At 46.0% G+C, this 143,144-nt stretch overlaps 4 protein-coding genes across 6 annotated transcripts in view; 2 read left to right on the forward strand and 2 right to left on the reverse strand.

The window, feature by feature from the left end:
* The window catches only part of DLG2 (discs large MAGUK scaffold protein 2), an 852,330-nt gene extending 845,121 nt beyond the window's left edge, over positions 1-7,209 (forward strand). The window contains exons 27-28 of the mRNA XM_081909134.1: positions 3,080-3,171; positions 3,443-7,209. Coding sequence (XP_081765260.1) covers positions 3,080-3,171; positions 3,443-3,549 — 199 coding nt within the window. The 3' untranslated portion in view covers positions 3,550-7,209. The remainder of the gene's footprint in view (positions 1-3,079; positions 3,172-3,442) is intronic.
* Positions 7,210-52,069: 44,860 nt separating this feature from the next.
* On the forward strand, positions 52,070-66,124 carry CCDC90B (coiled-coil domain containing 90B). Its single transcript, XM_081910146.1, has 9 exons — positions 52,070-52,222; positions 54,783-54,902; positions 55,349-55,452; positions 58,065-58,166; positions 61,023-61,064; positions 61,181-61,252; positions 61,357-61,410; positions 62,621-62,735; positions 64,464-66,124. The coding sequence occupies exons 1-9, from the start codon at positions 52,150-52,152 to the stop codon at positions 64,517-64,519; spliced, it is 738 nt and encodes a 245-aa protein (XP_081766272.1). The 5' UTR covers positions 52,070-52,149; the 3' UTR covers positions 64,520-66,124.
* A 1,673-nt stretch (positions 66,125-67,797) lies between these two features.
* On the reverse strand, positions 67,798-91,370 carry ANKRD42 (ankyrin repeat domain 42). 2 transcript variants are annotated; one of them, XM_081909907.1, is made up of 12 exons: positions 91,225-91,370; positions 89,554-89,720; positions 88,804-88,911; positions 86,665-86,784; positions 85,327-85,462; positions 79,916-80,116; positions 76,918-77,043; positions 76,115-76,220; positions 75,310-75,479; positions 73,658-73,784; positions 69,680-69,827; positions 67,798-68,021 (listed from the first exon to the last, which is right to left on the reverse strand). In XM_081909907.1, the coding sequence occupies exons 1-12, from the start codon at positions 91,247-91,249 to the stop codon at positions 67,872-67,874; spliced, it is 1,584 nt and encodes a 527-aa protein (XP_081766033.1). In that variant the 5' UTR covers positions 91,250-91,370; the 3' UTR covers positions 67,798-67,871. The 2 variants fall into 2 exon arrangements, with proteins under 2 accessions (XP_081766033.1, XP_081766034.1); XM_081909908.1 differs by having other exon boundaries at positions 91,237-91,341.
* A 3,179-nt stretch (positions 91,371-94,549) lies between these two features.
* On the reverse strand, positions 94,550-117,692 carry PCF11 (PCF11 cleavage and polyadenylation factor subunit). Of its 2 annotated transcripts, none has more exons than XM_081909535.1 (16): positions 117,004-117,692; positions 112,428-112,553; positions 110,578-110,766; positions 110,062-110,271; positions 107,544-108,601; positions 106,813-107,005; positions 106,275-106,725; positions 104,319-106,036; positions 103,059-103,182; positions 101,984-102,103; positions 100,952-101,066; positions 100,046-100,229; positions 97,704-97,859; positions 96,674-96,766; positions 95,950-95,985; positions 94,550-95,525 (listed from the first exon to the last, which is right to left on the reverse strand). In XM_081909535.1, exons 1-16 carry the CDS (start codon positions 117,247-117,249, stop codon positions 95,307-95,309), a joined length of 5,238 nt encoding a protein of 1,745 aa, XP_081765661.1. In that variant the 5' UTR covers positions 117,250-117,692; the 3' UTR covers positions 94,550-95,306. The 2 variants fall into 2 exon arrangements, with proteins under 2 accessions (XP_081765661.1, XP_081765662.1); XM_081909536.1 differs by having other exon boundaries at positions 103,074-103,182; positions 117,004-117,691.
* Positions 117,693-143,144: the final 25,452 nt, after the last annotated feature.

Genomic DNA, 143,144 nt, shown 5'->3' on the forward strand with positions numbered 1-143,144 from the left:
GATACACAAGTCACTGCCTCCACTGTTTATCAGAGCCTAACTTAGATGATGCATGAATTACAGTTACAGATAGGTAGCCGTGTTGGTCTGCCATAGTCAAAACAAAACAAAATCCTTCCAGTAGCACCTTAAAGACCAACTAAGTTAGTTCTTGGTATGAGCTTTCGTGTGCATGCACACTTCTTCAGATACACTGAAACAGAAGTTTCCAGACCCTTCTATATAGTGAGAAGGTGGGGAGGGGTATTACTCAGAAGGGTGGTGGGAGTGGGTGATTGGCAGATAGCTGTGATGAGCCTGTTGACGACTCTTAACGACTGCAATAGGTATTACAGGAAGAAGCAAGGTGAAAAGTGGCTTTGTCATGTATAATGAGATAAGAATCCAATGTCTTTGTTCAGGCCAGGTTTCTCCATGGTTTTAAGTTTGGTGATAAGTTGCAATTACAGATCTGAAATTACATGAATTACAGATCTGCTTTCAGACATCACCATTGTCAGGCATGGGCCAAGGCCCACACTCCAGCATGGGGCCCGCTGCAAATCCTGCTGTGCCATTTTACCATAACACTCCTTTGGGGGATTTACAGCAACACCAGAGTCGTCCGCGACTGGACCTAATGGTCAGGGGCCCCTTTACCCTATACCTTTACAGCTCATCCAGCTTTGGGTCCACTGACTGAGCCCCAGCTGAGCCAGGATGAGCAAGTTAAACAGGCATATCTTTGGCTGATCTAATAATAATAATAATAATAATAATAATAATTTATTATTTATACACCGCCCATCTGGCTGGGCTTCCCCAGCCAGTCTGGGCGGCTTCCAACCAAATATTAAAATACTGTAATACATCAAACATTAAAAGCTTCCCTAAACAGGGCTGCCTTCAGATGTCTTCTATAAGTCTGGTAGTTGTTGTTCTCTTTGACATCTGATGGGAGGGTGTTCCACAGAACGGGTGCCACTACCGAGAAGGCCCTCTGCCTGGTTCCCTGTAACCTCACTTCTCGCAGGGAGGGAACCAACAGAAGGCCCTCAGAGCTGGACCTCAGTGTCCGGGTAGAACGATGGGGGTGGAGATGCTCCTTCAGATATACTGGACTGAGGCCGTTTAGGGCTTTAAAGGTCAGCACCAACACTTTGAATTGTGCTCGGAAATGTACTGGGAGCCAATGTAGGTCTGGGGTTGGGTTCTTAATGCTAGCTGAGCCCAGCTGAGCCAAGAATCAGTCAGCCAAACCAGAGATCCCCTGCACCCTAAGCTGTTGATCCTGGTGGATCTCGCCATAGGAATGCCCCCCTTAGTTGCTGAAACAGGAGCGCATAAAATACTATTTTTTGAGTAGCTTTCTCCTTCCTTAGCACAGACACATTTGGTGCATTCCCAATTCAGTCAGCAGGCAGATTCTTCTTCCCAAGAGCTGGGTCAACTGTAACAAATGTGTGTTGTCATGTACTTCTTAGCCAATTCCTTATGCATCGCCATGCACGTAATTTTCAGCATGCTTCGCACGTGGCTTACGCTGTGCAGTTCGTTTTGGCAGGCGTCTCTGGTTTCATCCAGAGTTTCGGATTATGGTTTCATGTCTCTCTGCTTTCCTTATCCACGTGCCGCGGCCGATTTCCTAAAATTAACCAGTGCTTGGAAAGGAATCTATATCCTCCAACCTGGATGCCCTGCATGCCAGTCGCAGATGTGTGGAAGCAAAATGTGATGGTCATTCACAGTAGTGAAGGGAAAGCTGTTTGCACAGGGTGGGAGCTATTGTTGTCCATGTTCCAATTGGAAATGAGTTTGGGAAATGAACTCTCCGACAAATTGAGCCCTGGCTGTGTTGCCATGGAAAATATCGCCTGCCCTCATTTTGACTAAGCAGCATAATGAGAGAGACCTGCTTCTGAGGTGTATTATTACTGCAGCGATAGTCAACATGGTGCCCTCCAATGCCATTGAAACTCATCTCCCATTTTGGCTGCAGTTAACGGAGTCCAACAACATCTGGCAGTTGGAATCCAACAACATCTGGCAGGCAGCATGTTGCGTAACCTTGCATTACGCTCTTTTAATATGAACATATTTTAGTGCTCCTACGACATCAATAGTTTATAGGAGAGTTCTGTTTTTCAGACGCCACTCTTTTTGCCTTAGTTCCAGAGCCTCTAACAACAACATGGTCTGTATGAAGGCTTGAGGATTTACTCTACTCCCACCCCAGATAAAAAAGTTATTTAGTTATTGTCAGAGCTGCCTCTAGGTCCCAGCTCACAGAGGACCAATGCTAGTCTGTGATAATGTACAAAAGTCTTTATTGAAGTTCAGTTTCCATTTCCAAGCCGCAGCGTGCAGCTCTACGTCTTAGAACCTAGACCGGCGAAGCTCCGTCTGAGTCCCCGCCCCCTATACACCAGTTTAAGACTCTAGCCTTACTCCACCTCTTCCGTTGCTCTTTCCTCCTCTGGGTCCTTCTGCCCCCCGGGGTCTCCTCCTTTCTGGACTCTTCTGACGCTGACCCCCCTGACTCTTGTCCCTCCTTCCGGCGGGCTTTAGGACCTGGTTCCCTATCCGGGCTACCTGCTGTGCCGCTCGCCTGTACTTTTGAAATGGCAACCTTCCTCTTGACCGTTTCCGCGCTCTCCGATGGAGGCGTGGTCAATCCTGACTCATCTCCTCTCGCTGGTGGTGAGCACACTGGTCCCGATACCTGGGACTCCTCCCCCCCCCACTGCGCTCTGGTGGGGAAGCTGGTCCTGATTTCCAACTGCTGCTCTGGGAGTCCCCGCTGGCCCCTTCCTTCTGGGGTATCCCCCTTGGCACCCCCCTTGCCCTGGCCATCGGCGCCCCCTTCTGTGAATCTTCCGATTCGCTGGAGAGACTCAGGGAATCCCTCGGACCACTGTCATCGCCTGCGCTCCCCTCGGATTCCTCCCCCTCGCTCTCCATTTCCTCCCTCTCCTGTGCCTCTGCTCCTGAGCCCCTGACAGTTATTTATTTTTAAGATAACTTGTTGGGGCTTATTTTGGCTGCAGCAAACAACTAATGAAATGGTGACGGATCTCCCTTACCTCCAATGTATCTCTAGGGAAATGAATAAACGTTTCACAGAAGAGCAAGCCAAGAAGACGTATGACCGAGCAATGAAATTAGAACAAGAATTTGGAGAATATTTTACAGGTATGCATTGCTTGAGAAGGTTTCCTGTGGCTAGAGAACCCCCCCCCCCCCCGCGCTCAGCTCAAGGAAGGGCCACATTCCCTTATGGACGCCATAGTAAATATTTCTATATGTGCATTTAACCTAATAAATTAGCATAGGCAAAATCTTTCAACCTTTTTTTGGGATGATGCATTCCATCTTTTGGGGAAATGCAGAAGTGGAGACTCTAACTGCCTACCCAAAATTTTTACCCATGTGACTGTTAAGAACCTTTATTTCTTTTCTGCAGCTATTGTCCAAGGAGAAACCTTAGAAGATATATATAACCAATGCAAACTCGTAATTGAAGAACAATCTGGGCATTTCATCTGGATTCCTTCCAAGGAGAAGCTATAAGTTCGCCAGTTCACCTCTGATCACAATGGAAGAGCATTTAGAAGAAAACTTAATCCTATCTTATTTGGAAGCTTTCTTGGGTTGTGATTTTTTTTTTCCCGGGGGGGCGGAGGGGAAAGTTACTTTTACGTTTCTTGCAGTCAATGTGAATTTTTTTCTGAATGTACAACACAAAGTGTTCGAAGCCATGAAGGACATTGATTTGGTCATAAAGGGTAGAGAAAAGAAGAAGAAAACCTTTACAAAAATAAGAGAGAGAGACTTTTGCCATATTAACAAGGAAAAAAAGGAAACTGCTAGCCGTGAGCTCATTGCACCACTGGGCAGAGATGGACTTTTGACGCGGAAGAGCCGATGTCTGAGAAAGCTGGCCGGCAGTGCTGCCTCCACCCCAATCTGTATTCTTGGCTCACCTCAATGTGTTCATCGATGGCTTTGGAGAAGACGTTCCCAGGCCTTGGACCTCAATATTACAGCTCAATCCTGCAAGGAGCATCGCTCTGACTCCGATGGGTAAGGCGGACGCTTGAAGCGGACATGGATGAAGCTTGTATTTAAACAGGACGAGGAGCTGAGTTCCCTGCGCCTTGCAGGATAATATCCTATAGGACCTGATCCATCTTCCACCAAACTCTGGAAAGACCTTGAATAGCTTGTTCTGGATGTTGGATCAGGGACTTCTGCTGGGGTGGGGTGGTTGGTTTTTTCGTTTTGGTCATAGCGCATTTGTATTTGCTACACCTCGACTTTCGTATAACTATGCACATCAGGTTTTTGGGGGGGTTTTTTCTGAAACCAATCGGGAGTATTATTTTTCCCTGACCACTTCAGACCCACAATTTCAACAGGTTTGTAATGCCATTGAGGGTCCAGGCAACAAATTTCATTCCACATCAGAACACTCACGCATTTAAAAAGAAAAAAAAAACTTTGGGGGTCCAGGGTACTTAAACTTGACAGTGAGGGATACAATTGGGAAAAGCTTTACGTTTTATTTTGATTGTCTATATTATCATTTATATAAAGACAGAAGGCACTTAACAGATGGAATAATTTATTTAAAGAAATCTATATTGATGTATAGGCGCTAATTTCTATAGGTGACAAAATATTTTGTGAGATATTTTGTAAAGATTAAGTAATTGAAAGGTGAACTATTTTTCACCCTTGGCTGGCTGTAAAATGCAAAGGTCGGGGGGGGGCGGTTTCGAGTTGCACTATGCCATTATTTTCCCCAGGAGATTTCCTCATAATCTTATTTCTTAAGTTCTAGATGTTATTTTTTTACCTTCCTATCTTGAAGGTGTTGTGTTCTCCTCCCTTTTTATTCTAGCTGATAAAATTTCTAGGCGTTGCTGCACTCTTAAAGAGGCACTTAGGACAAGAGAAAACAGATCTCAGAATTAAAACGGATTTCTGCCCCAGAAATAAAGTGTGCAGCCAGGTGGGTGTTAGTATTGCAAATGGCTGCTGAGATATCAGAATCAGGTTACTGGAAAGAGAATTTCAGTTCTTGGGGTTTTGAGTTACTCAGTTTCTCCCAGAAAAGATACACATGGATAAAAGTGGGAGGAATTATGGGATGGCATTGTTGTGCCAATGACACCATGTGGGCGCTGCAAAAATCTTGCCTGCATGTGGAGCCCCATTCCACACACACACACACACAAAATAACCCATCTGGAAGCACTCAAAATGTCAGTGGCCTCAACACAACTTCTGTTTCGCTTTGAAAATAATTAAGACAGTCGCCATTGTAAGATCTCTTCCAACCTCTTCCCTTGGGAACTGTTGATAGAGAAATTGCCAAAAAAAAAAAGCAATGGTGTATTTTTATTTTTATTTTTGCTGGCAAACCACTGACAAAGTGTTTGTTTCAAGGCCCACAATACTTGGGGTAATGTTGCAAGTGGAGCATTCCATGTCTGGAAGCTACCTAGAAACTATGTTTTCTAATCGCAGGAGAGTAAGAAGAGCCAGCTATAGTGTGTCAGGGATGTGCATGCACAGAGCATTGACAGTGCAACCCTGTCCATGCCTACCAGAAGATAGCCCTGTTGAGTTCAATGACGCTTACTCCCAGGTGAGTAAAGGACTGCAGCCTGAATCTCCCATATGTGGCTGGCGTTTGGATATTAGCAAGCAGCTGTTTGGATTATTTAGCACTGCAGGAAGAATGGGAAATTATCTTTTGTTGCCACTTGGCTTTCAAGACCAGGTGATCTTTGTTGCTGGCTTGTTTTTCAGCCTGGGCGGGGATTAAAGACAGCTCCTGCTTATTCGCTTGCAGGAGTCCATCGTTTTACATCACTTTTCTTTGGCATCATTATGATATGCTTCAGTTTGTACATACGTCTTAAGAACCAACATCTCAATTCCTCCACTGAAAATCTCAACCACGAGCTCCTGTTTTAAACATTTCAGGCTCTCGTCTAATGATGCAATCCAGAGGAGACACATTGTCACGGGGGTTTGAATGATTCACTGTGCACTTAAATCCCACTGACTACAGTACCTAATTTCTCCTGGATTGGAATGTACAGCTCCTGATAGAGACCTCTATGGCTCCCCCATCTGCTCCAATCGATGGAGCAGTTCCGAGGATACTCTTTTGGGTAGAGGAGCACCATTTGTACACTGGAGCACCCATAGGTGCATGGAATTGCATGCCTGGGGAGATGGAATTAGCTGGAAATACAAATAAGAAAAAGCGAAGGCTCGTGAGAAATTCTATAGGCCAAGGTTGTCACTGATCTCTAATGTAGCATTTTCTAAGACACGAGGTGCAATGTTATGACCTCTGACTTGCTTGTACTCACAATCTCCTTCTCAGATGGGTCTTTATTGATCTCCCCCATTTCAAAGTGTGGGGAAGGTGGGGCAAGCAAGACAATGAGTCAAGGAGTAAATAGAATCACCCAAGGCTACATGGTGAAGGACTCGAAATTCATTTTGCCTTCATCATGTGACTTGGTGTTCACTTGGCCACACTGGCCCAGCTAAACTTTCCTTAACATCCAACTTAAGATGGACACAAGAAAATGTGTTCTTCTCTTAGCGCTGTTTGCTTCTGTCCAGCTAGCTCCAGACTTGCAAAAAAAGAAAAATCAATCAAAATATTTTCCAAATCAAAAGGGCTAGAAACTTGGTGGTTTTTCCTTTAAAGGGGGAAAAAAGGAAAATTAGTGATATTTGGAGATCATTCTGCAGAAATCCAGAGAAGTTCAAATCCTTAGGAACAATTGTTCATTTTTTTTATATCAGCAAAATGTTGTTGTCTCAGGTCTAGAGGTCTAGAACACCTCCTCAAGGACCTGATGCAAAATCTTTCTGTCTGATTTCCAGTTCTGTTTTTCACCACTCCCATCAGTCTTTCTGTTTGTTCTGTTTTGTTTCTCAGTTAAGCATGTAACCTTCCAAGAGAACTATCCTACTGATAAATGTTCTGTTATGTCATGTGCTGTGCTTTCCAGTTTGGCAGTACCACTGTGGCTGACTACAATCAATTTCCCATCAGTCCTTGGTTACTGTAGTAACTTTTTTCCCTGTTTCCGTGTGTGTGTGTATGTGTGTGTGCGTGTACGCGTGCGTATGTATGTGTGTGCGTGTTTGTGTGCTTCCAGCTTAGAGTTGCCATTGCACTTTTTTTAAGGAAAGAAAGAGAGGGAGAAAAATCGAGAGAAGCGGCAAAAGAAGGCTGGCTCTCTTTTAGGATTTGCATTTCCATTTGTTTCATGTCTCGATAACTTATGAACTTTGTGTTCCTTTTACAGCCGCATTCGCACCATGCATTGAAAGTCACATGATACCAACAGCATGGCTTCCCCCAAAGAATTCTGGGAGCTGTAGTCTGTTACAGTTGTTAGGAGATCCATGTTCTTCTCCCGGAGCCACAATTCACAAAGTGTTTTAGCAATCGAATTGTAGCTCTGTGAGGGGAACAGGAGGTCTCCTAACGACTCTCAGCCCCCTTAACAAACTACACTTCCCAGGATGCTCTGGGGTGATTTAAATGTATGATGGGAATGTGGCCTATGCCTCAATCATTCCATCAGCGCCTCCTGGGAAAACCTCAGCTCCTCTATACCATAAAGAGATCGAGAGTATGGACAAGTAGAGAAGAAAAAGTAGCTAACCACAAAATCATCCTTGAGGGAATGATTGACAACAAGACTTCACTTTTTATCATCTATTGAGGGCTGGAACAGATGATAGCCAGTCTGGCTCATATCTCCACTCACACAGCTTTACAGCCGTACCTCCAATGTCTCTTGGCATCTATATGGGACCCTAAAGTTCAAGAACAGACTACAACGTGTAGGTCAAACTCTCACAAGTCAATTTCCTGAATTGAATCTGGTAACCAACTGTGCAATTTTGGTCTGTGCACATTAGGGTTTTTACACTCATTGCCCATATCGAAAAATTATGGCCCCGTATGAATGCCCAAGAACATCAGAGGGCCGGGTGCATGGGTAGCGCAAGGGTGTTCTAGCAAACCCTCTGCATGCGTGGGCTGGATCCGGGTGAGGTGTTGCCCAATCTTACCCTTAGGCCAAAAGAAAAATAGCAAGTAGGTGCTACAGAATAGCATTTCTTGTAAGCCCAATGGGTTCCAGAAAATTTCCTTTCCCAAGGGCGGTAGAGTTAGCACACTATCCCTGCTGTGTTGGAATTGTTGCTTAAAAACATGCCCTTTATTAAAGGATTCTTTTTTTACATTAAAAAAGCTCCATTCATAATAAATGTCATTTTGTAGCACCTTGAGTTCCTTCCCCTCCTTTTCCCCCCACAATCTTGAACAACATCAAATTACATCCTAAAAAGAGGACAAAATGCATCAGGATAAATGTTTGGGGTTTTTCCCCCCTAAGTCCTACTAAACATGTGAACCTTTGTGGCCTGCCATTTTGCCACCTCCTCGATTTAAATATGGAATTTTGCCGAGCCAAAGCAAGTAACCAAGAGCCTTTTCAATGCCCTAAAGAGAACATAGGGTGGCAGTTGCCATAAGAGGCACCATGAGCATGCTGCTGAAGGAAGGGAGTCCATGGTGAAGGTCCCTAGCTCAGTGGTAGAAAATGCGCTTTGCATGCAGAAGGTCCCGGGTTCAGTTCCCGCCATTTCCAAGTACGATGGAGGAACACTTCTGCCTGGAACCCTGGAGAGCCTCTGCCAGTCCGTGTAGACAATCCTGAGCAAGATGGACCAATGATCTGACTCAATATACGGCAGCTTCCCATGTTCTTATGACCCGAGACTGAGCTTAGGCCTCTCAGACGCTGCCAGTGCCAATGTCTGCAACAAGCCGTGCTTCGCTTCCCAGAGGGAACACTTTCTGCCCAGGGTCTGAGGAAGGGGGTTGGAGGAATGGCAAATACTGACTCCTTTAGGGGAATGTGCCAGATCATTTCCCTGGTGCTATTTCTTATCTTCTTCTGGCACAATCTGTAGCACCGTCGGCAGTCCGGGTTGAACCAAAAAATATAATCACCATGGCTTCATGTCCGCAGCATGCCGACAATGCATTATTTTTGTTTGGTTGTTTCTTCTCTCTGTCCACAAACCATTCTGCTACACATGTAAAATTCTCTCAGATGGAGCCATTTGTATTTATTCATCAGTTTATCTGTATGTTTTGGTGGCACTGCTTTTTTTGCTTTTTTAGTGGGGAATTAATGGAGCTTAGCAAGAGCAAACTTCACAAACTTCAAACAGCTTTCTCGCAAAATGGATGGTGCAAGTTTTTTTCCAGAGGTAACTCCGCATCAGGGGAAGCAAATAGTTGCATAGTATTTAAAAGCTACTCAAGTAGGAATGGCCAGGTTTTCAAAAGGCACCAAACCCCACTTCTGTTTTTAAAATTCACTTGGGGGGGGGATAGAAATGAGTGTTTGGGGAACCCCTTGGTTCAAAGTAGAAGAGCAAAAAATTATGACAATGAGACTATTTACTCTGTATAGGGCTGCCTTCAGATGTCTTCTAAAAGTCAGATTTAACTGACATCTGACAGGAAGGCATTTCACAGGGCAAGCGCCACTACCAAGAAGGCCCTCTGCCTGGTTCCCTGTAACCTCATTTCTCACAATGAGAGAACCACCAGGAGGCCTTTGGAGCTGAACAAGGGGAGTGGAAATGCTCCTTCAGGTATACAGGATCCTTTCTGTCTTGACAGCTCCTGAAGCAGTAACCTGCTTTGTAACTGGGATGAACCTTTGGCACAGATTTTCATTACCCCCTCCCATCAAAAAAACCACTTTTATCTCACTCATGCATTCAAAGGAAAGCATGCAATGTGGATCACACATTTAGAATACACAACGCCATACAAGAACGTCAAACCAGCCAGCCCTACCATTAGGCAGAGCGAGGTAGTAGCAGCCCCCAACTATTCCTCCTGAGTTTTCAGACATTCCCTTCTGTTGTCACGTGGCCTTTCCTGGGCCACTCCATCCAGCCTGCTGCCTCAGGTATTGTGGAAGATGCTATTCTATCACCAGTGTTGAAGCACTACTCAGCTGCCTGTTCAGTCAGCTTCTGCACATGGGATTGAGAGAGGGCCCCTTGAAATAACAGGGCAAAGGCATCATAAAAGCACACTGGAAGGAAGATGAAAAGCAAGCAGACACAGAGCTGGGTAGCCCTGCCTTGGGAGGGCATTCCGTAACATTGGTGCCACAACTGACAAGGACCTGCGCCGAATTTGAGGTCTCTGATGATGACCTCAAAATTCAGGCAGAGTCATAGGGGGTAATCTAACTAAGCTATATCTGCTAATTTGCTTGTTTCAACTAGAAGGGCACCTCCTAAGCAAGGTGACATAGCATAGGGCAGCCTTCCCCAATCTACTGCTCTCCAGATGTTTCTTTTTAGACTACAGCCCCCATCATAGGAGCCAATTCCTATGGGTCTAGGCCCCTTTGGCACCCCAATAAAATATTTGAGGGGGACAGGGGTCCCCCAAAATTGATGGGCATTGCCATTCAAATGGTGTACACATGCCATGTCTTGTGCTTAGTTGTGCACGATGGGGCTTACCTGCCGCTCCCCAATATTTTATTCCAGTTGGCACCCCTGACCCCAGGAGCTGCAGTACAAAACATCTAGAGGGCACCAGGTTGGGGAGAGTAGGCATAGAGTGACTTAGTCACAGCACCACGATTGCATCCGCTTCCTTTCACCTTCAGTTCCTACTTAAACCATGAGTTCCTCTCTGAAAATATCTGTCTTCTCCTCTCACTCACTCTTCTCTGCCACCCTCCTTCCCATATGAAGAAACATCACTGTTTTGTCCATGACCCTCTTTAGGTGGGGACTGTAGTCAATGGGCGTCCTTCCACTACCGTGTGGGACACACAAGGGATTTGCATAATTGAAACAACCACGTAACAGAGGTTCTGTTTCCTTTCTGATCTCAAACAACAGCCTCATAATCCTTGTTGGGAAGTCAGGAACGGTAGGTGGAATATTGGCATGACATGGTGGGAGAGAGCAAAAAGAACAATTGCTGTCTTTGGAATTGCATAATGATTGCTTTGTGGAGCGGGGGAAAGCTGAAAAGGTTTCACAAATATAAATGCTATACTCAAGGGGGACATCATATTAAGAGGCAGGTCAAATCTGACATTTTGCCACCAGAAGCTGGCTTTCGGGGTCATTCCTGTGGATACAAATATGTTAAAAGGGATCACGGGCTGCAACTTGTGCAAAGGCGGTGCTGTAAAACGATTTGAGATCCTGTCCCCTCCTGAAGCTGCTGAGCAGGCAACAATACTTTAAGCGTAAATGCAAAGTATTCTATTGCAATGCATTTACAGTGCTACCTCTGGATACGAATGGGATCCATTCCAGAGCCCCGTTCACATCCTGAAGTAAATGCAACCCGCGTCTGTGCATGTGCGGGTTGCGATTCGCCGCTCCTGCGCATGCGCATGACGTCATTTTGACCGTCTGTGCATGCATGAGCAGCGAAACCCAGAAGTAATGCTCTACAGATGTGGCTGGACTACAGTTCCCATCATTCCCTGACATTTGGCCACACTGGCTGCTCATGGGAGTTGTAATCTAACAAGATGTGGAGGGTACCACATTAGGTACCCCTGCTTTATCACATTGGCTTCTTAAACAGTCTGTATTAAAGGAATCCTTTCTGCATTAGCCTCTCCTCCTCCTCCACCTTGTCATCTGGGCAGTCCAGGACCTCTATACGGCCTCGGCCCAGTATACCTGAAGGAGCGTCTCCACCCCCATCGTTCAGCCTGGACACTGAGGTCCAGCGCCGAGGGCCTTCTGGCGGTTCCCTCACTGCAAGAAGCAAAGCTACAGGGAACCAGGCAGAGGGCCTTCTCAGTAGTGGCACCCGCCCTGTGGAACGCCCTCCCATCAGATGTCAAAGAGATAACCTACCACCTTACATTTAGAAGACATCTGAAGGCAGCCCTGTTCAGGGAAGTTTTAAATTTGTGACATTTTAATGTATTTTTAATCTTTGTTGGAAGCCGCCCAGAGTGGCTGGTAAAGCCCAGCCAGATGGGCAGGGTACAAATAAATTATTAATTATTATTATTATTATTATTATTATTATTATTATTATTCACACTGCCCAGACATGTGCCCTGGGGAGGTCACTTTGATGCAGCTAACACAGTAGTTTTTCACCCCTAAAGGCACACTTCATTGTCTCTCAAGACAGATAGATGCCAACAAAACAAAAAAAAACACTTCTAAGGTGGCTTCTAGGCAGTTTGTAAAGCATAAAAGCCAACTGAAGCATCCCAATCCATCTGCCACGGAACTCCTAACACAGTGGTAGGAAGCCTGTGGCCTGTGATGGTGTTGGGCTCCACCTCACATCATCCCCATGGTCAAGGATGATGGGAGTTGTGGTCCAGCAACATCTGGAGGGTCAAAAGGTTGCCCACTCCATTCCCACCTCATTGCAGAGGATACTTCAACCTACTTTGAGTTCACGTGAGTTGCTTCAGGCCTGACTACTGCCATGCGTGCACAGAAAGTGCACCACATGCAGCCCCTAAACTCTTCCATGCATTAGTTTAGATTTGTTCATTCCACACCCCCAGAACTGAAGGACGTACGAAAGCTACCTAAGGAAAAGCTCAAATGCTAAAAAGCAGCTGATAACAATATATTCGTTAAGACGATGCCAAGGAATACTGTAAGTTTTGATCGAGACTCGCCTAAAAACAAAACCCCAAACCAACACAGAAAGGGACACCAGCAAATAACCCCAGAAAGCCAGACCGTTAAAGTTGTCCAACTTTATCTAGTCTGGGCAAATAAATACACATTTGCCTGGAACTGGGGGGGGGGGGGAATAAAATGCCAGTGTTAGGGCAAGCTTCCCAAGTGGGGGATGATTCCACAAGAGGGAGACTACTACAGAGGATTCACTCAAACATGGAGAAGGATGAGAGGCGCCAAACTAAACAGGTTCCTATGGAGAAAGGAAGCCCTGCATGCATTGGGACCCCATGCCTTGCAGGGCTTTGTGGGTCAAAATAAGCGCTTTCCATGATTTCTGAACCATTGCACTAAATCATTTTTCAATGGGTATCTAGTGAAATGTGTAGATATTTAATGAATTCCTAGGATTTAGAAACCACTAAGATCAGTGCAGGAGGAGGGAGCTTTCTCAAATAAGTTCATCCATCGCTATTGATGTTCCTGTTGAGGAACAGGACTATTGTCACAATGGAGGCCAGTGCGAAACTGCTCTGCACCTAGATATTCTGGGACTCTCCTTGACTATTCAGCCATCCTTTTTTTAAAAAAAGTGCACCTCTAATCCTTTTAACTATAAAGATAGGAGGGAAAGCAAGGGTAGAAGGTGGACTATCGCCATTTTTCTTGGTTATCCCCAAGGGAGGGAAATAGGTCCACCAGTTCCGAGGTAGAACCCTCTTTTTGAATGGGCATAGAAGGATGCCTGTTCTCTCTTTTGACTCCTGGGACAACTTTATAGGGACCATGCTGAGTAGACCCACTGAAATTGATGGGCCTAGATTGGTCATTGTCAATTTCAGTGGGTCTACGCTGGGTAAGGCTAACTCTCTATGACATCCTCAAAAGTAATAGAACGCAACAACTGTAGATACATTAGGCTATCTGTGCTTGTGTTCTGCAATGGCACACTCTCCTGGCTACAAATCTTTTGAGACAACCTTGGAAAATTTCTGGAGGAATCACAAAGGTTCCCAACAAACAGTTTAAAAGCTACAACATGGTTAAAAAAAACCTAAGGACCAGCCTTTTTTTCCTCACAAGTCAGAGGGATGCCTCATTTCAGCTCAGTGATTTACCTACATATTTATATCCACAAGACTTATTCAAGGAAGCACCCCCTGGTTGCAAAATGCAACGTTTGTCCTAAGCCGTAAGGAAACGCAAGGGGGAAATCAGGACACGCCTTATTTCTGCAGGGATCATAGCTCAGGTAGATAGTTGCTGTACTAGATGGACTAACAGCCCAGCCAGTCTAAGACAGCTTCTGAAGTTCCTGTGTTGCACAGGAAGGGCAAAAAGGTATATTGCCTGCAGAACATCACTTTGGAAACAAATGGCATTGCAGGATCCCGGAAAAGTAACAACAGCTCTCTCTTGGTTCCTTTTAAATGGGTGACTTTGTATGCTGAACTTGACTGGTCTGAATGCCAGAGTGCAAATGGGCTGTATGCTTTGTTCTTGACACTTCTCTTTCCTTTTTCTTTTTACACACTTCTCTTTGACAGGATTGTTTCTTAACTCAGATGTAATTTTGCGGGGGTGGGGTGGCGGCGTTACTCTGAACTGGAACTGGAGTTTACAAATACACTAGACAGCATTCACTCCTGTTAAGTGTAAATACTCAATGCATCCATTCCATTTGTGTAAAAAAAAATAAAAAAAAAATAAAGCACACAGAATGAAGACGAAGAAAAAAGTTAAGATGTATGTTTTATACCAGCTGTGTCCTTGCTTATTTATTCAGTCTCAGGCTCATTTGATTCAGTTATTGTTACCGGATTAAAAAAAGAATAGTAAAAAAAAAAAAAGGAAAAAAAGACATAAGATGTCATGTTTAAAGGTATGGATTGTAGCTTCCTGGCAGAGCAGAAATTCTGAAGAAGATCTTAAATTCAGTATCTTGCATCTCCAGTTTCTTTTTTAAAAAATAATTTTTATTAAATTTCCATTTAACAATCCAATCATGTCTCATTAATTAATCCGAATTATGCCAATACATATCATAAAGTCCAAATATTTTGCCGAATTTTTAAATTTTTGTTGGGGGTACCCATGCTTTGAGCTCAGAAGGGTCCAATCCTCTCATTTTTCTACTGCTTTGATGTTCACAAGTCCCGTCTTCCAATCTTCTTGTTGTTATTGTTTTTCTTCTTAATAACCTCTGAGATATTTCCACAAGCAAGTTGAAGCAAGGCATCTCCAGTTTCAAGGACCTCAAAGAGGGATAAGCAAGTCCATCGTAACTGGGAAGTGGACAGAAGCTTGGGTCACATAAACTTAATAGTCAGAGAATTTTTATTTCTTACAAGAAACACAAGAGGAGGCTGCTGGATCAAGTCAAACCTAGTCCAGCATCCTGTTCTCACAGAGGCCAACCAGATGTCCATGGGGATCCCACAAGCAAGACCTGAGCACCACAGCCCTCTCCCTAAATATCTGGGTGTCCCAACAACTGGTATTCTAAGATATTCAGCCTCCAATTAGTGGGGACGGGGGGCGTTAGGCGTGGGAAGGGTCCTGGCCCTAACAAACTCCAGCGGTAGTAAGTTTATCACACACCGTTCTTCAGTTGTGAAACAAGAAGCCAAACACTTGATGCACTCATTTGACACTTATCTCTCTCATAATAATAATAAATTTTATTTATACCCCACCCTCCCTGGCCAGAGCCAGGCTCAGGGCAGCTAACACCAATAAAATGGCAGTAAAAACATAATGGAAAGGGCCCTGGCCGTAGTTGTGACCAATCTAACCACCTTGCAACCTGGGACTTCCAAAATGTTGTCAGTTGTGGACCTTAAGGTCCTCCGCGGAACATACCAGGATAGGCAGTCCCATAGGTACGTGGGTCCTACGCCGCATAGGGCTTTAAAGGTCAAAACTAGCACCTTGAACCTGACCCTGTACTCCACCGGGAGCCAGTGCAGCTGGTAAAGCACTCGATGAATGTGATTCTGTGGCAAGGACCCCGTAAGGAGCCTCGTATTCTGCCCTTGCTGGAGTTTCTGGGTCAGCTTCAAGGGCAGCCCTGCATAGAGCGAGTTACAATGCATGTACAATTTAGTGAAATCGCTAACTTTGGGTCTCAGGTTCTGCAGGAGTGGAATTATAAGTCTGAGAAGGCACAACCATTGCAGCATCACAATTCTATTACACACACACACACACTGTAAAAATAGAAGTCATGTCACTCTAGATGTCACCTGGGATCTTTCAACACATGCCGTTTTTAACACTCTGGCAAAGTTGGGGTGTTAGTCCTCCCATGCTGCTATTTCCTCCAGTTGTGAAACTGCTGGTCTTGTCAATGTCAAAAGAACAAAACAAATAAACCCAGTACCAAAAAGAAGAGCAGCAAAACAGGGAATGCAGCAATGGAGCATGAGCGGAAACATCCATGCACCCAAAAGCCACATCCCAATACTGGAACATAGCAATCTACCTTATGCCAAGTCAGACCAATAGTTTGTCTAGTTCAGCATGTACTGACTGTGGTTCTCCAGGGTCTCAGGCAGAGAATCTCTCCCAGTCTTGCTTGGAGATGCTGGCGATAGTACCTGGAACGTTCTTCATTCAAAGCAGATGTTCTACCGCTGAGCTCCCGCCCTTTGTACCTTGGAGATGAGAGCATTCCACAACCTGGAGGCCACATGGATAAAGTGATGAGTTGCTTCGTCGCCACAGTTCCACACACCAGCACCATCCTTCTCTGCGATAGCACCAGCCTGCCTCCAGCAACTTGCAGAAATGGTGCAAGGATGCCCCACATGATAAGGAAACAGGATACATTTCCTGGTGCTTCGTACTTGAGTTATAAGGTGGAGTGCTCAGCAAAGAGTAGAAGCATAGAGCAGCCACCCTTATGGGCAATTAGCCTACAGTGAGAAGGGCAAATTACCAACCTCAGTTGTGGTCAGCAGTTGGTGGTTAGGCAAGGGCCATGGGACACCATATATTTAAAGCCCAAAGAGGATGTTTCTATGCTCATTGGGGTTCTTGCAAAAGTCAGTCAGGAGCAAGGCCAGTGCACATGTTGCCACTGAGGTTCAGTACCCCCCAAGTGCTAAATACCAAGGGGGCAAAACTCCAAGGAACAGTGCAGATGTTGGGACAATTCCCGCAAACTAATCCTACCCTCCTGTCCTCCTCCACTTGTCCACAGCATCATGTAAATCAGCACTCACTAGAACAAAATTTGAGGAACCTCTAGCATAGTTGTTCTTCGTAGACCAAAACCAATCCAGGAAGGTTTCTCTCCTTCACAACTAGAAATGAAACCCAGATTAACAGCAGACATCTGCTCCCGGCACAGAAGGCAAGCTGTTATTTCTGCATTTGGCGTTGATGGGATTGGCAAACATTTGCAAACTGTTGCAATGCAACCAGGCAATTTAACGGCAGCCAGAGGTTCAGATGAGATGTTGGAACGCTACATAAACCACCACCTCCCCAAGTGAGATAACGCATCTCAGCTCCATTGGTGGCAAGCAATTGATAATAGATAAATTCTGTAATTTGAAGATTATCCATCTTTTCTTTTGAACTCAACCAAGCACTTGGAGCAACAATGGTTTCTAGAGAAATATCTGGTTGGGTGAGAGTATGTTATACAGTCCCAATGTTTGGGATTGGCATGGTCAGGCACCAGGTCAATTCTGTGTCCAGGACAGCTGTCTACCAGCTCCATTTGGTATGCTGGCTGAGACCTTACCTGCCCGCAGACTGTCTCACCAGAGTGGTGCATGCTCTAGTTCAGTGTTTCCCAACCTTGTGCCTCCAGCTGTTTTTGGACTACAATTCCCATCATCCCTTGCCACTGGTCTTGCTAGTCAGGGATGATGGGAGTTGTAGTTCAAAAACAGCTGGAGGCACAAGGTTGGGAAACACTGCTCTAGTTATCTCCCACTTGGACTACTGCAATGCGCTACCTTTGAAGGTGACTCAGAAACTACAACTAATCCAAAATGTGGCAGCTAGACTGGTGACTAGGAGCAGCTGCCGGGACCATATAACAGCAGTCCTAAAAGATCTTCACTGGCTCCCAGTACATTTCTGAGCACAATTCAAAGTGTTGTTGCAGACCTTTAAAGCCCTAAATGGCCCTGGCCCTCTGAAGGAGCACCTCTACCCCCATCATTCAACCAGGACACTGAGGTCCTCCTCTGAGGGCCTTCTGGCAGTTCCCTCACTGCAAGAAGTGAAGTTACAGGGAACCAGGCAGAGAGCCTTCTTGGGAGAGGCACCCTCCCTGTGGAAAGCCCTCCCATCAGAGGTCAAGGAGATAAAGAACTACCCAACTTTTAGAAGACATCTGGAGGCAGCCCTGTATCAGGAAGTTTTTAATGTTTGACATTTTATTATTTTTTATAATTTGCTGGAAGCCGCCCAGAGTAGCTAGGAAAACCCAGCCAGATGGGCGGAGTATTATTATTATTATTATTATTATTATTATTATATTTTATTTTATTTTTTTATTTTACTTACTTACTTACTTACTTACTTACTAACTAACTAACTAACTAACTATTATTCCTTTTTGGAATTCTTTTTACTGAAATTTTCACAATACAATTAAAATAGCAATCTAATCTACATGAAATAAAGAAAAGAAACTAAAGAAATGTAAACTGGCAAATCTGAGGTCTGCCCACGCTTGGTCTAACGGACCTCAGAGTGCTGCTTTGAGGAACAAATTGGTTGAGATCTTTTTCCTGCCCTGAGCTCCTTGGATAAACCTGCATTAACATCCATTGAATTCTTGAATTCTGACATCTAAACGTTGCATCTAGCTTTTAATATGAAACAAGGAATCTATCAATTTCCACACACATTTCTACTCCTAACTCCATGCTTAAAGAGCATGGTTAACTTCTTCCAGCTCAGCTACAGAGAACCAAGTCTCCTAATAATTGTAGAAGCATGATAAAACACGATGGAAGAGTCAGTTCTTCTTGGTGTTTTAATGCCAAGTAAGGTCAGTGTGACATTACTGAAATCTAATTAATTCTCCCACTTCTTTTAAAAAAACAAAACCAATAACAACTTCCAGTGGCCCTCAGAAAGCCCTGAAAAAGATAAACCAAAATAACTCCATTTACACATAGAAAGTCAGAGCTCCTCCTGTCTCGGACAAGTGCCTCTGCTTAGGGTGGAAGCAGGGAATCTGAAAGCAGATGAACATTCACATTCAGCATCCATCCAGACTCTCCTCAGCAAGGCAGAAGTGAAGGTGGAATGGTGGTCTTTTCTTCTTCTGGGTTTTGGGGTAACTTTCCTCCACACAAACACATGCATTCCATTGGGAACAACGAAAGGGAAATTTGCTATGCCAACTCCAGAGGTGGCAATGATTCGTCCCCAATTTTGGGAGGGTTGTCAGGGGCCTAGAAAGGCTCCCTAATGTTAGGGCTGGCCTGTTTTACACAGCATACCATTGACTTTGTGGAATGTGCTCCAAAGGGCCACTCACTTAGATGGCTTTAAAGGGGTACTTATCTCCCTGGATAAAAGGGACGCGGGTGGCACTGTGGGTAAAACCTCGGCGCCTAGGACTTGCCGATCGCATGGTCGGCGGTTCGAATCCCCGCGGCGGGGTGAGCTCCCGTCGTTCGGTCCCAGCTCCTGCCCACCTAGAAGTTCGAAAGCACAATTAAGTGCCAGTAGATAAATAGGTACCGCTTTCTAGCGGGACGGTAAATGGCGTTCCATGTGCTGCTCTGGTGCCGGTTCGCCGGAGCAGCTTCGTCACGCTAGCCATGTGACCCGGAAGTATCTGCGGACAGCGCTGGCTTCCAGCCTCTAGAGTGAGATGAGCGCACAACCCTAGAGTCTGTCAAGACTGGCCCGTACGGGCAGGGGTACCTTTACCTATCTCCCTGGATGGTGGTAGCTATATAAAACCTTCAGATTCAGAGACATATTGCCTCTGGGTTCTGGCTACTGAAGAGCAAAAGCACGATGGAATTCTTGCTTTCATGTCCTGTGGTCTTCTTAGAATCATAGAATCATAGAGTTGGAAGAGACCACAAGGGCCATCAAGTCCAACCCCCTGCGAAGCAGGAAACACCATCAGAGCACTCCTGACATATGGTTGTCAAGCCTCTGCTTAAAGACCTCCAAAGAAGGAGACTCCACCACACTCCTTGGCAGCAAATTCCACTGTCAAACAGCTCTTACTGTCAGGAAGTTCTTCCTAATGTTTAGGTGGAATCTTCTTTCTTGTAGTTTGGATCCATTGCTCTGTGTCCGCTTCTCTGGAGCAGCAGAAAACAACCTTTCTCCCGCCTCTATGTGACATCCTTTTATATATTTGAACATGGCTATCATATCACCACCCCTTAACCTCCTCTTCTCCAAGCTAAACATGCCCAGCTCCCTTAGCCATTCCTCATAAGGCATCGTTTCCAGGCCTTTGACCATTTTGGTTGCCCTCCTCTGGAGGTATCCAACTGGCCACTGTGAGAAACAGGATGCTGGACTAAGCTAAGCCTATGGATTAAGTCGGCAAGGATCCTTTTATACTCTCAACAGTGGAAAAGCGAGATTTGTCATCACACAAAATAAGATGCATAGAATTATAGAAGAGTTGGAAGGAACCCCAAGGGTCAAAAACTCCAACACTCCACAATGCAGGACCCACAGCTGATAGACAACCATCCAACCTCTGTTTAAAAACCTTCAGTGAAGGAGAATCCATAGCTCTTGCTGTCAGAAGTTCTTCTTAACATTTAGTCAGAACCTTCTTTCTTGCAATGTGAATTCATTGGTTTGGGTCCTACCCTCTGGAGCAGGAGAAAGCAGGCTTGCTCCATCTTCCATGTGACAGCCCTTTAGATATTGTATCTCCTCTCAGTCTTCTCCAGGCTAAACATACCCAACTCCTTCAACCATTCCTCATACGGCTTGGTTTTCAGACTCTTGATCACCTTGGTTGCCCTCCTTCCCACCCGTTCCATCTTTCTTAAATTGTGGAGCTCAGAACTGGACACAGTTCTCCAGGTGTGGTCTGACCAAGGCAGTATAGAGTGGCACTGTTATTTCCCTTGATCTGATCGCTGGACGTCTTTTGATGCAGCCTAGAATTGCTTAGCTTTTTTTGCTTTGTTGACTCAAGTTGACTTTGTTGACTGTTGACTCATGTTAAGCTTGTAGTCTACTAAGACCCCTTGTACATCCTTTTTACATATACTTCTGTCAAGCCAGATGTCCCACTATATTTCTGCATCTGATTTTTCCTGCTTAAGTGTAAAAAGCAGAGACATCACCTTGCCAACAAAGGTCCGTATAGTTAAAGCTATGGTTTTCCCAGCAGTGATGTATGGAAGTGAGAGCTGAACCATAAAGAAGGCTGATCGCCGAAGAATTGATGCTTTTGAATTCTGGTGCTGGAGGAGATTCTTGAGAGTCCCATGGACTGCAAGAAGATCAAACCTCTCCATTCTGAAGGAAATCAGCCCTGAGTGCTCACTGGAAGGACAGATCCTGAAGCTGAGGCTCCAGTACTTTGGCCACCTCATGAGAAGAGGAGACTCCCTGGAAAAGACCCTGATGTTGGGAAAGATTGAGGGCACAAGGAGAAGGGGACGACAGAGGACGAGATGGTTGGACAGTGTTCTCGAAGCTACCAGAATGAGTTTGACCAAACTGCTGGAGGCAGTGGAAGACAGGAGTGCCTGGCGTGCTCTGGTCCATGGGGTCATGAAGAGTCGGACACGACTAAACGACTAAACAACACCAAGTGTACAACCTTACATTTGTTCCTATCAGAATTCATTTTGTTGAACTGATTCATTTCTTTGTTTACAACATTTGTATCCCCACCCCATAAAGTCCTCTGGCTAGTTTACAATAAATAAATAACTGAAACACAAAATAAAGCCTAAAATCATTCAATCAAGGTCTACATAAATACTACTATTGCTAAAAACAGCGTTAAATAATAAATAATAATAATAATAATAATAATAATAATAATAATAATAATAATAATAGCACTACAATTTCCAGCTCTGCTTCTAAACCATTTTGAATATTGGTGGTTTGCTTTTTTATTTAAAAAACTACTACACAAAAACCCCTGCACAAATAAGGAGAAAAATGTTGTTTGATGTTAAAGGCCAAGTGAAATGCTATTTGACATTTTCATTTTGCTATTTGCCTTCAAGGACTTTCTGCTATATTTGCTGGGGTCTGAGATATTTTCAACCCAAGCCAGACAGGTAGAAAGAACACACCATGTAGTCACTGTGATTTCTTTCATACTGGTTAACCCCTGTAAGGTGGAGGGCGTCCTTCCATGTGTGTGCGCCCCGCCCCCATCACCATCTTATGTGAGTTCAGTTTTTGGTGAAAAGAAGCAGAAGACTTGAGGCCGCTTCATTGCTAAAGATACCCAGCACTTGATACTTTGCTTACTGGTGTATGTGTGTGCTTGTTTGTTTCCTACCGCACCATAGGCTTTTCCTGCATGGAGTAAAAAGAGAGGAGCTTTAACATAACTGCCAGAGGTATCCAAGGAAAAAAAGGAGGGGCAAGGTAACAGTGATGGCCCACATTTTCCATGGCTAAGGAGGTAAATCTGCCCACATCATCCGGCTCTTTGGACTCATATCATGAATGGCCTACAGCTGGTAAGAGAACACAAACCCACAGGCTAGGTCTGGTGGCAACAGAGGAGGTTTTTGGGGCCTTCCACTCAAATAATAATAATAATTAATAATAATAATTTATTATTTATACTCCACCCATCTGGCTGGGCTTCCCCAGCCACTCTGGGTGGCATCCAACAAAATATTAAAATAGCGTAATGCATCAAACATTAAAGGTTTCCCTAAACAGGGCTGCATGAGGGACATGGGTGGCGCTGTAGGTTAAACCACCGAGCCTTGGGCTTGCCGATCAGAAGGCTGGCAGTTCGAATCCCCATGACAGGGTGAACACCCATTGTTTGGTCCCAGCTCCTGCCAACCTAGCAGTTCGAAAGCACGCAAAAAGTGCAAGTAGATAAATAGGTACCGCTCCGGCAGGAAGGTAAACGCGGTTTCCATGGGCTGCTCTGGTTTCACCAGAAGCAGCTTAGTCATGCTGGCCACATGACCCAGAAAAACATTCTGCAGACGAACGTCAGGTCCCTCAGCCAGTAAAGCGAGATGAGCGCTGCAACCCCAGAGTCATTCACAACTGGACTTAACTGTCAGCGGTCCTTCACCTTCAAACAGGGCTGCCTTCAAATACCTTCTAAAATTCTGGTAGTTGTTGTTCTCTTTAACATCTGATGGGAGGGCGTTCCACAGGGCGGGTGCCACTACTAAGAAAGCCCTCTGCCTGGTTCTGACTTGGCTTCTCGGAGCAAGGGAACCACCAGAAGGCCCTCAGCACTGTACCTCAGTGTCCGGGTAGAACGATGGGGGTGGAGACGCTCCTTCAGATATACTGGACCGAGGCCCAAGAGGTTTTCCTCTGCTGAGGCGAAACTTAAACAACACACACACTGCTCAGGATTGGCTTCAGGCTACTGCTAAATAATGCTCAAATGTGGGCGGGTCTTTTGTCTTGGCTCTATCTTTTATCTTGCAATGACCTCAGTGAGCTGTCTGTGGTCCTGATCACCGGCACCTGAACACCCTGCAGGCTTCAGCCAGGAACAAGAGACCTCCCTGATATTAGCATCCCCTGGCAACTGACCCGTGCAGTCTAGGGCTTCTGGTGTTACCTACACAGCTGCACTGCAAGAGCTCCATCACCCTGAATGCAACGTGAAAGGGAGTGCTCAGATTGGCACACATGAAAGACACATTTAAACAATGTTCCCTACTATGAAGGGGCAGCTATAGATGTCCCCAGATCTGTGCTGGTGCTCAAGGTAGCATTTTAAGCTACAATGGGCACCATTAGAAAGCCATTAGAGTAAGCACAATACATTGTTGATTTGGTGCTTTACCACAAAGTTCAAAGACCTTCAAGCAACACTCTGTGAATTCCACATGAAGGTCACTTTTCTGTCTTTCATCCTTAAAATAAAATCACTGGTTTCTTCTCTCACTAGAAGCAGTGCACATTTGTTCACAATCTGTATCAATAGCTCGCAACCTTAAGTGCTTTAAAGGGTGCCTGTTCTGTGGCATTTGCAGATTTGAAGCTGCCTGAAAGGTTATCATCAAGATTGTGGCACTCATAGCAACTGAAGCCATTCTACCTGAATAGCTTTTTTCCCAATGAATCTCTTTAAATGGCAGGGAACTGTTATGAAGCCTGGGTAGCAAAAAGTTTCATATTCAATCTAGAGGCAGGCAGTAGCTCTTGACAATGAAGATGATTACTGGTAAGTGTTGGAGGGAACATGTGGAGTTATCTGACCAATGCACGGAAGAGGGCCTTGAACACAATTCTTCCATTCCAGCAATTCTCTTGCATATCCATCTGGATACTTTGTCCAGTCATTACAGGTCAGGTTTCATAGATTCATAGAATAACAGCATCAGAAGGGGCACTGTGGTTAATCCTATCCAATTCTCTATTCCAGAGGTCAGCAAACTTTTTCAGCAGGGAACCGGTCCACTGTCCCCCAGACCTTGTGGGGGGCCAGACTATATTTTGAAGAAAAAATATGAATGAATTCATATGCCCCGCAAATAACCCACAGATGCATTTTAAATAAAAGGACACATTCTACTCATGTAAAAACATGCTGATTCCCAGACCGTCCGCAAGCCGGATTTAGAAGGCAATTGGGCCAGATATGGCCCCCGGGCCTTAGTTTGCCTACCCATGCTCTATTCAATGTTGTTGTTGTTGTTGTTGTTGTTTAGTTGTTTAGTCGTTTAGTCGTGTCCGACTCTTCATGACCCCATGGACCAGAGCACGCCAGGCACTCCTGTCTTCCACTGCCTACCACAGTTTGGTCAAACTCATGCTGGTAGCTTCGAGAACACTGTCCAACCATCTCGTCCTCTGTCGTCCCCTTCTTCTTGTGCCCTCCATCTTTTCCAACATCAGGTTCTTTTCCAGGGAGTCTTCTCTTTTCATGAGGTGGCCAAAGTATTCGAGCCTCAGCTTCACAATCTGTCCTTCCAGTGAACACTCAGAGCTGATTTCCTTAAGAATGGATAGGTTTGATCTTCTCGCAATCCATGGGACTCTCAAGAGTCTCCTCCAGCACCAGAATTCAAAAGCATCCATTCTTTGGCAATCAGCCTTCTTTATGGTCCAGCTCTCACTTCCATACATCACTACTGGGAAAACCATAGCTTTGACCATACGGATCTGCAATACAGGATGCAACTGCAGTCTCCCTAAGAGATGAACATCACACCTCCATTGAAATGCCTCTTGATGCAATCTGTTCCACTGTTGAACAGCTTTTGCCTTTAGGAAGTAGCTCCAAATATTTAGCTGAAATCTGCTTCCCTACAACTCTTACCCATTGGTCCTAGTCCTGCCCTTCAGATATTTAAAGAGTGCTATCATATCTCCCCCTTAATCTTCTCTTCTCCTGACTAAATGCATCAACCTTTTCAACTTTTCTTCATAGGACTTGTTTTTCCTCACTGTCCTGGGGATTCAAATCACCCCTTACTCAGATTTTTTTCAATTCCAGAAAGCACAGTGGTTCTCAAGGTTTTTCCACCATGGACCACTTGATAATTGATATTGGTGCTGGCAGACAACTTAATGATTTTTCTGCCTGTTGTAACCAATTGCAATATGCCGTGCTAGGTGTTAAGTAACTTTTAATTGTATTGTTCTCCTTTTATTTCTTGCATTGCATTGCATTTCCATGGAATTCAAATTGTAATACAACAAAATGCAATGTAAGAGATAAAAGATGCAATTAAAAATACAACTGAATGAGAATATGCCATGGGTCACCTGAATGAGGCTTGTGGAACACTGGTGGTCCATGAACCACAGTTTAGGAACCCCTGTTCTAAAGCAAGGAAGTAAAATTGATCAAAAATGATATTGCACCCCTGGTTTGGACTTCGTGTAACTGTCCCGATTTCCCACAAGTGATGACTCTTAGACTGATACTGGAGATCTAGTAAAGCACAGAAAAGGATGCCCTTCCAGTGGTACACATGCCACCCTCAGCAGAGAGGAAGAGTTGGCAGATTAATGTTCCGTTGCCATGGCAACTTGGCCCAGGAAGCCTTTGCAATGAGAAACTGATGTGACTGGCAAGGCAACTGCAGGGAAAGAAATCCATCCCTTTCCTTGTGCACATCTCTGCCCAGATGTTTTTGGCTAGGTGCTGTGACCTGTCTGTTTCCAGATCTTCTCCCATTAATTTATGTTAAACATAAAAAGGAAATTGCTAGGCTGTCATGCTGCACACTTCTCAGGTGCTAGTTTGAATTCTCAGCAACTATTTATAATAAATAATAATAATAATAATAATAATAATAATAATAATAATAATAATAAAAGCACCATCCAGCTTCTTTTTCCCCATCCCCTTTAAAATTGCTATGCATTACAGATGCTTGTGTCTTCTGTTTGTGGCAATACACTAAGAAAGGGTACCTGATTAGCCAGGCTATTTTGAGGTAGGGCACAAGGAAAGTATAATGCTTCTTTTTAGTGATGGCCCTATAGCTTTGATCGACTTAAAAGTCCCAAAATGTCCTCATGTTGTGATCCATGAACATAACTGATAAAGATGGGCGAGTAGCATAATGTATCTCCATCTCCCCAGCACTTGGCGGGTGTCAATCACTTATGGGGCAGCAGAAGGAAACCCTTAGTTCTGTATAGACAGGTCTGGAGAAACCATGGCTCTCCAGATGTAATTGGACTACAACTCCCATCATCCCTGCCTGACTCTTGTCTATCTGCTGGTGCTTCTTTGCCACTACGTTTCCCCTGATGATGATGGCTGCTACCTTCAACCAGAAGGTATCTAGACTATTAGGGATCACATGGTAGATGCAATGCTATCACAGTATTGCGGAGTCAGCTAGAGATGGTTTGGGGGAGGCAAGTGTGTGAGAGGACAACCAAGGGCAAACTGAATGAAGAAGTAAACAATATCAGGATCCCGGTGCATAGTAACTCAGAGCAGGGATTTCAGTGGGGCTGCCACCATTTTGTAGGGAAACATCCCTGTTGAGATTTGACAGTTGCCTGGTGGTTATAAAGATGTTCTTGCTTTGACAAGCTTTCCCAGCTGTGAGGTGGGGCAGAGGGAATTAGATCTCAGCAGATTATTATTATTATTATTATTATTATTACTACTACTACTACTACTACTACTACTATTATTGCTACTAATAGTGTGAGTTATTTTATTTTTACTATTTTATTTTAAAACACAGGTGATTTATTGTATCATTATAAATCACCTTGAAATTTATATTGAAGGCGATTAATTAGTTGGTTGGTTGTTGATGGATTATAATAAATTTCACCATGCCCTTTTGGCTGAACAATCGCTGCAAAGGGCAGAAACCTTTCAGCATGAAAAACCGCTAAGTCATTTAAGCTCAGCTCTATTTTGTATGTATTAGATTTTGAAATAAAATTGGAAGTGAACTACGGTTGGTTTTATTTCCTACCCGTGCCCAGCTGATTTGTGCTGAGGGTTCACTCCTATACCCAGTTGTAACTAAAATGCAATTAAATACAAATATTTGAAAAGGGTGCTTTCTAAATGGTCAGCTTATAGAAGAGCTTGGTGTGTGTGTGTGTGTGTGTTTTGCTTCCTCGCACCACGTAGCAAATATGTAGTTGTGTGGGGAACTTTTTGCCAATATGTAGGATAGCTCACATAGGAGACTGACTCCTCTTTGGCTATGTGTAGTATAAAACCGAAAAGTCTATAGAGTAAAACACTTCCCTCTCCTCATCCACTTTTCATGCTCTACAGGGAAATGTTTTTTATGCATGGAGTATTATAGCATCAGACAGGAAACTGTTGCCTCTCCAGACAAAAGTTATATTCTATTAACCTCAAATGCACCATGCTGGCAAAGAAACAGCAGCGCAGTCCCTACAAACAGAATATTTCACTGTTATTGTCAAAGATGCACTGGTAACAAAGAATATGGAACCACCTCCAACCAGGTGCTGCCTGGTAGCTCTACTCCGACATGACCTCTTGAAGCACAACTGCCTCACGTACTGCCTCCCATTATGTACTGCCTCCCAGTAAGTTTCTGAGCACAATTCAAAGTATTAGTGCTGACCTTTATAGCCCTAATCCAGGGGTCGGTAACCTGTGGCCCATGGGCCACAAGCGGCCCCCGGGGGTCATTTAAAAGGCCCACAAGCCACCCCTGAACCAAGCTGCCCACTAGGTGAGTCCCACAGTGCGGACTCGCTTCTGTGGTGCCGAAAATCCGGCCCACGGAGTGATCTCCATGGGAGTAAACTGGCCCAAGCGAGGTAAACCTGCTGACCCCTGCCCTAAACGGCCTTGGCCCAGTATACCTGAAGGTGCATCTCCACCCTCATCATTCAGCCTGGACACTGAGGTCCAGCACCGAGGGCCTTCTGGCGGTTCCCTCACTGCAAGAAGTGAGGTTACAGGGAACCAGGCAGAGGGCCTTCTCGGTGGTGGCACCCGCCCTGTGGAACACCCTCCCATCAGATGTCAAAGAAATAAACAACTATCTGACTTTTGGAAGACATCTGAAGGCAGCCCTATTTAGGAAATTTTTTAATGTTTGATGTTTTATTGTATTTTTAATATTTTGTTGGAAGCACCCAGAGTGGCTGGAGAAACCCAGCCAGATGGGTGGGGTATAAATTATTATTATTATTATTACTGCCTGTGCAAAAGAATGCACACCTAATCTGTTCCATCCATTTAAATGAACGAGAAAGTCCTTGCTCCCATCCCTCCACCTTTTCCCACACTCATATGGGGGCAAAGTAGCTGGGTTTGAGTTTTGTTTTTGAGCGGAACATCCTCTTTTGGTGGCCATGGGGAGGGTGTCCTGCATCATCCCACAAAAGGAGAAGATTTCTGTATTAACATATCATGTAGCTATGGTGCCTCCCCATAAAAAGGGCCATGTGTGTCCTTATCAGGAGTTACTGGTATCTGTGGAAAGGAATGGGGCTCAGCAACCACTGCTAACTCAGCCCAAGATGGAGGCAAGACTTCCTTGACAGCCAGTGGGCAGTTGCTAGGCAACAGGTGTCCCCAATGTCCTCACAGGCAGCGGCGTAGCGTGGGTTATCAGCACCCGGGGCAAGGCAAGTAATTTGCGCCCCCTAACCCGGGGCAAGGCAAGTACAGTAATTTACTCTCCCAAGCAGCAGCAGCGAGGCTTCTCTTTCCCCCGCGCTCTCCCGGAGCTGCCTCTTTTCTTTCCTTTTTTCCCTTTCTCCAAGGCTTTTCGCTTTCTCTCCTTAATTGATTCCCCCTCCACACCTCGGCGTTTCCTGGCTGCTCCCCCCCCTTCCCCTCTCTCTCGTCCTCGCTCTGCTTGCCTTGCCCTGCCCTGCCTGAGGGCGCCCTGAGGAGACTCCGCTCTCCTTTTTGACCAGGCGAGGTGGAAAAAAGGGGGGAAAGTCTCTTCCCGCCCCACGCCAGACTCCCTGCTCAGCTCGGCTCACTACCCAGGTGGCCAGTGGAGAGAGAGCCGCAATTACCATAAAGCTCCTCTCCCTCCGCTTCGCCAAGCTGTCAAAGCCCGGCAGCAGCGGCAACGGCAGCAGCAGGCGCAGCCAGACCCCCGCCAGCCAGCCAGCCCGCCCGCCCGCCCGGCTTCCTCTCCTTTTTTTGCCCGCGGCAGAAGGCTTCACTCTCCCCCTTCCGCGACCTCCTCGCCAAGCCGAGCGAGCGCGGGCTCCCTAACCCGTGGATTTTAGTAGGGGCAGAGAGCTGCTAGTGCGAGTGCGCCCCCCGCCCATGTTGCGGCCGGTGCGGCCGGCACCCGTGGCACCCCCCCGCTACGCCACTGCTCACAGGCAAGACTGTGGACCAAAGCAGCTGGATCTTGTTCAGCCCAGGATAGAAGTATTAGAAATAAGCCTTTTTTAAAAAAAATAATAATGGTCTCATTTCATTTTGAAAACTTTTAAATTAGAAAGTGGGTTACATAGCATTAGAATTTGAAGTGGCCACCTCCTTTCCAACAGCCACAGTGTCCAATGTTTTGCCTTCCTTCAACTGGACCTCGTAAATCTCTTTCTGCAAAACGTACAATCTTCCTCAAAGAAAAAACTCTATTAGAGAGTAACAAAGAGCAGAGACTGTGTATAATCTTCTTCTGTATTTCATTCAGAAATTAAAGAAAAAAGTGAGACATTTAATGGTTTGAGGCAGATTCAATTTAGATTTCCTACCATGATTGAAAAAGTAAGTTAAAAAAAAAGAATAACAGTAATAGGAGTCAAATTAATTATCTCTTGAAATGACATTTTAAAAATACACTTTTGTTATTTGTTCCTGACTACAGGAGCAGTTTATTACAGTCTGTGAGGGAGCATTAGAGAGTAACAGTCTATTTGAGAGTATTAAAGCGTACAGACTCTCTATAATTTAGCTTTCTCATCCGTATTTATTTTTTTTAAAATGAGACTTGTAAAGATTTGGGGTAGGTTCAGATTAGATTATCTACCACGATGGGGAAAGTAAGATGTTTTGATGGTGATTATGATCGTCTCTTGAAACAACATTTCAAAAATATGCTTGTGCTATTTGTCCCTGACTGAAGTAATATTGTCTCCCAGCTGACAACGAAACACCGATCACAGATGTTTTACGGGCAAAGGTGGCGAGGCGTATCTGTGCAAAAGTTCGTTCCTACAAGAACCGAGTGGAGCTGCTTTGATTTCAGCACACAATCTGATTTTCCGGGCCTGTTGTTTCCCCCCAGGAGCTGTGGCCTGGTTTTCTTTCCTTTTTACACTTCGTTTCTTGACCCACAAAGCCTCTAGTGGTCAGTAACGTCACGGAAAGCTGTTTCCCCCCTCCATTCTGCAGTCCTTCGTCAACCTCACTTTACCTCAAGTAACCAAAGTAACTGGGTCGAGAAAAACTTTCCACAGAACACTGCAGAGGCTGGCTGTTTTGCTGCTGGGTTTATTAACAGGACACGGGTAGCACTGTGGGTTAAACCACAGAGCCTAGGGCTTGCCGATCAGAAGGTCAGTGGTTTGAATCCCCGCGATGGGGTGAGCTCCCGTTGCTCAGTCCCTGCTCCTGCCAACCTAGCAGTTCGAAAGCACATCACAGTGCTAGTAGATAAATAGGTACCGCTCCGGCGGGAAGGTAAACAGCATTTCCATGCGCTGCTCTGGTTCGCCAGAAGCGGCTTAGTCATGCTGGCCACATGACCCGGAAGCTGTACACTGGCTCCCTCAGCCAATAAAGCGAGATGAGCACCACAACCCCAGAGTCGGCCACGACTGGACCTAATGGTCAGGAGTCCCTTTACCTTTTACCTTATTAATGGTTGGGCCTGATACAACATTTGGGGGTGTATTTAATTCATTTATTTCTTTCTTAAGGTAGATGCACATGAGGACAAGAGGTCTTATGGAACCAGTTCTGGCCAAGCTGTGCTGGTTACCAGTTTGTTTCCATGCCCAAACAACGTACGAAATTGCCACACATTGAGCATAGATACTAACTACCTGGGGCACCCACAAAATTCCCCATGAAGAGGCCGGGCATCCACAAATTTCAATGGCAGGGCCATGCACACTGCATAGCACCCACAGCCCCGGGCACCCACTATTGCGCAGCCAAGTTGGCACTCCTGACATTGAGTGGTACCTCAGGTTAAGTACGTAATTCATTCCTGAGGTCTGTACTTAACCTGAAACTGTTCTTAACCTGAAGCACCACTTTAGCTAATGGGGCCTCCTGCTGCTGCGCCACCAGAGCACGATTTCTGTTCCCATCCTGAAGCAAAGTTCTTAACCTGAAGCACTATTTCTGGGTTAGCGGAGTCTGTAACCTGAAACGCATGTAACCTGAAGCATATGTAACCCGAGGTACCACTGTATTGACTACACCAGGCATGTCCAAAATCTGTTTCCGGGTCCTAATCCAGCCCACTGGTCAATGTGATCCAGACCCTGTGGCAGTATATGTCCTAGGGTAAAATCCTAAAACACGCTCAACAACTTCAATCCTAAAAAAAGCTCATGCGTGTTCACTTCATCAAATCTGGCCCTCTTTGAAAAAAGTTTGGGCACCCCGGTACACTGACTGGCAGCAGCTGTCCAGGGTTTCAGAAAAGGAACATTCCCAGCCCTAACTGGAGATGCCCGAGAATTGAACCTGGAACTTTCCGCATGCAAGGCAGGTGCTTTTCCACTGAGCCACTTCACAGTGCTAGTTTGGAAAGTTTAAGCATTATATGGGTCGAGGCCACTTAAGGACCACTTTTCCCCATATGAACCTGCCCAGAACTGGTAGGTTTCCCAAAGACATTGTCTTCCCAGGTTCTGAAAATTGATGTCACAGATGTGTTCCATTAACCTTTTTTTAAAAAAAATAATCTGTTATCAATCCAGGTCTCTAACCGTTAGTGGCAAAGAAAATAATCTGGTCAACATGGTACAAAAACCAAAAGGGAGGAAGCAGGAAGAACCATCATCCATTCTTCTTCATAAATGTACCTAAGACTGTTATGAAATCGGTCAAGCTTCGAAAAATACTGTTCTAAACATATATGTTAATATGCAGATTAAATATGTAAATTAGATGTGAGAATATGAATATATGCCTAGTAAGTATAGATTAGGTAAGTAAGTAGGTAAAGCAAAGATGAAAATGAAATCAGGAATGGTTCTAGTTACAGGTAGGTAGCCGAGTTGGTCTGCTGTAGTCAAAACAAAATAAAAAAAATTCCTTCCAGTAGCACCTTAGAGATCAACTAAGTGCACATGAAAGCTCATACCAATAGCAAACTTAGTCGGTCTCTAAGGTGCTACTGGAAGGAATGTTTTTATTTTGTCATGAATGGTTGTAAGAGATGAAGATTCTTAGAAATGCAATGAAATAATCAAATTAAAATTTAAGGAAGTCGAGCTGTGGTGGAGGGAAGTCACCGGGGTGGGTAAGGTGTCTTGTTTGAGTTTGTAAGGACTATATGTATTATATTTATATTTGTGTTGTTTGTTTTGAGGCGTATTTGTGTTATTTGTACGTATTATTTTTCTCAATAAAATTATAAAAAACAACAACAGTAAAAAAGAAATCAGTCAAGCTTCTTTGCACCCAGAACGGCTTTTGGGTGAATATTCCAGAATTTTCCAGAAGGCCATCTCCATCGCAGTTTGTGCTTTTGCAGACATCCTTGGAAAGGCGTGAAATGAAGTCCTTTCCACATGTTCTGATTCTGGAAGATTGAGACATGTAGGCAAGGGAGAGAATCACTTCATTCCTGAACCCTGGTCACCCAACGATCGCAATGTCTGAAAAGGTCTCGTGCATAACGGTATCGAGGGCCTTCTGGAAAATTCCGGAACATGCTCTCCAGAAACCCAAAAAAGAAATGGGCTTGGTTGCTGCGAGGCACCGCCTGGGTATATGAAACATGATTAGCATGTGATAATTTATCATAATTAGGTGAAGGCAAACACAATCCTCACTCCCCGGGGGAAAATTATCTCTCAGATTAGATCTATCTGTTACTTTTATATAGAGCCATTACTGTATCATTGGGGGGGGGAGCTTAACAAGCTCCAAAAACTGCAGCTCAGAATGGTAAAAGTCGGGACTGAAAGAAAAGTAATGCAGGGTTTACATAGATTAATCAAGCCCTGTGGAATATATTCATCAACCGTGCGGAAAGCTGTTCCAGCCTCATTATTTTTCAGATGTTAACAAAATAAGCTGCTTAGTCCTGTGGTGATCTGCTCGTTAATATGTTCCTCTTTCCTAATGAAATTAAAGTAGATTTCTTTCTCTGGGTGGAACTCACACACAAAAACACACACACCCAACGAATTAAGGAAGCATCAACTGGGACTGGAACAACCATGTTTTAATAAGAAAAAAAGTTATGTGCGGGGTGGAAACACCTGGGGGTATCAGGTATTGATTGGGACCACCCCACCTCTGCATTCCACAAGATAGACAGATGGCTATGTGGCTGAGTTTTAAAAGTTTCTTTTAAGAAAAAAAAATATGTATCCAAAGATTTACAGAAGTTACCAAACACAAAACAAGGGACAGTCAGGAAAGCAGTGTGTGATAAGACCTGCATCAGGAGCTGGTACTTCTGCAAGGCCAGGGAATAGACTTTTCATCACTGCCTTCCCCAACATTTGCAATGTGTGATTTTAGAGGAAACCTTTGTGTTTCTTATGCTAGCCTTTGGCTATGCAGTGGTACCTCTGGATGCAAACGGGATCCATTCCAGAGCCCCGTTCACATCCTGAAGCGAAAATAACCCACGTCTGCGCGTGCACGGGTCACGATTCGCCGCTTCCACGCATCAACATGACGTCATTTTGAGCGCCTGTGCATGCGCGAGTGGCGAAACCCAGAAGTAACGCGCTCCATTACTTCCGGATCGCCACAGAGCGCAACTCGAAAATGCTCAACTCGAAGCTACTTCAACCCGAGGTATGACTGTATACAAAAACTGAACAACAAACACAATTAATACTGACTGAAGTCTTAAGATAAAGTTAAAGGGACCCCTGACCACTAGGTCCAGTCATGACCGGCTCTGGGGTTGTGGCGCTCATCTCGCTTTATTGGTTGAGGGAGCCGGCGTACAGCTTCCGGGTCATGTGGCCAGCATGACTAAGCTTCTTCTGGCGAACCAGAGCAGAGCATGGAAATGCCGTTTACCTTCCCGCTGGAGCGGTACCTATTTATCTACTTGCACTTTGACATGCTTTCAAACTGCTAGGTTGGCAGGAGCTGGGACAGAGCAACTGAAGCTCACCCCGTCGTGGTGATTCGATCCGCCAACCTTCTGATCGGCAAGTCCTAGGCTCTGTGGTTTAACCCACAGCGCCACCCACATCCCAAAGACCTTAAGACTGAAGTCTTAAGGAAGTTGCTTAACCCTTCCCTTAAAATCAACAGGATTCTGAAATGCTTAGCTTCGGCCAATTCTTCATATCCTACTACGACCACAATAATTGCAAGATCTAGGCACCATGAGCAAAACCGAAACAGTGGGAGAATAGATCTTGGGGGAACTACAGCTGCAGAGAGAACTGAAAACAAGATTTCTTTAAGTCACTGCAAAATATTTGCTGAAGATAACTGTCAGGAGAATGTTGACATGTTAGCTAAGGGGTCAATGGGTAGAGGCCACATTTAATGGATAGGGAGTTCATTGATCAGACAACGAAGCACAGTTCCTGACTGGGAGGAATCTCTGCCGGAGAAGAGTGGGTGAGACCTTTAGGCTGAAGTCCATGTTTAAAACATCAACGGCTGAGACTAGACAAACAAACCAAGGCAGCTTTCAGCTGCAGGCGTATTTTAAGAGCCGCGGACCCATCACTGGGAACTGACATCTAAAAAAGAACTCGCTCCCCATATTCATGTAACTTGAGATGGAAGTTGAGAGTGCAAAAGTTTGCAGTAGATCTCAGCTCAGTGTTCATTGGTATTACCTGAGGTGTGCTCAGATGTAGTCAAGAAATCAAGGATGGACATAAGAAAGCATCTCTTCACACATTGCATAATTGATTTGTCAGCTTTCACTCTGACAAAATGTGCCAATGGCCACCAGCCCAGGTGGCTTGAAAAGGGGATTTGACAAATGCACATATATCTGATTACCAACATGTTCATTGCCACTCTTGAAGAATTATTCAAGCTTGGTGACACAGGACTTCCTGGCTTCCTGTTTCCTGTGCGCCAAGGGATGGATGCCTCTCCCACACCGAGGAAATAATAAGAAAATGATGGGGGAATTGCATTTTCTGCTTTCCTCTTTGGTTGGAAGAGGGACCTTGTTCTCACCTGCAGTTTGCCTGGCAGTCTGGCACTCACTTTCCCATGGATTAAGAGGGCAGGCAACGCACTGGGTGCAAGGAGCACTCCGGCTACCGAGACACCTCCCCCCCCCCCCAGTAATGCATTACTTAATAAACTCTAACCAATTGAGAATTTGGTATGGCAATGAGACCGAGGGTACGTTCTACCATATGTGGTGGACCTGTAAAAGGGTATAAGTATTGGGAAATAATTTATAATGAATTGAAAAAAAAAATGTTTAAAAGTACTTTTAAAAAAAACACAAAAAACAGAGTCCTAATTATTGTGAATAATTCAGATGGAAATTCCCAGGTGTCAAAAAAAAAGATTATTTATGTATGCCACTACTGTGGCCCACGTTTTGTTAGCCCAAAAATGGAAAAGGAGTGAGGTCCCACCTAAAGAAGAATGGCAGCTTAAACTGATGGAATACGCACAGCTTGTAGACTGAACTTACAGAATAAGAGAACAATAAGAATATACATTTTAAAAAGATTGGAAAATGTTTATTGAATATATGGGTGAAAATTGTGTACATTTGAAAACGTTGGCAGCATTAAGATAAATTCAAAAGTGTAAATAAGTTTTGGTGGATGTAAAAACAGAATACTGAGTGGTTTAGTTTATGTAAAATTTGCAGGGTTCTATGGCATGCAAACTGAACCATGGAAAGAAGGGGAGTCATTGATATTTTAAGGTTGCTTAAATGACTATTCTAAAATGTCAAATAGAAAAACTTAAAAATTATACCAAAAAAAAAGAATTTGGTGTGAGCCTCCATACTTGAACCCCCAAAGGAAATTTCCCAAACAATCTCTAGGCCACACCCTTCCCTGACCCTGAGCCCTGCCCACCTCAAGTGCCTTGAATTATGATAATAACTCTTGCTTGCTTATCCGCATGGACCTCTGGCTTTGGTTCAGAGGAATGTAGCCTACTGTGCAAATATATGAGTCACACCCATTGCCCTGGACACTATTTAGCCTTTAGTGGGATTGTGGTGTCACAGCTAAAAACTGGCCACTGTTTCTTTAATGCTAAAAGAACTACTGTATTTTTCGCTCTATAAGACACACTTTTCCCCTCCTAAAAAGTAAGGGGAAATGTGTGTGCGTCTTATGGAGCGAATGCAGGTGGGAGGCTCTGCTCAGCGCTCCCTTTAAAGAGGACCACACACGCACCACACACTCTTTAATGTGAGCACGGCTCTTGGGGGAGCCTTCCTCCCGCTGGCTTCTGGGTGGCTTAGCCTTCATTCCTCTGCCCGGGAGAGGCTGCACATGGCTATCCCAGAAGCCAGGACAGCAAGATGCTATCCCAGAAGCCAGATCCCTCTTGCTGTTCTGGCTTCTGGGATTCAGAATATTTTTTTTCTTGTTTTCCTCCTCCAAAAACTAGGTGCGCCTTATGGTCTGGTGCGTCTTATAGAGTGAAAAATACGGGTAAGTCAGCATGAGTCAGCGGCCTACAATGACTCATGCAACCTTTCATCAAATTGTACCTGTATATATAGAGTGGTCAATGTTAGTGTTGGGTGTGGGTTGGTTGGATGGTACAAAGTTGGTTGCGTTTGGTGTGTGTATAAAAGCTGTCGGTCATGGTTGGAGAAGACTTTTTAAGAATAAAAGCAGCAATACTCTGCAAGAATCCTCTTTCTCAAAGACTCTTTTGTGCCAACTAAGGTCTGAAGACCTAAGCAAAGGAGTAAAAAGGAGGTCAGAACCTTTTCTTTTTCAAACACTGACATGCAGCCCACAGAAGGTTATCCAAAAGGGAATGCAGTCCTTAGGCTGAAATATATTCCTCATTCTGCACTATGCCATATCTCCAGAACTTGTGACTTGCTCTCCTCTTGATACTTTTGACAACTGGCTCCCATTCCAGGGGGAAAACATTGGGATGTAAAAGAGTTATTTCAGAAGGAAGAACCGCGGTCTTTGAATTATTGAGGTTAATGGAGGTGCAGCGACTTCTACAGTACTTGGGTCTGGTGTGCTCTTGATTTACCTGACCAAAACAAGGAAACATGAGACTCTCTGGCTTTTTCCGGCCTTCAATTATTTAAGCACTGCTCTTAAAATTTAGGTTATGGAGTTGCCAGTCTCCGTAGATCTCGGAGCCCAGGGTCCTTCTCAAGAAATCAGAACAGGGAATCACTGTGCTTTTGTTGATGTTTTTTCATGGAGTTTATCTGGAGCTTCAAAAAGCATATTTATTAGGAATTTTGAATAAGGATATTCCCAAAGACAAAATCAACGTATTTCTGTATACAACCACGGCAGAGAGAATGTTGGTAGCCAGTCAGTGTAAAGGAAATTATATTCCAACAAAGGGGGAATAGTTAAGTAAACTTTGTGAGTACCTGGAGTTAGCAAAAATTGATGGATTTAATAAGGCATAAGTCAAAAAAAATTAATTCAGAAACAATGGAAATATTTAAATGATTATTTATACAAGCAGGGCTCAAATACAAAAGTTTGGTTGTGTCTAGACTAACCTTGTGAAGAATATAGAGAACATAAAGATTTGATTGATTATGAAAGAATCTAAGGAAGGGAAATGATTGAAGAACAGATGTACAGTAAATGAAAGCAAGACAACTAAGACGTGTGGTGAATGCAGTGGAAGGCTTTTATAATTTAAGATTTATATATTGCAGTATTTAAAGCAAGAATTTGGTAATATTCCAGGTTGTGAAAAGTATTTTTTGTCTTTTGTCTTTTGTCTTTTTTCTTTATATCTTTTATTTTTCCTTTTCTTTTTTTTATTAGTTTTCATTTTGGAAAATTCGTATATAAGTGTGTTTACAGTGTTATGTATTGTTCTTTGTTTTTCTTTGTTAAATTTCTATTTCTTGAAAAAATTAATAAAAATTGGGGGGGGGGACGACAAAACAAAAGTTCCATTCAAAATTGTAATTCCAGGAAGTTGCTGCAACTTTGCCTGGCCCCCAGAGATAGCCAGGAATTCTGTGCAGGCAAGTCTGCATGCTCATTCCATAGAGGGAGTCTTTTTTAACTTGGATGGTCATCAAAGAAATAAAGGGGGTGGTCTAGCCCCTCCTCTATGGCCCACATGGAAGAAGGAAGGGTTGTTGCTTTTTCCCTTGCCTTCTAAGGAAGAGGGGAAACACCCCCCAACTAAACCCAATGCCTCAAATCACAAAGGGGCTTTAAAGCCATTGTCAAGCCCCTAATGCATGCAGAACACTTGGGACCTGGGCTGACAAAAGGCAGCCCATTTTTAAAATGAGACCACCAGCTCGTAATGCAAATCCCATGGCAGATAAGGATGAGCACACTTGCTGTCCTGTGACCACAGCGGCACTTCCCAAAGGTCTGAGCTCTTTTGTCAAAGCTGGATTTTCCACATCAAAAACAAAAAGCGATTTCACGGTCATAATTTCTAATTTCACAATGCACTGCTGAAGAAGTTCCAGACATTTCATCATTAAGGACAAAACATTTATGAAAGTAGTATTTTTTCCCCCCCATCTCCTTTTCTTTTAACTAAGGCCGCAGTGCTGTGCGTACTTTGGTAAATTCAACAAGGCCAGTTTGGTCTTTGCCTGACTCCCACCCAAAACCTAGTAACACAGGAAGAGAATGTTTTTACAAGCTATGCTCACAAAGGCAAACCGTGCTGCGTACTTGGGTAGCCCCAAAGAGTCAAGGGTTGCTTCTGCCTCTGGTTTCTTCCACCCTTCACTGGAGATCTAGTGTGGTGTACTGGTTAAGAGCGGTAGTCTCGTAATCTGGTGAACCGGGTTCGCGTCTCCACTCCTCCACATGCAGCTGCTGGGTGACCTTTGGCTAGTTACACTTCTCTGAAGTCTCTCAGCCCCACTCATCTCACAGAGTGTTTGTTGTGGGGGAGGAAGGGAAGGAGAATGTTAGCCACTTTGAGACTCCTTCGGATAGTGATAAAGCGGGATATCAAATCCAAACTCCTCCTCTTCTTCTCTCCATTTCCCATCACCACCAATAGGGAGGGGAAGAGATTGTTGTAATGCAGGGGTGAGGCTCAGGGGTGAAGGAAGGGGGGTGCAGTGAGTGCGGACTACCCTGGGTGTCACTACTGGGGGGGTGACAAAATGCCAGGCGGCACTCACCACGGGGCCTGCAGCATACCCGATCCACGCATCTCTCCTGGGAGAGACGCAGTGGCTTGGGCGCACGCAGGCTCCCCACTGCCCAAACTGTCCACCCGCTGCCTCCCCCCCAGCTGTAGGGCGGCTGAGTGGGAGGAGACAGGCAGACTCTGGAAGCCCTGCAGTGCACCCCACCCCTATGGGCAGATCATCCCACCCTCGCCCCACCCCTGAGGATCCCTGTTCAGCCCAGTGGCCACACTCCCTTCTGGGCAACTTCTGAGAGTCACATGTCAGTGATGGGTGGAGCCAGAGACAAAAGTGGGTGGAGCAAGGAATGTACATGTTGCCTTAGCCCAGTAGGATAATTTTTACCCAGAGAGACCTCCTGTTTTCTATCCTTCATCTAAGGAAGCAAACGGCATTATCATAGTTCAAGTTTACATTCCTAACCAGGCAAAAACACTCAAGGAGTAGCCTTATTAGACTTTACTGATTGGTGGGCTCTGCGTTGCTCCCGGACGGGAGGAAGGAAGTCAAATGACACCGAGGGTTGGTTCAGAGAAAGAGTTCTTTATTTCTGCTCTCTGGAGCAGCAGAAAGGCACTTGCGTGGTCAGTCCACAGCAAGTCCAAAGAAATGAGAAATTTCATGCAGTATATATATCCTCCAGGCACCCTCTCCCCCCTCCACCAGGAATTCAGCCACGTCAGCTTATACACGCTGGTTGACATCACAGATGTTCCTGCTTCGGCACTCTTAACCATAAAAGGGTATTCCTGTTTCTATATTCTTATCATGGAACAAGAGGTCACCAACTCCAAGAACATACTCTGGCGCTGTTCCCGGACTAGGTCTGTGCATCAGAGTGTGGTCAGGACGTAAGATAAGACCTAGACATGTCATCCCTACTCCACTGGAACAGCCAAGGTCATCCATTGCCGTGACTGATGAAGGTGAGAGCTTTGTTTATACAGCTGTGTTCTTGTTATGCATTTGCTCAACAGCTCAAGTTAATGACTTTTAGAAATGCATTTTAGAAATGCTTTCTTGGAGAAGGAAGAAAAGGGGGGTTTTGAGTCCTGTTTCAAACTGACTGCACAGAAACCCATTCCTTTAAAGGAGGGTAAGAAGCAGGGCAGGCTGTGGCTGTAACTGGTGGGGTAGCAATGGCCTGGGGAAAGTCCCAAGTGCAATATAGAAAGAATTGGCAGGGGATGTGCTTCGCAGAGCAGTTTGCCACCTTCCCCCACCATCCATTAAACAGCTCATCTGGGCCACCTAGCAACATGTCACCTATTGGGGGACACATGAACTTCAGTGTGATGAAAGCCTTACATTTTTATGCATATATGAAGATATTCAGTTGCTCAAAGCAGTTTAAAAACATGAGGAAACAGAGGAAAATCTAGCCATGTGACTGATTGACAGGACCTGGGACAGACAAAATCAAAGTCCTACAAAGAGGCAGTTCCATATAACAATCATCCATAAAAGATCTAAATTGGGACTACTCCTAGACAGATAGAGCACACATCCCATTATAATGCCCCTTTTCCCCATAGCAATCTGATGAGACCTTCCTCTTAGCTAGGGTTTTTCTTTTTAATGACTTAAGGGAACAAAGGAATCATCCTTTATCGATTGGGCAAGAAGGGTCTTCCCCCCCCCCCAGCAAAGTGAATGGAATTTTCATCAGCCTCACGCTCAGTCATACAGAATCTCATTTATGTTCTCTGCAGTGAAAAAAAATTGCTCTGCATTTATAATGCCTAAGTCGTTTGGCATTTTATTTCTGCTAGATTTATGTATAATTATAAAGGATTTTGAATTATGGTGCTGGAGGAGACTCTTGAGAGTCCCATGGACTGCAAGAAGATCAAACCTATCCATTCTGAAGGAAATCAGCCCTGAGTGCTCACTGGAAGGACAGATCCTGAAGCTGAGGCTCCAAGACTTTGGCCACCTCATGAGAAGAGAAGACTCCCTGGAAAAGACCCTGATGTTGGGAAAGATGGAGGGCACAAGGAGAAGGGGACGACAGAGGATGAGATGGTTGGACAGTGTTCTCGAAGCTACCAGCATGAGTTTGACCAAACTGCGTGAGGCAGTGGAAGACAGGAGTGCCTGGCGTGCTCTGGTCCATGGGGTCACGAAGAGTCGGACACAACTAAACAACAACAACAAGTAAAGGAAGGCTTTACGATCAGGGCTGACTTGTGTTCTCAAATTCTCAGGCCGCTCTATACTTTTGCACAGGTTACTGTAAGAAGAGATCTGCTGCGTACATCGAGTCCAGCAGCCAATCAGTTGCCTTTGGGGAGTTCACAAGCAGGGAGCAACGACCCTTTCCCACCGTCGTACCTTAGCAGTTGCTACGCGGTGGCATCCCACTTCTGAATGTGGCCTCCGCGTTCTGTTGCAGCTTCCTTTCCTCATCGACAAAACCGATGTCGCTAAATTAAACCAGAAAGCATGTTTTTGACAAAGCTATCAGAAAAACATGCCAGGGAAGCTACAATCTGACACCCATAATCCCAGTGCATTAAGCTCCAACTAACTTGTCAGAATGACAAGATGAAGAGAAGCTGTTCTGTTTTAGAATTGGTTTCAACACTTGCTGTCTGGCAGCGGCTCAAAATGCATATCACCCGTCAAGTTGCTTTATCTCTTTGCTCCCCACTCTCTATTTACATCGTGGAAAGCAACTGCTTGTTTCATTATAGTACGCACACACGCACACACGCACACATTTATTCAAAGCACTTCTATCCCTCTCCTTTCCATTGCATAATAATGCCCAAGGCAGATTACAGCAAACAAACAAAACAGCACCATGCAGGAAAACGTAAGTTAACTAAGGGAGCAGCATGAAAAACGTACATTTGTGTGACTGTATGTAAAGGATAGGGATGCGGGTGGCGCTGTGGGTAAAACCTCAGCGCCTAGGACTTGCCGATCGCATGGTCAGCGGTTCGAATCCCCGCGGCAGGGTGCACTCCCATTGCTCGGTCCCAGTGCCTGCCAACCTAGCAGTTCAAAAGCACCCCCGGGTGCAAGTAGATAAATAGGGACTGCTTACTAGCGGGAAGGTAAATGGCGTTTCCGTGTGCTGCACTGGCTTGCCAGAGCAGCTTCATCATGCTGGCCACGTGACCCGGAAGTGTCTGCGGACAGCACTGGCTCCCGGCCTATAGAGTGAGATGAGCACACAACCCTAGAGTCTGGCCCATATGGGCAGGGGTACCTTTACCTTTACCTTTATGTAAAGGATACAATTCAGCTGAGCCCAACTTCTTGTGGAAATAAAATTGTTCTCGCATAGCAGAGAAATGCCATTGAGGAGGATGCAAAATGGAATCTCAAAGTCTGGGGGCCACCACAGAGAAGGCCCTTTCCCACCACTTGGATTTCCAACGGTGGAGGGACATAAGGAAGATCATCCCACTGTAACAAGAAGACTCACATGCAAAAGTGGCTTGTAGCTTCAGTGCAACGAAGGAAGAAACGAAAAGAGCAGGCTCTAGGGTTTACAACCCTGGTAGCAAGCTAGGACAAGTACACCAGAGGGGACAGGCCACCATGTTATAGAAAAAGCCTTACAAACACAGGATCTGGTGATGAAAAGAGTACTCACAGCTTCAGAATAAGAGACTCAGCTGAGGATGTCTGGCTCTAAGAAAAAGTCGGGGGATCTGGGGATCCCGGAAACTTTTGCATGCACAGGGAACTTATCACAGCAAGCAACAGGCAGAATGATATGGTTGCTTTCAGCTCCTGTGTTGCAGCTTCTCTCCTCGCGTCCCCCCCCCACCCTGTCAAGTTGTCTTAACCCCTCTTGGATTTCTGGGGTGGCACTTAGTTGCCTGTAGAACCCGGTAATCCTTGATTGCTATCTTGAACCGTCTGTTGCACACAGGAAGAAGAGTTTGAATTTGATATCCCACTTTATCACTACCCTAAGGAGTCTCAAAGCGGCTAACATTCTCCTTTCCCTTCCTCCCCCACAACAAACACTCTGTGAGGAGAGTGGGGCCGAGAGACTTCAGAGAAGTGTGACTGGCCCAAGGTCACCCAGCAGCTGCATGTGGAGGAGCGGGGAATCGAACCCGGTTTCCCAGATTACGAGACTACTGCTCTTAACCACTACACCACACTGGAAGGAAGCTTCCTCCTCCTGAGTCAGGCAATTGGTCCATCTAGCTCAATGTTGTCTACACTCACCGGCAGTGTCTGTCTAGGGTTTTAGGCAGCTGACATTCCCAACCCAATGAGCAGAAGCTGAATGTTGGAAGAACCAAGACAGATAAAAGAATGTATGTCTTTATGCACTGCATGTTTTAACTGTGGGACTCACTCCCACAGAAGACAGTGATGGCCGCCAACCTAGATGGTTTTAAAAGAGGATTAGACAAATCCAGTGATCTCCGCTGCAGTGACCAGAGGAGGAAGGACCGCTGGGTGGAGCGCAGAGAGAAGAAATGACATGGGGCATCTGCAGCAGCACAACCGGACACCTTCATCTCCCAATTAAGGTGCTCCCAATTAAGGGTTCCACCCACTTCCTCCCTAGTCACCCACTTCACTACCACGTCTTGTAAGCTGATCTCACAACCACTGTGCTTTCTGTGCTGCCACCTTATCTGCTCTTCTTGACCTTAGGCTGAGCGGATGAACGCTTTCCAGACAGTGAGCCTGTTAACCCTCTCTCTTCCAGTGTTTCTTCTCCTAGCTATTCTCCATCCAGTACTTCCCAGCTTCTGCCTTCTGAACTATGTCCCTCTGCAAACCACTGTTCCAAATCTATACAGTCCTCCTGCTCCTGAGAAGATTCAGGATCCTGATCAGGAGCAGCGGGAGAAGGAGGCTCCCACCATTCTTCCCCAGTACAGTCCCTGATAATGCTGCAGATTCCACCTAGGGTCTTCTGCATGCCAAGCAGATGCTCTCCCACCAAGCTACTTGCCTTCCGTACTTCTGACATCCTGAAACAAATGACTCCTGCTTGCTGCTCAGCATGTCACATCCTGCGCCTACCACAACTGCCACCTGCCCTTTGCTCGAGAGACTATTTCATCCCGGTTTGGTGTGGCCTTACTATAAATTAATCGCCATGGCTCCCTTTTGATATTCATGACCTAATCAATGGCAAACGGGCCTTATCAGGAAGATCAGGAGGGACCTCTATGAATCGCATTAGCCTGGGATGGCTCCTGCAATTCCCAGAGCAAATAGAAGATGACAATTAGATGCGCTTTACAAAGGGGAGATTGAAAATTCCATTAACTCCAAAGCCATTGTGCCGTAACGAGCAAAGGGAATTGGGGCACAGTGGGGGTGGGGGCCAAGCCTCCGGATTATTATTCCGTTCAAACTTTCTGGAGAGAGGTTCTTTATACCTTGCACGATCAATAAGCACCAGAGTGAAAAGGGGGGCAAAACACAGCAGCTTCCTTCAAAAATGGTAGTAGGGGGTTGTGTGTTTGCTGCTGTCCTGGCCTCGGACAAGAAAAGTGCAGTGTATAACACCAGTCTCCTGCTACGGAGGCACTCTGTGCATGCTTAACAGGCAGCCTCAACCGACCATAGCTTTCTAGTTCACACATGTTCACAGTGCAAGCCAGATCGGTTCCACCAGTGCGATTGGACTAAACGGCCTCGGTCCTGTATACCTGAAGGAGTGTCTCCACCACCATCGCTCAGCCTGGACACTGAGGCTCAGGGCCGAAGGCCTTCTGGTGGTTCCCTCACTGCGAGAAGCCAGGTTACAGGGAACCAGGCAGAGGGCCTTCTTGGTAGTGGCACCCACCCTGTGAAACGCCCTCCAACCAGATGTCAAAGAGAACAACAACTACCAGACTTTGAGAAGACATCTGAAGGCAGCCCTGTTTAGGGAAGCTTTTAATGTTTAATAGGTTATTGTATTTTAATATTCTGTTGGAACGTGCCCAGAGTGGCTGGGGAAACCCAGCCAGATGGGCGGGGTATAAATAAATTATGATGATGATGATGATGATGATGATGATGCAGAAACCTAGGGATCTGGGTAAGGGCCAGATCCAGTAGAATTAATCTGAACCTTGAAAAGCACTTAAGACCTGAGGGGGAAGTGGGAAAGAACACCACTTTTCAAATTTCCTCCGTCAGATTCAAGAGAGAAAAAGGTAACCATTCTCACCATGTCTTGACCAAGCAGGCAGTGGGACTGGGACTCCACAAGCTCAAGGAGAATATCTTAGGGGGGTTGTTGCATCCATGGCCACTGAACTGGTGGCTCCTATCATAGAAAGTGCCCCCAAATACAGTGGTACCTCGGGTTACATACACTTCAGGTTACAGACTCCACTAACCCAGAAATATTACCTCGGGTTAAGAACTTTGCTTCAGGATGAGAACAGAAATCGTGCTCTGGCGGCACAGCGGCAGCGGGAGGCCCCATTAGCCAAAGTGGTGCTTCAGGTTAAGAACAGTTTCAGGTTAAGAACGGACCTCCAGAACGAATTAAGTACTTAACCCGAGGTACCACCGTAGTTAGGAATAGGCTCAGAAGGCTGCTGCGGAACAAAGTCTGGCGTAACATTTGCAAATGTTATGGAGGCACGTCACCGCAGACTGCAGGATGGAAGCTCAACTGTTTTGACAAGGATGAGTGGAATCAGACCAAGATCCCCGTAGAATTTTAGGCGCACGTTCTACAGGCCTGTCATTGGCACACACAACATGCAAACAGAAGGTTTTGGCGGGCTTCGCTTTTTGCTGCAATGTGCAAAGGCAAGAGATAGGCTGTGTAAACATGCAATCCTGGCCTGCCTTGTCGAGCTGGGTTTTTAATTTGTCAAGAACTCCTATGGGATGCTGTTTGCCAAGGAAGAGTAGGCGCGTACTCTATCTGAACGACTTTTAAAAGTCTTCTGCTGTTGAGGACAAGTTATCCCAGGAATGTATAAATCAGGGGCCGCCAATCTTTTCGGGCCAGTGGGCACATGTCGAATTTTGAGAGCGCGCTGGGGGGCCCATTCACAAAATAGCAATGAGGGCAGAAACAACGCAAAATGGTTGCCAGGGGGTGCATAGCACAACTACCCTCAAAAACCTTATGTTTACAGCGGAAGTTAGCCATTTCTGACTGGTCCCGATGGTGGAGATCACACAATATTGATTTTACATACACACATACACTGCTGCTGCAGTCCTCGGTTCCAGGAAAAATATACGAGGAGGTGACCACGCCACACTCACTGAAATCACTTATGTTATGTACTGAGTTGAATAGGATCCAAAATGCAGCAGTCTGATTGGTCCTAGAACAGTAGGATTCAGAATGCAGCAGCTTGATTGGTCCGCAGGAGCCACCCAATCCAACTCCAGGTGGAAGTGAATCCGCAACCTGATTGGCCTACAGGAGAATCCCGGAATTAGCCAATCACGTGGGGCCCATTGTGTAAATAATGTCTATAAAGCAGACAATTCTTGGGAACTCCCATTCCTCACTGCTATGAGCTGAATAGAGAGCATGAAATCCACACATGAAATCCAAGTATATTTCAACTTAGCAAATACCTGCATGTTTAGCCCCATAGCTTTCTTTCTATGTATGAGGGCAACGTGAAGAATATGCCCGCAGGCATGACTTGATCGCCACAGCTCTCTGCCCACTTTTGGTTCGCAGTCACTGTTGCTGACTGGCATACAGCATTCCCTAAGCAGTAATAATTTGGGGGACCTGTGGACTGGGTTCAGCTCCAAAAGTGGACAAGACCATCACATTTCCCTCCGGTCTCTCTCTTTCCTGCCACCCCACTCTCTCTTTTCTCTCTCTCTCTCTTCTGCCACTCACTTCTCCCTTTCTCCTGCCACCCCATCACTTCTGCCACCTGCTTATTCTCTATCCTGCCACCCCTTTCTCCCTCCCTCCCCACTGCTGCGCCCCACCCAGTGGCGTAGTTTGGGGGTGCAGGGGGGCCGGCCGCACCGGGCGCAACATCTGGGGGTTAGGGTTAGGGGGCGTAAATCCATGGGTTAGGGGGCGCAAATTACTTACCTTGCCCCGGGTGCTGACCACCCACGCTACACCACTGGCCCCACCTCAGAACTTATCCTACGCTGAGGGATTCATCCTATTCCTGACCTCTGCCCTGTTTCAACTTCCCTCTCTCACATTTCCACACTCTCCTTCCCTGGCTTTTCCCGACAGAACAGAAATATGCCAAGGCCCAACGAAGGCCACAGTTCCTCCGCTTCTGCTTTAAGTCATTGCCGCAGTCCTGTGCTGCCAGTGGAGGGAGAAGCCAGACAACCAGCCAGGTCTCAGGGGGGTACTTGCCTGGAGGCAGAGTCCATATTTATGGTCCGGTCCGGTCCAGTGCTAAGGCCAGGAGTATCTCAGTTCACGTAGTCAGGCGATCCGGGGGTCAAGAAAGCCAAGGGTCCAAGGCCACCAGAAACAAGAAGCAGTACCATCTGCTCAGGAATGATGAATGCTGTTTCCAGCAACTTACTGAGGCTGGAAACCCTGTTTAAGAAAGCTGGAGCCAGCTGATTCTCATGAGGAGCAAGAAGGCTGATCAGCAGCAGTTGGAGTCAGTTCCTCTTCTGCTCCTTCAGGCTGCTGCTCAGCAGGTGAAGCCGACTCCTGGCCAGCTCATGACAGTCATCATCTCGCCATGATTGGGAATCAAATAAGAAGGGTAGGTAAAACGCAGGTTTGCACAGGAAGTTTGAAAAGCACTGTGCTGGTGTGGTGTAGTGGCTAGAGCAGGGGTCAGCAAACTTTTTCAGCAGGGGGCTGGTCCACTGTCCCTCAGATCTTGTGGGGGGGCCGGAATATATTTTGGAGGGAAAAAATTCCAATGCTCCACAAATAACCCAGAGATGCATTTTAAATAAAAGCACACGTTCTACTCATGTAAAAACAAGTTGATTCCCAGACCGTCCGTGGGCTGGATTTAGAAGGCGATTGGGCCGCATCCGGCCCCCAGGCCTTAGTTTGCCTACCCATGTGTTAGAGCATTGGATCAAGACCTGGATTCTCACTGAATGAACTAGGGCCCAGCTACTGTCTCTCAGCCTAGCCTACCTCCCAGGGTTGTTTTCAGGATAGAACAGGGATGTGGAGAACCACGTGTGCTACCTTGGGCTCCTTGAAAGAAAAGCTGGGATAAAAGTGTGACCAATAATAACAAATGCAGCACATGGATAACAGGAGAGACCGTCAGAAGATAGCGGCATGACCAGGAAATGTTCCAAGCGAGAATGCGCCTCCCTTGCCGTTCGCTCCATTCCACAGCATCCCTCTCTGTCAGTCTTAATGGCAAATTGTGCCTCTCTCTCCCCCCAGGCCCCTGAGATTTGTCAAATTAAATTTTTGAGAGGCGTTTGCGCGAACTTGTAAGGAAATCTATTCTCTGCATTTCAAGCTCATAAATAGTTGACCGGTTTGCAGGAGGGAGGGGTGGAGGAGTTCTTAATCCTGTTATAATCTATTCAGGCAAAGAAAAATCTGTGAAAGTAACAGCCAGCAAGCTGTTTCTGCAGTACATAGTTTGGGGCTGGGGTGGCGGCAGGGAAGCGCAGAGATGGCTGCAGCTTGCATTAAAATTCATGGCGTCCCTGGGTTTCCAAGGCCATTTCAGCAGTGGCATTAAAGCAGTAGGTAGAGGGAGGTGAAGGAAATCTTCTCCGGCTCCCTATTCAAAATTTTCTAGCAACTTTTTAGGCCACTCAGAACTCTTCCCATCTGCAAGAAACCAAACAACTGCGGCCATTTTCACGGGGTAAGTTGGATCCTGAAAAAAAAAAGTTGCAGTGGAGCTTGCTCCACTTCCGGGTTCCAGCCAGTCATAATCTTTTCCAGGATACCCCATTTCACCCCACCCTCTTCTCATTACTTTCCTCTCCCCTCTCCTCTCTCAGCCTTCACTCAGTATTCTATAGTCACTGATCATGCTCAGTGCAGCTGTTTTAGGGTTCTCTGTCTGTAATGGTTGTTATTTTATTTATACCCCACCCATCTGGCTGAGTTTCCCTAGCCACTCTGGGCACATATAAAAACATAGTTATGGGTTGGTTGGTGGGGTGTTTGCTTATTCTTCTGTAAAGCTCAGAGTTCCCCCAAACCTGCCTATGAAGAAAGTTTGCAGCATTTGGGACTTCCTCGTTTAGAGAAAATGTTATGTACTAAAGTTCTCACCCTGGGCCAGCAGGGGGATACTGTAGATAGTTTTCACTCAGGTCCACATATGCAAATAAGGAATTGAAACTGACATTCAGTGATTGGATAGTTACAGAAAGTTGTTACTGTTGTGTTGTAGTGGAGCTCTATATAAGCAGGCTGGCTGAACCCTTCAGCTCAGTTCTGTTTTGGCCTGTGTATAAACAAGAGTTGTCTGAAGAATCGCTGTGTTGTCTGATATGTTCACCCACAACTTAACAGAAAAGGTGAGCAAGAGATGACATCACAGAAGTTTTAAAAAATTATACATGGCACAGAGGATGTGCCTACAGAATGGGGCTCGTCCACCTGAGAAGGTACCCCATCCTAAACCTCTGCTGCCTTGCAGAATATCTTCAGTAGAAGAAAAGGCTAAGATCTGGAGCTAAGTCCCTAAGATGGTTGGATGGCGCCTTGTACCCTTTCTTCCAGCGACTCCTACAGCCAAGCTGGTGCCAAATGTCTTGCTCTGGTTTCCTTTGGGTTACAATAGCCAGGCCATCTGGGAAGCCCAGGACCTCCATACACACTTGCCCAGGCTCACAACCCAGGGAGGCCACTTCTGGTGCTGCTAAGACAGCAAAAACAATGCAGGAGGCAGCAGTTAGGAGTTACCAGTTTCTGCAGCCACAGCAGGTGCTGTGATTCTCCTGTAGTCTCCCCAGTGGCACACTCCATTGTCTCAAGAAGGCTGTCAACAAGAATCCCTACGTTGAAGAACAGCTCCTACCAGCGTCTGAGGGTAGGTGGATACAGGGCAGAGAAGGAAACAGAGCGTTATTCCTATAATTGCAAAAATGGATGGATGGTGAGACAAACCTTTATGTGCTCCCTCCTGCCCAGTGTCTTGACAAATCTAAAAGGCTAATATTTATTGCATGCATTTGTCAGGTTTTTGCGGTAGACTGCTGCCCTCTGATGGCCACAGGCATAAATTATGGCCTTGATCCTCTTTTAAAGCTATCCAAGTTGGTGAACTTCGCTACCTTTTGTGGGAGCAAATTCAAGTTTAGCCATTTGTTTCTTTTTGTCTGTCCTGAGTCTTCCAACATTCTGCTTTGCTAGATATCCCTGAGTCCTAGTGTTAGAGAATAGGGAGAAAAACCTTTTCGCTTTCCATGTTCTCCTTGCCAATGCATAACTCCTCTTGTGGCACCTCTTACTTCCTTTTTCTAAACAAATGCAGTTACAGATAGGTAGCCATGTTGGTCTGCCATAGTCAAAACAAAAAAAATTCCTTCCAGTAGCACCTTAAAGACCAACTAAGTTAGTTCTTGGTATGAGCTTTCGTGTGCATGCACACTTCTTCAGATAAACAAGTCGCTCTATCTAACTGCACAAAGGAGGAGTTTGAAAAGGACGTGCGGAAAAGGTTTTCAGCAAATCCAAGAACACTTCTTTTAGTTGAGATTTTTTTAAAAAAAGATGGAAAAAACCGTGTTCTTTGTCATTTTGCAAAATATACTTGCTATATACTTGCACACCCTGATCTTGATTTTTAAAATTTAACTTCCTAGTTTCCAAAGGACTGAAGATTTTCTGAGCTCTTGGGGTCAAAAGAAAGTAATTTGAAAGTTGAGACATCCCGAATTTGCTTGACAGAGCCAGGCAGGGGGTGATGACAGGGTGTCCTGCCCCCAGCCCAACATAAATCCTGGCTACACCCATGTATAGCCATGGGTGTAGCCAAAGTGGGGGGGGCAGGGGAGGCAGCTGCCCCCCTAAATCAGTAAAAATAAATACAAATCAATACAAATCTGGGGTTCTGCCCTCTCTAACAAAAACCCTGGCTATGCCCAGGTCCCCCAATGTGACCTTGTTGTTCTACTTTGCTTATTTGTTATGATTCTACGATTGACGGGCACTGCATAAGAAAGTCTGCGATTAAAAATAAAAGAAAGACAGACGGTCCCCTCGTTCATTGGTTCATTCACTCTGCTCTGCAAGCGGCTTTCCACGCCCCTGGTTTAACCGCGCTGCATACATTTCCCAGAAGACTTTGAGGCAGCAGGAGGAGGAACAACTGAGGAGTTCCCATGTGCCCAGAAAAAACTACATTTCCCAGCAACCCGTTGGGCTCCAGGCCGGAAGTGGGAATCCCCAGTGCGGCTTCTCTTTCCAAGAGTCGTGCGCGGAGACGCTAAGAAGATGTTGGGCTTTAGAGGGCGAGGGGCGAGGCTCCTGGTCCGGTGGAGCAACGGATCCTCGGCACCGCAGAGAGGTATTTGGGAGTAAGACCCAGGGGATCCAGTCGGGCTTGTTTCTGAGTGTTGCCCTGCGTCCTGTTCCCACGATCCGTTTTTCAACAGCGCACCCTCAAGTCGTTGTGTTTTTGAAGTGCTGTCCTAAAAAAATAAAAAGGAAAAGAGGCGATAGGAGCACAGGGAGCTGCCTTGCACAGAGTCAGGCCATGTAGTTCAGTGTTGCCTACACTGGCTGGCAGCTGCTCCCCAGAATCTCAGAAAGGGGTCTTCTTCATGCAAAGCAAATGAGCTATGACCCTTCCCCTGAAATACTTTGATTTGGAAACGTGTGTGCCTTGCACATTTGCTTTTATCGTGTTTTAGATGTGGTTTTGTCTTGTATTTTTATGCTGTGAACCACCCCTGAGATCTGCAGTTGATGGGCGGTTTACTAATTTTAAAAATAATAATACTACCCCACCGCTGTTTCCTTCTTCATTTTGCTGTGCTGTGTCTAATATTATATTGTAAGCTGCTTGGGGCAGGGGCTTGGCTTAAGTGCTGTGCAGCTGCAGGTCAGCTGACGCCGACCCAGGACTCCCCACATCACTACCATCTTGCTCAGTATTTATCCAGAGGTCGCTACCTCTGGCCCTGACCCCATGAGCCATCACTGCATAGACCAGGGGTCAGCAGTTTTTTTCAGCAGGAGGCCGGTCCACTGTCCCTCAGACCTTGTGGGGGGCCGGACTATATTGGGGGGGGGATGAACAAATTCCTATGCCCCACAAATAACCCAGAGATGCATTTTAAATAAAAGCACACATTCTACTCATGTAAAAACACCAGGCAGGCCCCACTAATAATAATAATAATAATAATAATAATTTATTATTTATACCCCGCCCATCTGGCTGAGTTTCCCCAGCCACTCTGGGCGGCTCCCAATCAGTGTTAAAAACAGTACAGCATTACATATTAAAAACTTCCCTGAACAGGGCTGCCTTAAGATGTCTTCTGAATCTCAGGTAATTCTTTATCTCTTTGACATCTGATGGGAGGGCGTTCCACAGGGCGGGCGCCACTACCGAGAAGGCCCTCTGTCTGGTTCCCTGTAACCTCACTTCTCGCAATGAGGGAACCGCCAGAAGGCCCTCGGCGCTGGATCTCAGTGTCCGGGCTGAACGATGGGGGTGGAGACGCTCCTTCAGGTATACAGGACCGAGGCCGTTTAGGGCTTTAAAGGTCAGCACCAACACTTTGAATCGTGCTCGGAAACGTACTGGGAGCCAGTGCAGATCTCTCAGAACCGGTGTTATGTGGTCAACAAATAACCCAGAGATGCATTTTTTTAAAAAGGACACATCTACTCATGTAAAAACACGCTGATTCCCAGACCGTCTGCAGGTCGGATTTAGAAGGTGATTGGGCCGGATCTGGCCCCCAGGCCTTAGTTTGCCTACCCATGCCATAGACCATACTGTGCTAGGTGGGCAAATAATCTCCAGTACAAAGCATTCTGTAGGGAAGGAGACATAGGCCCACCGGTAGAGCAACGTTGTTTGATTGCAGAAGGTTCAGTCCCTGGCATCTCCAACTAAGTCTGGCAAAGACACCCGTCTGAAGCCCTACCAGTCAGTGTAGGCAATAGCTGACGTCCGTCTTTCTGGAGAGGCACACCTTTGTAGAATTACAGTGACTGCTGTGGCTGTAGGGACCAATATGGAGGAGAGGGAGTAGTGTGGCACAGCAGTAAAACCGCTAGCATGTTTGCAAAGCTAAGCAGGGTCCAGTATGGTTTCAAATTGGATGGGGGAATGCATGTTAAGATTCCTGCATTGCATGAGGTGGACTAGAGGACCCTTGCAGTTCCGTTTCAACTCTATGATTCTAGGAATACTGAGCTAAATGGGCCAGTGGCCTGATGTTGCATAAGGCAGGTTCCTGTGTTGCTGCCTCACCCGCTAATTAACTGCTGGAAAATCGTACTACTTCCTGCTCTTAAAAGTTTGGCTGTTTTGAATGCTGAAAGCAAGGTGGCCTCCAATTTGTAGGCAACTCTCAGAAATTTGAGGAAGTTTGGGTTAAAGTATACTGACTTTTTTTTTAAAAGGATGTTAGAATTGATGCTTTGGTGCGTGTGCTTGGAAAATTCCTGGAGCTGAAAATATTTAAGCTGTCATCTTATAGATGCTGTTTGGGAAGTACCGTATTTTTTGCTCTATAAGACTCACTTTTTCCCTCCTAAAAAGTAAGGGGAAATGTGTGTGTGCCTTATGGAGCGAATGCAGGCTGCGCAGCTATCCCAGAAGCCAAAACAGCAAGAGGGATTGCAGCTTTCACTGCGTAGCGATCCCTCTTGCTGTTCTAGCTTCTGAGATTCAGAATATTTTTTCTTCTTCTTTTCCTCCTCCAAAAACTAGGTGTGTCTTGTGGTCTGGTGCGTCTTATAGAGCGAAAAATACGGTAAGTCCTACCGAACACAGTAGGACTTGCTTTCAAGGCAATGCGTGTAAGATTGCACCACTGGGCTTTTCGTAACGCTCTTAAAGTGTTTGGAAATATAAGCAGAGGTTTAAAACTCCTTGTTCTATTCAGGTTTTGCTGCCACTGCTGCAGCGAAGTCATACGACATGAGAAGAGTCGAAATAACACCACTGGAGCAAAGAAAACTCACTTTTGACACCCATAATCTAGTGCGTGATCTAGAGGCACACGGTGAGCAAAGGGCGTGATCGAACAACAGTGCAAATTGAACAATGCTGCTTGAACCTACAAGGATTCCTCAAATCAGTTTCCCTGAATGTCTAGCTTTCTGTGTGCAGGGATCTTTTGTGCGTGAAGGAGCAATTGGTTTCACCAGCTGCCCCTTTTCTGCAGCCTGAATTGGTACAAACTCCTCAGTAGGAACTGAGCCAAAGGCTCCAGCATGGAAGTCAGGTTTTGCCTCTACCCAGGTTTATCTGAAGGCAGGAATATTTGATCTAGAGCTGAGATGGGGGAGCCTTTTGTGGCCTGGGGGGACACATTTTCTTCTGGGAAGCCTTCAAGCCAACATGGCCCATGAGAGATGTAGTACATTGCCTAGAGGACCACTGATTCCCCAACATTTCCTTTAGGTAAAGTCCCCCTTTTACATGTTGTGCTTTTATCTACCCTTGCAGGGTTTGGGAAAGAGCAGGCCGAAACCATTGTGGCGGCGTTAACATCTTTGTCCACTCTCAGCTTGGATACAGTCTACAAAGATATGGTGACCCAGGCTCAGCAGGTGAGAAGAGGCCTTTGCCCCATTCCCTGCCCTGGTACTGAGAAGATGTCAGGGAAGGTTCTGCAGGCAGACCTTGCTAGGGAAAAGGCGTTCTGCAAACAGGGAACTGCAACAGAGAAGTTCCTCTTCCTTGTCATCATCACTCTCCAAGCCACTTGCAATATATATAGATGTAAAGGTAAAGGGACCCCTGACCATTAGGTCCAGTCATGGCCGACTCTGGGGTTGCGGCGCTCATCTCGCTTTACTGGCCGAGGGAGCCAGCGTACAGCTTCCGGGTCATGTGGCCAGCATGACTAAGCCGCTTCTGGCAAACCAGAGCAGCGCACGGAAACACCGTTTACCTTCCCGCCAGAGCGGTACCTATTTATCTACTTGCACTTTGACGTGCTTTCGAACTGCTAGGTTGGCAGGAGCAGGGAGCGAGCAACGGGAGCTCACCCTGTCGCGGGGATTCAAACCGCTGACCTTCTGATCGGCAAGTCCTAGGCTCTGTGGTTTAACCCACAGTGCCCCCCACGTCCTTGGATATAGATATGAATAAAATATAATTTCTGGAAATCTTGCCTTCTTCCCAGTATAATAATAGGGGTTATAAAAGAAACAGATCAGCATTGTCCCTTTTTTTTTCAGCTTTCGCTGATACATTGGGCACACTTAAAGAAAAGCTTCCTATGATGGTAGAAGGATCTGGAAGTTTCCTTTCTGTTTGCAAACGCTTTTCTGTTTGTTTGCAAACTACTCCTAAGTGAACATGCCTTCCTGGGTTCTGACACAGAGCGACAGTTGTGCAGGAAACTTCGCAAGAGCCAGGCGTGAATTCTAAAATGTTGTTGTTCCACAAGCATTAATTTATTTCTCAACCCAAACTAGGAAGCTCTGTGGCCTGCAAGGTTGCAGTTCCAACAGTTCCGAAGCTTTTACCGGGATTTTTAAAATTTCATGACAGAGAAAGGAATTCTGTGCTTGTTTTGGAATTGTTGTTGTTATTTGAGAAGCAAAGGCCCAAAACCAACAGTGAGACCTCTCTGTGTTTTTCCTTTGGGGTGAAAATGGAATATTTGCTAGAATTGAGAAGGCTACATTCACACTATAAAGCTAAAGCGGTCATAGCATTTTAGCCGTCATGGCTTCCTCGAAATAATTCTGGGAGCTGTAGTTTGCAAGGATGCTGAGAGTTGTTAGGAGACACCCTGTTCCCTCTCAGAGCTACACTTCCCAGAGCTCCCTGTGAAAAGGAATAGATTGTTAAACTGCTTTGAGAACTGTAGCTCTGAGAGGAATAAGGGTCTGAGGAGAATTTGAGCAGCGAAGGTGGAAAGCTGAAAGTGAGGCCTTGCTGTGCTTTTTCTTTTTTATATATAAAACAAAGAAAGTATACTTGCTTGAATTGACCAGGCTACATTCAAACTATACATTAAAGCCGTCATGGCGTCCCCAAAATAATTCTGGGAGTTGTAGTTTGCAAGGATGCTGAGGGTTGTTAGGAGACACCCTGTTCCCCCTCACAGAGCTACAGTTCCCAGAGCTCCCTGTGAAGAGGGATTGATTGTTAAACCACTCTGGAAACCATAGCTCTGAGAGGAATAGGGGTCTGCTAGCAACTCTCAGCACCCTTAACAAACTACAGCTCCTAGAATTCTCTGGGGGAAGCCATGACTGTTCAAAGTAGTATCATGGTGCTTTACATGTGTGGCGTGACTGACCTAGACTTTCCTTCTCCCTTTAAGTGGAGTGGTGCTGTGTATCATTCCGCGACCTGCCTTTTGACACCCAGTAGTCTAGGCCTGAGAGACGCAGGTGGCGCTGTGGGTTAAACCACAAAGCCTAGGACTTGCCGATCAGAAGGTCAGCGGTTCAAATCCCCGCGACAGGGTGAGCTCCTGTTGCTCAGTCCCTGCTCCTGCCAACCTAGCAGTTCAAAAGCACATCAACAGTGCAAGTAGATAAATAGGTACCACTCCGGCGGGAAGGTAAACAGCGTTTCCGTGCGCTGCTCTGGTTCGCCAGAAGCGGCTTAGTCATGCTGGCCACATGACCCGGAAGCTGTACGCTGGCTCCCTCAGCCAATAAAGCAGGATGAGTGCCACAACAACATGTCGGCCACGACTGGACCTAATGGTCAGGGGTCCCTTTACCCTTTTAGTCTTGGCCTGAGATTTAAAGTCCTGCTTTCAGTGCATACTTTCAGCGCATAGCTCCAAACGTCTCCTTGGCAACAACTTTTGAAGGGTTTCCGAGGTAATTTCATAGGAATGTGGGAAGCCACCATGTCCTCAAGTCAGACCAATGGTCCCTCAAGCTCCATATTGTCTTACAGCAGGGGTAGCCAATGGGATGCCTTCCAGAGGTTGCTGGACTACAACTCCCATCATGCTTTTAATGCTCACGGAGGGTGATGGGAGTTGTAGCACAACAAAGCCCTGGCCTCAAACGGAAATGCAGGCTGCCCACCCCCAAAGTTATAAACCGAGTTAATGAGTGATCTTTGCCGAGAAAACTCTGGGCCAAAGATCCCTACCCCTGAAATAAAATTTAATTTTCTACGAAAAGAATTGGAAGTGTTTCAAAAAGCCTTGGGGCATCAGTGTGGGTCTTTTTTTCCTATTTAGGAAATAACTCTGCAGCAGTTAATGGCTCATCTCGACTCCATCCGAAAAGACATGGTCATTCTTGAGAAGAGTGAGTTTGCCAACTTGAGAGCAGAGAATGAGGTAATTTCCTCCAATAAACCAATTTACTCTGTCACCCTTCCTTTCTCTTCATTTACTTAAGAAGAAAATGCAGCGATTGGCCTTGTTGTGTTTTAGTAGCAACATTTAGTTCTTCAGAAATCACAAATTATATGGGGAGCCCACAACTTACCGTATTTTTCGCTCTATAAGTCGCACCATACCACAAGACGCACCTAGTTTTTGGAGGAGGAAAACAAGAAAAAAAATATTCTGAATCTCAGAAGCCAGAACAAGAGGGATCACTGCGCAGTGAAAGCAGCGATCCCTCTTGCTGTTCTGGCTTCTGTGATAGCTGCGCAGCCTGCATTCGCTCCATAACATGCACACACATTTCCCCTTACTTTTTAGGAGGGAAAAAGTGAGTCTTATAGAGCAAAAAATATGGTACATTCTGGGGGTCGTGCCTAAAGCCAAAATTGAGTATAGTCAAAACCCAGAGGGTTTCAACCTTTCTGAGTCCATGGCTCCCTTGGCCAACTACATTCTCTTTTTTTCTTTTATAAATTTTTATTGGTTTTTCACAATTTTATACATTTTAACTTTAACCATTTCAAACATTAAAATAAAAGCTTCTTTTCAACCTTCGGACCTCCTTCCCTCCCTCCATGGGTTCTATATTTAAGATTAAATTTTCTGCATCTTTTACCATTATCCATCTGTTGTCTATCCATAGTGACCATCATGAATACCACATTACAAGTGTCATTACATCCCTGCCCGTCATTTTAACTGTTTACAATGGTCTTCTAAATAAAATTACTCCAGTCTTTTAAAAATACTTGATCTTCCTGCTTTCGGATCTTCCCCATCAGTTTCGCCATCTCTGTATACTCCATCAGTTTCGTCTGCCATTCTTCTTTTGTTGTTTTCTTCCATCTCTGGGCCAACTACATTCTTTCTTTGGCGCCCCCTGTGGGGCTCAGGAGCCCAGTAATGTCACCCCTTGCCTGCGGAGCTGGCAACCTCTGAGCCTTTTTCGGACACCCTCCCTGAGCTGGGGTCAGCAGTTTTTTTCAGCAGGAGGCCGGTCCACTGTCCCTCAGACCTTGTGGGGGGCCGGACTATATGGGGGGGGATGAACAAATTCCTATGCCCCACAAATAACCCAGAGATGCATTTTAAATAAAAGCACACATTCTACTCATGTAAAAACACCAGGCAGGCCCCACAAATAATAATAATAATAACAATAATAATAAATAAATAAATTAATACCCCGCCCATCTGGCTGTTTCCCCAGCCACTCTGGGCGGCTCCCAATCAATTGTTAAAAACAATACAGCATTAAATATGAAAAACTTCCCTAAAGAGGGCTGCCTTCAGATGTCTTTTAAAGATAAGATAGCTGCTTATTTCCTTCACATCTGAAGGGAGGGCATTTCACAGGGTGGATGCCACTACCGAGAAGGCCCTCTGTCTGGTTCCCTGTAACCTCACTTCACGCAATGAGGGAACTGCCAGAAGGCCCTCGGCGCTGAATCTCAGTGTCCAGGCTGAACGATGGGGGTGGAGACGCTCCTTCAGATATACAGGACCGAGGCCTCTTCACCAAAGAGAGGTGCCTCTTCACACTACCCCACAGGGGCCTGCTGTTGTCCATTCCCAACAGCAAGGGCTGGCGGACTGGCAACCAGCACCCCCTGGCCAGCCCCAGAGGCACCATTTGCCTGGACAGCTTGTGGCCAGGGCTGGTGCAGCAAACAGCTGTGCAAGCCTTTGGGAGGCAGAGACGTGAGAGGGCATCAGAGGAGGGAGGGAGGGAAGGAAAGAGGGACAGAGGCCAGTGTTGCCCGCGGCACCCTAGAGTGCCACGGCACACTGGTTGAAATCCACTGGTCGAAACCCATTAGGTTCAATGGCGGGTGGGATTGCCAAAGTCATTTTTCCAGGAACTCCACCTACTTTCCGACTCTTTTAAATTGGTTAAGGTTTTGGGGTTTTTTGCCATACACATAAAGCTGAAGGTGCACAAGTTCAATTGGGGATTCCTGTATAGCAAAAGAGGTGTTATAAAATGCAAGCTCTCCTTTTGCAGTGACAGTTTTACAGATCCTTTTGCAAGTTACACTCTTTTTGGTGAAGGGACTGGTCTTATGCTTTTATGGTGTTCCAGGTTAAACCATAGAGCCTAGGGCTTGCCGATCAAAAGGTCGGCGGTTTGAATCCCCGTGACAGGGTGAGCTCCCGTTTCTTGGTCCCAGCTCCTGCCAACATAGCAGTTTGAAAGCACATCACAGTGCTAGTAGATAAATAGGTACCGCTTCGGCGGGAAGGTAAACGGTGTTTCCATGCGCTGCTCTGGTTTGCCAGAAGCGGCTCAGTCATGCTGGCCACATGACCCGGAAGCTGTACACCGGCTCCCTCTGTGACGAGATGAGCACCACAACCCCAGAGTCAGTCACGACTGGACCTAATGGTCAGGGGTCCCTTTACCTTTAATAAGATGCATGGTTCGTCGTTTTCTGGTGTTTTAATCACACCAGTCCATAACAAACGGGGCCCTTTTCTTAATAGATTCTCAATTTTGTCTCCCTTCTCTAAATCAGTTTTATCCTTTGGATGCTACCCCGTATTCTTACGGTCACAAGAAGCCAGCCATCCTATATATACACTGTCATGGGAGTTAATTCCAATGAATTGCTTATGAGTTTTGCCTTTATGTTTTCATAATTTGATGTCTTCCACGCAACATGGAAAGTTGTTGCCAAATCTTCACACACACACACACACCCCATTGCTATAAGCATTTTACTTTTCATTTTTCTTAATTAAGCATCTGCTGACCCGGGATGTTTTCCTCTCCCTCCCCCCACCCCAATCTTTCTTGATACCCAGAAAATGAAGATTGAATTGGATCAAGTTAAACAGCAGCTAATGGTAAGTGGGCAAGGAGTGGGAGGGAGGATAATATGCAATTTCTGAGACATTCTGGTCCCACGATCACTCAGAACTTCTTCTTTTTAAGGGTACTTTTTGGTGTCTTTCCTTTTAAGAATGAAACCAGTCATATCCGAGCTGAAAACAAGCTGGACATAAACTTGGAAAGAAGCAGAGTGACCGACATGGTGGGCAATTATTTTCATTATTGCACCCCTTCCTCCTTTCTTGGCTCCAGCTTTTTTGAGAATTGACAATTTCATATATTGCTTTTCTTTTTAAAACGTTCCAGTTCACAGATCAGGAGAAAAAGCTCATGGAAGCCACAACAGAGTTTCATAAAAAGGCAAGTCTTTGAGGTCTCTCTCTCTCTCTCTCTCTCTCTCTCTCTCTCTGTGTGTGTGTGTGTGTGTGTTTACACACTTAAATTGTGCCTTCCATTGAAAGCTCTCAGGTTTCCAGAGGTCTCCCATCCAGACATTGATCTGAGCCACCTCAGCATAATTCCAGCATCAAAAGCTTGCAGACCATTCGCTGAGCCATCTAAAAACCAGCCTGTGTGTTACCTTGGAGCTAGTGAAGGCTGGACCATTAAGACGAAGGAACCACTGCCCCACCCATATCTGTCTGCCCACAGCCCACACCCACTTTCCTGCTTTCTTACTCACATCCAGCCCAGAGGGTGGTCCTCACTGTCGGTTTCCTCCACCTTAGGTCTCAGTGTCGCCCTTGAAGAACTCAGCTGGGAGGAGGATGTGGGGGGAGACAGAAGTTGCGTACCACCTACTTCCGACCCGACCTCCCTGCCTTACACCAATAATAATAATAATAATAATTTTTATTTATAACCCACCCTTCCCAGTTCAAAAACCGGGCTCAGGGTGGCCAACAACAAATTTAAAACACTTAATTATAAAAGCAGCATAAAATACAGTATAAAAACATGAATAACAATAAAAAGCAAGCATTAGATAATCCCCAGGGCTAGCTGGCTGAATTGGTCCTAACTTAGGCCAGCGAGGAGGCCTGGGGAGAATTAGCTGTGGGGTCTCAGAGCGGGTGATCTTCATAAAAGGGGAGGGGAAGGGAAATAAAAGATCAGGCTGAATTCAAATTAAAGGCCAGGCGGAATAGTTCTGTCTTACAGGCCCGACGGAAGGAGGTTAAATCCTGAAGGGCCCTAGTCTCATGGACAGAGCATTCCACCACGTCGGAGCCATCACTGAAAAGGCCCTGGCCCGGGTGCAGCTGCATTTTTGGAGCTCCTGAGACAACTTATTATTTTCTGAAAGCAGGGGGGCAGTTTGCACCAGGGCGAGCACAGCCCAAAAGGGAAAAGCCCTGCCATGTTTTGTTTTGTTTTAATATATTTAAAAGACAGATATGATAAAAGTGGTTTTTTTGCTTGGCCCAAAAAGGATAAAAAATGTTGGCACCAGGCGGGTTTTGCAGGGGAAGGAATTGTACAAATGGGGCCAACACTGAAAAGGCTCTGTCTCTCTCTTTCTTTGGCCTTATCTCCAATGAAAAGCATCGGTTGCCTTGTTCCCTTCTAGGATTCGAGCACCAACAGCTCCGTTACGGAAGTCAGCAATAAAATTGATGCCGAGATTGCAGCCCTGAAAACACTCATGGAATCGAACAAGCTAGAAACGATACGTTATTTGGCAGGTATGTGGCTGGGCTGTTGAAAAATCACGTTCCAGAAGAGTAAAAGGTATAAAGCCAGGATGCCTAAAAGCCTTGTCCCACCCTTATGCACCCAGCCCAACACAATTATTTTCTCAGGAGGCCTATCTTGCATGATGTAGGAACCGGGCCTCCCATTACACCTCAGACAGGCACCTTCTCTGCTGCCTTTTTGGCACCCACTGAAGATCTTTTAGGTGGAGATCTTCGTCCCGGTCTCTATTGGGTTTGAAATTGCTTTTAACATACAAAATGTTCTTTTAATTGTTTTTTGTAAATGGAGTTGCTTTTCTTTTTGGTGTTTTTGCAGTGAAAGCACTTAGCATTGCAGGGGGTTGGACTAAATGGCCCTTGGGTGTCCCTTCCAGCTCTGCAGTTCCATGATTCTATTATTTTGCTTTCTGGGAAGCCAGCCAGCTACTTGGAGCCTCTGCTTAAATCACTATGGAGGTTTCAGGATTCCTTTTTAAAGTTTTAAGCGGTGTTTACATTCAGTTACCATATTTTTCGCCCCATAGGACGCACTTTTTCCCCTCCAAAAATGAAGGGGAAATGTGTGTGCGTCCTATGGGGCGAATGCAGGCTTTCGCTGAAGCCTGGAGAGCGAGAGGCATCGGTGCGCACCAACCCCTCTCGCTCTCCAGGCTTCAGGAAGCTATCCGCAAGCCTTGCAAGCCCGGCGGGAGTTCCCGCGGGCTCACAAGGCTTGCGGGCAGCAGCCTGCAGCCCCGGCGAGTGTCCACAAGCCTTGCGCGCCCGGCGGGAGGCTTGGGGTGGCAGCCTGCCGCCTGAAGCACGGGGAGCCCTCCAGAGGGCTCCCCGTGCTTTGGGCGAGTGTCTGCAAGCCTTGCACGCCCGGCGGGAGGTCCCGCCGGGTGCTTGGGGCGGTAGCCTGCCGCCCCAAGCACGCGGAGCCCTCCGGAGGATGCCCCGTGCTTCGGGCAGGTGTGCGCAAGGCTTGGGGCGGCAGCCACGGCTGGGGGGGATTTTTTTTTATTCATTCCCCCCCCCCCCAAAAAAACCCCGAGGTGCGTTCTATGGGCCGGTGCACCCTATAGGATGAAAAATACGGTAAACAATTAATTAATAGGAGATGTTGCGAGGAGTCGGACTATGAACCATTTACAGTTGAACCTCAGTTTTCGAACGTCTCAGAAGTTTAATGTTTCGGCTTTCTAACGCCGAAAACCTGGAAGTAACTGCTTCGGTTTTTGAACGCTTTTTGGAAGCTGAACATGCCGCACGGCTTCCGTATTGAGTTTTCCGTAAGCAAATGCTTCCAGAAATGCCTGCTTCGATTTTCAAATGTTTTGGAAGTCGAACGGTCTTCCAGAACGGATTACAGTGGTACCACGGCTTACAAACACTTCTGGTTACAGACTCCACTAACCCGGAAGTAGTACCTCAGGTTAAGAACTTTACCTCAGGATGAGAACAGAAATCACGCAGTGGTGGCAGCAGCGGCCAGCCCCATTAGCTAAAGTGGTACCTCAGGTTAAGAACAGTTTCAGCTTAAGAATGGACCTCCGGAACGAATTAAGTTCTTAACCTGAGGTACCACTGTATGTCAAAAACAGAGGCTCCACTGTAATATTTTGGTGAGTAGCAAAAAACAGCAACTTGTGCATAGCTTAAAACCCTTTCGAGATGCTCGGCACAAACTTACTCTTTTCTTTTTCTCTGTGTGTGGCTTTTTGTATTTATTTACAGCCTCTGTATTCACTTGTCTTGCCATCGCCCTGGGATTCTACCGATTCTGGAAATGAAAAAGCCAGCCTCCGGGAACAAGGGACAGAACAAGCGCTTTTCTGATTTGAATCGACACCATGCTTGGCTGACACATCTCCGGCAGACTCTTTCAAAGCCTTTTGTGTTGGGTATTGGTTTTTAAACACATAACCGGGGTGGGGGTGGGGAGTGTTTTCTACAGGCACAGCAGTCTGAGCAAAACCTGACCTAGTTTGCATCTCTCAGGGCTGGTTTGGTGCTCCCACATACTCAAAGCCAAAAGATCTATGGATGGGACATTTTTTTTTAAAAAAAGAAAATGCTTATTTGATGGAGAGATTACTATGCCCATTGTCATCATTATGTATGTTTTTCTGACACCCTCCCAGGTGGAAGGACTATAGCTCAGCGGTAGAGATTCCGCTTTGCATGCAGAAGTTTCCAAGTTCAATCCTCGACAGTTAGGGCTAGAAAAAGCTCCCCTGCCTGTAACTTTGAACAGCCACTGCCGGTCAGTGTGGGCAGTGTTGGGCTACGGGGCCCAAACAGTCTGACTCAGTAGGTATAGCTTTCTGTGTTCCTATGAGGTAGATCCCGCTAGTTCCCCTTGGCCTGAGCAGTAGAGAAATGATCTTGCAATCCAGTTTGATGGGGAACCTACTGTCAGGAGCTGGAGTCAGGGGCGGGTCAGCAAAAATATTGGTGTGGTGTGAAGTTAACTCTTCATTCAAAGAAACCAAAACAGCACAGGCCTAGTGATGCTCGCAACTCTTCCCAGTAGCAACTCAATGAGGCAGTTGCGAGGACTAAAGGTCCCCACAGCTGCCTATGTCCCCTTCACTCCTGGGTTTTTTCCCAAGCAACTGGAAATGCGTCTGCGCACAACCAATCTCTCCTCTTTTTATTTCTCTGTGTGTTCTGGGAGACCAGGGGAGAGGGGATCTGGTCATAGCAGGAGGGGAAAACCCCCTGGATTCTTCAGCAGCCTGCCTCATCTCTGCCTCCTGGCCCCAGTCCTCTCCAACCTCTGCTTCGGCCTCTGAGCCCGGACTGCTCTCTGCCACAGCCTCTTCCTGCTCACTAAAGCCTGTGCCCCTTCAGCTTACAACATTTGACACTCCCTCCAGGCCTTGCACTGCCTTCCCAAAGCCAAGTAAGCGAGGCGCTGGGCCAGGGGTCAGCAACCTAAGGTCCATTGGCCACAAGCAGCCCATGGGGGTGATTTAACTGGCCCATGGACCCCTGCCACCCTCTTGGTCGGCTCCCGTGCACTGCGCTGAACCGGTGCTGAGCAGAGCAGGGACTGCCTTCCATGCCGCTGGCTGGCTTCCCATTGGCTGCAGGAAGGTCCAGCCAATGGGAAGCTGTGCACACCGGAAGGAGCACCATAAATAGCGTTTGCGCACTCCAGCCCACCGCGGCGTCTGGGACTGTGAACTGGCCCAAGCCACAAAAACTGCCAACCCCTGCACTGGACTTTGGAAAGGAGGCTCACGGGCTCTGACAGGCAGCTAGAGTCTTCCCACCTCCTTCCCAAAGCCTAGCTTTCAGTTTCTCATTTTGGATGTCGGAGGAGCGGGCCTGTATAGAACTTTACTTTTTCTTTTAAATAACGGAAAAAATAAATGCATACTCAACCGCAAGACATTGACTATTGCGTTTTTTAGCTCTATAAAACTCTCAGGCTGCAGTTCCCCCTACGGAATGTTTGAACCTTTTTGTGCTTTTGGTGTTAAACACCTCAAATTTATTGAGTTTGGGTTTCTGGTGCTCAAGAGGCCACAGCTGGGATCACCTCCTGGCTAGAATTCTGCCAGCACTGAATGCTTGCATTTTGCAGGTCCTTTTCTGCTGGTGTGGGCTGGTGCATCCATAACTGTAAGTCAAAGGTTGGTGCAATGCAAATAGCAGCTTTGGGGAGGCATATGGGAGCTTCTAACTGCAGCTCTTGTGTTTTGGGGGAGAAATCATATTCTTTCCTAATACTGGGCTTGAATTACCATCCTAGGCCACACCAATGCGTACACAGAAGTGGGCTACACATACACAGCTTTGTGCAAGAGCTTCAGGTGAGGCTGAGGTCCATGTAGCCCTCCAGTTGACCATGCTGACTGGGGCTGATGGGAACTGGAGTCCAGGAACATCTGGAGGGCCACAGGTTCCCCATTCCAATGTAAGGCATGGTATAAGTTTGTGCCTATAGTGCAAGCATGGGCTTGAGTGTGTGCAAGGTGTGGAAGGGAGCCTGAGGCTTAGCAGCCTTGTCACATTCATTGGCTGTTGCTGGACTCCAACTCCCATCAGCACCAGCCAGCATGGCCAATGTTCTGGGAGGATGATGAAGAAGAGAAGAGTTTGGCTTTGATATCCCACTTTATCACTATCCGAAGGAGTCTCGAAGCAGCTAGCATTCTCCTTTCCCTTCCTCCCCCACAACAAACACTCTGTGAGGTGAGTGGGGCTGAGAGACTTCAGAGAAGTGTGACTAGCGCAAGGTCACCAGCAGCTGCATGTGGAGGAGCAGGGAAGTGAACCTGGTTCCCCAGATTACGAGTCCACCCCTCTTAACCACTACACCACACTGGGAGTCCATCAACATCCAGGTTCCCCATCCCTGATACAATGGTTCAAAAGAGCTGCCTACATTTTTGGGCCTCTCTTGTGGGGGCATAAAGTCTTTGCAGGCTGTCTTGTTGAACTGCAATTCAAACATTTACCGCTGCCAATGTCTGCTTTATTCAGCGATCGGCTAGCATGGATAACAGTTTTCTGGAATTCCAGCAGTTGCAGGATGTGATGGGTACTTTTCTTAACGATCTCGGTCTGTTTAGCTGGCTTTATTGTGCATGCTATTACTGTGCATAACACTGAACCGCTTTCTGTGGTTGTGAGCCACTTTAGGAACCCTGGCTGAGAAATAAGGTGGATATTATATTTATATATATATATAAATACATATAAAGAGAGAGAGTGTTTAATGAAGTGCTAATGTCTCTTAATTAGCAATACATCTCAGTGGGGTCTTCTAATGTAATGGCAACCTGCCTGCTACCACGTGCCTCTAGGGGAGACCTGTGCCCCTCCAGTTATTGTTGGACTACAACTCCCATCACCCCGACTGAGATGCTGTTTGGGGAGGGCAGATGGGGAGTTGGAGTCCAAAACTTGAGGAGGGGCATGGGAGTCTTCATCCCTGCTCTAAGCTTATATGAAAACTGGCATTTGTACCAGATGAATTGATGGAGAAGATATTTTCAGTTCAGTGAAGGAAGTGCATTTGCTTTGGGTAGCTTAGAGCCTAGATAGAGCACTGGCAGAACCTGCATTTTTCAGCCAAACTCTTTCCCCTCTCATTCCAGCAAGAGGCCGGGAAGACCCTTTGCTCTCCTGTTAGTACAGTCTCACAAACACTCCGCTGGAGCTGCAGAAGGGCTTTTTCTTCAATTTCTTTTTCTCCTTTGCAACTTCAGGGGCTGCTCTACTGGTGTCGGGGGCTGCTTTATCATAGTCGGAGGGCGCTTTGCTCAGATCACCATCCCCCTGCAGAAGCAACGTTGAAAATGTTAACCCACTGGCATGCTAACTGAAGAGGGGGAAACAGAAGGTCTTAAACATCAGGAAAGCACAGCGGTTTGCCTAGTTTGCACATCATACTAAACCATGGTTTACTAAAGCATGGCTTTGCACTACGGGTGAACCTGGCCCAGCAGCAGAGTTTATGGGTAAAGGTAGTTCATTGACCAAGGTTGGCTTATAAGCCTTTGTTAACATTAACTATAGCTTAGTGTTACCTGGTAACTTGGACTTCCTCCTTAACTGTGGTTAAGGACCAGGCATCACCCAAAAGCTCCAGAGCCACAAGAGCAGCAAAAAATTCAAGCCATTCTATGGTTTATTAACTGTGGCTTATTTTCATGGGCGAAGCAGGCCAACATTGGGTATTGAACTAGGGATGTAAGCAATAGTGCAATTGAAGCCTCCTTTATGTATGTAGCTCCCAGAGGAGCAATAGCCACCTGCTTCTCTAATATTTCTTTGGTGTGCCGGTTTGTCACATCTGGCGTTCTCAAGTGTGGAAGCACTTCTTGACCTCCGCAGCTCCTGGCTGTGGATCGGGAAGTAATCTGCAAGGGGCTGGGCATGGTGGAACAGATTAAAGGCTCCCTGCACACAGGAAGATAGCACCACTGCCATATGCCATCAGCTACTGTGAAAGTCCTAGGCAGGGATGGGGAATCTCTAGTCCGGCTACACCCAGAGAGTCACAAATCCTACCATCCCTGGGCTGTGGTTGATAAGGCGTGAAGACCAACTGCATATTAGTGTGATTCACAGGTTCCTCACCCTTCTTTCACCCAGGATAAATACAGTGGTACCTCGGTTTTCGGACATCTCCATTGCCGAACGCTTTGCTTTTCAAACGCCGAAAACCCGGAAGTACAGTGGTGCCCCGCAAGACGAACGCCTCGCAAGACAGAAAACCCGCTAGACGAAAGGGTTTTCTGTTTTGGAGGCACTTCGCAAAACGAATTTCCCTATGGGCTTGCTTCGCAAGACGAAAATGTCTTGCGAGCTCCTGCGGGTTTTTCCCCCTTCCCCCCCCTTTTCTTAAGCCACTAAGCCGCTTATTAGCTGATCCGCTGATAAGCCGCTTAACAGCTGATCGCTAAACCGCTAATAGCGCTAATCCGCTAAGCTGTCAATGGGCTTGCTTCGCAAGACGAAAAAACCGCTATACGAAGAGCCTCACAGAACGGATTAATTTCGTCTTGCGAGGCACCACTGTAAATGCTCCGGTTTTTGAACATGCCTCAGAAGTCTAACTTCCTAGGCGGCCTCCTGTTTGAGTTTTCCATATTGAGTTTTTGGTTTTCAAACATTTCAGAAGTCGACCGGTTTTCCAGAACAGATTGTGTTCAAAAACTGAGGTACCACTGTAGAGTTGTACCTTGGTTCTCAAACGTAATCCATTCCGGAAGTCCGTTCGACTTCCAAAAACATTGGATAACCGAGGCACGGCTTCCAATTGGCTGCAGGAGCTTTCTGCACTCATGCAGAAACCACATCGGACGTTTGGTGCAGGACAGGCGTCAGCCGTCAACGGTCCACTGTTTGAGTGTTTGGGGCTGCAGCATCTGTTTCCGCTGGCCTTGCTTTGCATTATCCGAAGAAATTGTGAGCAACACAAGGAGACTCACTGCTGTGATAGCGGGTGTGGGGCTCTGGGGTTTCTCCTGCTGCTCTGTGAGTTTCCCGATCTCTTCCCGGCACTGATCCAGCTCTGCCTCCAGCTTCTCCCGTCGTAGCCGCTCGTACTCCAGCTGCTCCTGCAGATCACCAATGGTCCTGCAATAATACGATTGTATTGTTGGAAGGGGCGCCGGGGGTCATCATAATCCAACCCCTGGCAATGCAGGAATCTCAACTAAAGAATCCATGGCAGGTGGCTACTCAAACTCTGCTTTAAAACCTCCAAGGAAGGAGAAACCCACCAACTTCCGAGGGAGTGAGTTCCACCGCCTCCCACTTTTACCTGCAGAAAACCAAGATGGCGCTGAGAAGACTGGAGAGCAGGGTTCGAATCCCCACTCAGCCAGGAAGCTCACTGGGTGACCTTGAACCGATCACCATCTCTTAGCCAAACTACATCACAGGCTTGTTGTGAGGGTGCAATGGGGAGGAAGAGAAAAACCATGTACACCAGAAAAAGGTGGTATATAAATGTAATTTTTAAACACCCTGATAAAGTCTGCTTCCACTCCACCCACTGAGAAGCACAAGGGCTGCCAAGGTTGTGCCCGATGGTGCCCTTGAAGTCTTCCCTGGTCCTCTGAAGTCTCTTAGCTCCACTTCTCTCTCTCATTTTCCCCCTGGTCATGAGTTGATGCAGGTGGTTTTCTTTTCTCTTTCTTGAAAAGTACATAGAGCTGGAGGAGGAAGTCAGAAGAGTAGCGCTCTTTCCCACTTCCTCTTTCAGCTCTATGGCCTTTTCAAGGCTCAGATTGATCCCACTGGATCCTCTTTGTGCGCATCGTTGGAGGTTGATCTGTTAGGGCAAGCAGGACACTGCCCCACCAGCCTGCCCTCAGCCCAGCCCCCATCTGCCTCTTTACGGCTTACAACCAGTCCGTAGGGTAGCACTGCCTATCCATGTAGAACAAAGCGAGGAAGAGAAGGATGGGGACAAAACCAGGATTGGTTGGCTCAGCCTGTCATTGGCACTGACTCCATCTGCAATTTGGGTTCCCCACCTTCCGCTTTGCCAGTTCCAATGGGCACCAGCCACCACTGGTGCACAATGCATGCATACATACACACTCTTTCTGACGCTTGGGGTAGGATTCTGATCCAAAGCAGGCCAGTGAAAAAGGACCAGAGTAGGTGGCACCTACGCACACACTCCTGAATCCAAACATGCCCTGGGAACTAAAAAAATTGGTGACCCCTGGCATGGTATCAAAAAACCCCAAATGACACCTATAAGCCACTGTCCTGGCTGCAGAAGACACGCAGCAATCTATGTGGCAAAGACCTTTGGCCACACGAACCAAATTGAACCCACTTTTGGTCGTCCAACAACCTTGGCAGCTTAGCAAGCAAGCGTTGTGTGTGGCTGGTCTCCCATGCACAACAGCCGGCAGAGGGCAGCAAAGCAACAAAGTTTTAAGCAAGATCTTAAAATTTCTATCAACAAGGGACAGGGCAGGCGAATACCTGCAATCTGCTAACCGGGGCCTCTCGGCACTGCCATCTCTCCAAAGTCCCGTTCCTCCAACACACACATTCATGCCCAGAGATGCCAACATACTGGTTATTGTTCCCAATGACTGGGAACAGTTGTGGACCACCGGTATGAAAGTTACGGCATGTAATGCCTTAAGGGAGAACATTATGAAAATGATATATAGGTGGTACATGACCCCAGTCAAGCTTGCAAAAATCTATCACTTGCCCGATAATAAATGTTGGAAATGTAAAGAAACTGAAGGAACATTCTTTCACCTTTGGTGGACGTGCCCAAGGATTAAGGCTTTCTGGGAAATGATCTACAATGAATTGAAAAAGGTATTTAAGTATACCTTTCCGAAGAAACCGGAAGCCTTTCTCCTGGGTATGGTCGGCCAATTGGTGCCAAAGAAGGACAGAACTTTTTTTATGTATGCAACAACAGCAGCAAGAATACTCATCGCAAAGTATTGGAAGACACAAGATCTACCCACTCTGGAAGAATGGCAGATGAAGGTGATAGAATATATGGGACTGGCAGAAATGACTGGCAGAATCCGAGACCAGGGAAAAGAGTCGGCGGAAGAAGATTGGAAGAAATTTAAGGACTATCTAGGGAAATACTGTAAAATTAATGAATGTCAGAATGATGTTGGTTAGAAAGTAAGGGGTTTTCAGCTGTAATGATTAAGATAATTGGGGGGGGGGGAAAGGTTGAAAATTAAGTGAAAATTAATGGTGAGGATTTGCCGAATTAATAACTTGAATTGGAATACAAAAAGGGGAGGTATGAAGAGGTCTGGGAAATAATTTATAAGAAAATAAGTGAATGGAATTTTATGTGTTTTTTAATTGTTTTTAGTTTTGTATTTTTGTATTTTTGTAATTTCTTTATGTTTGTGTGTTTTTTTATTATAAAATGTCAATAAATATCTTACAACATACTGGTTATTGTTTCTCATTTGTTTTTGAGTTATATATTGTCATTCCTTATTAATGTTGAGAGGCACTTGAGCACCATTTTGTGGGAAAGTGGCATATAAATAAACAGATGTGGTGAAATCGCACAGCCATTGATACATGTGCCAAGTTGAGCACTTGATACCCACTTCGCTTTTGCAAGACCTTCATGGTTTTGTGCAGCAGCGCCTTAACTTTGGAACTTCCTGCCTATTGAGATCAAGCAAGCGCCTTCGCTATACTATTTTCGGTGTCTGCTAAAAACATTCTTGTTTAGACATGGCAACCCAGATGCTTAGAAAGTCCAGTTGATTTTAACCAGCTTCAGTATTTTAACTTTTGCATGTTTTAAAATACAGCTGCAATTTCCCCCCCTCCTTGATTTTGTTGTCTTATATTTGTGTAAATGGTGTTCGGGTGTCTTCTTTTTTTAAACAATCAAGAAGTGCATCAATTTTACAGGGCAGGGGAATTGTTACAGCACCACTGTGGCGATCACACAGGGTCCCTGGACGTTTAACGGTCTATTGATCCCTGGGCCACCACTGTGCTCGCTTCCCCGCTGCCAACAACCAGTTACTCTCTGGTAAAACACTGAGTCCAGTCAGTTGTTAAAAGTGAACCAAAAAAAACCCCCAAGTTTATTTTACAAACATTAACAAGTTAATGGTTTCTCAGATAATATTCCTGTCAGTATCTTAACTTTAGTTTCTTTACTGGCCTATACCTTCCTAATACCTTCTGACTAATTATCTCAACTGTTTGACTGACTCCTCTTAACAAATTATCTCCCTCTCTCACACCAGACTAGCCCAACCCACAGACTTATCTTCTCTCTCTCTTCTAACTCCACACTGTCTGCTCAACCACTCTAACTTCCACTCCTAAAAAACCCCCTCTGTGCTTCAACCTTATACACAGTTAACTCTGCCCCTTGGGTTCCCATTAGTTAGTCATTTTACACCATGATGCTTTTGAATTATGGTGCTGGAGGAGACTCTTGAGAGTCCCATGGACTGCAAGAAGATCAAACCACTCCATTCTTAAGGAAATCAGCCCTGAGTGCTCGCTGGAAGGACAGATCCTGAAGCTGAGACTCCAATACTTTGGCCACCTCATGAGAAGAGAAGACACCCTGGAAAAGACCCTGATGTTGGGAAAGATGGAGGGCACAAGGAGAAGGGGACGACAGAGGATGAGATGGTTGGACAGTGTTCTCGAAGCTACCAGCATGAGTTTGACCAAACTGCGGGAGGCAGTGGAAGACAGGAGTGCCTGGTGTGCTCTGGTCCATGGGGTCACGAAGAGTCAGACACAACTAAACGACTAAACAACAACAGCAATTAGTTAACCCTTTCCCTATGAACCCAGTATGATGTCACATACATAGGAGGGCAAACGCCACAACCACCTTCCCTCAGCACTGTGAACCCCGAGAGTTTCATACCAGAGTTTCACGAAAACCAGAGGCCGTGTTGCAAAGCTCTTACCTGAGAAGCTGTCTCTCTTTAATCTTGATCTGCCTCTCCTCAGGGGTGATCCCTCCCAGCTGCTTGTAATCACTGGTGGCGATTTCCAGGAGAGTCTTCAGCTCTTCCATTTTCTGATAGGCTCTTTCTGCAAGAGATCACAGAACGTCAGCGGAGCCGGCTGGACCAGCCGAAACCCCATCTTGCCTAGCACTCTGTTCTCACGGCGTGTCTGAGGGGAAACTTCAAGCAACACCTGAGTGCAACAGCGCTCTCCCTCCACCCTTCTCCACAGCTGGTATTTGGAGGCTTTCTGCCTCCAACAGCAGAGGGAGAACTAAAAAGATGTTGAAATATACATTTATTAAGAAACCAGAAGCATTTTTACTTGGCATTGTAGGAGATGATATTAATAGACAGGATTGCAAGTTGTTTTTATATGCAATGATGGCAGCAAGAATATTACTGGCACAAAAACAGAAGCAAGAAGAATTACTGACGAAAGAAGAACAGTGGATGAATTTAATGGACTATGCAGAATTGGATAAATTAACAGGAAGGATTCGAGACCTGCAGGACCAGAGATTCTTAGAAGACCGGAGTAAATATATGAACTATTTGAAAAGCAATTGTAATGAACAGATTACGCTAGTAGGACTGCAAGAAGTTCTGTAGGGAGGACTATTGGAAATATTGCAAGAAAGACTATGAAGAGAATTGCTAGTTAACGATAATTAAGAGTAAGAGAGAAATTAAGAAATGCAGAATAAGTGATAAAGAATGGAAAATCATCAGAGGTTGTTGACGGAAGTCTAAAATGCTGTATAAGATAATGTTAAATGATTGTTGGAAATGATATGTAAAAAACCAATAAAAATGTATTTTTAAAAAAACAGCAGAAGGAGAACTTAGCCACTGTGTCTAGCATCCATTGATAGCCTTCATCCTCTTTTTAAAACCACCCAAGTTGACAGCCATCACTGCTTCTGGTGGGCGCAAATCCACGGCTTAACCGTGTGCTGTGTGAAGGAATTGTTTTGTCTGTCCTGAACCTTCCAACACTGAGCTTCATTGGGTGGTCCCAAGTTCTAGCGAGTTCTCTCTAGGTATCTGGCCCAAACCAGGAGGCATCGTCCCCGACGCCTGTTCGCTAGGAAAACCACCTCTGAAAGAGAAGGGTTATTAGGCAATGCAGGGAGAAGGGGTCTATCAGTGGCCATTGGGCCATGGATCCAGCAAGGCTCTTCCTACACCCTTTGGGTGGGGGGCTCCAGAACTTCCATCTGTGTGCGGCTGTCATGAACTGGCTGGACGCAGAGGAGTGGTGGCAGGCACCAGCTGGGGAACCCCCAGGGGAAGAAGGCTCAGAGCCAGGGGAGGTGGGATGATGATGAGTGATCAGAGGGAGCAGACTGGGAGGAGGAGGTGTCGGAAGCTAAAGGGGCAACAGTGTTTAGTGAGCAGGAAGAGGCTGTGGCAGAGAGCAGCCCAGAAGCGGAGGCAGAAGCAGAGGCTGGAGAGGAGAAGGGCCACAAATCTGGCTACAGGCCCATCAAACATGGCTGCCCACCTGCCAGCTGATGCCGGGCAGGTGTCCACCTGCTAGACTTCCTCCCCTTCTGCCCTTAGCCCTTTCTTCCCCCTAAATGGAGAGAGGAAGGCCCACAACTCACCGCGACTATCTGCTCGGTCCTGTTTCTTGCTATACACGTCGCTCTTGCTGTCGGTGCTCCCTTCCACGCCATGAGTTTCAAAAAACCGTGGGTCGTCGACGTCAATCTCCTCATCAGAGTCGTTCCCCATCTTTTGCCTTAGGTACTCCACAGTGGCCAGCTGGGCAAACCTACGCGGATCAGATTCCCGTTAGGAGGTCATTGGGGAACGTGAGACGGCAACCGGGGTTTCCGCCACCGATGGCAATTTGTGCTGCCTCCAGTTTAGCAGCAGCTCCCACTTAGAATCACAGAATTGCAGTGATGACCCCAGGGGTCATGTGGCCCAGCTCCCTGCAATGCAGGAATCACAGGTGGCCACCCAAACTCTGTTCAAAAACCTCCAACAAAGGAGAGTTCACCACTTGGAGAACATCCTCCCACCAAGGTCGCGCAGTTAATTGATTGGAGGATTGGAGGATCATAAAGGGTTTAGACCCTTGGTTCTTCTGGCTGCACAGCACAGCCTACACTGGCTGGCAGTGACTCACATAACATTCCCAGCCTTAGCTCAAGATGCCAGGCATGTCGCGTGCTGACAGCTTCTATGAGCCACAAGTGAGAGCTGAGTGGAGGGTGGGGACCAAAGGTGTACAAGCTCCCCCAGAATATGTCTCCCAGCAGAGCTTTGCAAACTGGATCTTCAACGTGGCAGAGTTAAATCAACCCTGGCGCTTTGGCCCGAACTGAAGCCCAGTGAGATTTAGTCCAGATTAGCCAGGACAAATCCCAAGAGAATCCCCAGCCAAGTGTTATGAACGGACACCTCTTGGCAACGTCTTTGGGCGTCTCTCCGGCGTCGTTGGGAATGTTGCAGTCCGCTTCCCTGTTGATCAGCCACTCCAGGACATGCAAATGACCTTGTCCAGCAGCTACAGGGTGAAAGAGAAGGAAATAAAACGTTAAAGGCGGCCATTTCCATTGGGTGCAGCCATGTTCGTCTGCCTGGCAGCAAAGCGACAAAGAATGTTGTGGCACTTTGAATTTGCTGCATCGTAAGCTTTTTAGGGCCATGGGTGGCGCTGTGTGCGAAACCACAGAGCCTAAGGCTTGCTGATCAGAAGGTCGGCGGTTCGAATCCCCGTGACAGGGTGAGCTCCCGTTGCTTGGTCCCTGCTCCTGCCATTCTAGCAGTTCAAAAGCACATCAAAGTGCAAGTAGATAAATAGGTACTGCTCTGGCGGGAAGGTAAACGGCATTTCTGTGCACTGCTCTGGTTCGCCAGAAGTGGCTTAGTCATGCTGGCCACATGACCCGGAAGCTGTACGCCGGCTCCCTCGGCCAATAAAGCGAGATGAGCACTGCAACCCCAGAGTCGGCGATGACTGGACCTAATGGTCAGGGGTCCCCTTTACCGTTAAGATTTTTGTAGACCACAAGCCCCTGTCACCAGATGCATGAAGCATTCTCCTATACTGGCAAGGATTTAATACACATGGAAGGATGCGAGCGAGTGGGAACAGAGGGAAATTAAATGCAAGAAGAGCAGAAATGCAGCCACTTTGAAAACAGGAGTGAATGATTTTAGTAGGAAGAGAACAGCAATATGAAAACACGACGCTCACTAACCTTTGTGCAAGAGTGTGGATCCCTGATCGTCCCTCTCATTAACAGTGATGATACGGTTTTCCAGCAATGTTCTTAATGTGTCCACGTCCCCTCTGAAAGCTGCATCATGGCCTGGAAATGCTAAATCTGTGCAGAGAGACAACAGAAGGAGCTGTAGTAGCCCTCCAAATAGCAATTTAAGAGCTCCACTAGGTTGAAAAAAGGAGTTATAGAAATCCAAACATTTCAACCTGTCGCAGGAAACCCCCCCCCCAATCATTCAGTTTGTACAAACTTCACACACACTCACACTCACACACTACATACGCTACGCTTCTGTTATAAATTCATAGAAAATCAACCATACATCGGATTTCCACTGTTCCACTTTTATTTTACTCCATGAAGGAAGGACTACAAAATGGGGAAGGTTTGATACAGGGCAGCCATAATCCCTTCAGCATACCAGCCCATACACAGGAGCCCTGCCCAGTTGCTATGCCAACCCTGATGGTCCTAGACAGAAGACCATCAAGATCACAAAGAACTTGCATATGGGAGTGGATTCAGCACGGACTGGAACAAAGGACAATAATCAGCTCTTCCCTCTGGGGGCAGGAAACTGCAAACTCCCCTCTGTCACCTGGAAAGTACTCATGGGGAGGGGGAAAGGGGGAACCAGCGTGGTGATGGGACACTCAAGTTACCACCACAACTCCTCCCTCAACCCCTCCTTTCTGTGATGTATGTATGATGTTTCTGGGGGTGGTCTTGATCTACACGGTGGCAATTTCAAAAGTCTTTATAAGACCTTGCACACCATTTTTCTGGGTCCTTCCTCTCTCCTGCAAGTGAGGGGAGCACCCTGTTGCAACAGTTCAATAAAGGCCAAGCCTACAGGCTGCTGTTTTGCTCCATGTTATCCAGGTTGGTGTTTTTATCCAAGGAAGCCCTCGAACCGAGAGCGATGGAGCCCAGGCAATCCATGAAAGGCTGGATTCTCTGATCTGTGCAACTTAAGCAAGTTGATCAGTTTTCACGGGGAGGGTGTGATTTAGTTGTGCCTCCAAGGTAAATATGGCTTAGAATAGCATCTGAATAAATGGCGGCTAGTCACAATTGCTATATTCTACCTCCATTGTCGGAGGTAGTGTGCCTCTGAATCCCACTTGCCAGAAATCAAAAAGTGGGGAGAGTTCCTGTTGAACTCAGGTCCTGTTTGAAGGCTTTCCTTGGCCCACATTATCAGGTCTTTCTTATGTTCTTAATATTCAGTCACCCTCAATGCAAACACACAGCAGTCTCAGAGGAGACTGTATTGCCACATCCCAGCATGAAACCTTGTTGCATACTTCCTCTTATTTTGCAGAACGTAATCAACAGTTTTCGCTTCAATTTATTCTCAATTTGCTAATCACCGGGAGTCACTGAAGGACGTTGAAGGCTTGTCTTCCCGGTCAATCAATAAGCGACCCAGCTTGTGTCTTCAAGAGCATCACTCACCCACTTCCAAGTGCATCTTTGCATAAGGACTAGAAACATGCTCGTCTTTTAAATTCCTTTGCAGACAAATTCTGAGCCTAGTATTCAAGCTCAGTAACCCTCTTTCCTGCCACCTCTTGTTGAAGCACCCTTAACAAACTGCAATTTTCTGATTTGCCTCAGGTGGCAAAATGTCGTAAACCAGCCCTGGGATGCACTCAGGGCACTTCTGGTTCTTAAGACCAATTGAGGAAGATGATTCATAATAAGGGCTAACAGTCTCGAGGATCCCTTCTCAGGGCTTTCAGTTAACCCTCTTTTGTCTTCCAAATGCATGGAAGGAATGGTTGATAAAAATTATTAGCGGAGAGGGCCAAGTTAACATATTTAAGAGAAAAATTGTTGATACTTATTAAGGATTAGAAACTTCAAATGGACCTTTTACAGTACGTGGCAGAGAAAATGAACTTGTGAGACTGAAAAACTTTTGGCTTCTGGAAAATAAGAATAGTTAATGTGTGAACACTGTATTTAGCTGACAGACAGAGAACCGGAAGCCTTTTTATCCTTTCCCATTTTCTTTTCTTTCTCTTTCCCCCTTTCTTTTCCTTTTTCCTTTTCCCCTCTCTTTGTTCCTGCTCCTTTTCATTTTAGATTTTTAAAGTATTTGTTTTATTTTAGTGTAATATAAAAAAAATACTTTGTATTGGGTATTGTATTGATAAGTACAGTTGGACCTTGGTTGTCGAATGGAATCCGTTCTGGAAGTCCGTTCAACTTCTGAAAACGTTCAACAACCAAGGCGTCGGTTCTGATTGCCCGCAGGAGCTTCCTGCACTCAATCAGAAGATGCAGAAGCTGCGCTGGACATTTGGATTCCAAATAACGTTCGCAAACCAGAACACTCACTTCCGGGTTTGTGGCGTTCGGGAGCCAAAACGTTCGAGTCGCAAGGCGTTCGGGATCCAAGGTACAACTGTATCAATAAAATAGGCCTAAAAATAATACAGTGGTACCTCAGGTTACAGACGCTTCAGTTTACAGACTCCGCTAACCCAGAAATAGTACCTCGGGTTAAGAACTTTGCTTCAGGGTGAGAACAGAAATTGTGCTCCGGTGGTGCAGCGGCAGGGAAGGCCCCATTAGCTAAAGTGGTACCTCAGGTTAAGAACAGTTTCAGGTTAAGAACGGACCTCCAGAACAAATTAAGTTCTTAACCCGAGGTACCACTGTAATTTTAAAAACCTTGTGGTTGACTGGGACCAGAAAGAGAGACTTTTCAGTGTCCATAACCAGATTCTGAAATTCTGGCCCTTGCCCCTTCCTTGATGATCTTCCATCATGGTGTAAGACCTTCCTTCTAGGGAGGCCTTCTGTGATTAGTAATTTCAGTGACCTTACATATAATGATTATCTAAAGTATGTGTGTGTGTGTGTGTGTGTGTTGGCTGTCAGGGATTGAACCTGGGACCTTGAGCATGCAAGGCGAATGCTCCACCGCTGAGCTATGGCCCATCCCTCGCAACCAGGTACTCACAGTCCCCCTTTTGCAATTCGCCTTTCTGTTTCTCCAGATCGTCAATGTAGCTGACCACGCTGTCCTTGTAGAACCTCTCAGCCAGGTCTCCCGGGGTGTCCCCGTGGTCGTTTTTGGCTTTCAAGGCATGGAGGAGTGTGGGCATCTTGCTCACCAGGAACTTGAAGCAATGCAAGTGACCCTCCATTGCCGCCAGGTGAACTATTAGGAAGATTGTTTTGATTGTTAATATATTTTGACATAAAAAGACTTCTTTTGTACTGCTTTTCTAGGCAGCGAGGCTTCTCAAGGTGCTTTACAAGTTAAAAACCCACAGATTTTTTTAAAAAATGCAGTCAACTAAATAGCAGCGTTAAACGTTCTCTTTCAACACAAACCAAAAAAACCCCCACCACTGTGACAGTTAAAACTACAATTAGCACTGTTACTCAGTGGAAAGTAGTGTGAGGAACATATTGGTGCAGAGTTCTGCAGATTAGATGCAAAAATGCATTTAACCTTATGTGTAGTTTGGCCCACACACCAGCAAACTAACAATATTCAAACAGAAAACATCTTCTCCAGCACCTGGATACAATTTATGGGATTTTTCCCAGTGGCAGCAATAACATCCACCTATAAATTGAATGGGGTGTATGGGGTGTTAGGGGAAGGATAGCACCCTGGTGGGGGGACACGTCATGCTCCTTCTGGGGTAGTTTGTCCACCTTTGGTCCCCACCCTGCACTCAGATCTCACCTGTGGCCCCTAGATGCTATCAGCATGCGACAATAACCACACCCCAGGAAACGGCTCTGACTGGCCGGCTAAACCAGGTGAGGGTAGCCGATGGGTCTCAAACACTCGGGGAGTTAGGGGATTCCCCTGCATGCAAAGACAGGCTCTGGTGGGTTGAGTTTACAAGACCAATAGTAGGTTCAAGGGTTATGAAGCCAGTTTCTGCACAAGCAGAAATGAGGGGCAGGTGAGGCTCATCAACCTGGGAAGGGAGTCCATCTAGGAGAAGGGAAACTGATCCTAAACCTCTGCTGCCTTGTGGGGTGGGGTATCTTCAGGCAGTGGCATGGCGTGGGGGGTGCAGGGGCAGCCAGCCGCACCGGGCACAACATCTGGGGGGGGCGCTCGCCGCCTCCGGAGTGGCCGAAGAGCCTCGGGCGCAGGCTGTAGCAGAGCCCCATGTCTCGCGGAACTGACGAGCTGTGCGCGCGTCCGGGCTGAAGGCGTCCAGCAGGCAGCGGCTCTCAGCACTCGCCGCAGTCCCCGCACATCAGGGCCGCGGAGGGCGCGCCAGGCAGCCCCTCCTCACAGCCCCACTGCTGCTGCTGCAGCTGCTGGGCCATGTTGCATTTTCCTCGCCTCTCTGCCCTCCTCCTCCTCCAGGCAAGCGGCGTCGTTTGGGCGGCAGCACCAGCAGCAACTCGCTTCAGATCACCTGACATGGACCCGCCGCCGTGGCTACCTTACCGTAAATACCCCAGCCCAGGCAGCAGCAAGAAGAAGCTGGCAGCGGCGGCAGGTTAGGGGTTAGAGGGCAGAAATTACTTGCCTTGCCCCGGGTTAGGGGGCAGAAATTACTTGCCTTGCCCCGGGTTAGGGGGCACAAATTACTTGCCTTGCCCCGGGTTAGGGGGCACAAATTACTTGCCTTGCCCTGGGTTAGGGGGCACAAATTACTTGCCTTGCCCTGGGTTAAGGGGTGCAAATTACTTGCCTTGCCCCGGGTTAGGGGGCAGAAATTACTTGCCTTGCCCCGGGTTAGGGGGCACAAATTACTTGCCTTGCCCTGGGTTAGGGGACGCAAATTACTTGCCTTGCCCCGGGTTAGGGGGCACAAATTACTTGCCTTGCCCCGGGTTAGGGGGCACAAATTACTTGCCTTGCCCTGGGTTAAGGGGTGCAAATTACTTGCCTTGCCCCGGGTTAGGGGGCAGAAATTACTTGCCTTGCCCTGGGTTAGGGGGTGCAAATTACTTGCCTTGCCCTGGGTTAGGGGGCGCAAATTACTTGCCTTGCCCCGGGTGCTGACAACCCACGCTACGCCGCTGTCTTCAGGAAAAGAAAAGGCTAAGGATCAAACCCTGCACAAATCCGGAGCCAAGTCCCTAAGACGGTTGGTTAGTGTCAGTGCTTGTAAAAAGCAAAAAAAGGTTCTGACCTCCCTTTGTTGCCTCAGCCTGGTCCTCGGACCCTTGTCAGCATAAAAGAGTATTCCACGAGAAAAGTATCCTTGCAGAGTACTGTACTTTCTGCTTTTATTCTTAAAAGTCTTTCTGCAAAAGTGACTGACCAACTGCACACACATCAACACTACCAGCTTTCACTAAACCAGTGTTTTTCAACCACTGTTCCGCGGCACACTAGTGTGCCGCGAAATGTTGCCTGGTGTGCCGTGGGAAAAATTGAAAAATTCGAAAGATTTAAAAATAAAGTATTTTATAATTTTTCATATTTCGGTTTACTTACCATTTCATAATAAAGTAATAATAAAATACTTTCTTTGTGTTTATTTGATTCCTATTCAAGAGAATTACTTTATATATAGTCAATATAGGCACAGAGTTAAATTTTTTAACATTTTCTAATGGTGGTGTGCCTCGTGATTTTTTTCATGAAACAAGTGTGCCTTTGCCCAAAAAAGGTTGAAAAACACTGCACTAAACAACCAACCAACCCCAAAACCAAACTAATATTTCTCACTCTATATATACAACCCGGTGTAGGCTGCTGACTCATGCTGACCCAGCTTTTCTAAGCATTAAAGAAACAGCAGCCAATTTTTAGCCTTGTATGCCTCCTTCCAGCAACTCCTGCATCACAGCTGATGCCAAATATCTGGATCTGCTTTCCTTTGGACCACATCAGCAAGGCTGAAATGGGATTCTTGTCATCTGAGCAGCCCAGGACCTCCCTACACACTGGCCAGGCTTGTTGCCCCGGGGAGATCACTTCAGTACAGTGGTGCCTCGCAAGACGAAATTAATTCGTTCCGCAAGTCTCTTCGTCTTGCGAGTTTTTTGTCTTGCGATGCACGGTTTTCCATAGGAATGCATTGAAAATCAATTAATGCGTTCCTATGGAAACCGCCTTCCCCCGACCTCTTCTGGCGGGCGGCATTTTAAAATCGCCCGGGACAGCGGAGGACTTCTCCGCTGTCCGGGGCGATTTAAAAGCCCCTGGGAAGGCAGGCAGGGGGGACAAAGACTTTTGCCCCCCCCCCCCCGCCTGCCTTCAGAAAAGGTCCAGGAGAGGCGCGGACCTCTCCGCAAGGAGCGCGCTCCTTGCGGAGAGTTGCAAGCGCGCCCAGGCTTTCCCGCCCCGCCGCCGGGCTTCGGGACATCGTTCCGATGCCGGGCGGCGGGGGGAGGCTTTCTCGCCCCGTCGCCCGGCATCGGGACGATGCCCCGAAGCCGGGCGGCGGGGGGAGGCTTTCTCGCCCCGTCGCCCGGCATCGGGACATGGTTCCGATGCCAGGCGGCGGGGGGAGGCTTTCTCGCCCCGTCGCCCGGCATCGGGACATGGTTCCGATGCCAGGCGGCGGGGGGAGGCTTTCTCGCCCCGTCGCCCGGCATCGGGACGATGCCCCGAAGCCGGGCGGCGGGGGGAGGCTTTCCCGCCCCGCCGCCCGGCATCGGGACATGGTTCCGATGCCAGGCGGCGGGGGGAGGCTTTCTCGCCCCGTCGCCCGGCATCGGGACATGGTTCCGATGCCAGGCGGCGGGGGGAGGCTTTCTCGCCCCGTCGCCCGGCATCGGGACATGGTTCCGATGCCAGGCGGCGGGGGGAGGCTTTCTCGCCCCGTCGCCCGGCATCGGGACGATGCCCCGAAGCCGGGCGGCGGGGGGAGGCTTTCCCGCCCCGTCGCCCGGCATCGGGACGATGCCCCGAAGCCGGGCGGCGGGGGGAGGCTTTCCCGCCCCGCCGCCCGGCATCGGGACATGGTTCCGATGCCAGGCGGCGGGGGGAGGCTTTCTCGCCCCGTCGCCCGGCATCGGGACATGGTTCCGATGCCAGGCGGCGGAGGGAGGCTTTCTCGCCCCGTCGCCCGGCATCGGGACGATGCCCCGAAGCCGGGCGGCGGGGGGAGGCTTTCCCGCCCCGTCGCCCGGCATCGGGACGATGCCCCGAAGCCGGGCGGCGGGGGGAGGCTTTCCCGCCCCGTCGCCCGGCATCGGGACGATGCCCCGATGCCGGGCGGCGGGGGGAGGCTTCAAAAGCCGTCCGGGGGCTTTTAAATCGCCCCGGACAGTCCCGGGGCGATTTAAAAGCCCCCGGTTAGGCAGGCAGGGGGGGCAAAGACTTTTGCCCCCCGCCCACCTTGGGAAGAGGTCCAGGACCTCTTCCCAAGGCGGGCGGGGGGGCAAAAGTCTTTGCCCCCCCTGCCTGCCTTCAAAAGCCGTCCGGGATAGCGGGAAGCGCTTCCCTGCTATCCCGGACCGCTTTTAAAATGCTGGCGGTGGGGAGCAAAGCCTTTCGCCCCCGCCGGCCTTCCTGGACCTCTTCTGAAGTCCGGAGGGGGGGAAAAGGCTTTGCTCCCCACCGCCAGCATTTAAAAAAAGGTCCCCGAGATTTCCCTATGGGCTTTCGTCTTGCGATGCAAGCCCATAGGGAAAATCGTCTAGCGAAGCGTCGCAAAACCCGAAAAACCCTTTCGTCTTGCGGGTTTTTCGTCTTGCGAGGCATTCGTCTTGCGGGGCACCACTGTACTGCTAATGCAGCAGTTTGACTTCACCCCCTGTTATGTACTGAGTTGAATAGGATCCAAACTGCAGCAGTCTGATTGGTCCTAGAACAATAGGCTCCAAAAGGCAGCAGTCTGATTGGTCCTAGAACAATAGGATTCAGAATGCAGCAGTCTGATTGGTCCTAAAACAATGCAGCAGTATGATTGGTTAGCAGGAACCACCCAATCATGCTCCAGATAGAAGTGAATCCACAACCTGATAGGCTTACAGTAGAATTCCGGAATTAGCCAATCGTGTGCAGCCCATTGTGTAAATAATGTATATAAAGCAGATACTTTGAGGGGACTTGGATTCATTCCTCCTCACCACTATGAGCTGAATAAAGAGCATGAAATCACTTTGCGACTCTGAGTATATTTCACACCCAGAAGGGCACTCCATTGTCTCTTGAGACTGATGGATGCAAACAACAAGAAAATGAATTGTTGTGGGTTGTTGAGAAGAGAAGGAGAAATATTATTACCCAAATGGAATTCTGCTGCACAAGTGGAGGGGCAGCATTGGATATGACCCAAATTTTGCAAAAAGTACACATAGAAACATTGCACTTTCCACCGTCCCTGACCCAGGTTATTCTCGCTATCTGTCTCTCTGTAACAAAGAGATTCCCCTCTTATCATTATTCCCCAGTCCATTACAATGATCATCTCCCCCCCCCCCTTTCTGTACCTGGAAGATTTCCATTGTTGTCCACATCATCTAAAGTAGCTCCCCATCTAAGAAGAAGCTGGACGCAGCCCAGCCGGCCGTGAAAAGCAGCCTTGTGAATCGGCTTCCAATCGTGCCTGTCAGAAACGTTGACGTCCTGGTTTCAAAGAGGAAAAGCAGATTTGTTAAATCTCCAGATTTTAAGTTGGGGAAGTGGATGTTGGTAGACCTCGAAGAACTGGGCACGGAAGATGCCACCATTCCCAGAAATGGGAAATTTCAGCCTGACATCTAAGCCTCCGGAGGAAGGCCTGCCCCCAAAACGGGGGTCAGGCCACTGCAGACCCCAGACCATTGAGTTTCCCATAATCTTGTAGCAGAGTGGAGCTAGTTACAGCCCATTCCCCCATGAGGTCAGAGCATGAGACAATAAAAGAGTCCTGCTAGATCGGACAAAAAGCCCCCTAAAAAATGGCTTGCTAGATGTGCCTAAAATTACTATGCAGGCCACTAGCCCTCTTCTCATATTGGCCAACCAAATGCCTTCAGAAAGTCCCAAAGCAAGATGTCCCAATTTCATGCTGCGATGCCCCCACCCACCCAAAAAAGCGCTCTCGACAAGGCAGCAATCTTATGTGGCACCCCAAAATGCACATTTTTGGACGCTGTGCTTGAAAAAGCACTTTTTTTCCAAGGGGAAACCACAGTGTGAAATCATGTGAGATCACGGCATCCAAAATGGCCACCGTTCTCTTGCGAGAAAAAAATGGGAAGATGGCTTCTTGGAAGACTGTGTCCTGAATTTGGCCGTTTAGATGTTGGAGGGTATGTTATTATTAATCACAAAGGAGGGGCAGGATTTTCACCAGGACTGCAAGTTAGGTAAAGCAGGCTTAACCCTTTCCTCCTCTTCACCTCCACCTTCCAAGGTCCCATCAAAAATTTCCAGTAGCACCTTTTAGCCCCAAGCCGAGATTATTTTCATTGGGGGCACAGTAGCAGGCAGAAGACTTAACTCTTTCCTCTCCTCGAGTGACAATCAGGTCTCCCGTTTGGTGGCTATTAAATTTTTTAAAACAACCATGGCATTTAATGTGGCATGGTTAGCATCATGTTGACTTTTGCCCCTTGCCATAAAGACCAACGAGTGGCCTTTGGCCTGTCATGATATCTCAGCCTAATCTACCTCACAGGGTTGTTTTGAAGATAACTTGGGGGAAAGGATTGACCTTTTCAGGTGCTTTGAGATCCATTTAGAGGAAGGGCATGCTAGAAAGGCATAAATGAGTCAATGGAAATAGAAGCATGCCAATCCTCAGGAGAGGAGTGGGGGAAGGGCAAGACGAGCGTTTTTCTTACTACTCCGCTCCGCAGAATCGTTTGCAAAGTGTATGACTGCCCGTGGGTCGCTGCCAGATGGGCGGGAGTGCAGCCTCGATCATCTTGAGTTCCAAGATCTACTCCATGAAGAAGAAGGGACTGTGAATACACAAAGCAAAGTTCCTAGTCTCAGATTTGATCCTGAAACACAAATTTCTTAACCTAAATTATAGCATTTAGTAGAGACACTTTGATGTTATATACAGTAATACCCAAAGAAAACCCTCTTGTGGGCTTCCCATAAGCATCTTATTGGCCTCTCCGAGAACGAGTTGCTGGACTAGATGGGCCATTGGCCTGATCCAGCATTTGTTGTTTAGTCATTTAGTCGTGTCCGACTCTTCGTGACCCCCTGGACCAGAGCACGCCAGGCACTCCTGTCTTCCACTGCCTCCCCCTGTTTGGTCAAACTCATGCTGGTAGCATTGAGAACACTGTCCAACCATCTCGTCCTCTGTCGTCCCCTTCTCCTTGTGCCCTCCATCTTTCCCAACATCAGGGTCTTTTCCAGGGAGTCTTCTCTTCTCATGAGGTGGCCAAAGTATTGGAGCCTCAGCTTCAGGATCTGTACTTCCAGTGAGCGCTCAGGGCTGATTTCCTTAAAAATGGAGAGGTTTGATCTTCTTGCAGTCCATGGGACTCTCAAGAGTCTCCTCCAGCACCATAATTCAAAAGCATCCATTCTTCGGCGATCAGCCTTCTTTATGGTCCAGCTCTCACTTCCATACATCACTACTGGGAAAACCATAGCTTTAACTATACGGACCTTTGTTGGCAAGGTGATGTCTCTGCTTTTTAAGATGCTGTCTAGGTTTGTCATTGCTTTTCTCCCAAGAAGCAGGCGTCTTTTAATTTTGTGGCTGCTGTCACCATCTCCAGTGATCATGGAGCCCAAGAAAGTAAAATCTCTCACTGCCTCCAGTTCTTCCCCTTCTAGTGCTTCTTGTTTTCTTATACTTTGTCCATTTTACAACATAAGATAGCAAGATAGGTAGCTGTATATATATATTTTCTTTTCTTTTTTGATAACATTGATAAGATTTTTTTCTTTTCTTTTTTGATAACATTTGATAAGAATTTTCCAAATTCTACTCTGTCGTGCGGCCTTCCTCTGGGTTCTGACCTGCTCTCTTGGAGCGCTAGCCCCTGTGGAGTAGGCTCAGGTTGGGCCTGGGCTCAGCCACGTGCCCTTGCCCTCCCGGTGCTCTCCTACGTCTTGTCCTCAGTGGCACGGCAAGGTCGGGGCTCCCCTCATTTTTCTCCTTCCTCTTTCTCTCTCTTCCTTCTCCTCCTCTCCTCCTTCCCCCTGCGTCAGCCCCCGAGCACCGCTGGGCAGTCAGCTGGGTGACCGGGTGCTCCCACTCCTGGCTTGATTTGGGTCACGGGGGGGCAGCGGTTCCCCCAGTTGACGTGGCAGGGGTCCCCGGTTCCCCCTCGGCAGTGGCAGCGCCAGCAGCAGTCTCAGCAGCCCAGAGTCAGCCTGGTAGAGCAATTGGCTCTGGCTGGCTTCAGGAGCTGCTCACTGCCGTGGCATCCGCCATTTTGCCTCGCCAGAAGTCCCCATATGATGTGTCTTGTGCTGCTGAACCAATCACGCACCATTCATTCCCACCTAATAAATCTACAACACTTAAAATATAAATCCGGGGACATTAAATGAAATCTGGAGACATTCCAGGGACAGATTTTGTCCAGGGACAGATTTGTAAATGCGGGGAGTGTCCCCAGGAAACGGGGACGTCTGGTAACCATTAGCTAGGGAGAGTACCAAGGGCCAGATAGACAGACTTGGGGGGGCCACATTTGGTCCTCAGATTCCCCACTCCCAATCGAATCCACTTACAAAGCCATCAAATCTAGTGGCCACCACCACATCCTATGGCAGGCAATTTCATGTGTGAATTGTGTGAAGCCATTCCCTCTTTAATCTCCTTCGAATCTTCTGCTATCCATCGTCACAGCCTTATATTTTGAGAAAGGGAGATGCATTTCTCTCTATCCACCCACCCGAGACCAAAACCCCAGAGCTTACAACAATGGCAAATGTGAAACGAGAAGGGGTTTATAAACCCCCTTGTCTGAATCCAGCCTAAATCATGAGTGAACGAAGACACTTACCTGCATACAGGCATCCTGACCTTTGATGGCAGCAAGGTGAGCCGCTGTCCAGCCTCGGCCTGTCACTGCCGTCTTATCAGCTCCATTCCAGAGCAGCCACTGAAAGCACTGCAAGGACAACAGATTTGCAATCCTTGTAAGGGATGCTGGGTATTGTAACTCTGCAAAGGGCTAAACTAGTGTCCAGAATTCCTTGAGGAAATAATGTGCTCTGAATGTGCCTTAAAGGGAAGCGGGTGGTGCTGTGGTCTAAACCACTGAGCCTCTTGGGCTTGCTGATCAGAAGGTCGGCCATTCGAATCCCCGTGATGAAGTGAGCACCCATTGCTCTGACCCAGCTCCTGCCAACCTAGCAGTTCGAAAGCACACCAGTGCAAGACGATAAATAGGTACCGCTGCGGCAAATGGCATTTCTATGCGCTCTGGTTTCCGTCACGGTGTCCTGTTGCACCAGAAATGGTTTAGTCATGCTGGCCACATGACCCAGAAAGCTGTCTGTGGACAAACACCAGCTCCCTCAGCCTGAAAACAAGATGAGCGCCACAACCCCATAGTTGCCTTTGACTGGACTTAACCGTCCAGGGGTCCTTGACCTTTTACCTTAAAGGCACAATGTGTACACAGACTCAGTCTTTACCCTGGCAAAGCCATAGGTCTCTTTGTTGTTTTCTCAGACATTTAGTAGGGTCAATAGAGACTGCATAATGATATCCCTTCTTCCCTTCACAGCAATCTGGGACAATCTCTTACCTCCAGGCTCCCAGAATGGGCCGCCCAATGCAAGGGTGTAAAATTGTAGACCGGATCCACTTCATTAATGCTCGTTCCACATTTCACCATCTCCTGAAGTTGTTCTACGTTCCCAGCTCTGACTGCATCATGAATGCTCTTGAACCTGAGCTTCTTCTTCGGAGCTTCTGGAGAAGAGCAACAGACCCCCTACTCACTTAGTAGCACAGTTGGGGGGTGGGGGACAGACAGTAGAATTCAGCAGCAGCCATTGTCAAGCCATGACGAATGCCCAACTTTCCTTTGACTCAATCCTTCACCAGAATTCATGGAAGTGGGTGGTGGTGACGGATATTGATATTAAGTACTAGTAGTAGTAAGGGTTAAACCACAGAGCCTAGGACTTGCCGATCAGAAGGTCGCGGTTCGAATCCCCATGACAGGGTGAGCTCCCATTGCTCAGTCCAGCTCCTGCCATTCTAGCAGTTCGAAAGCACGAAGTGCAAGTAGATAAATAGGTACCGCTCAGGCGGGAAGGTAAACGGTGTTTCCGTGTACTGCTCTGGTTCTCCAGAAATGGCTTAGTCATGCTGGCCACATGAGCCGGAAGCTGTACGCCGGCTCCCTCGGCCAATAAAGCGAGATGAGCGCCACAACCCCAGAGTCAGCCATGACTGGAATTAATGATCAGGGGCCCCTTTACCCTTTTAGCCTAGGCCTAAGATTTAATGTCCTACTTTCAGTGCATAGCTCCAAATGTCTCCTTGGCAACCACTTCTGAAGGGTTTCCCAGGGGTCCCTTTACCTTTAGTAGTAGCAGTAGTCGGACCTACAACTAAGGATATGAAATCATAGCATTGTAAAGTTGGAAGGGATCCCAAGGGTTATCTATCCCAACCCCATCTCAACTAAAGCATCCATGGAAGATGACCATCCAACCTCTGCTTAAAAACCTACAAGGAAGGAGACTCCACCAGCGGAGAGTCCATATCAGTGGTGTGGAATTGCAGTGAAGAGAACAGTGTTGTTGTTTTTTGTTTCCTGGATTTTTTTCTTCTTTCTAATGCTAGAGAATTTAAAGGAAAGTGTTTGCCCCACTGGGATACACTCTGTACATACTCAAGGCACACATAGTTTCCTGTTGGAAGGCGCAGGTTCTGGAGATCCATTGGCACACTTTGTCCAATGGCCCATTAAAAAAAAATCATTATTATTCACTCACATATTTATTTTTTATTTTGTTCATGAATTTCTCCACTGCCCTTCAGCATCTAGGAGTTCTAGGGTCACTTAACAAAGAGAATAAGAAAAGCAAGGAGTGGATGCACGGTTTGTCCTTCACAGCACTGAAATTAATGGACACGGCTAACTTCAATGGGCCTCCTTGGAGTAGGAAGAACATTGTCTACAACCTACCGTAAGGGAGCCAACAAAGCAGTAATTAATAGCAGGGTTTGTTTGTTTTAAAGGGAGCGGGGGGGGGGGGAGAGATGGCGAACCAATCGATCCACAGAAGGGGAAACGCACTCTGAATATGCTCAGAGGAGCTTGACAGGAGCAGGTGGAATTTTTTTCGGAAACCAAAAGGGGGTAGCCCTCTACAGAGTAGGAAAACAGGAGGTGGAGGAGGAGATATTTTGGGGTTGTTGCCCACCCACACCCCAAAATATAGGAAGACAAGGCAGGTCTCACCCGTTGGGGTACCCTCATCAGGCATGGTATTTTGTTCAGGGCAGAGCCCCCCAGCCCTCAGTTATCTCAGCCTCCTTTTTCCTCCTCTTTCTGGCTCCTTTGCGGTTGCTGCTGCAGGAGCGTTGCCATGGAGACAGTGTACACTTCCTGCGATGCTCCCTTGGCCTGCTGCCTGGGCTCAGGGGAGCTGTGGTGTGTGTGTGTGTGTGTGTGTGTGACGATGTGGGGAGCGAGAAAGGGAATCAGTTGGCACCAGCTAAGCCTCAGGCAAAGCAAAAGCGTAGCTTTCTCTAGTCAAGGGACAGGAAGTCAATTTCCTCGCCTCAACCCCTACAGGGAAAAGCCAAAATGATCACAGGTGGCTCACCTGTACGCTGCTTCCTTTCTCCATCAGTCCTTAGTGCAAGCTCCACAGGTGCATAGCTGTCAACCTTCCCTTTTTTTGTGGGAAATTCCCTTATTTCAGTGCCGTTTCCCGCTGCTATTCCAGATTGTTAGATATCCCATAGACTGTCCCCAGGACAGGTGAGGCTGCTGATTCCTTATTTTTGAGGCTGCTGATCCCTTATTTTCAAATCTGAAAGTTGACAGCTATGCGCAGGTGGGTTGCGGTTTTTTTGCACCTGTGCCAAAATTCAGGGGGCCCTCTGAAGTCAATTAGTTTTGCTTTGTTTCAGTTAGATAATTGTTCTTGCAAATGTTGTCAGCGTCATAAAGGCACACTCACACAACTCCTCCCCTATCCTCTATCCGGAAAAATAAGTGGCTTTATCACGGTTCAAAGACACCTTTCAGCCCAGGCCAAAACAAAACGTGTAGTTTTGCTTGCTCTCCTCCCACAGAATTGTTGTTTATATGATTTCAACCCCATATTGTCTTTTTCTGCTTATTTTCATTACTTCATTCCCAACTCTGAGATTGAAAACACTGTTAGTACTGCAAATAACACCCCGTTTTATTTATTTACATCCCCACCTTTCTCTCCCCCCCCCACCCATTTGATTTTCAAAATAAGCCTGTGAGAGTGAGTGCTCTGCCTAGGGTTCATGGCTGATTTGAACCCGGGTCTTGCCAGTCCTAGCCCAACACAGTCTTAACTACTACACCCCACAACTGTGTCCTTTTTGGTGTCAGTTGATGGGAGACTTCGAAGGCTAACTCTACTGGGACAGTTTGGGGAGCTTCCCTTAAGTCCAATGCTTCTCTTAAGTCACCTCTAAGACCTTCTTTGGTGTTGAGCTCTGTAGTCGGCACCCCAAACAAGTCCAGCTTTTTAAAATAAATAGGTTCCTAGTCCTTATTGCTGTGATGGGCACCTCCAACACACAAGAGTCGAGACTTGGTGAAAACTTAAACCTGAGAGGGGGTTGCCAGTTGCCCAAGGCCAATGGCAGAACCCCACTTGTGGCATCATAGAATTGTAGAGTTGGAAGGTCATCAGTCCAATCCCCTACAGTGCAGGAATCTTTTGCCCAGCGTAGGACTCGAACTCACCACCCCAAGATTAAAAATCTCATGCTCTACTGAGCCTGCTTCTTCCCCATGTGTGCTAAGAATATAAAGTGGCATGCATGTATTCTCAACAACTTGGGTCCAAGAAACTTTAAGAGGAGCGCTGTTGGCGGTCTTACAGAGGCCCTACTCGCCTCAGCCAGAAGTCGGGCATTTAGTGTCGCTGGTTCATGCCGTTGGACACTTTCAGCAGAGGTCCAGCTGCCATCCTTTCCTTTTGAGTTTCAGGTGCCCCTTGAAGACCTTTTTTATGCCAACAGGACTTTGCAGTTTAGCTGTTTTTGATTAACTAGTCACCTTCATGATTATCTGTAATTTTATTTTTATTTTTATATACCACCTTCATGTTTTCACCATATAGCAGCATGAAAACACTTTTATGTGTAAATTAAAAAAAAAACCAGGAACCAATTTTGGCTTTTACGACTGAAGCTTCTGAGCAAGGCGTGTTCAGGAAACAGGATTCGGCTGTTTACATTGCAGAATTGTGGCTTGGATGGGAAGAAAAAAACAAAAGCCATTATCGTTCACCCTTGGCAGTGTGGGTCAGCAAGAACTTGTGGGGATCTTAGATAAGACTTAATCTGATTTCAGTGGGTTCCTGTTGAGATTTCCTCCGATCCTCCTGTGTGATGTGTTTTATCTCACTTCCAAATTTTCCTTCTGAAAGTTGACAGTCCAGCTGCGTGGGGGGGGGGAGCATGCCTTTTTAGCATGGTGTCTGCCCCACTGCCATTTTATATGCAGTGGAGCCAGAAATGTTTAAAGATCTACTGCTAGATTATTCCAGTACATCTCCTGAGTGAATTGAATTTAACCAGTCTAGAGCACTGCAAGATTTAGTGCAGGGGTAGGCAACCTAAGGCCTGTGGGCCGGATGCGGCCCAATCCCCTTCTCAACCCGGCCCATGGACGGTCCGGGAATCAGTGGTTTTTTTCTTGAGTAGAATGTGCCCTTTTATTTAAAATGCATCTCTGGGTTATGTGTGGGGCCTGCCTGGTCTTTTTACATGAGTAGAATGTGTGCTTTTATTTAAAATGCATCTCTGGGGTATTTGTGGGGCATAGGAATTCGTCGTCGTCCCCCCAAAAAAATAGTCCCACCCACCACATGGTCTGAGGGACGGTGGACTGGCCCACAGCTGAAAAAGGTTGCTGACCCCTGATTTAGGGGCTATCTGAAACAGCTGCATTCAAAGGTGCTTTCACTGACTAGCTTTGCCCATTCCTGGGGGTTTTAAACTCTAACTGACAACACAGAACTGAACTATTTGCATAAAGCAATGGGAATTTAATTTCTTCAGTCACTGGGACAATTCAAAACTAAGATCTTGCAAAGTAAAAAGCAAGTTATGTGGCTGAAACTGTACATCCCTCTTTCCTTCAGCAACAATGTACCAATCAAATTCTTCCCTGTGTCCCCTAGGCTACTTCCAAGTTTTTGTTTCATTAAAAAAAGAGAGAGACAGGAGTTCCTGACTTCCAGGAGCTTTTACATCATGTTGTTGCCCTTGAGGCTTTGAAGCTTGGAAGCGTTTCTATGTTCAAAACAATGGAGGTTAAAATACATCCAGTGAATTTGGCACACACCTGTTCACATTCAGTGTGTCGTTATAGGCATACGTTTACAATCTTTCCCAAAGCAACCCATGAAATAAAGAGATTCACAACGGTATATGCTTCATTCTAATTTATTACACGAAATAAATATTAACATCTCATGGCAATTCTTTACTATCTAGACCCAAGTTATAAACCAACAAAAAATGTTAACCATGTTGCAACCGAGCAATCGTACATTAATTTTTTCCCCCCTCTGTAAAATCCAAAGAAAATTGGTTTGGTTTGTACTACGAACTTGTATATTTGATGACTTGAAAAAATTAGGAAAATCTGGATCTGTTTTTGCTCCCAAGCTGACCCTGGGTTTTGCTGTGAAATCTTGGCACGTGTCCGAAGTCAAGAATGTTATTTTGTTATGTATCCTTCCTAAGCTTTCATTTTAAACAGATGGATGTGAATGCAGGTTAAGAAAAGCAATCCAATGTTTGCAGGAACATCCTCTGGAACAGCAGTTTTCTCCTTAACAAACTTTCTTCCAACACCAAGAAAAAAGAAAGAAGAAAACACATCTCCAATTTCCACTGAAAAGTCAAATTTAATTAAGCACAAGGCTTACAATGAAGCCTAAGTTCGATTCCATCTAAAACACGTCCGAAACCGAAATACTTTTATTATTATCGGATGGTGTGCATAAACATTACACTCCATAGATAGCAAAAATATCTTTTATTTATAATTTACATTTCCACAAATGAAAAAATCATACAATTTTCCTTACATATACAGTCTATTCCTGTTAAATTTTGTATGTCTTCTACAGAACTTCCACACAATAGACACCTGACACTGTGCAGGCAATAAGAAATTCAAATACAAAAATGTATTTATTAACCAAATAAGCAGCTGGGGCCCTGCCCCAAGTGAACACTTTATTCATATAAAAATTATTTGCCTTCTAGAGTCAGCTAGAACACAGCAGCTCTTCCCTGGAATAGAAAAAAATTAGTTTAAACTGACTCAACCTTTTCAGGCTCTGTTTTAATTTCGGCCAACGTGGGTGAGCTCCCCTCCATACAATCATCAGCAGGTGTATCCTCAGGCTCTTCTTTTACCTTGGGACTGTTACAGGAGTCCTGTACTTCTTGCTTAACAATATTCAACATAATATTTAGCGGGTTCTCTACAGGTGTCTTGCTAGGAGATGGCGTTGAATCAAATGACGAGGTCTGTAAGTAAAAATTAACACCATATACGTTAATTTGCACTTACCAAAACATTTCAATGGTAACTTTTAAAATGTGATTTGAAAGTGGCAGGTGTAAAATGTTGCTTCCACAATAGGCATGCTTTTTGCGATGATACATCTAACTCAAGCAAGAAGGCAAAGTTTTAAAAAAGCAACCTAAAGCCATCAAACCCAGATTCATTGTTATTGTTATTTTTAAGTAATATTATTTTGAAGCGCTGGTTTATTATTTGCCACACTTTGGAAATAATGATGCCTGTCTGAATATCCTCCTCTTTACATGAATGAATGTGCTTTACAGCACATTTAAAACACAACATTGTATTTTTTTCAACCTACAGACTAACCTAACCAACACATTTAGCAGATCTGATACATAAACCGACAGAAAATAATGCACTTACATTTTGATAATCTTCGTAGCATGACGGATGGTATATCTAGAGAGAGAAGACAATCAGTCTTAATATCTACATACTTTAAAAGGCATAGAAGAATACACTGCAAAGCAAATGCAACTTTGTTTTTCATACAATCACAAATTTCACTAAATTCACTGTACACAAAACTCTATAGTTCTTCTGCACAAACTGAAGTCTTCGGCCTCCATTTGCTAATACAGTGGTACCTCGAGTTGTGAACAGTCCTGCTTACAAACGCTTCGGGTTATGAACTCCACAAACCTGGAAGCAGGTGTTCCAGGTTGCGAACTTTGCCCCAGGATACGAATGCAATCCGCTTCTGGGCCGCAAGAGGCCTATGTAGGGAATGCACGCCTAGAGTTAAGAACGGATTTCAGGAATGAATTACGTTTGTAACCTGAGGTACCACTGTATTTTACTGTGTTTGGCACAGCTTGCTTTAAAAGTGCAGTCATTTAACCATTTCTAGAGGGGCACCTATGTTAGTTTGTTGCAGCAAAAGCAAGAGTGTGTCTTGGGCACATGAAAGACTAACAAATTTATTGTGGCATAAGCTTAGTGGACTAGTCCATTTAATCGGATGCACAAAAGCTTACGCTTTAATAAACTCATTAAGTGACAAAACAAAAGATTATTTAGGCAAAACCTGGTAATCAAAGTCAATGTTTTTCCTCTGTGCTGCCACCAAATATATATTCAACATTACCTTCTCGTCGACTCGAATGGCATTTTTTAGGTGCCACTCCTCCTCTTCCTCATCCCAATATTGCTCAAATTGCTCCTGGCAGATTTCACAGCTCTGAAATGTAGGAAAGCAGTTAAAAGAGCAGTATTTACATAAACAGCGCACTTGTCCTTTTACTCTCAGTTCACCAGAGACGTTATGACAAGTAAAAGGTAGGTACAGTATAATTGCAACAATTCTGGGTCCTGCTATTAGCAATATATCAAGACTGTGAAATTCTGCTCTTTAAATGTATGAAGTGGTATCAACCCATAGTGGCCATGCTTTTGAAATTCCTGCTACAACCAAATTCCTTAAGAGGAATAAATGGGAGTGTTTTAAAAGGGATTCTCAAGAACAGGAGGGGGGAGGGGGAATGAGAGAGAGAGAATCAGGAAGTTTGGGTGAATTCACATTTAGCTTATAGAATTTTGCTGTCAACTCATCCTTCTTACCATAAACCTGCATCTACAAAGACAAGATTTATCTTCCGCAGTAGATTTTTAAAAATAAAATACACTTGCACGCTTCATATCTTTATCTAGTACAGAATGTTGGAAATATAAGGTAAAGGTAAAGGTACCCCTGCCCGTACGGGCCAGTCTTGCCAGACTCTGGGGTTGTGCGCCCATCTCACTCAAGAGGCCAGGGGCCAGCGCTGTCCGAAGACACTTCCGGGACACGTGGCCAGCGTGACATCGCTGCTCTGGCGAGCCAGAGCTGCACACGGAAACGCCGTTTACCTTCCCGCTAGAAAGCGGTCCCTATTTATCTACTTGCACCCGAGGGTGCTTTCGAACTGCTAGGTTGGCAGACGCTGGGACCGAGCAACGGGAGCGCACCCCGCCACGGGGATTCGAACCGCCGACCTTTTGATCGGCAAGCCCTAGGCGCTGAGGCTTTTACCCACAGCGCCACCCGCGTCCCGTTGGAAATATAGTTAGGAACAAAAGTAAGAATTTCTACAGAGTCAAGCCAGTCTCAAGAAGCAAGTTTACTGAGGGCAGCTTACCTCATCTGCTCCAGCTGGGCCGGCAGGGACACTCTGAAACTCCTTCTCCTTAGCAGCTTCTTGTGTTTTCAACACAACTTCTTCATGCACTTTCTCAAAGAACTGGCTCTTTGCACGTTCCTCTAAATCAGCTATTTCTTCGAACTCTATCCAGTCCTAAAGAAAAAAATATTGACAAAGCCAATTTAAGATCCTACGAGTTCTATCTTTTACTCTGCTTACGCAACTTTCCACAATACAGTTCTGCACAAATCTTTAATTATCCTCTCTGGTTCTGTTTCTTAGGATCTGGATCACAGCATATAGGGCACGGTCTTCCGAATCCTTACTCTTGTAAGAAAACAAAAAACCACTAATCCATCACCATTTTAAAAAATCCTCAATCCGTTAGAGCTTCTTGAGCAATACGCTAAGCTTGAAGGGTGTGTACCATTCACCTAGTAACACATCGGTGACAAGCTTTTCATAAATCTCACGTGCAGCACAGATGTCAGAATCCACCCACCCATGTTTGTTTAAGCCAAAGTCTACCAGTAGTACAACACCTGTGCACAATTAATTCAGGCATGCAAGGGAAGAATATTTATCTCTGTAAGACTATTTCCTTAGTCACAGGAATCTCAGGTTTTCATTTTGTTTTGTTTTCATATTTAGCCCCTGCGAGTGCAAAGAGGTTCCTGAAAACTCATCTGCAAACACGACATTTTAAGAAGCAGACACTGTGACATCTGACCACCAGAGGGCAAACTTGTGGCGCTGCTCCCACACTAGCCGATATAGGGAGAAAAGTGTGTGAAGCCAAGCAGGAAGCTAGAGGCAGAACACAGGCAGCCAACTACTATAAAACAGGAAGTAGGTGCCCTCAAGGATCTAAGAGGGGAAGGTTTATAAAAAGGATCGAAACTACCGTATTTTTCGCACCATAGGACGCAGTTTTTCTGTCTTAAAAACTAAGGGGGAAAGTCTGTGCGTCCTATGGAGCGAATGCAGGGGGGGAGGCAAGCAGGAAAAGCCCCCAAGAGCCACACACAAGCTTCGCACGGCTCTTGCGGGCTTTTCCCCAGGAGGGAGAAGGGACTGATGCAGCCAGTCAGTCCCTTCTCCCTCCTCTAGAAAAGCCTTGCGCAATCTCTCCAGTCGCGGGAGGCTGTGCAAGGCTAAAGAGGAAGCCCGGGCAGCGAGCGCGATCCATCCCGCTTGCTGCCTGGGCTTCCTCTTTAGCTGTGCGCGCCTCTCCAGCTGCGGGAGGCTGCACAAGGCTAAAGAAGCCAACTTCTTAAAAATCTCTCTATCTCTACCTCTTTTTCTTTTTTCGTCCTTTCTCCACCCCCTTATTTTCCCCTGGATCAGTGTTTTTATCTAGATTAACATTTTAGTTTGGAGGGGGGGAATATTATAAAAAAGGAAACTTTGCAGCTTTTATTTTAGTATACAATAAAAGCAGATTAAACATAACACAAGAGAAGGAACTAGCATAGAAGAAGAAGAGAAAAGGGAAAGAGGGAGGATACAAAGCCATTTACCAGAGGTAGATCTTAACCCTTGCCTCACCTGGGAGCTTCTCTGGGCAGGAATTCCCTCGGCTTAAGTGGGGTGAGGGAAGAGTGGCAGGTAGGGGGGTACCTACCTAGACAGTGAAGCCACATGTCTCTCCAGTGAAAATTGGGATTGGGCATTGTGTGAAGTGGCTGTGGATCTCCTGCTGCAGAAGTGTAGGACTGTATAGAGTTGGGAGGGCCATCCGAGGGTCATTTAGCCCAGCCCCCTCACAATGTAGGAATCACAGCTAAAGAACGCCAGGCAGGTGGTCCCCCAACCGCTGCTTAAAAGCCTCTAGTGGTGGAGACCCCCAACAACTTCTGAGGTCACAGAATTGTAGGGTTGGAAGGGAACCCCAGGAGTCATCTAGTCCAGCCCCGGTGGACAGCGGGCACGATCCATCCCGTTGCGCAAGGCTAAAGATGCTGCTCAAGGCTAAAGAGGAAGCGTGCAGCCTTTCCATTTCTCTTTGGGGCTGGGGGGGGGGATAATATTTCTTTCCTTGATTTCCCCCTCTAAAAACTAGGTGCGTCCTGTGGTCCGGTGCGTCCAATAGAGCGAAAAATACGGTACAATCTGCGAGGGATCTGGTGACATTTTGAGGCAGAGGCACTGCCCAAATGGAACTCGGTGCCTCCAGAAAGCTGAGCTTTCAGAAGCAGAGAAGGAATTTAAGATGGCGTTTGAAGGCTCATGCTGTTTTAAGTGCATATTATCTTGGTATTATCCTTTGGAACAGGGCAGGCAATAAATTTAACATTAATTCTCTACCCTGAGGTGAAACAGACTGAGCCGCCACTTACCGTTAAGCTGTAGTACCATCTTCTGTGAGTGACTTTCCGGCTGACATCCTTTTCCGTGCGGTTCTGACGATAGTGCCAATCCAAATGGTCTGCATATACATCTGTCTGTGAAGTTGTGAACCTCATTCCACAAGAGTAACACTGAATGCCAGTATAGAGCCGGTTTATAATGCTATCGTATCGCCTGAAAACAAGTCGGAAACTAGTTAGCAGCAGATTATGGCAATTAGTTTAGGGAGAAAAAGTCATGCAAGCTTCAAATAATTCTGTTAAGGAAATACAAGACAAAACATGTTTCAAGTTGGAAGATTGCGAAAAAAATGTAATTTAACAAGCACCGAACAGTAACTTGCACACCAAGGAACAGGCTCTAGAGCAGGAGGACTATAACTCTGCCGCCTAAGTTAAGAAAAAACTTGGGACACCTTTCCCATTCAAGAATTAAGAGGTCTTGTTCATTTAGCTGGGGCAGGGAGCTCATGAAAATAAGGCAGGTTATGCACGTCCATGAATGAGAAAATAAATGTGTCAGGAGGAAGCCAGCCAGCACTTTCAGTATGTGGAACTGCATTGGGAATCAAGACGCTGCCACACAACTTTAAAAAGGCCCACAATAAACCTTGAAACCTTTTTATCTAGATCAGAGACCTATAAATCCCAAGATACTATCAGTGGTTATTTTTGAATTCTTTAATATGCTTGACATACCAAAGTGATATTTAATACTTATCACACACATAAATATAGCACTCTCACTGTCCTTAAAACAGCAATTACTTGACTTTCACAGTTAAATTCAAGTTAGATCAACAGTTTGATCTAAAACTGTTAAATGGCTTACTTAAGTCAACATGACATGCCTAGGTACATTCTGTGTTACCCACCCGCCCCAACAAATGTACTTACTGTTTTAGTTCTTCTATAACGAAGTTAGTTAGGTCTGGGACATCTTGATCCTCAGTCTGGTCTTGATCCTCCTCATCCTCCTCTGGAGCTGGTTGGGCAGAAACTTCACTGACTTCTAAACAAATGAGGTACACTGTCAGTACTGGGCCAAAGCGTGTCCTTTCAAAACTGCATCATTGTCAAATTAAAGCAGGCAGGTCTAAAACACGACAGTACTCCTCTGTCCCTAGTGATTACTGTATTGTTAACAGGTGAGGGGGACGTGCAAAGTGCTCCACAGAAAACAGCAATCAGCTGACGTCAGGTGCCAAGCAGGGAGGCCGGGATGAAATGGTCTGGCAGACCGAACCAGACCCGCAGGTCAGAGGTTCTCCATTCCTGTATTATAGCAAGGTTCAGAGTCTCCACCCCCATCACTCAGCCCGGACACTGAGATCCAGCTCTGACGGCGTTCTGGCAGTTCCCACACTGCAAGAAGTGAAGCTACAGGGAATCAGGCAGAGGGCCTTCTCAGTAGTGGTGCCCACCCTGTGGAATGCCTTCCCATCAGATGTTAAGGAGATGAGTAATTATATAAAATTTAGGAAACATCTGAAGGCAGGGAAGCTTTTCAAGGTTTAACGTTTTACTATGTATTTATATATGCTGGACACTGCCCAGAGTGGCTGGGACAACCCAGTCTGATGTGTGGGGTACAAATAAATTATTATTTTTATTAGTAACACACATGGCAAACTTCTTTCAATTCCTCCAACTTTGTATCTTAACTTTAAAAAGCAAAACACAAAAGCTATTCCCAATTATATGCCTTTAAAACAGGATACACTGGATCTATTTCTCAATCTAGCCAGTTCTGAGTAGCAAAGGAGGAGGTCAATACTGCTGATTTTGAACAGCAGCTATTAAACCCATTAACTGTTGCAAGATGCTTAGACAAAACATATGTAGTATCATACATACCAGCTTCTGTCATAACAGCCTTTAACATTTTAACTATTCCTCACAGAACAAAAAGGTAAAAGTTATACTTACGAGCTGAAGTTGAATCAGTCTGTAAAACTTTGAGAATCCCTGTTGAAAGTAGTTTTGAGAATAATTCATTTACATCAAGTTGTCCAAGATGATTATCAGGATAGGAAAGCGGAGCGTTCCCTAAAAATGGGGCAAAAAATGACACTACTTTCAAATAGCTCTAAGACTTAAACAAGATCATATGGTTCACAGTCCAAAACATTTTACATTCCCTTTCCTTATCTTCACTCTTCCTTTATTCTAAACCTCATTTTCAGTTTCAGTTGCTTCTATCCTGCTCACAGTTCTCTGTACAGTGGTACCTCTACCCTAACTGTTAGGTCCAGTCGTGGACAACTCCGGGATTGTGGTGCTCATCTCGCTCTAGAGGAGCCAGCATTTGTCCACAGACAGCTTCTGAGTCATGTGGCAGCGCATGGAAACGCTGTTTACCTTCCAGCCAGAGCACTTTTGACTTGCACTTTTGACGTGCTTTCGAACTGCTAGGTGGCAGGAGCTGGGAACGAGCAACAGGAGCTCACCCCATCGCAGGGATTTGAATCACCAAGCTTCTGATCAGCAGGCAGTAGGCTCAGTGGTTTAGACCACAGCGCCACCCACATCAAATTGTTGTTTTATAGCAACAATTAAAAGAGTTCTTTTCTTGCTAAATGGGAGTGCATAATTTTTGCTTGAGGATTTTTGCTTGCATATCCATTATTTCAGGATATAGCTCATGAGATACAGTAGATAACAGTCCCTGCCCAAGTGGCAACTGTTCTGCACCTGGCTCCTCTTCCTCAACTCCAACCATTATTTTGACATGGCTCCAGTTGGGTAACTTTGGGGTTATAGTAAATAGGGAAGTAGCTCTGGCAAATCTGATGTTTGTTCAGTATTGATGCAAAATCTCCTTTATTTGGCTCTCCAGATTTTGGTGGACTACTGCATTCATTAGCCCCGGCAAGCATGGCCAATGGTCAGGAATGATGGGAGTTGTAGCTCAGGAACATCTGGAATGTCAAAGGTTCTTCACAGCTGCCTCGTTGGCATCTGATAAAACGTCTTAGTAAAAGGACAAAAAACAACAACTCACCCTTTAAATACTGACCTGGTTGATTTTGGACAAAGCTTCCAGGATTTTGTGCATGAGCTGCTAAGAGAGGCTGCCCTGGATTGTAAGGTACAGGTTGAGTAGATGCTACCGACATAACAGGAACCTGCCGAGAGGCAAATGCTGTCTTAGTCAGAATGTTCAGCTATTTCACTGTTAAATTCCAAATCAATGAATGGTGTTTGGTTTTGCATTCAGTTACAACACAGCACGACTCCATTTTACAGAAGTGAAATATCAATGAAGTGACCAGTATAAAAATAAAACTTTAAGCGTTAACACTAAAACCAGATTAAATCAACCCACTTTCTGGGACAAAGTGCTCCATCTATATTAATATTATGTATTTCTTTCAAAACTGCTCGTTTTATCTTTATCTGGTGAATTTTAGTACATCTACTTATTTTTAAAGTTTGATTTGACCCGTATTTTTAATTAAAACTTTGTATTATTTTATATAAACCATTTAACAGTTTTTTCTATTAAGTGGTATATTCTATTATATACAAATACTGTATATGTTATTATATACATATTGTTAAATATCATATCAAAATATTGGCTTTCGTTGTGCTTCCAAGAAGTACCTCAAATTCCAAGAGCTATACAAGCATGCTGGTGCTTATGAGTGTTGGACTAGGGCCTGGGAGACAATAATAATAATAATAATAATAATAATAATAATAATAATAATAATAATAATAATTTATTATTTGTACCCCGCCCATCTGGCTGGGTTTCCCCAGCCACTCTGGGCGGCTTCCAACATGATTCAAATTCCCAGTCTGCTATGAAGATCACTGGGCGACTTAGGTTAAGCTGAGCCTAAGTGTCAGGCCCATCCCACAAGAGTTGCTTGTGAGGATAAAATGGCAAGGGAGATTATGCCACCCATAGCTCCTTAGATGAAACGTAAGATATACATGTAATAATAACTAATTTGACTATCATTATTTGATTTCCTCCCTTACTCACACACACTCTCTCTCTCTCTCTCTCTCTCTAACTTTGGCCAAAAACAACAACAAAAATTCAACTCTTCCCCCCCCCACCAAAAAACCCCAACTTTTGAGTCCACATTTTCACTTCCTAAAATATGGCACCCCTAACTTAGCCATGAACAAATATCTACACACACATATACATGAGACACTCTCCTGTTACTGAGCAGGCAGAAAAGAACAAGCATATGATTGTATATGAACAAGTATATGATCAATTTAAGTCTTGAGAGCCCCTTACCTGCTGAGGCTGCTGAACATTTCCTGTCATACCACTGAAGTTTCCATACTGAAGATTCTTGTCATCATAGTAAGGTCCAGGTGCCCTGTTAATAGTGTTAGGAAAGTTCTGTGCTCCAGAACCAGATGGCCCATTGAAGTTTGGTCCTTGTGGGTTATCAAATATTTGCTCAGTTCTCTGGAATTGCATTCCTTGTGATGGCGCATTATAGGGTGGCTGATTGGGAGGTTCATTGTAAGGGCCAGTTTGTCCATAAGGTGGTGTTTCGAGTCTTGAGGCAGGATGATTAGCTACATTTTCCATTCTTGGACCTTGATGACCAAGAGGCATATCAAATCGTGTTGCCTGCTGGTGTTTAGGATCTTCAAACCGTTGAGGTATTGGTGCATCAAATCTTGGGGGTATCTGCTGACCCGGAGGACCATCAAACCGAGGTTGTGTCTGCTGAGCAGGGCCCATTTCAAACCTTGGACCAGGTTGCACATGTAATCCATCCAGTCTTTGCATAAGTGATGGCTGACCAGGTTGACCATCAAATCTTGAATGACAGCCATCAAACCTTGGCCCTGTTTGGTTAATAGGTCCTTCAAACCTAAGTCCACCTCCAGCCTGGCCTGAAGGCCCCTCAAACCTGGGACCAATCCCAGACTGACCATGAGGCCCCTCAAACCTGGGACCAACACCTGGTTGACCATGTGGCCCTAAAGGCTGCCCATGTGGCCCCATAGGCTGTCCATGAGGCCCTTCAAATCTTGCTGGCTGCCCATGCGGACCCATAGGCTGTCCATGTGGACCTTCAAAGCGCAAATTGCCTCCTGGCTGGCCAAGAGGTCCCATTGGCTGCATATGAGGTCCTTCAAATCGCATGCCAGCCGCTGGCTGACCATGAGGCCCCATAGGTTGGCCATGGGGGCCTTCAAACCTCATTCCACCTCCTGGGGGACCATGAGGCCCCACAGAACGGTCATGAGGCCCTTCAAACCTTATCCCACTTGAAGGTTGGCCATGTGGACCTTCAAACCTCATTCCACCAGAAGGCTGGCCATCAAACCTCATAGTACCTGAAGGCTGATCGTGTGGTCCCTCGAACCTGATCCCAGATGACTGACCATGTGGTCCCTCAAACCTAATCCCAGCAGATGGCTGACCATGAGGTCCTTCAAACCTTATCCCACCTGAGGGCTGACCATGGTTCCCTTCAAATCTTATACCACTCATCGACTGGCCTGTGGGCCCCTCAAATCTCAATGCTCCCCCTGGCTGTCCCATAGGATTCTCAAACCGTATAGCAGTCCCTGCACCAACTTGCCCTGAGGGCCCTTCAAACCTCAAGGGACCACCACCCATCTGTGCTGGTCCATCGAACAGAGAACTTTTTCCTCCAGATTGTCCTGGGGGCCCGTCAAACTGAGATGCTGGCTGGCCTAGGGACCCCTCAAACCTTAAATTAGTCTGTGGTTGTGGTCCTTCAATTCTAGAACTTGCATTAGCCAGCCCTTCAAAGTGAGTTCCTTGTCCATCTCCACCTGCCCTTGTTCCAGGATGTCTAGGAGAGCCCTCAAAATGAGATCTTTCCTCCATCAGTGAACTAAATCTTTGCTTTCCATCCGAAACCCCAAATCGTGATCCTGTACTCTCAGTAAATTGTTTCTCTGGTTCTTCATATCTTGTTCTCTTATAATGTTCATTGAACGGAGACCTCCGCTCATCTCGAATACCTTTAAAACAAAACAAAACAGCACTGTTACTGCCTGAATGCAGTATAGTATAGAAAGCGTAGTATACAAAGCAAATCTACAGCACTGTGAGAAGTACTTCCCCAAAATTATCAAACCTGAAAACTCCAGTATATTTTTGCTGCACTTCTACTGATAACCAAGAAAATATTTACAGTCTCTTGATTTTCCCTAACTATAATACAGATAATGGAGGTATTTTCCTCAAAGCTCCTTGTACCTTTGGAGGAGTTGGACTCATCGTGTCTTCTCCGGCTGTCATGAGGTGAATTTTCAGAATATGGTCTGTTACTACCAACAGGGGAATGCCGCCTTGATCTTTCACTGAATTGACTCCCCGATTTGCTTTTTGTTTGTTCGCAATCCATTCCAGAAAGATATGTCTCATTCAAGTGTCTCTCAAGTAAAATATCTTCAGGATCCATCATGTTGAGTCTCGGAAATGAATGCTGAACTTGCGTTCTTTTTAGCTTAGCTTTATGCTCATGATATATTAAATCCGCATCAGACAACAGGGGCTTCTTTTTCGAAATTCCCTTTTCACCTGTGGGACTATCCCAAACATTGCACCTGTGTTTTCCTTCCTGGTACTGGATAATTTGGCGAATCTGATGGCACAGAACAAGAAACTCATCTTGCGTTATTTCTCCAGATGACAGTTGTTCATTAGCCTGTGACAGGAGAAAACGTTAAAGAGTTAAATTTGGAAGGCTGTTAGGAAAGAATATGTGAATCTATAAAAAGTTAATACATGTTACCTTCTTAAGTAACTCTCTCTTGTTTGCCAAGTCCAGTTCTTTCGGAATCTGCAAATTCGCATCCACACTTAATCTATGTTGCTGCTTTGGTGTGCGAGGTGATGTAACTCCTTTACTACTGGTTGCCCAGGTGTCCCTGTGCCTCTGATGAGTTGATTTAGAAAGTCCTTGGTGTTCTTCAGTTGGCTGGGGGCTGAAATCCACAGAAGCAAGAATGTTAACTTGACACAATCTCCCAACATAGTGTGATAAAAACAACTATTTCACTTTTGCTTTAGCATCATAAAGGTAAAGGTACCCCTGCCCGTACGGGCCAGTCGTGTCCGACTCTAGGGTTGCATGCTCATCTCGCTCAAGAGGCTGTGAGCCGGCGCCGTCCAAAGACACTTCCGGGTCACGTGGCTAGCGTGACGAAGCTGCAGCTGGCGAGCCAGCACATGGAAACGCCGTTACGTTCCCGCTATAAAGCGGTACCTATTTATCTATTTGCACTTAAGGGTGCTTTTGAACTGCTAGGTGGGCAGGAGCTGGGACCAAAAGACGGGAGCTCACCCCACCGTGGGGATTCGAACCACCGACCATGCAATCAGTAAGTCCTAGGCACTGAGGTTTTACCCACAGCACCACCCGCGTCCCATTTAGCATCATACCAACACGGTTATTCTTTGGCAGTAACTTCAGATCTATACCTACGATGGCAAATTAAATTTGCCTCATAAATGCCAACTTACTTTTTATTTTCTTGCCAACCAGATTTCCACCTTTTATTTGACTTGGAACTTGACCAGTTCTCCACATTCTCCTTAGGTTCCGAGTTTGCTTTTGAAGAATGCAAGTTCATTCCTTCCTGCGATCGGTCTTCATGAGTTTTCTTCGGCCTCCTTGAATCTCTCACTTCCTGCTTCCTTTTGTTAGAGCTCCTTTCTTCCCGTATTCCCTGCCCAAAGTCCTCTGCGTGGGATTGCTTTGGTCCCGACACACGAGACTTTGCAGTTTTAGATCCAGGAGAGAGACTTCTGAGCCGTCTTTTGGGTGACCTCCTGTCTCTTCGTTTTGGAGAATGGGAAGATGGTGACCGAGATCTAGGGGAACGTGACCTTTTCCTGGTACCCGACCTTCCTAGCTTTCCAACCTGTTTCTCTGACTCTTCCGTATTGGGATCTTGCTTTTGGACAATGCCATTAATTATTTTGGTTCTACCACTGACTGGTCTATGCTCTTCTTTGTCTTTTCTCTCCATGCATCTCCTCTTTTCTTTCAGATCATCATCTTTACCATCTGGTTTCTCTAGAAGATGTTTTTTCAATCTTGGATCTCTCTTGCTTATTTCAGATACCCTGGTGTTCTCACTTTCTTGGTTTCTAGTATCTTTAGCATGAAGCAGCTTGTTCTGCAAGGGAGATGGAGACTTCAATTTTGAATCAAATTGATCAAACTCTTTCTTTTGAGATTTCTCATTCTGTTTTTGTCTTTCTTGCTTTGATGTACTTTGTTTTTCAGCCTGTAGTGTTTTGCTGACCTTTGGATCAGCCTGATTGACTGGACTAACTGTAAAATCTTTCCTATGACTTTGCTCTTTAGAATGGGAAGAATGTTGACTTGTTCTATTAAGACGAGGATCTCTGTTGGCCGTTTTGACATCATGGAGTGGAGAGAGACGGGTTTTTTCAGGCGGCAGACAAACTTGATGAGGAGCTTTAACTGGCATGTGAGATGGTTGTGGAACATGTGGCTTCACAGATGCTTGACTCAAGCTGGATCCACTTTGCTGACCACTAAGAGAAACCGCCTGAAACAAAAGGTAATAAAAAGAAGCAAGTATTTACAACACTAGCACTTAAAAAACCTTAAGTGTTTCTCTTACCTACTGTACAGCATAAAAATTCAAGAATAGGTTTGAAAGTATGGACTAATTCTTGAGTTCTAATTATATATAAGAATGCACCTACATGTTAGAAAAGCGAACTTGCAATAAAAGGCATATAAGTTACTAGCTTTTTGGATAAGCCTCTCTATTTTAGGATTTTCTTGGAATACTCATGATGTCTGTGAATTTGTCAAAGAATATACTAATCATTTCCTATCTCAGATTGTAAGGGAATTTTAGGTTCCTTCACTGAAGGTCAATAATTACAAGGTATGTCAATAAACGTTCATTGCCTTATAAGATGATGGAAAATTATGCAGTATTTCCAATATACTATTTTTAAACCATTTTAGTTTTTTGATAATTTATACTTAAAGGGCATAAACGGTATTTCTGTAGCCGACATAAACATAGTATAGAAACCTCTTGATGACATTAGAACATGCTGTGCAATCCTGTCTTCAGAACACGGATGGCAGGGAACATGTGGCCCTCCAGATATTGAGACTACAACTCCTACCATTCCTGAGCATTGGCCATGCTGGCTTGAGGCTGATGAGACTTGGAGTCCAACAACATCTGGACGGCTGCAGGTTTACACCGCAAGCAAACCATGAAAGATTTACACATCACAAAATATGACACCACACAAATTGATTCCGGAAGAAAACCCTTTGTGGTTACTTGTGAGCTGGTCTATACATGACACTTGCTATGGTAATAAATACCTGTGGGGTATCAAACCTCTCCCTTGGTCATGTATTTGATGTCAATGCCTTTCACTTGCATGGAAGAAAACTCACAATGTGATGGTCCCAATCTCAAGCCCTGGGTTCTACTAAACAACAGCCAGGGGTGTGGAATTAGCTATACACTGAAGTGTGATTCACGGACCAAGTGCAACATATAGGTTTTACCATGACACTAGAGGTAGTAAACATTGTGCCCTCAAGGTTGAATGGCTATCTGTCATGGATGCTTTAACTGAGATTCCTGAATTGCAGGGGGTTGGACTAGATGACCCTTGGGTACCTTCCAACCCTTATGATTCCATGAAGGTGTTGCTACACTACAACTCTCAGCCTCCCTTGCCATTGGCTATGCTGGCTGGGACTGATGTGAATTTTGTGGAGGGCGCTAAACCATGTGTCCAAATTAATGATAACCTCAAAACATGGTAGAAAAACCTATTCCTATTTTTATTAACTTGTTGAGCGTATGAAAGAAAGGTTACAATCTGTATTGCGGCTTGCCCCACAGATCAATCAAATTTAATAGTCTTAACAAAGGCTCCACCAAATAAAGACAACTGAAATGGGCTAGTGACAAATGTTTTGCTTTGCTTGCCGACATGCTACAGCAATCATTTCTATCCTACTCACCAGCTGTGCTTTAGTCTGCTCTAGTTCCAGTTCTAATTTTTTCTGTTGAAGTTCTAACAACTGTTTTTGTTTTGCTAGTAGCTGTTGTCTTATTAGCTGCTCTTGAGTCAAATTCTTTTGTATTTCAGGAACAACTGGAGTAGAGGACACAGCAGAACAGGACACAGGAGGAGGACAGACTGCAGGACTAGGTGCAGGTGGTTCCTCAGGCTACCAAGAAAATGGTAAAGAACACGATTCTTATTTGTGGGGCAAAGCAACCAGCAGTTAACTCAAAGCTAAAAATGTTCCATTGTTTTAAAATTCTTCATTTTTGTACATTTAAATTAGAATGCATAAGCAATGTCAGACTTTTAACATAAGTTTAATGCTTTCACCTCATTTATGTTTTGAAAGTACAATCCCTACCATAACTACCAGTCCTTTCTTGTCACCTCAAAGCATGCGAAATTCAAAGGCCTGAACACAAAATCATATAAACATAGTTTAAAGCAGCATTTAGTTGTTGAAACTTACCGATTTATTTAAAAACTTAGGATTCACATGGATGCTAGAAGTATTCACATTAGGGGGTAGCGGTTTAATTGGCCAAGCAGGGTCTACTGAATTCACCCGGACATCAAGGGCATAGAGTTTCTTCAAAGGGAAAATTTCATCCCACGTGGAACGCAATTTAAATAAACTTTTCCTAGTATTTTCATCCACCTAAGAAGAACAGAACAATTCTATGGCTTGTTAAGTTAATAAAACATTTGTTATGCTTCTTTCTACAACTCAAGACCAGATATTGTGTTCTAAAGCTGTACTCCTGCTCATTTGTGTGTACTGAAGTGCCACTGAAATTAGTAGAAATCAGGTGCACACAGCTGAACGATGGACTGTGGGCCTCCATGTAACGGGATGGATTAAGAGATAAGCACACATAACAGAACTAGCAGCAGCCGATTTCCCTAAAATGCTATGGGTTAGGGAATCACGCTGAATGAGGTGGGCTTCACCATATTTCTTCAATCCCCTGTGCACAACCTATCCCATTCAGCAGGGTTCCTTGACCCTCATTGGAGTATTTTCTCAACATAGAAGTCAGCTTCTGCCAGTACCGTGATGTACTTGCCCCCAGGTCCAACATATTGTGATTTGCACAGTACCATATACATTTGAAAACAGTAAATCCTCCACATGTGTTATAGACACAGCCATGGTATCTTTTTATTTTTACATTTTATATTATCCTAACTCAACCATCAAGGCAGTTCACAGAACAAGTTCAATATCATAATATGCAGATAATTTTCATTTCCCAATGTTTTCATACTGCATCTACTATTCCTGGTAAAGATATAAACTCAATACAGGCAATTCAGTGACTACTGCATTGATACTACAATCTTATGCACTTACTCCAAAGCAAATCCTGAAGCTGAGATATACTGAGCAAAAATGCCTAAGATTAGGCTGTTAAATAGCTAAATCTTGTCTCAAAATATATTAATTCTTCTCCAGCTAAAGCTCCATACTACCAGTCAGAAAGTATGTATGGCTTAAACAGGCTCACAAGGGTTTCTCTCAATTTTTATTAATATCATTAAGAGATTTAAGATTAAACAAAACTTGATAAAGGGAGGCAAGCACTAATCCAATTGTTTTGAGCAATTCCAACCCTTTATTAAACAGCACTGGGGAATGCTAATTAATTCAAGTGGCATGTTCTTATTTCCTTTAATGATATATGTAAAACTGTTCACATAAAAATTATAAATATGCATTCTGTATTCTTTTATTTTTTAAAAAAATCACCCCAATCCTCTGGTCAACCAGTTTGAGAAATCCCAGCCACAAGCAATTGCTCAGAAATTAAAGTGAAACATAAAAAGACTGTGGTTGTGAGTCAGATAATGAAAGGTGCTCATTATCAAAATATAAACTTTCAGAATTCTTGGCAGGCAGGTTCCATTTAAGTATCTAATGTTTGCATACACTACTATAAATGAATGAAAACATAACTTATTGTATAATCAAAACGAGAAGTGTTAAGAGTGTATGCAAACACAACACAAGGTCACTGATTTCTCTGCAAGGCTAAAATATCTTATGCATGAAAAGCTAAAGATCAAACAGTTTTCTAATACAGGCCTTCTCACTCTGGATATGCTCTATACATTTCCAACTATGTACTGCTACACTTTTTTAAAACCTTGTTTTCTTAATATAACTGGAGTGTGAATAGTCTAAATATGAAAGGTCCTACTGCATTCTTTGCACTTAGTACCCAAGAAAACCCAAGACTGAGTGTCAAGTTATTTATTTATACAGCAAAGCAACAAGTTTGAAAACGATTATGAAAGCACATATATATGTATATATACCTTTTCAAACACATTAACAAATGTTGCAACTAGGTTTTTAGTAAACGCAGCAAGATATTCTCTCCCAACATTCTTGACAATGGAGTCCATAAGGTACATAACAGGAAGTTTCTCATTAGAAGGAGCCTGGAGTAATAAGAAGAAAACTTGAGACTTTTAGTTATAACAAAAACATGTTGATCTCTCTTTTAATTTAGAAGTTACCATTCCCCAACCCACCATATCTTTATTTTGGAACAATTATTATGTAAAAGGTTGTTCTCATAAGCTAACAAGCTCAACACCGCCCACCCCCAAAGAGTTTAGGTCTATTTGGTAGAGTGTTTTTCTTTAAGAGAGGGGGGGGGGATACTCAACCTCTGCAATGGCAGAAAGAACTGGCCCATGTTATGGTTAGGGGTGTCCAAACCAACCACACTATTTAAACACACACTAACTTCTGCTGGGATCTCTAGAAGAAAGGACATGGGACAACTTAAAAGATTTGCAAGTCCCATAAAATAAGAGGGGGAATTCCAAGTGCATGGACCAATGGTGAATACCGATGTCTGAGTACGCCATATTTGGAATAGTTACTTTGCTGCAATCCAGAAAAAATGCTATGTCACCAAGTCTGACCAGTTGAAGCAATTCGACTCAGATGTTCTCAAAGCTATATTCAAACCATCCAACCCGAGCCAAAAAAAGAAGAGTATAAATCCATAATGAAGCTATGGTGTTGAATAGTCGGGATTATAACTGGAACCAAAGACTGGCACGGAAGGCAGTCTTCAAGTCTGGACACTCTTCAATGCCCAAGGAGCCAAGTTGGATTTTTTCGCCATACATAAGACGGGCCCCAAGTCCGTGCAGCGCAAACTGTGTGCCGTTGTGGCTGCATGTCCAAAGAAAATGGAAGCCTTCTCAAGTTCTGTTCAAAATGAATGTTAATGTCTCATCCATATCAGGAAATGGCAGCAAGCTTCCAGAAAGCATCAACGTGTATTTATAAAGACTTGTTGGGAAGGATAATTGCTTATTAACTGTCTTCCGTTTCAACAGGGGTAACTTAATTCCCATTTACCACCCAAGAAAAAAAGCTAGTATTTCTGTGCAGTTTAACATCTGGCAACTCACAGGCTCTGCAGTAACTGTAAAAATTCCATTGTCCAAATGATATTGTCCTTGACTGTCCTTAAAACTAGCATTTTCCCCACTAAATTGTGAAGAAATTTGCAGAAAACTCTGGCAACTTATTTTTTAAATTGTGAGAAAACCTGAACCACCCTTGATTTATCTGCACCCTTAAAATGTGTGGCTTTGAGTTTTTTATGCACAAAGATATGCAAACCATTTCATCTGAAATTTGCTTCAAGGAAGAATTATACCAGTAAGTCTTCAACCAGGTGGGGCCTCTACCAAATTGCATATAGTGACAAAATAATAATGGAGGGAAGTATGCCTTCATATGAAACACAAGACCACCAGACAAGGCATACAGGGCTTGTAAGTATTAACTCCCCAACAGCTTGGAAATGAAAACTGGGCTATGTACATAGAGATCTGATTTTACGTGCTACACTAGGGCTTGGGAAAGCACATGGGACACCTGTATCCTTTTTTAAACCCCGTATGTGTTATCCTCAGACTTCCAAGGACAGCTGGCAAGGAAACACAGCTGACTTTAAAGTTCTTATTCCCAAAAGTTATGTTCTATTTTCCATCTTTAAATATGAACAGCAAAACTGCTGCACCTGTATAATATGTCATCATATGCTCACACGAGCTGTGAAAACAACATGTGAAGCTAGAGTGAAATAAGGCAGCAAGCCTGTAACAGGATCTGGTTTTAGGAATTAGGAAGCAACCCCCACCTTTTAACGAGTGGAATGCCACTTTTGCGAACCATACTTCAGTTACCATACTTCCCCATTAGTCTCTAAAAGAAAGCGCAGTGGGATGTTGGAGGTCCACCCCTCAAGTAGAGACAAACCCAAGTGAGAGATTATCCAGCAGTTGCAGAAGGCAGGAAGGCAACACAAACCACTAAGAAACTGAAGGTAAATTAACCTCAAGCCTATCTGCAGTGAAACCATGCCCAGAGTTTGCAACAGAATGCTTGCTGCACTCCTTCAAACGTCATAAATGAGTGTTGATAATGTGTGGGTCTGTGTATTTTTGATGGACTTCACCAAAGGTTGAGCCTTCCTCATACCTCCATTGTACCCAGGCCGTAGAATAATTTAACACTTGGAAACAGATTCTGCACTACACCCGGTAAATAAAAAGACAAATACATATTTCATACATTTTATTTACATTTTAGGAATACCAGTCACACATTTCAAAGTCATTTATTTAAAAATGTAATAAAAACCACTCTGGTTTACACTAAATAGAAACTGTCCCCAGACAACACTTTCCTTCAAAAGTGGTTTTCAGAGAACTCAAATCTCGTTTCATCCTGGCCACTAATGACAGCTAGGCAAATCTAATTAGAAGCACAGGTTGTAGATATCTTTAAATACACTTAAGGGGTATGTAACCACCCTCACCCCACTCTAAGATAACAGTACTGGAATTGATAGTGTGTTACGTAGTTCCAGTCATGAACAGAGAAACTGAAAACATTAAGAATAAGTATGGGAAAGTGTCTGGAGAATATGATGTAGTTAACCAACCTACATTTTAAACAGCCTTCCCTATTAGACCTTTAAATTTTACTTTACTTTTAAATCATCTTAAACCCCTGATTAAATTAGCAATTAAAAAGCCCAGTAACCTAGAAGAAGCCAAGGGAGGTGGGAGGGAGAGGAAGATGAGCAATAACTAAGATTATTAACTGGAATAGGGATGTTACTCTGTCGCTATTTAAAATAAGGTTTGAAAGCCCCCCCCCCCAAAAGGTGTTATAAAACCTAAACCACATGTAGCCAGCTGACTTCTATCAGAAAATGACTGGATTGGGAGTCTACTCTTTCTTTTTGTATCATATGCCTCACAGGCGCCATGTTGGGATTGTACAGGCAGCTGCGGTTCCTTCAGACAGGGTGGAACACTCGTTTCCCTGCCTTAATGAATGGGCTGCTCTAACAAGGAGTGGATCATACACACAGGCACATGCATCCTTCTAATTTGGTACACCTCTATTACTCAGAGCAATTCAGGAGCACCCTAACATCTTCTATTTCACAGAGAAAAATAAAGAAGGGGGCTTATGTGATATAAAGGAATCCTTGATTGTAACGCCTTATCTCCTTTAGCCTGATTACTGCTAAACGATTAAGAAAAATGACAAAATATTATGGTACAGCTAACTTGAACTAAGATTGAAACATGTTACTTGTGGAGGCACAAACTGCAGGGCAAAGCCCTGCTATTGCTGCACAGTCACTGCCAGGCCGCCATGTTGTACGCCTCGTTTATGCATGCTTGTGAAACCCAACAAACATTTCCTGAATTGCTTGAGGTGGATAGGGAAGGGAATCAGGCCTTACATTCAAATTTGCTGTGCTCTTCCAATTTCCTTGCACTCTCTGCTACTGCCAATAAACAGCTGGCACTGTCCCCCCCACACACACACCTGACTTCCCGCTACCAGACTGCTTCATTTCCCCATATTCCAAAGAAGGCTATACCTTATGCTTCACTGTCTTTTCACATCCCTATGCCCCCATTTATCAATATTCCTCTTTATGTTCAGCTAATATTTCCTTCTGTTTCAATCCAGCTCCACCTAGATCTTTTCCTACCTCTCTAATGCTGCCTTCCTCAAAACCCATGCCCTATCTTTATTCCCAAAACTGGGAGGGATTTCCCTTGCCACAATTTCAAAGTGCCTAGACTGTCCACTATCTGTTCCTAATCCCAAAGCCACCTTCTTGTTACCCCAAAGCACTTCCCTACAGCTCCCCGGATCCGACTAGATCAAGAGCTCTCCCCACCATAACCCAAGACCTACGGCTGACAAGTTCACCTGCTTTTAGCCTACACTAGCGTGGGTTTTCCCCTCTCCGCCCCGACTTTCTAACATGCGGCTTTTTCTATTGGCTTTTTTATTTGTAAAAAATTTCGAGCCGATTTTTTATTTACTTGGGCTAAGTAAACACCACGGGATCGTCATATGCTCTTAAAATGCGCGTGAGTAAATAAACCCACCCTCCCGCAAAAAAAAACAACCCTTCCTCTGACCTTTCCTTTTCTAAGGTATAATAAATAATACTATTAAGGTTGGCTGTACCCCCCAACCGCCAAAGGCCGTTGCCTTCCTTCCCCTACCCCTCCCGCAACATACCCAACCCCCCTGCTTTTCCTTCCTAGGCCTGATCCCTAGTATGCCTTCCCATTCTCGCCACTAACCCCAGGGGGAAAAAATCCCTGAACTCTTTCCTCTCATACACACGACACACACACGAGGTCTAGAAAAATAATATGGCGGTGTGTTTGTTTGCGGGGTGGGGGGATTTGGGTTTTTTTGCTGAGATCTGGCCCTAGAGCTATGGCAGGAGCCTGGGTAGGTAGGTTAAGTAGCCTGGGTAGGTAGAGGGGGTGGGGGGGTAGGTAGAGAGAGCGTATTCGGCGTAGAGTGTATAAAAACCTTGGCGACTTGCGCCTCGATCAGCGAGACGATGTCCTTGGCGTGTTGCACGTTCTCCTCGGCCAGGATGGTCAGCATGTTGATGTGCGGCTTGCTGTTGAAGGTCAGGTCCTCGAGCGAAGACTGGTAGTCGCGGCAGGCGTCTTCCCCGCTGCTGCTGCCGCCGCCGCCGCCCACGGGCCCCTCCGAGGCCGCGCTGGAGCTGCTGCTGGAGCTGCTGCTACTGGAGCCGCCGCCGCCCGACATTATTCTCTCGTCCCCCACACGCCAGAGGCCGCGCGGGGGGAACGGACGGCCGAGCCCCTCCGGAGAAGAGAAAAAGGAAGGGGGGGACACAGGCCGACCCCCTCACTCTCTCTTTGCTTTTTCTCCCCCCCTCACACACACACTAAGCGCCTCTCTCCCGCCCCTGCGGCTGTCGACGTCGCCGGTGCCCGCTGCTACTCCCTTGCCGGCCTCTTCTGGCTCATCCTCCGCGCCGCCGCGTCCTCGTCAAGCAGGAAGCTTCGCAGGCCGCCGCCGTTTTCCTCCGCCAAGCCGCTTTCCTCCGTCTATTTTTCTCCCAGCCCACCCGCTTCGCCTCACAAACGCACGCACAAAATGGCGGCGGCTCCCGCGGCTCGCGAACGCCTTCTTCCTCCGGCTCCAACCGTTGCGTCATGCGAAAAACTGCGCCGGAGGGGGGCGGGGGCGGGCAAAAGCGCCGGGGAAGCGCCTTTTGTTCGCTGGCCCAGCCGCCATTGGCCGCCGCTGCCTCCCGAGCCTGATCCTGATTGGAGCAGAAGGGACTCTCCCTTCTGATTGGGCCCCGCCTCCCTCGGCTCGCCGCTTGATTGAGCGGCGTCCAGGCGAGACGCGATTGGCCCGGCTCTCCATGCGCGCCGCGGATTCGCTGAGGGCGCGGCGGTCCCGCCTCTCTTTATCTCTTTTGACGTCTGGTTGGGCCTTCCGAATACAGCCCCCGCCTCCTCGTAGTAGTGTGACGTTGGGAATGGTTTGTTCTTCTCCGCCTGGATGTCGGCGGCTTCGCTCTACCCCTCCCTCTCGGCGTCCCTTAAACTTGTTTGGTCAAAGGCCGCGCTGGAGACCTCGTTTCCTATTGGTCCGTTCGGTTGCTCAACTGTTGCTATGGGAATGAAGGCCTTTTGGGGCCTACCTAAAAGTCACACGGCTACATTCCGCACTACTGTATAGAAAACACCACACTAGGGACCGTTACTGGCATTTGCTGAGGTTTTGTCAATACCGCTTAATATTTTGGATGCCTTTTGTTGATAGCCAATGTAAATTCATTACACATACAAATCCAAAACCAGTGAATTAAAGTAATTTCAAATAGGCCCAAGTAGGCTTTCCATAAAGTCCAAATTATTTCACGGAATATTGATTTCTGAATTAGATTAATGCTGCCATCTTACTGTTGACATTCATAGGTCCTGGTAATGTGATAACTCCCTTGGATACACAAATACATTTCATTTTCCCCTAAGGACAAACGGTTTCGTCTCTCTGGCATGGCATGTGATGAAACCTCCAGGAATACGTCTAGCTAGGCAGACCAATCTTTATTTAAAATTCAACCAAAACAAACTAATGACCTTTCCCAGACATGATGAAAACCCACACGGGACTTGAAGTTGTGTGGGGGAAAACAGGGTCATTTCTGTTGTGTGGTTAAAGGTGGATGTGCTCCACTTTTTTCAATGCCATACACTTACAGTCCTTAACCATTTGTATAATATTTATTTTATAATGTATAATTTACATCGTGCTTTTTTTAAATGGGCAAACACTTTCACAATCCATATTTACAATCCGTCTTTATCATTCTTCCCCACTCCCTCAGCACTGCAGTTGGGCCACCTCCGTTTTTATAATGTGTGTGTTTGATGGAGGACGTCAACTGAAGACCGTCAGGCATTGAAAGTGTGCTTTGTTTGTTTGTTTGTTTTTAGGGGGTCATATCCAGAACTGCCTCCAAATGTGTAAAAGATCTTGTGCATATGTTGTGTTATAATAATTCTAAGGTCTCAAATATATAATAAATATTCATAAATGCACATGTATCTAAATACAGTGGTACCTCGGGTTACATACACTTCAGGTTACAGACGCTTCAGGTTACAGACTCCGCTAACCCAGAAATAGTACCTCAGGTTAAGAACTTTGCTTCAGGATGAGAACAGAAATCGTGCTCCGGTGGTGCGGCGGCAGCGGGAGGCCCCATTAGCTAAAGTGGTGCTTCAGGTTAAGAACAGTTTCAGGTTAAGAACGGGCCTCCAGAACGAATTAAGTACTTAACATGAGGTACCACTGTACTAACCTTACTGTAGTTTCATTACTAAGCTTGCTTTTCACTGGATCCTGCCTCCATCCATTTTCTCTGACCGATCATGGACATAGGGGACTTGGAGTCCCATAGGGAGTTGAGGAGTGAAAGCCAAACCCCAATTTTTGAACATCTGGCTGGTGGATGGGAGGAAGTTCTTTCAGTGCACAAGGGTGGTTAGTGAAAAGAACCATGACAATGTGACTGGAGAGGTAGAATATATATATATATATATATATATATATATATATATATATATATATATATGCTTTCGTAGATTTTCACGGGTACAGGAATGCAGGTTTTGGTGTCCTCGGGTGTCTTCCCGTGTAAAAGTTGGGGTGTCTAGGCGACGTTTCGACGAGGTCTCACTCGTCATCTTCAGGCTGGTGCTTTCGGCTTCTTGTTACTGGAACAGAGCAGGATCTCAGTGTTTGAGTTCCTATAAATACTGTTGAGGGGGTGTGGTGTATAGCCTCCAATGTTCTGGGCAGAGAGGAAGTTCCCAGGCTAGTGTGCCTTTTCTTCTTTTGTTCCTTAATTACTTGAGGGATATCCTGAGTGATTTCTTGAGTGATATCCTGAGTACCACTTAGGTGGGTCATTAGGTGTGGATTAGTTGCTAAAGTCTTTGTGTCTTGACCTCTTGAACTTTGTGAAGAGTTTTTCTGAGAAGATGGCTGTACTGCACTTAGTTGTGCTCTGGCTTGGCTTCGTGTATAGGGGCGAGCTGTGGTTTTGTGGCTTGTGTCAGCCAGATCTGTGTAGGGATTGCAGGGGGGTGCAGCATCCGGAGGTGCCACCATGGTTTGGCTACTGGATGGTGTCTGTAATTTATCTGTGGAGAGGGTCTGGGTCTGGGTCTGGTGTGGTTGATTGGTGATGGCGTTCTGTGTGCCTCTGGATCTGGTGTCAGTTTTTGTGGGGAGGGCTAATTTCCAGATGTCTGGCAAGCGGGATGTGTCGTCACGCTTGTTCATGTTGTGAGGGTGTTTCTCTATCTCGATGGCTTCCATGATTATTCTCTTGTGGTGATGTTCCATGTTAAAGAGCAATTTGGAATCTGCAAAATTAATTTCGTGTCCTGTTTCTTTCATGGAACATCACCACAAGAGAATAATCATGGAAGCCATCGAGATAGAGAAACACCCTCACAACATGAACAAGCGTGACGACACATCCCGCTTGCCAGACATCTGGAAATTAGCCCTCCCCACAAAAACTGACACCAGATCCAGAGGCACACAGAACGCCATCACCAATCAACCACACCAGACCCAAACCCAGACCCTCTCCACAGATAAATTACAGACACCATCCAGTAGCCAAACCATGGTGGCACCTCCGGATGCTGCACCCCCCTGCAATCCCTACACAGATCTGGCTGACACAAGCCACAAAACCACAGCTCGCCCCTATACACGAAGCCAAGCCAGAGCACAACTAAGTGCAGTACAGCCATCTTCTCAGAAAAACTCTTCACAAAGTTCAAGAGGTCAAGACACAAAGACTTTAGCAACTAATCCACACCTAATGACCCACCTAAGTGGTACTCAGGATATCACTCAAGAAATCACTCAGGATATCCCTCAAGTAATTAAGGAACAAAAGAAGAAAAGGCACACTAGCCTGGGAACTTCCTCTCTGCCCAGAACATTGGAGGCTATACACCACACCCCCTCAACAGTATTTATAGGAACTCAAACACTGAGATCCTGCTCTGTTCCAGTAACAAGAAGCCGAAAGCACCAGCCTGAAGATGACGAGTGAGACCTCGTCGAAACGTCGCCTAGACACCCCAACTTTTACACGGGAAGACACCCGAGGACACCAAAACCTGCATTCCTGTACCCGTGAAAATCTACGAAAGCATATATATATATATATATATATATATATATATATATATAGTTGATTTTTATTTTATGTATTTTCCTTCTGCTCTTCTTCCCAGAGTGACTCACAAAACTGGAAGATCAATAACAAGCAATACGACAGCAATATAATAGCAGAAGAGTAAACTCAGATACTAAAACTTGAGTCAAGTGCAAAGCGTTTTATTAAAACTGAATCCAAAAATGTGGGCAAACCAAGAAGTCTTCACCAGGAGCTGAAAATATAATGAAGTGAGCACCGCACAAGCCTCTGTCAGGAGGCATTTCACAAAGGGTCACCACTGATAAGACCCTATCTTGGTTCACCACCCACCTTGCCTCCAAACTGGCCTTAATGTGGTTATTATATCCAATGTATTTATTCTAGCTGCAGTTTCTTCTCTAACCCACTCCCTTTGTAAATAACCCTGGCCACCATTTTCAAAAGGGGCAGAAAACCTACACCAGACACTACCAGCATTTTATTTATTTAGAAGAATTTATAAACCACTTAAATGTAATTCCTAAGAGGTGTACATAAAGCGATTTGAAACAATGGTCCGTATTCAAAAAATTGGGGAGGGGACACATGTACAGTATATACAACTTGTTGGGAGGCTTAAAAAAAATCATTTTAGCAGGTAGCAGAAACAGCACAATTAACTAATGTCAATAATCTGGGAATTTCAGAACACAGGAACTATGATGCGTGCAAGAGTGCAAGTTCCACACCTTGAAGGAGTTGAGCAAGATGATCTCTCAGGTAAATTGGTCCCAAGCTACTAAAAGCAACACCTTGAACTTGGCCAGGGAGGAAGTCAGGAGCCAGTGCATATCATTCAGCAAAGGTGTAACATGCTGGCAGTATCTCACTCCTGTCCTGTCAGCAATCATGATGCACTGACTACACCTTCTGGAGGAACTACAAGAGAAATCCCACACAGAACGTATTGCAACAATCCAATCTGGAAGTTACCAATGCCCAAACGAACAGATTTAGGAGGCACGCAGGGAGAGGAGAAGAAGGGGAAGTGGCAGTGTGAAGCCACACTTGCGGAAACTGTCCTATGCTCTGAAAAGAATAGCTGGGGTCTTGCTCTTTCAGAAAGAGTGTAACCCCATGCAGATCAGGCAATGGGCCAACCACCCTGGCGGCTGAATCTGACTTTTAACACTGGTGACATGACAGTACAGTGGTACCTCTGGTTAATAACTTAAATCGTTCCAGAGGTCCATTATTAACCTGAAACTGTTCTTAACCTGAGGTGTACCTCTTTAGCTAATGGGGCCTTCCGCTGCCGCCACACGATTTCTGTTCTCATCCTGAAGCAAAGTTCTTAACCCGAGGTACTATTTCTGGGTTAGCGGAGTCTGTATCCTGAAGCGTCTGGAACCTGAAGCGTCTGTAACCCAAGGTACCACTGTATCGCCTCCTCTGGGCGTGAGGGCATCAGGCTTGTTTGGGGAATGAGACAGGCTGTTTGGCATTCACAAGTCTTAATAGCACAAGGATGGAAGAATGAGGAAATCCCAACCAAAGAACTGTGGCAAGAAAAACTGGTGGACTATGCGGAATTGGCGGAATTGACACAGTGGCGTAGCATGGGGGGTCAGGGGGGGCCGGCCGCACCGGGCGCAACATCTGGGGGTTAGGGTTAGGGGGCACAAATCCACGGGTTAGGGGTTAGGGGGTGCAAATTATTTGCCTTGCCCCGGGTGCTGACAACCCACGCTACGCCACTGAATTGACACACAAACTATGTGATAAGGACAACTGTGACTTTAAAGAAGAATGGGAACCTTTTGCAAAGTACTTAAAGAAACAACAAAATGAACTGGATTCCTTGGCAGGTTTTGAATAAACATACACAAACTTTTTATTGGTAACATATTGATAGATTAATTAAGGATCTTTACAGTTTTATAATATGCAGAAAATAACATGTGCTGAGAAACCAGAGAGAGGAGCTGAGGGAAGTCTGGGGGGGAGGGTGGGTCTTTCTTTGCTGAGACACTGCAGAGCAGTGAACTTGGACGTTTGTGGGAGAATGAAGAGGGGGCTCATGGCCCCAAGAGTACCTCTACCTGCAAGCATCACCTCTTCCAGGATATGAGCAAGACCCACGTTATGGGTTGGCATCACTTGGCACCTCCAGAGGCCCATGCCTCAGCAAGGAGTCCACTGTGAACCCCAGGTACCCCCTTGTTCTGCTGCTGTTTCTTCTTGCTGCCAGAATAACAAGAAACAGTAACCAAAAGGGGAACTGTTCTCTCCTTCTGGGAGGCTGAATGGATTGGGCACAGGGGAAGAGGCAAAGCAAGTTGGACAGTGGGAATGGTGCAGGGTGATGTGGGCCTCTCAGGGTCCATAGATAGATGGGAAGCTCACTTAAGGTCACTTGTTCAAGGACTCTCCCTGCGTGCTCCCCCTGCACCGCCCCCAAAAAATAATTCCTAGAGCATTCACTCAGAGCTATTTGGAACACAGTTCAAAAACCATCATCTCAATGCAAAGGTGGGGAACTTTAGGCCAAGGGGTCAAAATTCACCCTCTGGGCATGTTCCATATGGCTTTCAGGACACTCCCAAAGGCCACACCCCTTATCTTTCACACAATCCATTAGTGGTTTTGCCTAGATAAGGCGCTGGTGACATTATCCCTCTCAAATTACATCCACATTGGTGACCATCACTGCCTCCCTAAGTTTAAGTACATGCTGTATGCCTATAGTGGACAAATAAAGCTCATAACCCACAAGTACCTCAGTCCCACTCCATAATATGTCTGCAGGTATTCATCAGCTGTCTAAACCAGTGGTCAGCAAACTTTTTCAGCTGGGGGCCAGTTCACTGTCCCTCAGACCTTGGGGGGGGGGCTGGACTATATTTTGGGGAGGAAAATGAAGGAATTCCTATGCCCCACAAATAACCCAGAGATGCATTTTAAATAAAAGCACACATTCTACTCCCAGACCGTCTACGGGCCAGATTTAGAAGGTGATTGGCCAGATCCGGCCCCTGGGCCTTAGTTTGCCTACCTATGGTCTAAACCACTGAGCCTAGGGCTTGCCGATCGGAAGGTTGGCAGTTCAAATCCCCACGACGGGGTGACTCCTGTTGCTCAGTCCCTGCTCCTGCCAACCTAGCAGTTCGAAAGCACATCGAAGTGCAAGTAGATAGGTACCACTCCGGCGTGAAGGTAAACAGCGTTTCCGTGTGCTGCTTTGGTTCGCCAGAAGCGGCTTAATCATGCTGGCCATATGAGCCGGAAAAACTGTCTGTGGACAAATGTCAGCTCCCTTGGCCAGAAAAGCGAGGTGAGCACTGCAACCCCTGAGACGTCTGTGACTGGACTTAACTGTCAGGGGCAGTGGCGTAGCGTGGGGGGTGCAGGGAGGGCAGCCGCACCGGGTGCAACATCTGGGGGTTAGGGTTAGGGGGCGCAAATCCACAGGTTAGGGGGCGCAAATCCAAGGGTTAGGGGGCGCAAATTACTTGCCTTGCCCCGGGTGCTGACAACCCAAGCTACGCCACTGGTCAGGGTTCCTTTACTTTTTATTCATCAGCTCTCTCTTTCATCCAGGGCTATTCATCCTGGCTTTTGTCTTAGCCGTGTGACTATTTGGGCAACCTTTTATCCCTAGGCAAGATTCTAGGTTGTTATGGAAAACCTATAAATCCAGTCACTCCAGATTCCCTGATATCACTCATGCTTTCAGCAGGGATCTGACCATAAAGAATTCACTGGTTCTGCAGTCCTGTGATCTTTGCTCTGAGATTAAAGGGTTGAAGGAAAGCAAGAGTGATTAGATTAGCTGCCATCCCTACAATATTGAACAAAAGGTGATACACTGTGTTGTAATGTCTGTTTTTAAAGTTAGTGCTATTGAAATTGGTTTGTTTTTTTCAGCTGAGGATATTCTTTCGAGAGAGACTGCAATGCAACCCCCCATCAGGTCCTCTTTCATCATGTTAGCCACTTTTCCTATTCAGGTGCATGTGTTTATTTAAAAATGCACAGTGTGTGTGTGTTCTATAGCTGCCTTCCTCACCCTTGTACCCTCCGGATATTTGGGGCTTCAACTCCTATAACCCAGGATGATGACAGCTGCAGTCTAAAACATCTGGATGGCACCAGGCTGCAGCGGAAGACTTTTGGAACCTGAGCCATTTGGAGCTCTTACTCTTTTATTTTATTTTAAATCAGATATGAGCTGCCTGTAAAACTGTACATAAAAATATTTCTGAACTGAGATGTTTGGGGTATTTATTTATTTTTTACAAACACCAGCCCTTTTAGCACCCGTTGTTTGGGTGCATGTGTGAATCGCTGCAATGCAGCCTCGAAGGGCAGGAATACACGTTCTAATTCAACTGACATTCTTGCTTTCAGCCCTCAGGCTCTTTGTGTCTTGTCTCTAAACAGACACACGCTTCTTGCAGTGTGTGGCTGGTATGCTCCATCTGCCGTGATGCTCACAAAGCCATTTACTTTCCAGAAAAGCTAGGTCAGTGCCAACTCTGGGCTTGAGAGAGTCCTTGGCAAAATGCCCTCCCTCTGAGCCCTCTCCTGTCTTGGTGAGTCTCTGCAGCTCCCACAATGCCCTGGAGCAACGCTATGCTAGGGCATTGTGGGAAATTTAAATAATGGCTCCCAACCTTCCTTTGTTTAAAGTGGGGAGGGGACACAGCAAATGTGAGGAATGGGTCCTGCCAGGGCACTGGGGCCCAGGAGTAGTCCAGGGATGCTGCATGTTGTGTACTGGATAGAATATTGGACCTGAGAGACCAGGGTTCAAATCCCCGCACAGCACCAGATGCCCTTGGGCCAGTCACTGATTCTCCGCCTAACCTACCTCACAAGGTTGTTGTGAGGTAAAATGGGAGGGGGAGAAGATGTGAACACCTTGAGCTCCTTAGAGAAAATATGGGCTAAGGTAAAGGTAAAGGAACCCCTGACCATTAGATCTAGTCGTGACCGACTCTGGGGTTGTGGTGCTCATCTCGCTTTATTGGCCAAGGGAGACGGTGTACAGCTTCCGGGTCATGTGGCCAGCATGACTAAGCCGCTTCTGGCAAACCAGAGCAGCGCACGGAAACGCCGTTTACCTTCCCGCCGGAGCGATACCTATTTATCTACTTGCACTTTGATGTGCTTTCGAACTGCTAGGTTGGCAGGAGCAGGGACCAAGCAACGGGAGCTCACCCCGTTGCGGGGATTCAAACCACCGACCTTCCGATCAGCATGTCCTAGGCTCTGTGGTTTAACCCACAGCGCCACCCGCGTCCCTAAAAGATGGGATATGCATATATGGTAATAATAAAAAAATTAGTCCGCCTGCCTGCCTACTGTGACCTTCCCAGACATCCTGCCAATTCTTCCACAGCCATTCTTTGCAAATTCTGGACCCGTTCCGCTGCAACTTATAACAGAGCTTGTCGCCGTCAGCCAGCTGCCAAAGGCCACAACCCGCAAGAACCTGCTGGTCCTGTTCCTTCTGTTCCTCCCTGCTCACCTGCCCTCTTGCACAGGGCCGGCCACCTGAGGTCAAGGACAAGATGGCACCTCCCTCATTCCATGCACAGAAGCCACTCATGATGGCAGCTGTACCTTACCTCATCTCTCTCTGCGTCACCTACCCATCCCTCAGCACCTGTTGCCTCAGGCAGCTCCCTCTCTCTGCCTAATGCAGGCATGGGGAACTTCAGGACCAGGGGTCAAAGGTGGCTCTCGAGGCCTTTCTGGCTGGCCCTTGGGACTCTCCTCAGGCCAAACCCTCTCTCCCCAGCTCTGCTTTGCACCCTCCCGGAGTGTTTTTGTGTAGCTGGAATGCACCCTTCCCTGGATGGAGGATACACAACTGTGCAAATCTATAATCTACATCCATTGCTCTTAGGGACACAGGAAGCTGCCTCATATTAAGTCAGACTATTGGTCCATCTAGTTCAGTGCTGCCTACTCTGACTGGCAGTGCCTCTCCAGGATTTCAGGCAGAAATCTCTAGCAGCCCTAGGTGGAGATGCCAGGGATTGAACTTGGGACCTTCCGCTTGCAAGGGAGACGTTCTACCATTGAGCTCAGACCCTCCAAGTGTCCCTATTTCGCAGGGACATCCCTGATTTAGAGAAGCCGTCCTGGTTTCTCATTTGATCCTGGAATGTCCCACTTTTCCTTAGGATGTCCCTATTTTCACTGGAGAAATGCTGGAGGGTATGGAGTTATCCGACCCCCAAGCCATCTGAAGGCAATCCTGTAGAGGGAAAGGTTTTTTTAAAATGTTTTATTACATTTTTATATACAGTTGTACCTTGGAAGCTGAACGGAATCTGTTCTGGAAGTCCATTTGACTTCCAAAACATTTGATAACCAAGGCACAGCTTCCAATTGGCTGCAGGAGCTTCCTGCACACAATCGGAAGCTGCGTCAGACATTCGGCTTCCAAAGAACATCTGCAAACCAGAACATGCACCTCCGAGTTTGCGGTGTTCAGGAGCCAAAACATTCGACTCGCAAGGCGTTTGGCTCCCAAGGTATGTTGAAAGCTGCCCAAATGATAAAGTTATCATTATGGAATGGGCCGTCCCTATTTTCATCGGAGAAATGTTTGAGGGTATGTGAGCAGTGGCTCTTCCCACTTTTCCTTCTGGCCCTACCCACCACTGGCAGAATGCTGGCCAGAGGGGAGTGCCTGCCTCAGGCAGAAAAAAATGTTCCCCAGCCCTGACTTACTGCCAGAGCCGGCCCTATCTTTTCAAGTATGTGAACAAGGAGGACGAGGAACAACCTCCTCTGGTGCAGTGGTGAGGGACTGGGCCATGTGACGCACATGATCTGGACCCACTCAAAGAGGGCATATTTTTTAGCCCTTCCCCACAAACCCGGAACCTACACGGTGACCCCACCGCCCACACCCTAGAACTTAAAACAGAAAGACTGTTGAGTGTCTCCTGAGATACTTCAAAACAGGTTCTGCCTGTCAGCCAGGAGGACCAAGAAGTTCAAACACAGCTTGACTCTCCCACGTTGCTCAACTTACGCTCAGCGACTGAGCTGTAACACACTCTGCTGACGTAAGGAATCGCTTTTTCCTTCTGGACTTGCTATGGGCTCTAACCAACGTTAGTCCTGTTCAGCGTAGAACGATTGAATAAATAGACCTGACTTAGGTCCATTGATTTCAATGCGCCTACTCAAGAGTAGCCTAGCTGGATACAACCCTGAGTTTTTAAACAAAATGCACATATCATTGTTTTATACCAAATATAAAGAATGACAGCCTATTATCAAAAATTGGGTGGGGGGAGGGAACTATCTTCATTTCTTACACTCTAAAACGTGAAGTGGGGTTGCGACAGTTGGGACCACCAATTGGGACTGGGGGGTGGCAGCAATCTTTTATGGGGAATCTGATGTTCATAAACGTAAGTCCACTCAGTGACGTCCAACTTAGACTCAGAAGACCCCTTGAAATCAATGTAACCAAAGACCATTGAATTCAGTCATCTGCTCTGAATACTAATAACATTGGATTCCACCAATTTCAGTGGGTCTTCTTTGAGCATGACTTTATTGGACACAAGCCTCATTCTGCATTTGTAAGAAATCAATTTCTTAGTGTGACGGCACCTACACATTGAACTCCCTGTCTATTGATAGCAGGCAGGTGCTTTCACTGTACTCTTTACATCAACTGCTACAACACTTTTTCTAAGACAAGCTTACAGAAATATGTTTTTTTTACAATCAAGCGGTATACAAATTTTATGAAATAAAAACACATTTTTTAAAAAAACACAATCTCTTTTTTTTTACTGTTATGATGTGGCACAGTTTTGCAAACCTTTTTGAATTCACTTGGTGGGTAAAGGAAAGTGATATTGAAAGGAGGAAAGAATTGTGAATTGCACTCTTAATTCCCCCCCCTTCCAAGTTTCTTTCTTTCTTTCTTTCTTTCTTTCTTTCTTTCTTTCTTTCTTTCTTTCTTTCCTTCCTTCCTTCCTTCCTTCCTTCCTTCCTTCCTTCCTTCCTTCCTTCCTTCCTTCCTTCCTTCTTTTTAAAGGATTTGGAAGGGTTAGATCACTGGATCCACAAGTCAAAAAATATGCAAAGCCTTTGCTCGTTGTCTCACACACAAACGTTATGTAGTAGCCAAAGCAAAACATTGTTTGTAATTACATTATCTCCTGATGCCATCATCAAATTACTGAAAAGTCGCCTTTTGTCTCTGATGTACTCATTAATCTAATCATGAGAGCCTGCTCTACCTCTGGCTCGCCTGTCTGAACAAGAAATGTGTTAAAGTTTATTAAACATATTGCACAAATGGTTCCATAAAGCAACATGTCACAGAACAAGCACCTTGAAAACACCTTTTTTTGAACCAGAAGAATGTACGCAGATGGCTAGCATCCAAAACAGTTCAAAGGAAATGAAATGATGTATGTCAGTTTAAAAAGTAGTGATTGCAAGCTGCATGGCGATAGAAATTTGGGACTCTGCTTTGGATTTGTGTAGGGTTTACTACCTAGCCTTTTCTTGAGTCCCCTCAAGGAAAATGGTGGAGTACAGATATGTGATAATAAAGCTTCATGGGACAAATTATATTACAGTGGTACCTCAGGTTACATACACTTCAGGTTACAGACTCTGCTAACCCAGCAATAGTACCTCGGGTTAAGAACTTTGCTTCAGGATGAGAACAGAAATCGTGCTCCGGCGACGCAGCGGCGTAGGAGGCCCCATTAGCTAAAGTGATGCTTCAGGTTAAGAACAGTTTCAGGTTAAGAACGGACCTCCAGAACGAATTAAGTACTTAACCCGAGGTACCACTGTATTTACAGAGGGGGTGTATGTGTGTGTGTGAGAGAGAGAGAACAGACCACACTTCGTGCAACTGACAATCTTATGCCACAATAAATTTATAAAGTCACAGGTCCTTCATAGCTACAGGTAGGTAGCCGTGTTGGCCTGCCGTAGTTGAAACAAAACAAAATAAATTCCTTTCAGTAGCACCTTAGAGACCAACTAAGTTTGTTATTGGTATGAGCTTTCGTGTTTCTGAAGAAGTGTGCATGCACACAAAAGCTCATACCAATAACAAACTTAGTTACTCTAAGGTGCTTCTGGAAGGAATTTTTTTTTACTAGGTCCTTCATAGTTCTCTAGTTCTGACTTGATCCATAGCTCCATTCTCCCATGACTCTTCGCAGTCAGATCTTTGTGCGGAAAAATATCAAACCCTGCTGTCCCTAAGCGAACTCTCAGGAATTCTTACATCTGCATAGTGCAGCTAGGGAAACTCCATTCCATGGGGCATCCCACCACACCACACAAAGAGAACGCCCTAAATCTCCAAGAGCTGTCATTGATGGCCAAGCTTGAAACGAGTTCTGAACTATATAGGCAATTAAAATGCCCAGGCCCAGGAGAAAAGAAGCCCAAGGGGAGCATTGTGCAGGGAGCATTGTCTTTCAGGGAACAGAGAGTGCAAGATTCCAAGTTACTGGGCACCACCAAACAGATCTCTGATCTATTGGTTTTGGGTGCTCTGTGCTCCCAGACACTGCAACAATTGTTCTGCTTTTTGCATTTCTTTCTACAAATGTGGCATGCAGTTCTGGACTTCTGTTTTGATTCAGGGAAACAAGTCACTGTGGTTTGGTTGCAGGGTTTTGTTTCTCTTGCAAAGGCAGCCCTGAATCGGGAAGTTTGTAATGTTTGACGTTTTATTATGTTTTCTCTGTTTTGCTGGAAGCCGCCCAGAGCGGCTGGGGAAACCCAGCCAGATGGGTGGGGTATAAATAAAATAAAATATAGTAAAAGTGCAGAGACATCACCTTGCCAACAAAGGTCCGTATAATTAAAGCTATGGTTTTCCCAGTAGTGATGTATGGAAGTGAGAGCTGGACCATAAAGAAGGCTGATCGCCGAAGAATTGATACTTTTGAATTATGGTGCTGGAGGAGACTCTTGAGAGTCCCAAGGACTGCAAGAAGATCAAACCGATCAATTCTGAAGGAAATCAGTCCTGAGTGCTCACTGGAAGGACAGATCCTGAAGCTGAGGCTCCAATACTTTGGCCACCTCATGAGAAGAGAAGACTCCCCGGAAAAGACCCTGATGTACAGAGGACAAGATGGTTGGACAGTGTTCTCGAAGATACCAGCATGAGTTTGCACAAACTACGGGAGGCAGTGGAAGACACAAGTGCCTGGCGTGTTCTGGTCCATGAGGTCACGAAGAATCGGACATGACTAAACGACTAAACAACAAAACAACAATAACAGTAACACTATGGTGTGTTGTTGTTTAGCCGTGTCCGACTCTTCCTGAACCAACTAAACAACAACAACCGGCCATAGTATCACTCCCTGAATTAGGAAAATCCACAGAAGGGCCAACCAAAATGTCATCCTACTGTGGCTTTTTCTTTTTTCGAGGGACCAGCTTCTTAAATTAGAAGCATTTACATAGCTGACTCAAGACATGTTGCTGAGATGAAGAACCAGATGGCTACACAATGCCTCCACCCCCATGCAAAATCCCGAAAAACCTGTTGACTCTAAGGCCACAATTGTACCAAACATTTAAAATGCTCTCGTTATCAGTCATGGTTTAACAACCCACCGTTCCTCCCAAGGAACTCTGGGAATTGTAGCTCTGTGAGGGAAATTGGTGCCTCCTAACAACTCTCAACAGGGATGCGGGTGGCGCTGTGGGTTAAACCACAGAGCCTAGGACTTGCCAATCAGGTTGGCGGTTCAAATCCCCGTAACGGGGTGAGTTCCTGTTGCTCATCCCAGCTCCTGCCAACCTAGCAGTTCGAAAGCATGTCAAAGTGCAAGTAGATAAATAGGGACAGCTCTGGCGGGAAGGTAAACGGTGTGCTGCTCTGGTTCAGTGTGGTGTAGTGGTTAAGAGTGGTAGTCTTGTAATCTGGGAAACCAGGTTCGAGTCTCCGCTCCTCCACATGCAGCTGCTGGGTGACTTTGGGCCAGTCACACTTCTCTGAAGTCTCTCAGCCCCGCTCACCTCACAGAGTGTTTGTTGTGGGGGAGGAAGGGAAAGGAGAATGTTAGCCGCTTTGAGACTCCTGAAGGGGAGTGAAAGGCGGGATATCAAATCCAAACTCCTCTTCTTCTTCTTCACCAGAAGTGGCTTAGTCATGCTGGCCACATGACCCGGAAGCTGTACGCCGGCTCCCTCAGCCAGTATAGCGAGATGAGCACTGCAACCCCAGAGTTGGCCACAACTGGACCCAACGGTCAGGGGTCCCTTTACCTAACAACTCTCAGCACCCTTAACTACAGCTCCTAAGATTTTGAGGGGGAAGCCATGACTGTTAAAATGGTACCATAGTGCTTCAAATATATGGTGCATATGTATGTGCAAACTTCAGCAGTAGTGATGGGACAACCTCTGCCACTGAGCTTGAAATATTTTGCCTGAGAGAACCACCTCATTCAAACTATAGGACCAGCCCTAGTAAAAGCTGGCTATTCCTGAAATCTCTATTCGTTCTTTTCTCTTTTATTGAGAAGCATCAAACTAGTGCAAAGGTTTTTAATGCACAATCTGAATTTCAGAATAATGCCAATATTCCTATTCCTATTATTCTGGGGGACCACTTCTGTTTAACACACTTTCAAATCGCAAGGAAACTTTTCAGCATAATCCTTTTGGGCTGGGTAATTAATCCCATCCGTGTTTCTCTCAGGAATTAGAAGCTTCGCAAAGAAGCAAGCCATCTAAGTGGTGAACCAGAGGCCCAGGTCCCATTTCTCACAGACGTAAGATCTTCTGGGAGTCAGCGTCTGGATTTTGAAAATTATTGTTTACCGAGTGGAGGGATGAGTCAGATTGGCTAATGGCCCTGGTGCGTATGTTCCTGAGTCAAGCCAGAGAGGGCATGAAGGGAACAAAATCTTGATAATGCAGACAGTCAAAATGTACCAATTTGGTATTCTGAACTGATCTGGTGAGAAGAAAGATGCAGAATATTAAAACCGAGGATTTTATCCACATTCCATCGCCAAACCTGAAGCAAGATCTAAATGGATAAGCAGACAGGGATCATCCTGGGGGGGGGGGAGATCCAGTGTAACGAGGGCTATAATGGTAGAAATGTAGAGTTGGAAGGGACCACAAGGGTCATCTAGTCCAACCTCTTTCAATGCTGGAATCATTTACCCAACGTGGGGCTTGAACCCACAACCTTAAGATTAAGAGTCCTATGCTCTACCAACTGAGCTATCCCAGCAGTCAAACTTCCAGGATGACTTAATTCTGTCTCAACCTAATCTACCTCCTAAGGTTGTTGTAAGGTCAAAATGGGAAGCATGAGGTATGATTCATAAATTCCATGGGGAAAGGATGTCCTTAAGCAGGGATGGGCATCCAGGTACATATAACATTATTGTGTGGCAGTAATGACAGCTAAGAGGACCACCATTGCATCCCCCAATAGAGCTTTTCTGAGTGGTGGAAGGATTGCCAAAATCTTGCCCAAGTGGAGGTGCTGGAGCCCTCAGAGGCCTGTTGGGACAGTTTTGCCAAGAACTCTGGGAGCAAGGTCGCTCACTCTCATTCTGAACTCGATGTCACTATCGGCAAGGATCCTATGGAGATGTCCAGTGCACCACCTAGTCCGACTGTGTAGGATCAGTTTTAGTTATTGAAGTCTGAGGATGCCAATAAGGATCTGGGAAGAGTCCAACTGACCACATCCATATTTGACTCTTGCCCTTTGTGGTTATTAACATCTACTTGGAGGGAACTGACTGGCTAGGCCCAGGGGGTAGGTAATTCATCATTGCGGGAGGGGCGTTAGCCACTGCCCTGCCTAGTTTTGGCACAGAAAAGGCCCATGTCACCATAATGAATGACTTCTGTTGGGAGAGGGACATTTGGGAGTGTGTCCCTGCCAGCTTTCCTTGATCTCTCAGCAGCCAGTGATGCCATTGGGCCTGGTATCTTGCTGGATCAGGTTGTTGGGTTGGGAGCAGATGCACAGCGATATATTGGTTCCACTCCTACTTGCAGGGCTGATCCAGTTTAAGGATATTGACAAACTGGAATATGTGCAGAGGAGGGCGAGCAAGATGATTAAGGCCTGGAAACAAAGCCTTCTGAGGAACAGTTGAGGGAGTTGGGTATGTTTGGCCTAGATAACAGAAGGTTGAGAGGCGACATGGTAGCCATCTTCAAATATCTAAAGGGCTGTCACATGGAAAATAGAACAAGCTTGTTTTCTACTGCTCTGGAGGGTAGGGCCAGAACCAATGGATTCAAATGATAAGGAGATCCAGAGCAAACATCAGGAAGAAATTTCTAACATTAAGAGCTGCTTGCAAGTGGAATGGGCTACCTTGGCAGGTGGTGGGCTTTCCTTCATTGCAGGCTATTATTTTATATCCCACCTTGAAGAAAAGTTCAATGTAATGTTCATGGTTCACCTCATTTAATGAGGTGAAGCAGAGATTATGCAACTGGCCAAAGTTCACCCAGTGAGCTTCATGGCGAGTGGGGATTTGAACCCATATCTTCCAGGTGCTAGCCAAACACTTTTAACTTAGGCACATCCAGGCAAAAGGATTATTGTCATTGATCTTATTTGGCTAGATCCAAAGAAAGGCACATGGGACAAGGCCAGCAGAACCAGATTTCCTTATTCCCTGCTCTCCAAGGGTTGAGCATCCTACTGAATGGGAATGTAGATAGCTGTCTTATAGAGTCAGAAAAGTAGCCCATCTAGCTCAATACCCACGAGATGTAGGGAACCTTTGACCTTAAAGAAGTTGCTGAGCTACAAGTCCCATCAAGCATGGCCAATGACCAGGAATGGCGACAGCTCTTAGTCAACAACATCTGGACGCCCAAGGGTTCCTCACTTCTTGTGTACACTGACTGGCACCTGCTGCCCAGGGCCTCAGGAGCAGGAAAAGTGTTAAACCAAAACTTCTGGCTTTAGAGATTCAACAAGACATTATTCACTGTTGGGCATGTCCTTGTGGTCATAAGGTCCAGCATCTTGCTAAAGAGCGAGCAAAGTTTCTCAGGAAACTTAGTTCCACATTCTGTGCTTTCAACATTCACAGGCCAGAATTTAACTTGATGGGAGGTGTGGTTTGGCAACATTTGTTTGGCACATGCCGTATGTGATGGTGTAATCAGCAAACACACTTTGGGGGGTTTTTTTTGGGGGGGGAGGCTGTGATAAAAGGTATCAGCTAATGCAACAGCCTGAGCTTTTGGATTTGCACAAATGCACCAAGCCAAGTGGAACCGTGCCTAGTATGTAGAATGTGCAAAGGATAAGATCAGAGATCCGGTTATGGCAAATGCTACGTTTCTTCTTAAGATGTCATAGCAGGTGGCTGCTGGGAGAGACATAATCTCATTTGCAGCACCTCCCGGATCGTTTCCAATTGGCACTGGAAGGAACATGATGATCTGATGCCATCAAGCAGGCAGCAAAGTGGATAGCATGAGTCACAGCAGGCGAGGCCATTGAGAGCAGAACTCAGACAATAGACAAAAACTACACTTTTCATAAATAGCATAGGTTGGGATAAATGAGCACATGCTATTTACCACATAGGCAAAGCTAGCAAGAGCAGAAAAAACCCTCTTTCAGTCCTTCATCTGCAGGAGGCGAGTGATAATACTGGCCTACTTTACAATGTTGTTGTAAGGGACTGCAGGGACACTGCATGTAGTTTACAGCACTTGGGAATCATGCTAGATAAATGCTGAATATTAAGTCCCAACCATCTCTCCTTCTATCTGCAGGAAAAGCTGGGGGGAAGGCAGATAAAAGACCCACACCCTACATTCTCTGTCAACCTGCAAGATTTGGACCACAACTCCTATCAGGCCCATCCAGCTTTGCCATGCTGGAATGGAGATTATGGAAGTTGCAGTCCAAAGCACACAGAACATATAGAAGGATAAAGGGAGAAAACACCTGTATTGCTTTTGCTTCCGTTGGGGCTGTTAGCAGCCACTATATGACCAGCTGAGCTACTCAGGTTAGCTCTTTTGTTAGAAGTGAAGCACAACCTTCCTCCACAATTTATCGCCATCTTTAATCCTTGCTTCCAGCGATTTAGCATTTCTGTCATGACCTGTGGCCTCCAGATGTTGCTGGACTACAAATCCCACAATCCTTGCTTGATAGGGCCACAGCTCCCCCTCCACTTGATTTATAAGGGTGCTTTGATCTTCCAGTCCCCCGTGCAGTAACACTACCTGCACAGTTGGGTCTGCACAGAGCGGATGCCATCATCTCTCCTCCACCGCTAGGGCACCTATATCTTGACCCTTACGCAAGCAACATGTGTTTGCCTGACGAACGGGTGGTGACGTATTTGAAAGACCGGAGCCTTTACAGCATTTGCCGACTTGTGACTAAGTGCACAAGCCTGCTCCTTTGCTCCAAAAACAACAGCCTGGGGTGTGTGACCGTTTTCCTGCCATCAACGCAGAAAGCGATCTTCCTGCATTTTTCGATTCAGTGTGCCTGGCGTCTCTTTCTCCCCCTACTGGATGGAAAATGGTGCTCAACCTCAGCTCTGCACATGTCCTATTAACAAGTGCAGATCTAGGTTTCTGCTAAGCAGCTTACGATCCAGCGAACAATTAATGAACTTTCCAAAGTGACAACCTCAGGCCTGCACTGGTGGGAGCTCTGAAAAGCAAATCAGCCGATTTAGGTTTATCTTGACTTCCCAGTCCTTGTTTTGCCATTTGCATTGCAAGAAGCGGTTCCTGGGCCTCCATCAAAGTACCGACCGACTGTGGCCTTTTAGGCTGAAAAGACAAAAGATTAGCTTGAGTGTAGTTCTAGCAGCCTATAGAGAAAAGAGTTGGTTACACAGGCTTGTTGTAAGAGAAAAGAGCCCTCTTCCCAGCTGAGTCATGGATTTCTAATTTCCTGTTCAAGTTGTTAATGCCTGTGTGAGTCACTTAAAAATGTATTAAGAAATGCCGTTTCAATTCGACACAGAAGCAAATGCATCTTAGCTGTATAGATAATTGGGTCACGTTCTCCTGATTAACGCTTTGCCTGCTCCCATCAACCGACGCAAAACGCCGTGACACACCCTTTTTCAGTTTTCACCCATCCCAGTTTCCTTGGAAGGTTTTGTCTTTCAACAGCAAATGACCCTAAGGAAAGGGAACAGGCAGGCAAGATTTTTGCCTATGGAGAAATAAAATTGTGAAACAGATGGCGCTCCTTTTGAATGGATGAAAGTGCAGCTCTTAAAACACAAAGCCCCACAGGGAAACAGGCCCTAACCCCACCTCTAGGATATATTTACCTATATACACCTGGAATATAAAAGGGACCCCAACTTGGTGCCAAAGCATCTGATATGCACACAGGAAGGCCCAGGACCACTGCCAGCTTAAAAAGGATCAGGGAGCTGGCAGAGACATTTTTTTTCCTTTGTCTGAAGCTCAGGAGAGCTGACACCGGTTTAACAGACAAAATAGCACGATCTGCTGTTAAGGTGCAGCAGATGTGAAATATTTCACACTGGAATGTTGTTAAGCCAGCAAATGCGGGTCACTATTGCATCTGTAGGAGTGCTGGGAGGATCCTTAGGCACGCAAGCTTTCTACAGGGAATTCCAGTTAAATGCTGTTCTCAACTTGCTTGTGATCACTGAACCTCCCTCACTCCATAAACACCACAACCAAGGACCCCTTCTTGGTTGGATGGTGACATCTAGCATCTGTCCATCCATTGCCCAATCCAAATGTATATGACTACAGTATTACACAAGCATTCAACGGCCCATTTAATTTTTGCACAAAAATGGGGCAAAGGAGCAGGAAGAGGGGCGCTCAACCCTTTTGCAGATCCTACTCGTAACCCTCCTGCAGCAGCCTTGGGGGGCAGGCAATCTTGTACAAAATAGTGGTACCTCGGGTTACATACGCTTCAGGTTACAGACTCTGCTAACCCAGAAATGGTGCTTCAGTTTAAGAACTTTGCTTCAGGATGAGAACAGAAATTGTGCTCCGGCGGAGCAGCGGCAGCTGGAGGCCCCATTAGCTAAAGTGGTGCATCAGGTTAAGAACAGTTTCAGGTTAAGAACGGACCTCCGGAACGAACTAAGTACTTAACCCGAGGTACCACTGTATTTAGAACATGACTTTGAGGGTAGAGAAGAAAAGCATTCCTACAAGCTTGAGCAGCGAAGGCTGGCTCACCAAGCCTGTTAACCAGGCCTGGCCCACTGATGAGGCAGGGTGAGGCACTCACCTCAAGTGGTGGAAGTCCAAAAGAGGGCACCTACCTTGTCTCTGCTGGCAGCCGTTTCCAGCAAGACCTTTCCGAAATCTCGTGAGATCTCATGGAGAGCATGAATTTCATGAGATTTCACTGGAAACTGCTGCCACTGAGCAGCCCAGGTAAGAGGCACAGCGATGGGGTGGCAGCAACACCTGCCGTCAACTCTTACAAGGTGCCACAGGATTATGTTTTTTGCTGCAAGAGGCCAACGTTCTGGAAACTGCCCATTCGTATTGGTTTTCTATGCAATATATAATGGTATGGTTCACTTGTTCCTGCCATCTCCTCCTAGGCTTTTTCATTCACTTGCAAAACTGGCAATGTGGAGCTGTGGTTAGAATGTTGGACTAAGACCTCGGAGACCAGAGTTCAAATCCCCTGCTAAGCCAGGAAGTTCGCTGGGAAAACTTGGGTTGTGAGGGAAGAGCCACGCAAACCTTTAAGCCCCTTGGAAGAAAAGTGGGATAAAAATGGAGTTAGCAATGTTTAGCCACTTGACTTTGCACTCACACCTGTGATGACAGTCTCTCCGCCTACCATTGGCGGACCCTATGGATCCTGCTGCCCCACGCGGCTGCCTTTAACTTGCCCCATGGGTGGGTCGGCCCTTCATGACCATCTTACCAAAACCAGACTCCCTCCTCTGCCAGAGTGTGACATGCTTTTTAAAGCCAATCTGTGTCTTATCCCCATTTTGTTGGGCCCAAACTCCCATGTTCTCTGAACGCTGTCCCATGCTTGCAAAGGCCGACTGGAATGAGAGATGTCTAAACAAGTCGGAAGGCACCAGGTTAGGGGAGACTGCCATGCCCTGAAATCAGCAAGGAGCCTTCGAAGGACGTTCCAGATTTCCTCAAGAAAAGGTTACTACTGTATCTGCTTCTACAGCATGAGGGTGGCATCAGGCTTTCTAAGAGGACTGTGATAAGGAGCATTCAGCATATGGAAAACTGTGGAAAGAAAGCATCATTACTTGGTGGTTATCCATGTTTTCTGCACATTAAAATCAAATCCTTCTAGTATGAAATTGTTGAGCATTAAATTAGCCACCAGGTTAAAATCTATTGTGTGTCAAAGAAGGGGAACCTATTGCCCCCCAGACTTCAGAGGGAAGCCAACTCCCATTGGACCAAGCCAGAATGGTCCATCAGCAGGGATGCTGGCAACCGTAGCCAAGTGAAGTCTGCAGGGGCAAAGCCTCTTCACTTCTTCTGTGCATAATGGGTTCAATGAAGCCTCTCTCTCCAGCAGTGTCAAGCCCTTGTAAGCAGATAGGTCAGCAGCAGCACTGAATTGCTCCATTCTAAAAAAAAGCAGCATCCGTGGCATGGATAATGCTAAGCAAAAGTACCGGTATTGCTTTGGAAACCTGAAGGAGAGACTGAAAGAAGGTCTACCTGGAAATTAAATTCAACACATATTTGGTTCCAAGGGATAAAATAGTAAAAGGTACATGTAAACATAGCATAAGAAAAGAAACATAAGAAAAGAAATCAAAGTCATTTGACTAGGCTGTTTATAAGATGTGGCCACAAAAGCCATTTGAATTGTCTAAAAAAATAGACTCAAGAAAATTGCAACTAGCCACTTCCTTGTACCTGGTAAATAGACCACCTGCATTGTCTTTAGCAGCAGGAACAAAGCCCCACTGTGCAACCAACTGGATTTACTTCTATGTAAGCTTGTTATGATCACCGCATGAAGCTGCAGCTCTTAACTACACCTGGGCTTAATCGATTCCAAGTTGGGAATGAGTTGAAAATATGAAGTGTGCAAAAAAAAATATTTCAATCTCCAGTATGTCGACCCCTCTCGAGTTTATATAATCTTGCTGATCCACATACTATGTAGGTGCTTTACACTGTATCGAGAGACCAAAGTGCAACCAGACTCATTTTTACCTGGTTCCTGCTGTTTCCTCTTGTAGAAGAAATTTTAAAAGAAGTCCCGTCTATAGGTCACAGACAATTGCTGTGCAATTGGATCGGCAGTTCACACACGCCACTGTGCTCCTGTCCAAGTCAGAGCTTTAGTAATTGAGGCTGGAGGGCCATCTCTCCAAGCTGATGCCCCTATTCTGTGGACAGACCTGAACTCGTAGCCTGCAACTTACTGTGGGCTCAAATTGGTGCAGTCTTCAGTTGCTGATTCCTAGCACAATCCTTCCCCTCTTAAGATTTTTTGCCTTTCCTCCAAACCCACCCACAGCTGAAATTTACTTTGCAAACTCTTCGGGGGTAAGCATCTGGCTGTTATTTTTTGCAGTCTCCTGTATAGTGCATCACTCTGCAACAGACCGATGGGACTATTTATAACAATAGCACCATCCCAAAAATGTCGGAACAAAGTAACTCGGTTGTAAAGGACATGCTTTGCATGCCCGAGGGTCCTGGGTTCATCTCTGGCATCCCCATTTCAAAGATCTCACACTGAAGGGTTTGTAATTACCTCTTAACCCGAGACCCTGGAGAACAACTGGCAACCAGAGTAAACAATACATAGATCAAGGTTTGACTCTATAGAAGGCAGCAAAAAGCACCTAATTTGTCTGTTAATAACATTTTGGCCAACGTTCAGTGAAACCTTTGTCGGATGCTGCTTTGCAGAAACAAGATCCTGGCAGGGCTTTTCAAAATACTTACTGCCTTTACCTATGAACGGATTTGTTGCTGCGGAGGAGATTCAATTTGACAAGTCTTAAAAACAGGATGTTCCGACACCCAGAAGAGAACATCCTGAGCCTACTCAGATTTTAAAGCCCTCAATAAACATTTTCTTCAGGTGCTACAGATCTACCTGCTGTGAAGGGAAAGGGATTGAGGAATGAATAAGGTTTGAGTGAAGTGTTTGCAGAAGGAAGAACTTTGAATAAATTACCTCCACCCTCCCCTCCCAACTAGCCATGATAAAATGAATGCACTGTTGCTTCAATTCTTGCTGGGTCATGGGATAAACAGCACGCCCTCGTCCTTCTAAGACATTGCCCAGAAATGGCAGATAAAGCCCAGATCACAGAAATCTCTAGTATGACCCCATTAAGAGATGAAGAGGAGGCGTAGAAGTCACATTCTCTGCGCTGGCAGCTCCTGAAAGAGAACGCAGAACTGAACATTAAGCGCTTTGCATTTCTCATTAGTTGCTTACTTTACAAGGGATGGGGAGACTGTGGCCTACTACCAGCCATCATCCCTATGGTCCACTCTGGCTGGGGATGATCGGAGCTAGAGTCCAGCAACACCTGGTAGGTCACAGGTTTCCCATCATTGCTTTATGTCAGGGGTCGACAAACTTGCTGTGCCTCGGGCTGGTGTCTCCAGCGCCAATCATGCGGCGGGCAGGAGGAGCGCATGCCCATGTTATTTCCAGCGCACTTCAGGGTTGGAGGAGCACCAGAAATAGCTTGTGCGCAGGTGCACGGGCCTCCTCTGACCCGGATGTGCACTGGAAATAACGCTTGCGCACGTGCAAATAACACTTGTGCATGCTCACAAGCTATTTCTGGTGCTCCTCCGACCCGGAAGTGGACAGCCACGCAGCACAGGTAAGAGCGGGCGGCAGCTGTGGGACTTGCCGCGGGCCGGATAAACGAGTCCCTTGGGCCGTAGTTTGGGGACCCCTGCTTTATGTCCTCCCCAAGCCACTTACCTGGAAAGAAACTTTTGCAAGTCGAAACACTCCACTCTGTCCTCCAACAGTGTCTGCCAATGTGTTGCAGCTAAATATTCCTAGATAGGCCGACTAGTAATTTTGGTGGGCTTAAGCTCAGTGCACCAACCCAGTGTCAATTCACTACTACATGTTTACTCAGAAGTAAGCTTCACTGTCTAAGGGAGCTTTCAGCATAAGGCTGAAACTCCAAGGACATCGATTTAGGAGTAATGTCCCTTGGGACACAGCAGGCTTACTTCTGAGCAGTGCTTTTTTCTGGGGGTACGCATACCCCTAAACATTTTCTGAATCTAAGTTTGGCCTCATTGAGGGGAAATATTTCAATACGAGTAGGAAAATGAGAGTACCCCTAAACATTTTTTTTTAGAAAAAAGCACTGCTTCTGAGTAAACACACATAAGACTGGGCTGCATTTCTGCTTTTAAGTTTAGAACTAGGGTTTCCAGCATGGCACCTGTGGGCACCAAGCAAAGGCTTTCACCTGGACACATGCCTCAGACTTCATGCTTTCGTTCTTCTTTTTAAACGTGTCTCCAGGCCTCCTAGAAATAATGTTATGGAGCAAAATGTTCAGCAGCAGGATCAGTGTACAGTATGTTTAAAATCAGTGCTGTTTGCATGGACGTAGCCAGGATTCTTGTTGCGGGGGGAGAACTTTTGTTGATGGGGGTAGAACCGATGTGATCGGTCAGTTAAGTATTCCTTTTGTTTTACTTGATCCAGGTCGGGGGAGAGTCCCCCCTCCCGGCTACACCCATGGCTGTGTACCTCCACAATCGGGACAGGTAAGACTTCCCATGGAAAGCATAAAATTGTTGTGGGTGGCTGTGTCTCTAATTTTGCATGTCGCCACACTCCCTGTGGCAACCATTTCGGGTTATCCTCCCCCATCACCTCCCCCATCCCAATTGCAATTGCAATAGCAGCTATTTTGTGACTGGTGGGCCTCCAACATTTGAAATAGGC

Source organism: Podarcis melisellensis (assembly GCF_964234715.1).
Source record: "Podarcis melisellensis genome assembly, chromosome: 4".
NCBI lineage: Eukaryota > Metazoa > Chordata > Lepidosauria > Squamata > Lacertidae > Podarcis > Podarcis melisellensis.

Coding starts and splice junctions, on each gene's coding strand:
- CCDC90B (XM_081910146.1), top strand. CDS start 52,150: ATGTTGGGCTTTAGAGGGCGAGGGGCGAGGCTCCTGGTCCGGTGGAGC. Junction 52,223..54,782: donor ATCCTCGGCACCGCAGAGAG/GTATTTGGGAGT, acceptor TGTTCTATTCAG/GTTTTGCTGCCACTGCTGCA. Junction 61,065..61,180: donor AAGTTAAACAGCAGCTAATG/GTAAGTGGGCAA, acceptor TTTCCTTTTAAG/AATGAAACCAGTCATATCCG.
- ANKRD42 (XM_081909907.1), bottom strand. CDS start 91,249: ATGCCTGATGAGGGTACCCCAACGG. Junction 75,480..76,114: donor CCCAAAGACGTTGCCAAGAG/GTGTCCGTTCAT, acceptor TGATCCGCGTAG/GTTTGCCCAGCTGGCCACTG. Junction 69,828..73,657: donor AAAGAGAGACAGCTTCTCAG/GTAAGAGCTTTG, acceptor GTATTATTGCAG/GACCATTGGTGATCTGCAGG.
- PCF11 (XM_081909535.1), bottom strand. CDS start 117,249: ATGTCGGGCGGCGGCGGCTCCAGTAGCAGCAGCTCCAGCAGCAGCTCC. Junction 100,230..100,951: donor GTTATAGAAGAACTAAAACA/GTAAGTACATTT, acceptor ACTTGTTTTCAG/GCGATACGATAGCATTATAA. Junction 95,986..96,673: donor CCATTCGAGTCGACGAGAAG/GTAATGTTGAAT, acceptor TTCTCTCTCTAG/ATATACCATCCGTCATGCTA.